The 116,354-nt window shown below is 35.7% G+C and overlaps 5 protein-coding genes and 5 long non-coding RNA genes across 25 annotated transcripts; 4 read left to right on the forward strand and 6 right to left on the reverse strand.

Moving 5' to 3' along the window:
* Positions 1-10,420: 10,420 nt before the first annotated feature.
* LOC111188888 (uncharacterized) lies at positions 10,421-23,443 on the reverse strand. Of its 3 annotated transcripts, XR_007440994.1 has the most exons (9): positions 23,360-23,443; positions 16,555-16,712; positions 15,918-16,074; positions 14,281-14,331; positions 12,599-12,879; positions 12,342-12,491; positions 12,108-12,186; positions 11,333-11,667; positions 10,421-11,042 (listed from the first exon to the last, which is right to left on the reverse strand). It is a non-coding gene; the product is annotated as an uncharacterized LOC111188888 (long non-coding RNA). The 3 variants fall into 3 exon arrangements; XR_007440992.1 differs by having other exon boundaries at positions 14,281-16,074; XR_007440993.1 differs by having other exon boundaries at positions 11,329-11,667; positions 14,281-16,074.
* Positions 23,444-23,663: 220 nt separating this feature from the next.
* LOC111188887 (golgin subfamily A member 6-like protein 22) lies at positions 23,664-29,344 on the forward strand. 7 transcript variants are annotated; one of them, XM_049484422.1, is made up of 6 exons: positions 24,611-25,013; positions 25,270-25,382; positions 25,586-25,675; positions 26,061-26,147; positions 26,565-28,057; positions 28,678-29,344. In XM_049484422.1, exons 2-5 carry the CDS (start codon positions 25,277-25,279, stop codon positions 27,458-27,460), a joined length of 1,179 nt encoding a protein of 392 aa, XP_049340379.1. In that variant the 5' UTR covers positions 24,611-25,013; positions 25,270-25,276; the 3' UTR covers positions 27,461-28,057; positions 28,678-29,344. The 7 variants fall into 7 exon arrangements, with proteins under 7 accessions (XP_049340381.1, XP_049340383.1, XP_049340382.1 ...); XM_049484423.1 differs by lacking the exon at positions 24,611-25,013 and having other exon boundaries at positions 25,025-25,382; positions 26,565-26,750; positions 26,898-28,057; XM_049484424.1 differs by lacking the exon at positions 25,270-25,382 and having other exon boundaries at positions 23,664-25,013.
* A 13,081-nt stretch (positions 29,345-42,425) lies between these two features.
* Positions 42,426-51,833, forward strand: LOC111192014 (uncharacterized). 6 transcript variants are annotated; one of them, XM_049484428.1, is made up of 7 exons: positions 42,426-42,646; positions 43,377-44,041; positions 45,021-45,066; positions 48,150-49,183; positions 49,348-49,624; positions 49,700-49,919; positions 51,541-51,833. In XM_049484428.1, the coding sequence occupies exons 1-4, from the start codon at positions 42,491-42,493 to the stop codon at positions 48,270-48,272; spliced, it is 990 nt and encodes a 329-aa protein (XP_049340385.1). In that variant the 5' UTR covers positions 42,426-42,490; the 3' UTR covers positions 48,273-49,183; positions 49,348-49,624; positions 49,700-49,919; positions 51,541-51,833. The 6 variants fall into 6 exon arrangements, 4 of the variants coding, with proteins under 4 accessions (XP_049340385.1, XP_049340386.1, XP_049340384.1 ...); XR_007440990.1 differs by having other exon boundaries at positions 42,436-42,646; positions 43,377-43,743; positions 43,843-44,041; positions 48,150-49,624; XM_049484429.1 differs by having other exon boundaries at positions 48,150-49,624; positions 49,678-49,919.
* Positions 51,834-52,041: 208 nt separating this feature from the next.
* Positions 52,042-53,120, reverse strand: LOC125804820 (uncharacterized). Its single transcript, XR_007440998.1, has 2 exons — positions 53,018-53,120; positions 52,042-52,919 (listed from the first exon to the last, which is right to left on the reverse strand). It is a non-coding gene; the product is annotated as an uncharacterized LOC125804820 (long non-coding RNA).
* Positions 53,121-53,160: 40 nt separating this feature from the next.
* Positions 53,161-55,343, reverse strand: LOC125804819 (uncharacterized). The gene is made up of 5 exons (XM_049484431.1): positions 54,702-55,343; positions 54,532-54,618; positions 54,187-54,440; positions 53,942-54,067; positions 53,161-53,639 (listed from the first exon to the last, which is right to left on the reverse strand). Exons 1-5 carry the CDS (start codon positions 54,817-54,819, stop codon positions 53,421-53,423), a joined length of 804 nt encoding a protein of 267 aa, XP_049340388.1. The 5' UTR covers positions 54,820-55,343; the 3' UTR covers positions 53,161-53,420.
* Positions 55,344-68,344: 13,001 nt separating this feature from the next.
* Positions 68,345-79,971, reverse strand: LOC111195725 (uncharacterized). 3 transcript variants are annotated; one of them, XR_007440997.1, is made up of 9 exons: positions 79,828-79,971; positions 77,970-78,127; positions 76,135-77,493; positions 74,237-74,340; positions 73,802-73,951; positions 73,568-73,646; positions 72,796-73,130; positions 72,354-72,504; positions 68,345-69,583 (listed from the first exon to the last, which is right to left on the reverse strand). It is a non-coding gene; the product is annotated as an uncharacterized LOC111195725 (long non-coding RNA). The 3 variants fall into 3 exon arrangements; XR_007440996.1 differs by having other exon boundaries at positions 72,792-73,130; positions 74,060-74,340; XR_007440995.1 differs by having other exon boundaries at positions 74,060-74,340; positions 79,828-79,970.
* A 2,889-nt stretch (positions 79,972-82,860) lies between these two features.
* LOC111195722 (uncharacterized) lies at positions 82,861-92,769 on the reverse strand. The gene is made up of 5 exons (XR_002651753.2): positions 92,714-92,769; positions 91,676-91,703; positions 89,813-89,899; positions 85,622-85,662; positions 82,861-83,509 (listed from the first exon to the last, which is right to left on the reverse strand). It is a non-coding gene; the product is annotated as an uncharacterized LOC111195722 (long non-coding RNA).
* A 5,486-nt stretch (positions 92,770-98,255) lies between these two features.
* LOC125804722 (uncharacterized) lies at positions 98,256-100,837 on the forward strand. Its single transcript, XM_049484016.1, has 2 exons — positions 98,256-98,765; positions 100,244-100,837. The coding sequence occupies exons 1-2, from the start codon at positions 98,721-98,723 to the stop codon at positions 100,835-100,837; spliced, it is 639 nt and encodes a 212-aa protein (XP_049339973.1). The 5' UTR covers positions 98,256-98,720.
* Positions 100,838-103,062: 2,225 nt separating this feature from the next.
* On the forward strand, positions 103,063-104,657 carry LOC125804821 (uncharacterized). Its single transcript, XR_007440999.1, has 3 exons — positions 103,063-103,094; positions 103,273-103,318; positions 104,592-104,657. It is a non-coding gene; the product is annotated as an uncharacterized LOC125804821 (long non-coding RNA).
* Positions 104,658-107,838: 3,181 nt separating this feature from the next.
* Positions 107,839-115,830, reverse strand: LOC125804723 (uncharacterized). Its single transcript, XM_049484017.1, has 15 exons — positions 115,786-115,830; positions 115,343-115,482; positions 114,996-115,227; positions 113,907-113,982; positions 113,540-113,817; positions 113,354-113,431; positions 112,913-112,989; positions 112,745-112,816; positions 112,418-112,623; positions 111,984-112,080; positions 111,743-111,881; positions 111,545-111,648; positions 110,034-110,178; positions 109,820-109,940; positions 107,839-108,784 (listed from the first exon to the last, which is right to left on the reverse strand). The coding sequence occupies exons 1-15, from the start codon at positions 115,828-115,830 to the stop codon at positions 108,477-108,479; spliced, it is 2,118 nt and encodes a 705-aa protein (XP_049339974.1). The 3' UTR covers positions 107,839-108,476.
* Positions 115,831-116,354: the final 524 nt, after the last annotated feature.

Here is a 116,354-nt window from a genome sequence, read left to right on the forward strand (position 1 = left end):
CTAGGTTAAGTAGCTAGGTAACTCGCTGACCAGATAACCTAGGTTAACTAGCTAGCTCACTGACTAGGTAACCTAACTAGCTTAGCTAACCCACTAACTCACTGACCAGATGACCTAGGTTAACTAGCTAACTCACTGACTAGGTAACCTAACTAGCTTAGCTAACCCACTAACTCACTGACCAGATGACCTAGGTTAACTAGCTAACTCACTGACCAGATGACCTAGGTAAACTAGCTAACTCACTGACTAGGTAGGTTAGTGTTCACTAACTAACTAGTATAATTTAAGCATGGATATTTAGCACACCCCGCTAACATGAGCAATAATAGAGTTAAACACTTACTTAAAAAAGAAATATAACATTAAACATAACGTCTGTATGAAATATAATTGGAAAAGTACCTGCTGGTGCTGCTGTGAGCTGAACCCCGTTCGCTCCGCCATGTTTGGAAGAGCGCTTGAAGCTGGCGGGGTGGGCGTGGTCTGTCTCAGACGAGGGTTCAGGGTAGGTGACCAATAGAGATTAAAGGGGAACGCCTTCTTCTAAGCCCCGCCCACCCGTGAAAAGTGTGCCAAAAATCAGAACCAAAAAAATGAAGCAGAAGCAAAGGAGAGATTCCAGAAGCAAAAGTCTTTAGCAGCAAAATCCACAGAAAATCCAAAAAAATCCCAAAATGAAAGGAAAGACTGGCAAAATCCAAACTAATATAATTTTCAAATAAGTGCAAAGAATAATAAAATAACCAAGTATATTTAAATATATATATTTGATATATATTTTTTCTCTTTTGAATTTGCAACATACATGTTTTACTTTTGATTCTTAAAATTTTGATTGTGGATTTTATTTTTTTACGTAAAACTTTTGGCACAAAATTCACTCCATATGTTTTCCGCTGCCAAGATAGAAACAAGCCAGAAATTTACCTGACCACCAGACTGCCACGCCCATCAGCGTTAATATAGCCAGTCGATATATTTTTTTTTTTCAATTGTTTTAACATAAAGTTTGAAAATATCTGATGTAAGTAAACACTTATTCAGTATTTGCAACATGTTTATTATTTTGTCTCACTCACACACACACACACACACACACACACACAGGGTGGTTTAGCGGGTAGACCCAAATGCAGACAGCATAGGCAGGGTCGAATGCAGCATCTTTAATATAATGTTACAAGTAATTATTATTAGCTAGCTGTAGCTAGCATTAGCTAGCATTAGTTAGCTAAATCTACTGTAGTTGGCTAACTAAAAATAACTTTAAGTTATAAGTATTGTTCTTAGCTAAGTACATTTATATGTAGATAGCTTTAAAAAATCCATTATGTGAAACAGGGGCATTGTTTTTTCTTTAAAGCTTTTTGTTTTGTATTTGTTGTTGTTGTTATTATTATTATTATTACTATTATTATTACTATTATTATTATTATTATTATTATTATTATTACTATTGTTATTACTATTATTATTATTATTATTATTATTATTATTATTATTATTATTATTATTATTATTATTATTACTATTATTATTATTATTATTAAACACAAGTTAATTGAGGAATTCTTTGGATACTGAATGACGGAAATAATTTATTGGTAAGATATATTATAGAAACACTCAGCCATACATGAAGTTTCATAGAAAATGAATGGGGGTCATTTTTGACCCATGATGCGCATTAGAGGGGTAGTGTTACAAAAAGGGCTTTTATTCAAAAAGTAAAAAGGGTAAAAAATAAAATAAGGTTGTACTATGATTTAAACAAGTTTAATGGGGAATACCTTGATTACTGAATGATTACATTAATGTATTACAAAGATATAGAAAATTAAAACTCAGCCGGGTCACTTTTGACCCATGTCATGCTGTGAAGATAAACCATCAGCTCAAATAAGGAAAGAGCAATGTTATTTTATTCTTTATTCTGTTTATTGTTTATGTAAAAACTATGTTTGCAACATTGAATATTAATCAAGCAATCGATTATTTACAAAAAAAATTATTTAAAAAATTAGAAATAAAAACTGACATTTACTGTAGACGAATAAAATAATAAAAAAAGGAAAAATAGGACATTTTAAAAAGATCATAAAAATTTATACATACAAATTAAAGATTTTATATATTATGAAGAAAAAAATATGGTAATCATGGCAAATATATTTATTATATTATTGATCATATTGATAATTGATATATATATATATATATATATATATATATATATATATATATATATATATATAATTTTATCAATAAAATTATATATATATATATATATATATATATATATATATATATATATTTGATCAATAAAATAATACAAAATGAATAATACAAAATAAAAACTCATTTAAAATTTCAGATGCGCAGAATAATAAAAGTGTAAGTTTAAGTTAGTTTCAGTTTCAAATCATAGAAACAGCTCACCAAAACCTCAACCTATCCTTTATATCTTCATTTATTTAACTAAACTGAGTTTTATATTATTGGTTGCCTGGCGCTGAATTCAGCTCTGCACTGCGATAGAGAGGAGAGAGAAAAGAGAGAGTGCAGCGCAGCGCATTTTGCCTGATTACTCTTGATTAAATATCAGTTCATTTGTGGTTTTAATAGTGAATTTAATACCAGACATTTTACTGTACTTTATATGACCTTATTTATTAAAAGTTTTTTTTTTTTTAAAGAAAAATCGTAATGCGCGCGCCCGCTTTCAAGCTTCGCTTTGTGCGTGAGCGTGAAATATGGCATACGCAATGTTTTTGTGCGTACGCACCTTTAGTACATGAGGCCCCAGGATGATGCTTTATTTTTCAGATATGAAAAAAGTGCATTTCAGTTAAATAATAGCGAAGTGAAATCAAATAAATATTCAGTCAAAGTGCTTTTCTCTTTAAATTATTAGTTTCTAAAACTCCAGCATTTGAGGGAGAACAAGCATCTATTGAAATTCTTAAACAGCAGAATGCCTGTCTGCTATATTAAGCTACAGTTATTAAGTCTGCGTACTGAACATAAATATAAATCCTTATAACTGTCAGAAATAAATATAACTAATAATAATTTATAGGTAATGTGCATATTTTAAGTATATTTAATGTTTATAGTTGATTGCTGAAGGCTCTAGGCCAGGTGTTTTATATGAGTTTATATTTTATATAATTTATTTTGTATTCCTTTTAATTTTATTAATCATATTAATTCCTTTTAATTATTTTATTAATCAAATTATATATATATATATATATATATATATATATATAAATATATATATATATAATATTTATCATTTAACTTTACTTTCACTGCTGTTATTATTTTCTGCATAAGACATAAATTATTTACTTTTTATGTCAATTTTTATGATCTTTTTAAAATGTCCTATTTTTCCTTTTTTCCTACAGTTTTTTTTTATATTTTTCATCCCTTTTAAACTGTAAATGCTCAGCCGCATTGTAAATGAGGGTCCCCCTCCAGTGTAAATAATCGATTGCTTGATTAATATTCAGTGTTGCAAACCCAGTTTTTACATAAACAATTAACAGAATAAAGAATAAAATAACTTTACTCTTCCCTGAGTTGCTGGTTTATCCGCAATCCGTTTTTCCGCGGCCAAGAAAGAAACATGCCAGAAATTTACCTGAACACACATCATTTTCAGACCACCACGCCCATCTGCTTAATATATTCAAAAAGTCCATTGCTATTTTAAGGACGCTTGAGCAAGGCCTAAAAGTAGACTGTTGATGGTGTGTAAGATGCCTCGCTACGCGCCTTGTGCAGGGGGCACGATAGGGCCCTAGGTCTAACAGAAAGTCAGACCAGTATTGAAGATAACTGATTTAATCAGGAAGGTCACAAACCTTAATGGAAGAAAATTCGTGTATATGACAACCATGATGTAAATGCAACCATCTTGATTTATATTAAAATGTATGTTTATTTGTTTATGTTCATTGTAAGTACTAGTATGTGGGAAACCAAAATGTCCAGAAAAAGTTAAGTAAATATAACTATTACTTCTAACTTGCATTTTCTAAATGTCTAATATTTAAATGTATTTTAAACATATTTTTTTTCTTCAGTTATTTGGACTGCACAAGCTTGAAATAGCAAAGTAGATCGTAAATAGTAAGTGTTGACAATTTTTAGGACCAATATTAAATGAACTATTGGCCCCTGGCATAATTTATTTGCATTCTGTTTCCACCAATAGTGAAAATACATGGGTTAATATTATGCTATGTTATAGAAGGAAACGCTACTAAGGTATAGTAACTAAAATATAGCTCCAGTGTTACAATTTGTAAATTTATAATTAAGTTTTTGAAATAAGTTCCTTAATTTCAAGTGAAAGTTCAGTGTGTGGAAAGTTCTTTTTTTCCACATGCTCACTGATTAACCCGAAAGAGATGTGTCCAATTTATTTCAAAATCTTTAATTCATAAAAATTTGCATTGTATGTACAGATTTACAGAGAAACACTGATTCATTACTATAATACAGCATACACATTAAAATAAAATATAATAAAATAAATGATAGGTCTCGAATATGAAAGAACATGACATTGAATTTATTGAAATTTAGGTATGCATATGGTAACATTGTAGCTTCTCTTGCAGAGTGACGCAATTAAAAATAAAATAATTTATTAAAGCAATAAAAATAATGACGATTATTACTAATGTTGTTATTATTATTATTATTTTAGTTATAATTATAATTAAAATTCTTAATATTAATACCACTATATTTTCTTAATTATTATTTCAATATTAATGTATGTATTATTATTATTATTGTATTATTTTTATTATTAATAATAATAATAATAATAATAATAATAATAATAATAATAATCACCATCATCAACATTGGCAAATGTTGATTTCTATCACATATATATCACTTAGATAATGTTCAGGTCAAATTTGACCCAGCAGTCAAACTGGAGGTAAAAGGGTATGAGAAATGTCAGACTATTTCTTTCTTTGCAACTGTGAGACATATTTCACATAGTTCATATTTTCATAGTCCCCCCAGTTTATTTTTTTATTTTAACTAAAATATTACAATTTGATTTCACTCAAAGATCTCATTTAAATGTATAGATGACCACAATTCAATTCAATTAATTCAATGTGTAGTAATGTGATGTAAATAAATATCCAGTTTTACTTACAACTGCCATAATATTTTTTTTTTCAAACATCTTGTGAGTTATGTGTGTTTTATGGGTTTTCTCAAAAGTGTTTTAGACAATGACAAAAATAATCATTACTTACATCTTCCACATGTCAAAACAGAGGGAAGTCACACATAGTTATAGTGTAGGAAGAAATACTTTGACTAAGACTTATATACATACTATAGTATCATTATATCTCTACATTGAAAGAGGAAGTGGTGAGGACCCAATGGTGGTGCAGCACAATCTAGATCCAAAAAATTATACCTTAATGCAAATTATATATAAACAAATTGGATCAAATACAATAGGATAGAATGTACAGTGTCAATACAACTACATCTGCAGTGTCCAGTTGTCCAGCTCAGATGATGGGTTCAGCTCCAGCCTGTCTGTAAAGAAATTAACCATGAGTTGTCAGGGTCACGTTCTCACAAAAAAAAAATTCATCTTATGTCTTATATCTTTCATGTACACTGGGAGATAAATCATCTAAAAAAAGTTGCAAATTACAATGTATGATTTTTAATAAATTATTTGTGTGCCTCTCACAGTGGACATGCACCTAAGATGAAAAATTCAGTTTATCTTTCAAAAATAATAAAAAAATATAGATTTTTTAAGGAACACCATGGTCACAGAAATAACTTGCATTTGACAAATGTTAAAAAATGCTATTAAAATGAACACATGAAAGTCAGTCATTGCTTTTCAACCATGCTTCAACAGAATTATTTTAAACGATAAACTAATGAAACAGGCCTGGAAAAGAAATTATGTTACCCTTAACTTAATTTTTCGTTGCACAACCTTTTACGGCAATCACTGCAATTAAATGATTCTTTGAGCAGTCAAGCATCTTTCTAAGGTCCTAGGCCTGCAACATCTGTGACATCCTTTCTCACTCCAAAAGAGGAATGACCCATATAGTGTTCAGATGACTGGAGCTCTGTGCTGTTAATTATTTAATAAACATTCCACAGTTTTGAATTAAATGGCAGTCTAATTTAGAATATTTAAAAAAGGATTAAACATGCCACATTAACCTTTACACTCTTATAAGAAAAATAAGATATATTGTTAGTAAAGTACTATCTTAATGTTTCCATATAATAGAGGGAAAAACATCTAACATAAACCTACACACATTTAGGCTTGTTTTTTTGTGGTCTAAAGTACTGGGTATATTTACAAAAAACATCATTCAGTAGTTATCATTCATGGATAATCTTATGGCAAATCATTTACAATTAATGTATTCATTTTACAAACAAAAATAAATAAAAAATGCTGTTCTGGACACTCCTTTTTAGAGAACATGAGTAAAAATCTCTAACATGTGAAGGTATTACTGCAAACATGCACCATCTGAATTGGCCTACTGGCAACAAAGACAGTATACTAGATATTCAGATGATTAATTAACACAAGATTTATTATCTAACGATTACAAGTGATTAAAAATAAATAAACGTTAAAACAATCAATTATTATTTAATAGTACAATTGATTTCAAAAGATGAGACGCATGTGCTACATTTAGAGTTCAATTTATTGGTTTTGAAACTTAAATCATTTTGGGAAAAATATATATATATATATATATTAAATAATATACATTTGATCCTGCGGGACATGACCAACCACAAGAGGCCGCTCATCCAACACATGGAATGCATGTCCAGGGAGGAAGAATAACGTGTTTTCCAGAGTTTCAGCTCGGTTTACCTCAGTTTCTTCGGTTTCTCTGTGGGCAGCAGTGTTAAAGCTGTGGAAAGCTGTGGGAAGAAGAAACAAGTTTGGTAATTTTGTCGTTTGTCCTAAATTCTTAGGCTGTATTTATGTTTGGGCTTGTTGTTTGTTTTGGTTTTCATCCATGCTACAATCTGACCTTCCGCGTTTTACCTTGCACCTTGTTTTTAGTGGAGACCTGGTTTAAACCAGGTGAAAACTAGCACCTAAAAGAACTATGTCCATTATTCCTGTTTAAACTCTCCAAGGACATCAGGACGTGGGGGAGGTCTGGCTGTCATTTATAAAGACTCTTTTAAATGTTTGAGTGTGCCTGTCTAACATTTGAAATGCTGTCTTTTAAAGGTGTTTGATGAAGTTCCAGTCTTTTGTGCTGTGATTTACTGTCCCCCTTCCAAGTGCTATGGTAGTTTTTTTTTTTTTTTTATCAGAATTAGTGGATTTTTTTGTCTTGCCTGGTTCTGGAGTATGACAAAGTCTTATTGGTTGGGGACTTCAATTTCCACATTGACAATGCATCTGATGGACCTGCCCTGGAGTTTTTGAATACTATGGAATCTTTTAACTTTGTACAGCATGTAGTGGGCCCAACTCATAATCGGGGCCACACGTTGTCAGATCAAGGCCAGGTTTTTTAAGAACAGGTTCCTAAAAAACCTGGCCTTGATCTGACAGATTGTGCAAATTTTAGACCAATCTCAAAGTTACCCTTTGTCTCAAAAAATCTTGAAAAAGTAGTTGCCAAACAGCTTTTGCTTATACTAGAGCAAAATAGTATCTTTGAGAAATTCCAATCAGGATTTAGGCAGAAACATAGCACAGAGACAGCACTAGTAAGAATCGTACACTCTAAAAAGAAATGTGTCAAAAATGACTCAGACTGTGTCGAATTTTAACACATTGTGCGAGTGTGCTCAGAGACGACACAGGTTGTGTTGATTCTGACACATCCAGTGTGTAATCCAATTTTACACACTAAATGTGTCAGGCTAATGAACACACAAATGTGTAATTTTTTACACAACTTGTGTTGATTATGCATAATCAAGATAATGTATCAAATACGTAAAAAAAAAAGCATGAAACGAATGAATTCAATTCCATTTTTATTATCATGCCTATATATGGTTCAATTTTCTTTTGGAATTAGCGATGAATTAACATTCACGTGTTTGTAACATTTTAAATGTAAAATCAGTTATGTTTTTTACAGTTCAAAATCATTTTCATTTGGAATAAGTAATAAATTAACACAAAAAAAAACAATGTTTTTTTAGATATTTTAAATGTAAAAACATGCATGCTTGTAACTAATTCATTGTCTTTTGTGATAAGTAATGAACACCTAAAAACAAAAGTCCAAACAGTAAAGGGATGTATAAAACATAGCTCATATAAAATTAGTCACAATTGTTCACTGTTCTCACGTATTTTTACAAAACCTGATGAATTTAACATTGAACATCAGTACAGAAGTAAAATTCCCTTTTTATAAAAACAGAACTACAAAACGTGAGGCTAAACAATTTGGATCTTGGATTCAAGTACAGCTTGTCTGTGTTGGAAATGGCTAGTACATCAAGAGGCCTAACATCTGAAGCATCATCCAAGCTGATCATTAGTCATTAGTTCGCTTGACATATGCATAAAAATGCTCATCAAAGTACTCAATTGAAAGAATCCAGATAAACATCAAAAAGGACTCAGCATCAGCCTGTGGTATGATGCGAGTTATCTCACCAAACAAACATTCTCCACAGTGTTTGGTTTTAAGTGGCAGCACACTACCTGTTCTATATGTTTGGCCAAGTACAGTATGTGAAGTAACAAATAGTGCACGGTGGTACATTTTAACTGGTGATCTGTAAAGATGCTTAGTAAATGATTTGATGTTGTGGTAAGTCCTTGGACAACCATCCTGGCTGCAAATGAGAGTGAAGTTCAGTCCCTTTGACAATGCATGTATTTCACGAAGATGCCAAATTAGCTTCTTTACTTCTGTGAATTGTGACTGTCGACATTCTGGACAAATGTGCTGTAAATTGTGATGCTTTAAGCTTCGAAATGAGGTTCAGTACCTTAGCTTTCCGGCTAGTTGAGAGAGGCACGTCATAGATGTGTTCAAAGAAGCAGAACATGGAGCTTAGCTGACATTGATAGGCCAGGTTACACACCCAGTATTTGAGTTAGATGGACTTACTGGAACAAAACCAACAAGGAATGTTAATGCAGACTTCACTCAACAGCGACTCATTGCAACTGGTGGCAGAAGATGTGTAAGGACTACAAGCATAGTGTAACACTTTTCATTTGAAAACGAGACAGACACAAATAAAATAAGATTACACTAGGGCTGAACGATTTTGGAAAATAATCTAATAGCAATTTTTTATCTATAAATTGCGATTGCGATTTAAAATGCGATTTTTTTTGTCTTCTCAAGTATTTTTCAACAACAGAAGCAATAAATCAATCTGTTTAATAATAAACAATGTCAGATTTCCTTAAAGCACAGATAACAATAAAGCAAAAAAACAATAAAGCAAAAAAATCTATGCTTTTCCTTTTCACCATTTGTTTTTTTTATAGAAAAATAAATAGATAAATAGCTTTTCCTTTTCACCATTTTTTTTTTAATTAGGAAAAACAATAGATATACAAAATTTAACTTACTGCTCTCCAGCTAGTAACATCATGAAAAATGAAAGTGCAAAAAAACATAAAGAGAATCTGCTTTAACCAACTCGTTATTTTCTGTATTTGAAGATGCAGCACTGGTCGTTGGCATTTTAGCCTTGCAAATACCACACGAGGCTTTGTGGTGTTTTTTTAAATGCTGAAAAAGGTTTGTAGTGTTACCTCGCGTCATAGCAACAGTAGCAAGGCACGTTTAGCACAGTACCTGACGTTGAGCAGCATCTTCTTTTTTAAAGCCAAAGTAATTCTACACAACTGATGTGTTCTGTCGAGCCTGAAGCCATTGTGCAACAAGGGCGTGTTCACACCTGTAGTTCGTTTCTAATGAGTTCGTTTACTTGGAGCGTTTTCTCCCTCTGTTCGGTCTGGTTTCCCATAGGCATAAATGTAAACGCACCAAAATGCGCATCAATAAACCACGCGTGCAGCCTGTGTCCTGATTGGTCAGAGCTGTCTGACACGGGAGTATATTAAAGATAAATATACGAAAAAAGTAAATACAGCGAGAAGATTTTGTGTTCCAGCGCAAATATCTGTGCTTTAACACTGAACGCTGCACTTTCAAACACAGTGTTTCTGCATGCAGCGCAGATTTATACATAATAAACAGAGTTACGTGGCTGTGAGCAGTGAATGCAGCACGTGCATGGACACAGTGTTTGTTCACAGCTGTGGTAATTAGCGTTATCTGGCTAATATATCAGTTTAAACTGTGCTTGCTTTATCAGCAGTTTAGCTCAAATAAATGGCTTATATTTAATTGCTGGATCCAAACGAGACCGGATCACGTTCTCACCACAAGCGAACAGCTCCAGAGTTCGTTTGGTACCGGACCGAGACCACCTCCTCTAGCTGGTCTCGGTCCGGTTCTTTTGATCCGCACCCGAGTGCGATTACTGTTTTTACACCTGATCAATCGAACCGCACTAAAGTTACAAACGGACCAGAGTTCGTTTTAACCGGACCAAATAGTGCTGGTGTGAAAACGCCCTAAAGTGCGCTGTGTTGACTTCACTTCTCCACCTCCCTGCCTTCTGCTCGGGTATGCTCCGCTCGTCCTCGGCTTGGCTCGCTCCCAAGTCACGTGACCAGTCAAATCTCAGCCAGTGCGGTTAGAGAATCGCGTTTTAAAATATCGCGAGATTATCGCAAATGCAATTAATCGTTCAGCCCTAGATTACACAGAGGCTGTAGCATTATATGTGAAATCTATCCAGAGCTATATTTTTAAATGTATACCTTTATTCTGGTGTTCCATGTCCTTAAGAGATGCAAGATCACCTGTCTCCATGATGACAATTGCCTCCAACTTGGGAATGATGGTAGCCTCCCATCTTCTTAAGAACAAATCTTCGCTTCCCTCATACATTTTACCAAACTCTGTATCAAGCTTTTAGGAAACAAAAAAATAGACATTTTAATTTAAGCAACATAATAGTACCAGCTAGAACACACAAATTTCCAACTGAGTTCCTAACAGGCCACAGACCTTTTGTACTCCTTTCATAAATTAACTGACTCATAGAAACTCATATCACCTAACACAGCTAAGCTGTGTTATATAATAACGTTTAACATTATCAAGTTATTTACATCACATATGGCATAAAACTAACAGAGAGCCTTAAGAAAAAACATTTAAGAGTAAGTAGACAAAATGCAAAAATGTACTTTACCTACCAGAGATGGCATATCCAAGAAGTGTGGGTATTCCTCAAAGATTTCAGACAGGGAGGGGGAATGTTTGGCTATCCATGATCTGCGCCAGGTGAAGGATTTCTGCACTGCTGCTTGATCGAAGAAATGTTGCCTGTAGAAGACCTGAACCTTTTCATCAAGTTGATCCACTCAGTTATCCCACTACCATCTTCCTCCTCCTTGTCCGAAGAAAGTCCATCTTCACTGCATCGTTTGTGTGACCTATAACGCCGCTGACCATCTTCTAGCTTTCGACGAACGTTGTGCAGTCTCATTACCAAAAATCCAGAATGAAAATCTGGATCATAAAAGTGCTCCTGGCATAAAAAAGGTTAAAAACATAAAAGAAAAAAGAGACAATCAGCTACTGGTAAGACAATGTTGTTAAAAGAAATATAAAAGTAACATACATCTGTGGAAAAAAAGTATTTGTTTTTATGTACTAGAGCTAAAGACTAATGTACCAAACAAATCACATAAAAAACACAAATAATTAGATGCCACTTCAATTACTTTTTACCTCTGGCATTTAACTGCAGTACAAAATTAAGAAAAAAAAGGCATTTGATAAAGATGCTAGAGACACTGTTGTGTTTGTTAGTCTTCAAGATTTTAAGGTTTTTGTTATAATGTCTAGCTTTTAAATTTAATTCATGTACACCAATACACTAATTGAAATGAAAAAAACATCTGAAGAACAGTTTTATTACATCATGCTTAATTTTAAAAACATGGGGAAAAAAAAGCATGTACTTACAAATCCTTCCCCTTTTCCATCTACCTGGACAGCGATGATGTTCTTTGCTAGAGCCACTTTTTCAGTACTTGTTGGATAACTAATTAATAGAAGAACAAAACCAACTTAAAACTTAAATATAAAGCATTCACTCTGCTGTAGTTCAGCAGTGTAATACAAGCCACTACAATTTGCTGTATTTTTTTTAGTTACTTTTTCTTGAATATGTTAAAAAAAGATGTTTGTTTTACTCACAATTCATGCTTTTTTACCAGGTCAGATCCACACACTTTAACAAGCTTTATTCTTGCTTTTTCTGTCACAGTGCCTGGTTCATCCAGTGTCTCGTGCTTTCTTTTCCAAAAGGGACCTCAGTTTTTCATGCTCTTGTGAATCTTGAGTATGCTGCACAAAGAAAATCAGCACATACTAATGTACTTTACCATCACAAATGGACAACAATCTAAAAATCAAACAAACAAAAAGTAGTAATACAATATAAATGTAAGTACCTGAGCTTGGCACACTGCAGTGGCCATAGGCTGGGACGATTCAGTCTCTTTGTATGATAAGAACAGCTGGAATCTATCCAAGTTACTGATGTCTACATTGCTATCTACGTCAATAAATTCTATCTACGTCAATAAATAAATAAATTCAAACTGTGGGTTGAATTTCAGAGTTCTTACATTTTAAGATGCTCAGTGTTGCGAACATCATAAATCTTCCTTAAATATTATCTCTCATCCCTGTAGATGTGGGCAAGAACTTGAAAAATTGCAGTGTCTTGGTTCTGAAAACAAATTTGAGAAGAAAAAAAATTAAACATGATAAATCTTACAAATTTAGTGCCTTCACGCTCTGTCCCCAGGACACCACTCTACTCTCACAGATACCTAACTAACTGGGTTCTCTAGGCATTTTATTATTTTATTAAACTATTGAGTTTACTATGGAACCACTTAAAAAATATCAATCCCACCATTTAAAAAATAAAAATAATTCAGCACATTTTTATTATTAATATCATTAATATTAAGTAAATTGCTATCTCAATATTTTGAGATACTAAGTCATTATTTTTAGATACTATCTCAATATTTTGAGATACTTAGTCATTATTTAGAGATAGCAAGTGTGTTTGCTTTTGTGAAAAAAAGTTTTTTTTCCTCCAGTAAAGCTTTCATACTGTGGTGTTTAGAGAACCACTAGGGGGGGTGGGGGCTAATTGGCTGAAGAGTAGAAGATAGTATCTCAGAATATTGAGATAGTATCTTAAAATAATTATTTAGTATCTCAAAATATTGACTTAGTATCTCAAAATAATGTCTTAACGTACAATTTCATAATATTGAGATAGCAGTTCACTTAATATATATATTTTTTAATATGCTGGATATTTTTTGGCTTCCATAGTTTACCGGGCAGTTAGCTAAGCTAGTTAAGCTAATCCAACTAACCTAGGTTAGCTAACTAGTCATGCACCAAATTTAGCCAGTTAGGTAACGTAATGTTATAACAGGCAAATTATGCAGCCAAACTGTGCAGGGTAGAAATAAACTAAGTTACCTAATTTTAGCTGTTAGATGTAATAGAGTAAACCATTTTCACTTCACCTTGCTGTAGCTGCTGTGAATCTTTTTGGCACCATTTCCTGACTAAACAATAAAGTCGAGCTAAAGTTACACTAGCTGGCTATCTTATTTGGATAGCTAGCTAGCTAAAACAAATTTACAACTTAATATAGTTTATAATCCAACTCCAGCATTAAGGCTAATTTAGCTAACCTCTGTTAGCTTACTAGCTAGCATTATCCATTTTACTTCACCTTGCTGTAGCTGCTAATACCAGCTATGTCCATCTATTTGGCGCCATTTCCTGACTAAACAATGAAGTCGAGCTAAAGTTACACTAGCTAGCACTCTTATTTTGATAGCTAGCTAGCGAACACAAATTTACAACTTACAGTTTATAATTCAACTCCAGCATTAAGGCTAATTTTGCTAACCCAGGTCAGCTAGCGAGTGTTAGCTATCATTGATACACTTGTTAGTACAGCTTTAACATTAGCTGGATTGTTAGCATTAAAAGCGTGTAATACTGTCACCTAGAGATGCTAACATAATCCACTTATTAACCTTTTGTTTAATCCCAGAAGTTCATATTATCAAAAAAATATTAACTTAAATCTTACCAATATCGCTGAAACCTCCATCCTGACCACCAACTAGACTGAGGCGATGGCCTGTTAAGAGGTTAAGTAAAATTCAATCACCATTTTTTTCTGTATAAATGTATCTTCTGAGGTTAACACAGAAGTGTGTGAATTTTCTAGGGGTCATATTACACATGTGTGTGTTAAAGAATTGGCACAAAATTGGCACAAAATGCGCTCACAACACAGTAGATGTGTAGAAAAAATAACACATTTGTTCTTAGAGTGTAAATGAGCTCTTGATCAATGCTGATGCAGGAGAAGTGTCTGTTTTGGTTTTGTTGGATATTAGTGCAGCCTTTGATACTGTCGATCATAATATTTTGATAAATAGGCTACAGCAGTGGGTTGGAATTTCTGGGCCTTTGATGGATTGGTTCACTTCATATTTAATGAATAGAAGTTTTAGAGTGTCTGTTGGAGGAAAGATGTCTTCTTGTGCTGACCTTCCATGTGGAGTTCCACAAGGGTCAATTCTTGGCCCTATTTTATTTTCTTTGTACTTGCTTCCCTTAGGGAACTTGATTCGTCGTTTTAACACATGTTATCATTTATATGCGGACGATACACAGCTCTATCTCTCTGTAAAGAAGAATGATTTCAGTAGGTTAGGTTGCCTTACTGAATGCATTTAAGAAATCAAAGATTGGATGAGCTGTAATTTTCTCAAATTAAATGAGGTAAAGACAGAAGTCTTGGTCTTGGGCCCTCAACGTGTTGCCAGTGACCTAAGGAAGAAACTTGGGTCATTGGCTTTACAGTCAAATCCCTGTCCCAGATATCTCGGTCTAATTTTTGATTCTGAGCTGAGTTTCTCAATGCATATAACAAAGCTCGAACAGGCTTGTTATTTTCAATTGAGAAATGTAGCCAAAATCAGAAAAATGCTTTCCTTTTAGGACACAGAGAAGATTATCCATGCTTTTGTATCGTCTCGCCTTGATTATTGTAATGTGCTATTTACATGTCTTACCCAGAGGGAAATGACTCGGCTGCAGTTGGTCCAAAATGCAGCTGCTAGGGTTCTGACTGGGACTAAACGAAGGGAGCATATTACTCCTGTGCTGGCATCTTTACATCGGCTCCCCGTTGCTTTTAGGATTCATTTTAAAATTTTGGTTTTAACATATCAGGCTGTGCACGGTGATGGACCAAAATATATTTCAGAGCTTTTAGTGCCATATTCTTGTGCCAGGGTACTGAGGTCAGCTAGTCAGGGGCTTTTAGTTGTCCCTAGGACGAGGCGGAAACGTAAAGGAGATTGTGCTTTTTCTGTGTATGCTCCAACACTGTGCAACACTCTGCCTCAGGATATAAGACTTGCTGGGTCAAAAGAGATCTTTAAAAAGAGACTTAAAACACACCTGTACACATTAGCCTTTGAGTGTGGACATTGCTGATGTTTTATGTTCTTTTTCTGTTTATGGATGGGATTACTTTTATGATTTTATAGAGTAACTATATTGTTTTATTATTCTTATTATTCTTATTATTATTATTTTATTGTATTAATATAATTTTTTAAAATCATTTTATATGTATAGTATTGCATGTGAAGCACTTTGTAGCTTTGCTTGGAAAGTGCTATATAAATAAATACTTACTTACTTACTTACTAATTGTATCGAAATATCATGCTTCTTACACATACTGTCAAGCCACTGGAAATGTGCCTGGGCCCAAAATGTTTCCAACAATGTCCCGGTAAAGACGAAGCTTGGTCACCCTCTCCCAGAGCTGCCTCTAGGAGTCCTCAATGACAGTGAGGAGCACCTGTAAAAGACATCATCGAAGCAGATAGACATTGATTTATAGATTTAATAAAAAATGCCCAAACAACATTCTAGGGCTGCAATGAATTACTTGTTTGGGATTCAACTAATCTGAATAGTAACAGATTATTTCTATCATGCCCTCAATCTCTGCTTCCTGTGGGCACGGCTGCTGTTTCATTGCATTTTTTTCTGCCTGAAATCTGTACACCTGTTAGTGTCAATCTGATGAGCGGTCTCTGCCTTAAAGCAACATACCAGCTCTCTGCTTTCTCTATCGCTTCAAAATAATAGCTCTTCAGCTGATCATTTAAGGGATTTAAATTCCCTTTTAATGACTAGTCAACACTGACAAAGTGAAGTTGAAATTTCAATTAGATCAACTAATCTTTGCAGTCCAATTCAGACTTTTAATTTATTACTACATGTTCGTAAATTATAACTAATACAATTACTATCACTCTCTGTTTTAAAGAAATACCTGCACTATCCTGTCATGCTCCACTGCTTGATGTGGTTTTGTTGATATATCCTGAATTTAAATTGCTGGTCAGTGTCATAACTGCAGCACTGGCATTTAAAGACACCACCCTTGCGAAAATGTGAAGGGTCAGGAGCAGCCTTGACAAATGTTGGATGCTGTAAAACAAAGCAACAAAACAGATCATGAGCTTAGAATTACTATTAGGGTGCACATTAATCCTAACTACATGAAATACAAAAGTATTTGTGCATTAACTTTTAAAGACTTAAACATTGATACTTTCACAAATTTATTGTTGGAATTAAGCCTTTTAACACAGTTTTTGTAGCTTGGTACATTTGTTATCTAGCAAGATAGCTTGTTAGCGAATTACCTTTCTGGTTAGCTGCCCATAGCCCCTAGCTACCCCAGTCTGAAACACCGAATTGATGCCTAGCTTACTGCTAGATATGAATATTAACTGGTAGCATTTTAGCCCAATAAAACACAAGCTAATATTACTAAAGTTTTAATTAGACTGACTGGATGCATTCTTGCCTTAGAAGCCACCTAAAAATCTAAACAAAATATGCCAGTATGACAAACTAGAAGCAAACCAACCACATGGAACACATGCCAGAACCTTCATATATGTATCCAGGACTAGAGTTGCACGGTGTACCGAAGGTTCGATTCTTTTTCGATACTACGTCATCACAAACGATTCGGTTCTTTAGCGTTCGATGCTTTCGATACTGTATATAGCCCAGTCACTAGCTTCAAATGAGTCAAATTAGTAGGCGCGATTTGATTCAGTTCATAAGAAAACTGATTCACACCGCAACAGTCGGTGTGGCAGGATTCAGATAAACTTAGTGTTCTGAACAAATGAATCGATTCACGCGCAAGCCAGCAGAGCAGCAGCGAGTGTAGAATGGCGACGGCTAAAATAACAGATGTCTCTCGTCCGCGACTTGTGGACAAAACGGGCGCGAGGAGTGAAGTGTGGGAAAATAGTCTGAGATGTAGGCATCTGTTTTGTTATTTATATTTTTATTTTTAAATAAAATAACGAAAACTGAAAGTGAAACTAAACTACTTTATTTATTAGCGCTGTTTTCACTCCCGCAGTTGTACAGCGGGGGGTGTTGTGCCGATTCTGTCCGCGAAGCGGGAGTTGGATTCAGTAGCGGATTCGGCACAAGCGCGGCGGCACCTCGCAGTCCGCGGTGTTAGTTGTAAGCGCTCGCGCTAGCCGCAAAATACGACAGAAAACACTGAGGGAGCTGCAGACTTATGTGTGTGTGGGACTAGAATATGAGCACGAGGAGATCAAAGAGAACCTTTACCTGTGAGTAGCTCACATCAGAACACGCAAATCTCTCTCACTCTCACTCTCGCTGTGTCTCTTTCTCTCTGTCTCTCTCTCTCTCTCTCTCGCACGTGAACGCCTCCGCGTTTGACAGCGGAGTAAAGTTAGTTTGATATTCGATATTCAGCGGAGATTCGCCTTTCGGCCGTTCTCTTGCTCACAGGCAATGTCCTAAACTCTCCCAAATTACATTTTCCAAACCACAGAAGAACAGAGAACAAACTACAAACGTCAGATTTTCTGAAAACACCCAACCTTTCTGTTTCTCCGAGAATATTTACTGAAAATGGCAGGAATCGCTGCAGCGGGCGCTGAAGCTCTTAAGGGACCGTCTGCAAAGTACGGACCCTGATTAAAAACGTAAACATTCACAGCGCCGTTTAATGCATTTCTACTGTAACACGCCCATATGAAATATAGATTAAAAAAAATCAGACGTAGTCTTTAGAGACACACCTGAAAAATAACTACAACTTTTACTTTTGAAAAATATGATTTGGTTGATTTTATATTAATTTTTTAATGATAAAAATTGCTACTGTACTGCACTAATATGAAATATAGAAATAAAATCACTTGAAGTCTTTAGAGACACGCCTGATAAACATACTACAACCTTTAGTTTTGAAAAATATGATTCGGTTGATTTTTTATTAATTTTTTAATACTAAAAATTGCAACTGTACTGTACTAATATGAAATATTGATAAAAAATCACTTGTAGTCTTTAGAGACACACCTGATAAATATACTACAACTTTTGGTTTTGAAAAATATGACTCGGTTGATTTTATATTAAACTTTTAATAATAAAAATTGCTACTGTACTGTACTAATATGAAATATAGAAATAAAATCACTTGTAGTCTTTAGAGACACACCTGATAAACATACTTCAACTTTTGGTTTTGAAAAATATGACTCGGCTGATTTTATATTAATTTTTAATACTAAAAATTGCTACTGTACTGTACTAATATGAAATATAGAAATAAAACCACTTGTAGTCCTCAAAGACACACCTGGTAAACATACTACAACTTTTAATTTTGAAAAATATGACTCAGTTGATTTTATATTAAATTTTTTATACTAAAAATTGCTACTGTATTGTACTAATATGAAATATAGAAATAAAATCACTTGTAGTCTTTAGAGACACACCTGATAAACATACTACAACCTTTAGTTTTGGAAAATATTATTCGGTTGATTTTTTATTAATTTTTTAATAATAAAAATTGCAACTGTACTGTACTAATATGAAATATTGATAAAAAATCACTTGTAGTCTTTAGAGACACACCTGATAAACATACTACAACTTTTAGTTTTGAAAAATATGACTCTGTTGATTTTATATTAATTTTTTAATAATAAAAATTGCTACTGTACTGCACTAATATGAAATATAAAAATAAAATCACTTGTAGTCTTTAGAGACACACCCGATAAACATACTACAACTTTTGGTTTTGAAAAATATGACTCGGCTGATTTTATATTAATTTTTAATACTAAAAATTGCTACTGTACTGTACTAATATGAAATATAGAAATAAAATCACTTGTAGTCTTTAGAGACACGCCTCTAAAGACTACAAGTGATTTTATTTTTATATTTCATATTAGTACAGTACAGTAGCAATTTTCATTATTAAAAAATTAACATAAAATTAACCGAATCATATTTTTCAAAACCAAAAGTTGTAGTATGTTTATCAGGTGTGTCTCTAAAGACTACAAGTAATTTTATTTCTATATTTCATATTAGTACAGTACAGTAGCAATTTTTAGTATTAAAAATTAATATAAAATCAGCCGAGTCATATTTTTCAAAACCAAAAGTTGTAGTATGTTTATCAGGTGTGTCTCTGAAGACTACAAGTGATTTTATTTTTATATTTCATATTAGTGCAGTACAGTGGCAATTTTTATTATTAAAAAATTAATATAAAATCAACCGAGTCATATTTTTCAAAAATAAAAGTTGTAGTATGTTTATCAGGTGTGTCTCTAAAGACTACAAGTGATTTTATTTCTATATTTCATATTAGTACAGTACAGTAGCAATTTTTATTATTAGAAAATTAATATAAAATCAACCGAGACATATTTTTAAAAACTAAAAGTTGTAGTATGTTTATCAGGTGTGTCTCTAAAGACTACAAGTGATTTTTTATCAATATTTCATATTAGTACAGTACAGTTGCAATTTTTAGTTTTAAAAAATTAATAAAAAATCAACCGAATCATATTTTTCAAAACTAAAGGTTGTAGTATGTTTATCAGGTGTGTCTCTAAAGACTACAAGTGATTTTATTTCTATATTTCATATTAGTACAGTACAGTAGCAATTTTTATTATTAAAAAATTAATATAAAATCAACCGAGTCATATTTTTCAAAAATAAAAGTTGTAGTATGTTTATCAGGTGTGTCTCTAAAGACTACAAGTGATTTTATTTCTATATTTCATATTAGTACAGTACAGTAGCAATTTTTATTATTAGAAAATTAATATAAAATCAACCGAGACATATTTTTAAAAACTAAAAGTTGTAGTATGTTTATCAGGTGTGTCTCTAAAGACTACAAATGATTTTATATCTATATTTCATATTAGTACAGTACAGTAGCAATTTTTATTATTAAAAAATTAATAAAAAATCAATCGAATCATATTTTTAAAAATTAAAAGTTGTAGTATGTTTATCAGGTGTGTCTCTAAAGACTACAAGTGATTTTTTATCAATATTTCATATTAGTACAGTACAGTTGCAATTTTTAGTTTTAAAAAATTAATAAAAAATCAACCGAATCATATTTTTCAAAACTAAAGGTTGTAGTATGTTTATCAAGTGTGTCTCTAAAGACTACAAGTGATTTTATTTCTATATTTCATATTAGTACAGTACAGTAGCAATTTTTATTATTAAAAAATTAATATAAAATCAACCGACTCATATTTTTCAAAAATAAAAGTTGTAGTATGTTTATCAGGCGTGTCTCTAAAGACTACTAGTGATTTTATTTCTATATTTCATATTAGTACAGTACAGTAGCAATTTTTATTATTAAAAAATTAATATAAAATCAACATATTTTTCAAAAATAAAAGTTGTAATATGTTTATCAGGTGTGTCTCTAAAGACTACAAGTGATTTTATTTCTATATTTCATATTAGTACAGTACAGTAGCAATTTTTATTATTAAAAAATTTATAAAAAATCAACCAAATCATATTTTTTAAAATTAAAAGTTGTAGTATGTTTATCAGGTGTGTCTCTGAGGACTACAAGTGATTTTATTTCTATATTTCATATTAGTACAGTACAGTAGCAATTTTTATTATTAGAAAATTTATATAAAATCAACCAAATCATATTTTTCAAAACTAAAGGTTGTAGTATGTTTATCAGGTGTGTCTTTGAGGACTACAAGTGATTTTATTTCTATATTTCATATTAGTACAGTACAGTAGCAATTTTTAGTATAAAAAATTAATAAAAAATCAATCGAATCATATTTTTTAAAATTAAAAGTTGTAGTATGGTTATCGGGTGTGTCTCTAAAGACTACAAGTGATTTTATTTCTATATTTCATATTAGTACAGTACAGTTGCAATTTTTAGTATTAAAAAATTTATAAAAAATCAACCAAATAATATTTTTCAAAACTAAAGGTTGTAGTATGTTTATCAGGTGTGTCTTTGAGGACTACAAGTGATTTTATTTCTATATTTCATATTAGTACAGTACAGTAGCAATTTTTTATATAAAAAATTAATATAAAATCAACCGAGACATATTTTTAAAAACTAAAAGTTGTAGTATGTTGATCAGGTGTGTCTCTAAAGACTACAAGTGATTTTATTTTTATATTTTATATTAGTGCAGTACAGTAGCAATTTTTATAATTAAAAAATTTATATAAAATCAACCGAGACATATTTTTAAAAACTAAAAGTTGTAGTATGTTTATCAGGTGTGTCTCTAAAGACTACAAGTGATTTTATTTCTATATTTCATATTAGTGCAGTACAGTAGCAATTTTTATTATTAAAAAATTAATATAAAATCAACCAAATCATATTTTTCAAAAGTAAAAGTTGTAGTTATTTTTCAGGTGTGTCTCTAAAGACTACGTATGATTTTTTTTAATCTATATTTCATATGGGCGTGTTACAGTAGAAATGCATTAAACGGCGCTGTGAATGTTTACGTTTTTAATCAGGGTCCGTACTTTGCAGGCGGTCCCTTAAGAGCTTCAGCGCCCGCTGCAGCGATTCCTGCCATTTTCAGTAAATATTCTCGGAGAAACAGAAAGGTTGGGTGTTTTCAGAAAATCTGACGCTTGTAGTTTGTTCTCTGTTCTTCTGTGGTTTGGAAAATGTAATTTGGGAGAGTTTAGGACATTGCCTGTGAGCAAGAGAACGGCCGAAAGGCGAATCTCCGCTGAATATCGAATATCAAACTAACTTTACTCCGCTGCGTTTGACCTGCAGCACTGTGTTTAGCTGTTCTTAAAAATCATTTTAATTAAATAATAGTTCTATGCTTCTATGTTACAGTGTTATTTAACATAATTCTGATCATATTTCGCTCATTCATTTAGCAGACAAGCACCCTGATCTCTACAAAGAGCTGAGAAGTCGACAGGTTAGTGGAGTTAGTCAAGATACACTCTGTCTGTAGCTTTACTAAGATTTACTAGCGACTGCTAGCGACTGCTAGTAAATCACGTTAACACGGAGAGGAGTGTGCAGGAGTTTTGTTTTGGACCCGTGGTTTTCTCTATTTCTCCATTATCCCATTGGCTGTGAAACATGAACTCAAGATGTTCACGTTTTCGCGTTTCCATCGCAAATCTGTGGTCAGGCACGTAGCCTGCTTGATCGTTACACTGAACATGGGCTTATTAAAAACGGTAAACGGTTGATTAATAAAACGGAGCAGTGAGTGTTAAAATGAACATAACATTGTAATGTTCTTCTGTCTCTTTATTTTCCTTATTCAGAACTTAACTTCTGCCCGCCCGTCAGGTTCACATAGTCAGGCTACCATTACCTCTGGTTTTAGTTTTAGTTTTTAGGAAGTGTTTAGATAATTATGTTATAGTTAAGGTTATAATAACGAAACTTGTTTTTTGTTCAAATGTTTCATTTTAGAATAAAAACGTTTGCACAGATTGTTCAGTGTTCAATCCAGTTCAGTCAAAAATAAACATTTTATGTTCAGATATTTTTATTGTTTTTTTTTCTTCCAAGTATCGTTTTGGTATCGAGAATCGTGATACTACAGTTGGTATCGGTATCGAAGTCAAAATTTTGGTATCGTGACAACCCTATCCAGGACCCGTATTTATTAAAATATAATACTGAAAAACATAGAAAACGATATAAAAAATCGCTTTCTGTACTGACAAACAAACGCAATAGTTCTACTTACCACCATAACGGGAGACGTAGATTAGCTGCTCTGTCGGCTTAAAAATATAGTTTCCAGGAAGTAAATATAGCGTGGGCGTTTAACCATGGGCGTGGTTCTGTATTCAAGATGGGCGTGGCGTTTTACATGACGTGGGCGTTAATAGAGGGCGGGGTTTGGATATGGGCGGGGCTACATGTCCGCTCTCGCTGAGCAGCGAGGCGCAGCTGTATTTCGAACGCGGCCGGCAGAACGCCGCGCGCGTCGTGATGACGTCATCATAGCGAGGCTATAAATAGGACTGGCTTTTGAGTCGCGTGCAGAAATGAGTGAGCTTAGCATGGGGACCAAGGAGCAATTGAAGGCACCGGAGCAAAAAGCTCGTTATCAGGTGTACGCCATCGATGATGAGGAGCAAACCGACCGCGAACAGCTCCATGAACAGCTGTACTGGCTGTTCAAAAAGATCGAGGCCAGAAGAAAAAGCGAGGAAATGGCCAAGATGCCGCATAAAGATAGCGATAGAAAATATAAAATCACACTAGAATTTATCAAAAAGGCCCAGCTTGAAGAACTGCGCCAGTTCGAGGAGCAGCAGAGAGCCATCCGCGCCTGGTACCAGGTGCAGCTCAGTGGCTACCTAGAACAGCTCAAGGTGAAACGGGCGCAGGCCGAGCAGAAACTAAAGCTGGAGAGAGAAGCTCTGGCCAGCTGGAGGGAAAAGGAGAGGAGAGCTCTGGAGATAAAGCGCGAGAAGATTAAAGAAGCGGATAGAAAGTTTGAGGAGAGGAGGATCGCCTACAGGCAAAAGCTCGAGGAAAAGCGCGTGGCAGACGCGCAGAAGCGCGCTAACAGGGCACTGGCTGCCGCGCAAAAGCGCAAAGAGGCAGCGCTGGCGGAGGAAAGAAAATGGGAAGAGCAGCGACTGGAGCTGGAAAGAAAAAAGGAGCAGAAGCGGAGACAAGAGGAAGAGAGAAAGGCGCAGGAAGAGCTTATGGCTGAAGAGAGGAAGCTCCAGGAGCAAATATACATAAAGAAGAGAAAAAAGCTGGAGGCGCAGGCTGAGCTCCTAAGCCAGCGCATGCAGGACTATATCCTGCAGGCCAGACTTGAGCAGGAGGAGCAGATGAAAGCCGTGACGATCGCAGATAAGTGGAAGCACATGCAATCAGTTGTGTTTAAGAAAAAGGAGGCGAAAACGAGATGGCAGAAGGCGAAAATATCTGTGATGGTGGGAGCCCGGCTAAAAACAGCTATTAAAAAATGAGCAAATGCTCAGCTAAATAAATGAAGTGCGCTCCACCGCAAGTACACACTTCCGCCTGCCTGTCCAGCGAAACTAGACAAAAATGCATTACTGGGTCAAGTGTCCTTAACTTACTAGTTAGGCAAATGTATATCGTCGCTGTCCGATGAAAAACACGTATCTCCAGTTTTTGCGTTTTTTACTTTTTTTCATGTGTTGAATGTGGGAATGCATCTCTACCTATCCATACAAGTGAAGATGAAAATGACCAATCAAAAGTCTGAAAAATCGCTCATCCGTTTTCCGCGTATCTACATTGGCTGCTAGACCTGTCTGTCAAACCGCATATCTCCTCCTCCCAACCCCCGCCACCTCTCTCTGTGGACGCGAAGAAAGTTGTTCTCCGGCAGCGTAGCTCAAACACTCAAGGTAAGAATTAAACTGTATCCGTTTTAACTAGTCGCTAACACGTGTAAATATGTGTCACAGTTCTATGTTACTTCATTTGAGCAGTGTTTATTACAGATTTTCGTTCGTAATAAGGTTAACTTGCTTAAAGGCTAGCCAGTTAAGTTAACTAGCTAGCTAGCTAGTTGTCTAAAACACACATTAGCTAGCTAGCTAACTAGTTAACCGAGGGTCAGGCAGTTAACGTTATGTTTTGTGTGAAATCTGTCTCTTTCAGACCAGAAATGTCTCTCTCATTAAAAGAGCTATGTGCACTGGTAAATGTACCGTATGATAGGACACTGGAGGAAAAGGTGTTTAGTGAGGAAGATGAGGAAGACGAGGAAGAGGGTGAGGCTGTAAGGCAAGAAGAAGTCGTGTTAGGATGCATTGAGTCCTCTTGTGAGGAGCAAGGTTTATGGAAAATGTGTATTAGCATTAAGTCAGACAGAGTAAAGATTTCAGAATTTAAGTTTTTACTCTTCAAAACAAAGCCTGAATTCGGTCAACTAGTGCAGGCACTGTTACAATATTTTCTTTTCTTTTTATTGAAGATGCACTTTGCCCCAGAAATATCTCTGGACAAGAACAGGCCACTGAGGATGTGCAAGATCAGGTGGAACATAATGAATCCGAAAAAGACGGTATGTGTCTGAAAAACACACAGAGGGAGAGGTGGGTGTGAGAGAGAAAGAGAGACTATTTAACCCATAAAAGTTTAGACCCAGTTTTGAATATTGATACAAAATCCCTAAGATACTTTACCTGAGATATTTACCTGTTTATTTCTTATTACATGAGAAAGGGGGTACATAACTTAATATTTTAAGGTTAAAATTCCAATGTAACATAAATGATAAGAATAATTTAGTAATTTGAATTTTAACATTTTGTTCTAGAAATAATTTCAGAGCTAGTTATATGAAAAGTAAAGGGTTTGGGACACGTAATTATGAGATCTATTGGGCTGAGCACTGGAAATGCAAGAAAGCAAATAGCAAATTTTTCTGTTGTTTTTTTTTATTAAAGATGCACATTGTTCAAAAAATATCTCTGGACAAGAGGATGCTGCTGATGGACAAGATCAAATGGCACACAATGGATCTGAACTAGTGGGTATGTGTGTGTGTGTCTCTCTCTCACTCTCCCTCTCTCTCTCTCTCTCTCTCTCTCTCTCTCACACACACACACACACACACACACACACACACACACACACACACACACACACACACGGATGGACTTGTTATCCCATAAGAGCTCAGACCCGGTTCTGAATATTGATACAAAATCCCTGAGATACTTACCTGAGATACTTACCTGTTTAAGGTTAAAATTCCAATGTAACATAAATGACAAGACTAATTTCATAACTTGAATGTTAACATTTTGTTCTAGAAATAATTTCAGAGCTAGTTATATGAAAAGTAACACTTTACACTTTAGCGTTTGGGACACTCGTTGTGTTTTTTTTTATTTTTATTAAACACTTGAAATGAAGTAAGAATGTTTGTTTGTTTTTTTTCCTTCAAGAGGGCAATAAAGAAAATGATGTAGCTGAGGAGGCTTTAGGTGGAGAGTCTCGCATGGGAAGACCAAAAAGGCGGACAAACACAGAGACCTGGAAAGTCAACACTCAGAAAAGGAGAAGAATGATGGGTCAGTCATATCTTGGAAGAAGGGAAAACGAGGAAGTGACGAGGGAAGAAAGAAAAATGGGTAGGCCATGCCAGTCTGTATTTTGTAGGAAATCGAAAAAGCTGCACTGTGAAGCAATACAGGAAGCGGACAGGGAGGCAATTTTTAAATACTTCTGGGAAAAATTAGACTGGAGGGAGAGGAAAATTTATGTTGCATCACTGGTAGATGTAGGCCCTGTGAGAAGACGACGGACAGGAGAAGAACAGTCAAGGAGGTCAGCATCCATTCTGTGTCACCTTAAAGTGGATGGCAAAAGGACCAGGGTATGTCAGAGCATGTTTCTTTCAACACTAGGGATCAAGCAGTGGTGCTTTCTAAGTTGGGTTGGCCGGAGAGAGCCTGAAAAGATAAAGAAAACCAGCATCAGGAATGAAGAGGTTGAGTTCCTTCAGCAGTTTCTAAAGGACCTTCCTAAGGTTCCATCTCATTACTGCAGATCTTCCTCTACAAAAATGTACTTGGAACCTCTTTTTAAATCCATCAGTCATCTTCATTCTGAATACACCCATGCTTGTGCAGAAAATAATGTCCAGTCTCTTTCAAGACAAGTATTCAGTAGCATTTTTAACAAATTAAATCTCTCGCTGTTTCACCCCAAGAAAGATCAGTGCAATACGTGCTGTTCATATAAAGTTGGAAACATAGATGCTGGCACATGGGAAGAACATTGCAGGAAGAAGGAGTCAGCAAGAGTGAGCAAGCAGGAAGATAAAAAACAATGCAACTGAGAAAACAATGGTGGTGTGTATGGATCTGCAGGGTTTACTTCTTTGCCCCAAACTTCAAGCCTCAGCACTCTACTATAAAACCAAGCTTGGTGTCCACAACTTCACAATGTACAACATGGCAACCCATGATGCTACTAATTATTTGTGGCATGAAGGGGAAGGTGGACTCACAGCTAATGAATTTGCTTCATGTATCATCCACTTCCTTGAGGAACACAGCATGCATGATGAATACATCTTATGGAGTGATGGATGCAGCTATCAAAATCGCAACATAGTTTTAAGCAATGCTCTGCTGAAGTTTGCAACTGAGAAGCAAAAGGTCGTTACCCAGAAGTACTTGGAAAAAGGGCATACACAAATGGAATGCGACTCCGTGCACAGCGTGATAGAGAGAAGACTGAGAGACAGAGACATCCATGTTCCAGCCGAGTATGCCACGGTGATCAGAGCAGCACGGTCCAATCCCAGGCCGTACAATGTGCAATATGTCAACCACAGTTTCATCCAGGACTACAGCAAGCTGAAGCTTTGTAAGTCCATCCGTCCTGGCAAAAACCCTGGAGAATCAACTGTGTTTGACCTCCGGGCTATCAGGTATGCTCCATGACATAGATTCTCATCTGTCTCACTCTAGTACGCTCAATTATGTCTCATTGAGTTGCACAAACATAAATAAAAAATTAACAAAACAGACATTCGCGATTAAGATAATGGCAGTTCTTATCACCACCCGACTGATATATCCCTGGTATCATTACTGGTTATATTAAACTGTTGTTATACTTACCTTAGATGCTTACCTGTTATACTTACCATAGATGCTTACCTGTTATACTTACCTGTTAAACTTACCTTAGATGCTTACCTGTTATACTTACCATAGATGCTTACCTGTTATACTTACCTGTTATACTTACCATAGATGCTTACCTGTTATACTTACCTGTTATACTTACCATAGATGCTTACCTGTTATACTTACCTGTTATACTTACCATAGATGCTTACCTGTTATACTTACCTGTTATACTTACCATAGATGCTTACCTGTTATACTTACCTGTTATACTTACCATAGATGCTTACCTGTTATACTTACCTGTTATAAATTTGCACACTTTTTGTGTTTTTTTTACCATTTGCTCTCTTCCCTCTGTTTTCCTTTGATCTCCTGGCCCCTTTCCCATTCTTACTTTTCACCCTCTTTTTCTCAGGTACAACGTGGATGGTACCATGGACTACAAAACTGTCCATGCAGATGACTGGACACCTTACCTCTCACCCACTCTTAGGAAGAGGAACAGTGACACCACAGTGCTACCACTGTACACATCCAGCCTGAGAATCAAGGCGCTGAAATACAAGCACCTCCAAGAACTTAAGAATCTCATTCCCAAGGACTTTCATGGATTTTATGATTCACTTAACTATGAGTGATATGCATCACCAGTCTGCAGGTTCACTGTTTAATGTGGAGTAGGCTCACGTGTGTACATTAAAAAAAAAAAAGCCACAGACCATTTTCTTGAGTCTGACTGTGAGTCTCAAAACATGATTTATGTGTTTTCCTAATGATTTCCCACAAGTAATTCAGATTTGTATCCAATATCTACATGGAATTTAGTTATTTATCAAAAAGAGATATAACATTTTATTAGTAGTTGATACAGGTTATTCTATTGAAATGTTTGTTGGTTCGTATGTTTTTTCTTGTACATATCTGAAATTTATATAAGGTTTTTATTAAATGATTGACGTTTCCTCGTACAGTAAATAATAACTTGATTTATAAATTACATTGTCTGTAACTTTTAAATTTGTATTAGTTGAAAGGTATCTAAGTGACATAGTAAAACATTTCTTAATAAATCTATAAATATCTGTCATGTTGTGTTCTTGATGCAGAATAGATTAAAATATAACAAATATTTTATACTGTTGTTTATTTTACCCAATATTATTTAATTAAAAACGTTTTTTGCTTTTCCTGAAAAGTCCGGTTTTTGGAGATACGTGCTTTTCATCGGACAGCGACGATATGCAATGTTTTTACAAAATTCATAACAAAGTAAATGAAAAATTAAGTTTAAATTAAGCAGAGCTCAGAAATGATCATTTTAAGTAGAATCTTCTTATTTTAATGAGCAAAGTTTACAGGGCTCAAGAGTCGTGTGGTTAGGATTCTTGGTATTCACCACGGCGGTCCAGGTTCCACCCCTGGTATGGCACTGTTTGTGAGGCAGTCCTGGCTCAGCAGTTGGGTAATTCTCACATAATCTAGATTTAGCGGGAACAAGATTTCAAAAGGCATTTAAAGATAAATTATCTTTTGATGATTTAAGGTCTAAACTTAATGTGAATGCTACATTTCAGATAATAATACCACAAATATTATACATGTAATTTACATATGTACATGTAGCATGCATAGCTAGGGGCATAACAAGCACCCATAGCTGTACCCTTAACCTGTTGAAAGAGTTGGTCCTAAAACAAAAACACATTATTGTGCAGAGTCCACTCTGTGAGTTGCATGATAAAGTCACTAGGAGGCATCAGACTGTCCTCCCTGGTTTGCAGGTAATGTCTCAGGGCTTGTATGCCCTCCCTATGATCTGTATTCGCGTGAAACAGATATTCCCTCCAGCAATTACTAGATGCAGATGAGCCAATCCTCACAGTAATATGTGGCGTTCTAAAATATCTAGCAATTAGCTTCCATTTGAAATTCTCTCTAGTTATTAGAACAAGTAGTTAAATGACATTCAGAACAGATATCTTTACAATTTTCTATTGAGATCTTAATCTGTAGTTTAGCTTCCTACTTACCTTAATATGGTTATGTGGCTCCATTGATTTAAGAGTTTGGTATAAATTTGAAATGATCTTATCATGGTATATGGTATATCACCTAACTGAATAAAAAAAATGTTCTATTGGGGCTGGTCATTTTATTTTGTCAAGATTGTAACTTTTATTTAAAAAGTGCCTAATTTGTAGAAACCTGAAAAAAATCTGTTTTAGTAAGTTTAAATTCTTGTCTAAGTTGAGTAAAGGACTTTATGTACGTATGCAAGACCCTTATCCGACCAGTTTTTAAAGCCTCAGTCCAACTGTATTGGGGAAAACTTTTCATGTATTTAATTGGCATTAGAACAGAGATAGATTTCCTCCAGACCAAGATTGTGTTTTTTGTCCAGATGCCTATCCTAATAGATGTCAGGGGTATGTCAGTAAACAACAGTTCCTCTATCGTGCGTTCACGGTTTGACCTTTCATGTCTAGCCACCTGGTTGTTGCATCACAGACTATAAAGGCCGTCATGGGCTTTAGTTGAGCAGCCCAGAAATACAGCTTCAGGTCTGGAAGGGCCAGCCCTCCATCAAATTTATTTAACTGAAGTGTTTTTAGTCGTATCCTAGGCTTTTTCCCCTTGCCAGACAAAACAAGAAATATGACTGTCCAATGTGTGGAAGGTTGACACTGAAATTGGAAACAGGAGCATTTGGAACAAGTACAACAATCCAAAAAGGATAGGAAAGGTAACTCTGACCCCCGGCCTAGATCATTTTTAATATTGTGAATTATTCTATCATAGTTAACAGAGAATAGTTTGTCAAGAAAGGGTGGAATGTAGATACCTAGGTATCAGATTCCTGCCCCTTGCCATCTAAATCCACTATCATCTTGAATTTTTTGCAGCACTTTACCACTAATGTCTAGTGCCTCAGTTTTAGCCACATACATTTTATATTCAGAATATTAACCAATTTTTTGATGCATTCCATTAAGACTGGTATAGAAGAAAACAGACTTGATAAAAACAGAAGCACATCGTCTGCATAAAGGAATATTTTATGGTCCTCCTCACATGCCCAGATTCCCATTATATTTTTGTGAACCCTTATAATCTGGGCTATGCAGATAGCAAAGAGTATAGGCGACAATGGATCACCTTGAAGTGTTCCTCTTTCAAGGGCAAAGAACTCTGACATACCTCCATTAACTCTAACTGCATCTCTTGAATCTGGATATAGTGTATGAATCCACTTCATAAAATGTGGACCAAATCCCATATGAATTAAGGTTTGGTAAACGCTTTTTCCGCATCTAAAGATAGTATAATAGCATCTTCTTTAACAGCTTTAACATGCTGCATAATGTTTAAAAGTCAGCGGACATTGTTATCTGAATTCTGGCCTGGTATAAATCATGTTTGGTCTGTGCTCTTGCAATCATCTTTACAGGACGACCATGCCTTGGGAGAGTAGCTATAGTGCTGAACTTTCTCGATGTATTTCATCGTCTTGAAAGATTAGATGTTAGGAATTTTTAAACACAATTAAGAAGTGAGATGGGTCTGTGTGAACTGTGTGAATCTGTAGGATCTTTCCCTTCTTTATGAATTAAAGTAATGAAGGCATCTCTCCAGGAAGGAGCTGAATGCAGTTATACGTTTGTGTCAGAACAGGAGATACAATGTCTATGAACTTTTTTTATAAAACTCATTATTGTATCCATCTGGACCTGGACTTTTATTATTTTTCAAGTCTGAATAGAACAACATTTGTGGAATTATTTTTTTATCACAAATAATCATTTTTTCTGTATTTTGTTTATAATTAGTTACATCTAAGAAAATGTGACTTTACAACCTAAACATGTTACTCCACATTACATTTACCGGTGTTAGAAAAAAAAATGTCTGAATTATATACATAGCACAAAAACTGATCAGTTATCACCTAATTTTTAAAATAATATAACAGATTTGGTTATTATTATTATTATTATTATTATGTATTGTATGTCAATTCTGTTGTATATTTACATTTTCTCCACTCTTTAAAAAAAAACTTTGGGTCCTGCCCTTTTAATTTTTTTTCTACTGAGAGCACTTCTTTCTACTGAGAGAATGTAACTACGTTTCATAGAGATTTTTGGCAGAAGTTAATATAAACGTCAGGACATATGGTCTTACTGTTAACTACTTTCTCCTGAGAGACGGAACTTAATTCCTGAACCGGCTCCGTGATTGATCCGGTCTGTCTCCTCATTAATAGTACTGCTGAGCTGAGCAAAACGATATCATTTTGCAGCATAATGTAGGGCCCAGTGTGAGACAGCTGGGTCTCCATAAGAGGTCATGGGTCTTTCAGCAGGACAATGACCCAAAACACACTTCAAAAAGCACTAGAAAATGGTTTGAGAGAAAGCACTGGAGACTTCTAAAGTGGCCAGCAATGAGTTCAGACCTGAATCCCATAGAACACCTGTGGAGAGATCTCAGAAAGGCAGTTTTTTGGGCTGGAGCAGCCAAAGAAGAATGGTCTAGCAGAGCATTGTAAGAAACTCATTGATGATTATTGGAAGCGGTTGTTTTAGGTTGAGGTTGCCAACTTCTGTCCAGCCCATTTTTGGAGTTTTGTGTAAAATGATAATTGATAAGACTCTTTTTTTCATTCTCTTTTGTGTTTTTTCATTGCAAGCAAAATAAATGAAGATATTAATACCAAAGCATTTGTGATTGCAATCATTTTCTGAAAGAAATTGCGTATTATCTGACAGAATTGCAGGGGTGCCAATATTTTTGGCCAGCACTGTACATGTTGGGTGGGTTGGGGGGGGGGGGTTTCTTTGGGGGGAGATGCGTTTTAAAATTGTCAGCGTCCTGTCATTACTTTCCCACCGCGCTCCGCCACTGCTTGGGGCACTCGTTCTGAATTCCGGGAGATTTTATGTGACTCGTGGGCATCAGGGATCCACTACCGAAATGCGGGAGACTCCCGCAGCTTCAGGAAGACTTGGTTTGTCTGTATTGCTTGCATGAGTTAAATAGTCCTTTACTCCAACGCCATGCAGAGAGTTTTGAATAGGCTTTTCAAAAACTGACCTCTATCACGTTCTGTAGTAAATAAACATGTTCAGAACCCTGTACGTTTTATTCTGTGTACATTTTACTCCTGAACATCACCTGTGCATTGGGAAATCATTTAATAGTCGTAATGAGAAAAATACTGGCTTTAAGGTAATGCTACAGCGCAGTGAACTGGCGCCCACTCTTTTTGGCGCAACACCAGCGAACCAGCTATAAATGATGTATCATGTTTTACTATTGTAGCTGAGACGAGTGGTAGTGGCGTGTTTGGCTGTTCTACATGCTACTCTATCAGTATGAGCTCTAATTATACTGGGCCAACACCACCCTGGATATACTGACAGACCAGCTACACCAGAAAACTCAAAATACATACATCATTTACTAGAGCTTCTCATCCAGCCTGTTTACTTCCCAGCCTCTCTGGATTTTACAGCAGGTTAGTAATGTGGGTTACAGCACAGTAGTTTGTTTATCTTATTAAGATTCTAATTAAGTTTATTATGCAGTAAAATAAATTAGAAATATTTGGTGTTTCTGACTCGTTATTTTAGTACATTAAGCCACGTTAAGGTTTTTCCTTATAATTGGTTTCAGTGGAAAGAAAACACATTAAGCCTTTTTACATTAAGACTCTATGGTTCTTAGGTAGCTGGGTTAGCTCTGTGGTTCTGGAGTAACACTGTCCGGCTACAGTGCCTTCCAAAAGTACTTTTCAACCTTTTGCTACTTTTTGCAATTTTAGGCTTCAAACATAAAGATATGAAATTGTAATTTCTTTTGTGAAGAATGAATAACAAGTGAAGTGGAATGAAATTAATTGGATATATATTGGATTTTTTTAGAAATAAAAAACTGAAAAGTGAGGCGTGCAATATTATTTGCCCCCCTTGTTTTAATACTTTATAGCGCCACCTTTTTACAGCTGCAAGTCGATTGGAGTGTGTCTCAGTGTATCAGTAGTGCAGATCGAGAGACTGACAATTTTTCCCATTCTTCCTAGCTAAACAGCTGGAGCTCAGTGAGGTTGGATGGAGAGCGTTTGTGAACAGCAGTTTTCAGCTCTTTCCACAGATTCTCGATTGCCGTAAATCTCCGTCCCAGTATCAAGTCTTTTGACTTCATTTCTTGCAGAATGTTCCTGTATTTGGCTCCGTCCATCTTCCCATCAATTTTAACCATCTTCCCTGTCCCTGGTGAAGAAAAGAAGACCCAAACCATGATGCTGCCACCACCATGTTTGACCAGGGGATGGTGTGTTCAGGGTGATGAGCTGTGTTGCTTTTATGCCAAACATAAAATTGTGCATTGTTGTTTTCATCTGATCAGAGCACCTTCTTCTGATTGTTTGGTGTGTCTTCCAGGTGGCTTGTGGGAAACTTTATTACTTTTTATGGATATTTTCTCTTATTATGTGCTTTTTAAATCTTTAACACAGGCTACACTGCTCATCACCATACTGATAGAGTTTTCACCTGTTTAAATACTTTAATGATCCTCTGTAAAAAAGAATAATAATCCAAAACGTGATCTGGCCTGAGTTTACTGGTGTTGTGCAGAATCGAGTCCTCTGCCATTCCCTGCCGCTGTGCTGTGACGTCAGTTAATCTTTAGCTTAAAGCTAATTAGTTTAAAGCTAAAGTGATGTCAAGTGATGTTCAAAAGAGAAAAATGTACACAGAAAAAAACTTACAGGGTTTTGGACATATTAATTAACCCCAGAATGTGATAGAGGTGAGTTATTAAAAAGCCTATTCATATTTTCCATAGACCTGAACCTCTTAGACGTGAAACCCCAAATATGGGCATAAACAACATGGCACCGACTACAAAATGATGACACAACTTCATTGGTCTATTACTGCTATTGTGAGCTGATTGGTTGGCAAGCTGATTTTGGAGACACAGGTAGAACATGTTTAAAAGGCTTATAACTGGAGTTCAAAACTGTAAAAAATAGGATCTGCAGTACTAAAACAGTTAATTTAGCTCTGTGTTGAGGACATAAGTGCATACAGTGGTTGGACAATGAAACTGAAACACCTGTCATTTTAGTGTGGGAGGTTTCATGGCTAAATTGGAGCAGCCTGGTGGCCAATCTTCATTAATTGCACATTGCACCAGTAAGAGCAGAGTGTGAATGTTCAGTTAGCAGGGTAAGAGCACAGTTTTGCTCAAAATATTGCAATGCACACAACATTGTGTGACATAGCAGTTCAAAAGAAGAAAAATGCTGGCGCATCTGTGACCAAGACAGCAAGTCTTTGTGATGTATCAAGAGCCACCGTATCCAGGGTAATGTCAGCATACCCCCAAGAAGGACGAACCACATCCAACCGGATTAACTGTGGACGCAAGAGGAAGCTGTCTGAAAGGGATGTTCGGGTGCTAACCCGGAAAGTCGTTCAATGTTTTCTGCTGAAAAGATGTTTAAATGAGTAACACTCATGTCCCCTGTACATAATAGCTTATCTGTCTGATTTAAAATGAATACAGTTGTAAGAAAAAGTATGTTATTCCTTTGGGATTACGTGGATTTCTGCATAAATTAGTCATCATAACTGGATATGCTATTGTAATAATATTAGTAAGGCTATCCAATTGTATTTAATCTTACTGATGTAATTGCTTAGATTAAATCTGTGTTGGATAAGGGGAGGAGAAGCCCAATTGTTGTTTTACCCCTTACCTTGCTTTTTTTTTTTTCCTCTACCTGGGTGGTGAATGTATTGATTTGTTAAAATACAATCTACATAATTAATGTGTGTTGACCTGTTGATATATGTTTACTCTTTTGCAATGTATCACTTCACTTGTTTTTTTTTTTACATATTTATATTGTTGAAACCATTTTTTCCAAATAAATTTCAATACTTTTTAACTTTGACTTGAATCATCTGTCAGATTTTAACAGTCTTGCATTAGGACTGGAAGTTCTCTAATCCAAATTGTATCTGTCATAAATTACCCACCAAAACATTATTAAGTGAGCTGTGGTGCTACTGAGGTTTGATATGGTGATTTAAGGTGGTTTAAGTTGCAAGGTTCCTGAATGTGACTGAAGCTGAGGCTGTGGCACTTTTAATTTTCTTTTCACAATTAGCGTTTTCATTTTAGATCTGACTATGAAATACCCGTATAGTAATGAAAATGAAATGGCAGAAAGCCTTTTTAATTAAAATTTTGTTTTTGTCACATGACCTGTGCTCAGGTGAAAAATAAAATTGCAAATAAAGTTTTTTTTTTTTAGTTATTAAATTTGTCATGAAAGAACATTTTATTAGCATTTTCATTTTAGTGTTTTCATAAAATAATGTAAACTTGAAAAAATTATGTACTTAAACCAGAATGTCATACATACAATGTAAAGGGAGAGGGAGAGTAAAGGCTATTGTTAATAAAATTAAATTTATCTGCCAGCAATTTCTGATTTTGTGCATCAACCTATTTAGCGGGATTATTAATTTGGACTTGTTCAACATTATTCTGCCCCTCACAAACAATGATAACTGACCCCTTGCCACCAACAACCGGCATATTATTAGTCTCTGTGTGCTTCTTATCAAAGGTACCAGGTAAAGACTAAAGCCACTGATCATGCATCCATGTGTAGCTCACTGACAAAATGTGTTTCAGTGTCCCATTTACAGCACTTAACTTAAAGCTTGGATCTTTATTCTGCCCACTGTCCAAAGGTTTTTTTGGCATTGGAAGGACATCATAAGTTCCTGGCTTCTTGCAGAAACTTGCATTTAACACCCTCAACTCTCACCAGGTGGTTCACCTCTTCTCTGCACTCCCCGTCACATCCACTGGCCCTGTTTCCATTGTGTGGGTGCACTTGTATGCTGGAAAGGATTTTATATTTAGGCTATTTCAGTTAAATTTGATTTTTGGCTGCATTGGCTTCCCATATACTAGAGGTAGGAATTTTACCTCACATTAGACCCAGTCTTTCATCCTTACACTGGTTGAGAGTGTCACCCTGCAGGAGAAAGCTTGTTCTTCTTTAATCACATACTACCAGGGTTTTCTACTACTTTGATTACACATATTACTTCTCTATAATACTTTGTTGCTCTGGAAAACAATAAGAGACCACTTTAGTTTATGATCAGTTTCTCTGATTTTGCTATTTATAGATATATGTTTGAGTAAAATGAACATTGTGGTTTTATTCTATAAACTATGGACAACATTTCTCATTTCTCTCAAATTACAAATAAAAATATTGTAATTATTTATAGAAAATGAGAAACGGCTAAAACAACAAAAAAAGATCCAGAGCTTTCAGACCTCAAATAATGCAAAGTACGGAAATCAATATTGGAGTGGAATAACCCTGTTTTTTAATCACAGTTGTCATGCATCACAAGCATGTTCTCCTCCATCAGTCTTACACACTGCTTTTGGAGAACTTTATGCCACTCCTGGTGCAGAAATTCAAGCAGTTCAGCTTTTCAGGTTTTCAGTTCAGGTTTGATGGCTTGTGATCATCTATCTTCCTCTTGATTATATTCCAGAGGTTTTCAATTAGGTAAAATCAAAGAAACTCATCAATTTAAGTGGTCTCTTATTTTTTTAACGAGCTGTATATTACATATTCTTATTACATTTCTGTATTATTTTGATTACATATTCTAATACTGCTCGGTTCTATTTTAATTATGCACTACCACTGTCTTGATGTGAATGTCTTGATGTGATACAGCCTTTTGATAATATAGTGGAACCTTCTCACTACTTCTCTTTTATGTCCTACAAAATAATGTTTTAAACTCTCTTTTTTCTCTCTCCCCATGGGCTGAGCTGCCCTCTGCTGTCTGTTTGAAGGAGGTACAAGTTCATCCATTACTGAGTGCCTGTGCTGGCCTTCCCCCTCTAGCTGTGTGAACTCACCAGTGACCACTGGCGTAGGAACCGGGGGGGATGGGTGGGACATGTCCCACCCAATATTGGAAACAGGTGGATTTGTCCCACCCAAAAATGATGTCGTTTCGCTCAGATCAGCTGTACTATTAATGAGGAGACAGACCGGACCAATCACGCAGCCGGCTCAGGTATTAAGTCCCGCCTCTCAGTAGAAACAGCCAATCCGTTTTGCGGCTCGCAGAGGACCGGCAGTTTGCTGTTGGGGAAGCCCCGCCCCCTCGCTGTGAGATTTAGCAGCGGGATCGGGACGCAGCAGCTTCAGCTGATTTTAAAACGGATCTGGATATACGGAGATTTTTCTAAAAGAAAAGTAACGATAGGCTAACCACATAAACTGTGATAAGTTTCTGCTAGCTGGTTAAAAATACACGACTCTAAATCAGCACACAGATTAAACACACTGTGATTAATAAACTGCAGCTGTGTAAGTGAGTTAGCTTGGAATTAGTTAGATTGGAAGTCAACGTTAAAGAAAAAATAAACTATTTATGTAATGTTCAACTTGCCCTGTACCTGATCAGCTAATCACTATTTCATTTTTAAACTGTCTTTATTAATTTAGGATTAATTTAGCTAACTAGTTGGCTAGAAGCTGGATGTAGAGGATAGCCAGAATGTAGTACAGTACTTTATGTTTGTAGTTTAAAGCAGTTTCTTAACCCTGATCACCGCCCCAAAATTGTGTTTTCCACCTGATCCAGCTGATCAGCTAATAAACACTCATTTACTGAGTTTACTGAGTTTAATCATGTATATACAGCAGTGTATTAGACACATCATACCACCACTTACTTTAATAAGTGCCTTTAAAGCAGAGGAAGCTCTAGAATATGTAGAACAGTGTTAATATTCAGTAGAATATGTAAGAACAGGGTTCACAGTAAGGCCACATGTCCTTTATGAAACGTAAAGTTACATTCTTTTACATAAAAGGACACCAATCTTTAGAAGAGCTCTCAGTAGAAAAAAGCGTAGGATTTTTTTTAAAGAGTGGAGAAAATGTAAATATACAACAGAATTGACATGCCAATACATGATTATAATAATAATAATAATAATAATAATAATAATAATAATAATAACCAAATCTGTTATATTATTTTAAATATTAGGTGATAACTGATCATTTTTGTATGTATATGTATATGCATATTTTTTTCTTACAACAGTAAATGTAATGTGGAGTAACATGTTTAGGTTGTAAAATCACCTTGTTAACTAATAAAAAACAAAATACAGAAAAAAATGATTATTTGTGATTAAAAGTAATTTCCACAAATGTTGTTCTAAGAAACTATTGGGTGGGCTTGGGTTCATATTGGCAAATATGTCCCCCCCCCAATATCAAACCTGCTCCTACGCCCTTGCCAGTGACACAATCCTTCTAAAACCTTTTTAAAAGTTTTTCCTTCTTTTCTTTTCATCTCTGTCCCTTTCACATGTATTGAGATGCCCTGTTGCAATGGTGCCCGGCCTGAGGATGAGTGTTCTTGCCATCGTTGCTTTGTACTTTGGACCCAGATCTCTGTGAGGCTTTTGTTTTGAAAAATGCTATATAAATAATTTTAATTTGAATGTAATCATACACACACATAGATACTTAAGCAATAGAACACGAGAGGGAGTGTGTAATCGCGAAATAACATCACGGCTGTGATTTGGTCGCAGGCACGAGCCGAAGGCGAGTGCCGTAGATAACACACGACCTCGAGTGTTCTATTGCTTTTATACAACAGTTTCTTTTTTTACTAAATAAATAAAGAAAATAAATCAAAGAACTTTAAGAAATTCAGTTTGAATATGCTTTAATATGGACTGAGCCTTCCGCCAAAAAGTAGTTCCACCACAACTTAACTACATACAGTGTATGGTTCAGGCAGACTAACACCACGAAAGTTAGCTTGAAAGCAAAATTGGGAATAGTGAAGATGGTAACGTTAGGAGCGTGAAATAACGCTAATACTCTCCTCTCCTGCTCTGTGGAGTCGTCTTCAGGTGAAAGCTGCGAATTAGCATTTCTGCTTATTTTCCTGGGTGGTGTTGGTTTTAGCTAGCTGGCTGGACTGTGGTTAGGTTAGCGTAGCTTGCTTTAGCTCAGCATTAACTTAGCTTAGCCTAGCCTGGCTGGTTAGCGTTCTGGCTGTAAGACGGCATTAACCGAGTGATTTTCGTTCCCTTTTTTCCACGAAAGACGAGCCAGCGCTGCGGGCGAGCGTGCCGCGGCTGAGCGCTTGTCTGTGCTAAGCTAACGCTGCTGCGGGTGTCCTGTGTATCAGATTGTGAGGTCGGAACTAACTGTTGTATAAAAAAAATAAAGTTGTAAATGTTATCCTCATCCACTTTAGACAGATCTAAAATACCAGTTCTAACATACACAGCTCACACTACTCAATACAGTTTCAATGCTTTTGTGTTAATGTGTTAATGCTTTTTGGATGTGTGTGTGTGTGAGCGAATATGACAGGCTGTAAAAACCAAGTAGCACCAATAAACTGTAAGATAAGGCAATATTAAGTTTCAGTCAGGTAGGCTATTAGCCTGTAGCTAATGTACACACAGTCTGATAGCGAGACAGGCCTGCTGATGAAGCTGCAGTTTTCTTGCCTGGCTTTGCAGAACTGGAGCTGTCTAGAATTAATGCAAACTCTGCATGTTACACTACGTTGCCAAAAGTATTCACTCATTCCATTCTTAATCCATTGAGTTTCATAAGATGTTTGCCCACCCTATGCAGTTATAAAAGCTTCAACTTTTCTGTGATGTAAAGCTTGAATGCAGCTGTTTGTCAATGGAAACCCATTCCATGAAGATCTCTATGCTCTATTGTTTATGCGCTAATCTGAAAGCCAAATAAAGTTGGGAGGTCTGTAGAGATTGCTGACCCTGCTCTGGCATTTTATGTGGTCTACCACTTCATTTTTGAGTTGCTTTTATTGCTAATCGAATCCACTTCGTAATAATTCCACAGACAATTGTTTGTAGAACCAATGCATGTATATATGATTGGTTTTATACACCTGTGGCCATGGAAGTGATTGGAATACCTGGATTTAATGATGGGATATATATTTAAAACAATATATTATAAAATTGTAATTATATTCTTAAATTGTAAAATAGCTTAATATTTGTTCTGTTGATTGTTGTTATATATGTATATGTATATGTGTATATATATATATATATATATATATATATATATATATATATATATATATATATATATATATATTTATATATTATATATATATTTATATTATATATATATATAACAGTATATATAACAATATTAGACAAAATTATAATTCTATTGATAAATTGTTAAATTGCTTAATATTTGTTCTGAACAATGATACAATAAACCTATCATTTATAACTAGCATCAGAAATGACACTGACAGTCATTTTGTCAGTATTTTATTGGATACTAGATACTTATGTATTTATCTATGTATGTATACTATCTTTGTGTTTTGATCTAATAGTTTTGTGAACTTTTATTACATTTCTCTCAGTAATTAATTATTAATTACAACCGTAATATTTAATTTTTTCGATTTGATCAACTCTAACAGTTATAAAAATACTGTAAAATACAAAAATACAAAACACGTCTTATTATTAATTATTATTTTTTTTTTTTTATTTCACGCTAATCTACTCTTTGCATCCGTGACTAGGAGTGGGCGTGTCGTGGGCGCGATCTCGCCCCTGATTGGCTGCCTTCCTCGTGCCTGTCCCTAGTTTATTTTTAGTCATTGGTTGGTTTGCAAAGGCAGTGCGATTGAGAAAAACGTGTGTGTGTGTGTGTGTGTGTGTGTGTGTGTGTGTGGTGTGTGTGTGTGTGTGTGTGTGTGTGTGGGAGTGTCACCAGAACCTGAATAAAAAAAACATGATTCTTGAAAATAAACAGTGTGAAATCTGATGTTCTTGAATTTTTTACCTTCAAATATTTACATATTTAAAATTCAAATATAAAAATTTCATTTTAGAACAGTTTTAAAATGATAGAACAAATTTCAGAAAAAAAAATAATTCAGGTACAACAATTTCAAGTAAAAAATAATTCCATAGGGAAAAAATTATTCAGGGATTAAAAAATCAGGTTTTAAAAATTCAGGTTGTAAAAATTCAGCTTGTAAAAATTCAGGTCATTAAAATTCAGGTTATAAAAATTCAGGTCGAATAAATTCAGGGAAACATCCGGGGTACACAGAATGAGCAAACGAGCGCAGAGCTTATCGAACTCACAGCTGGCCAATCACAACACAGCTCTGAGGTCACTGGGAGGAGCGTCTTCCTTACCCAGTGAATGTCGGTGGAGAAGCGCATGGAAGATGGGAGATCACAGCAGAGATACTGCTATTCCAGTTGTAAGTAACCTGGTTAATTTACTCTTCCTCCTGTTAGTATAAACTCTTAAAGCTAGTGTTTATTGTTGGATTGGTTGCTTGGTCATTGATTACTTGATGCTCAATTTCTTTCTTTTATCGTTTGGGTGGAAGTGGCTCAGAGCGCGAAATTGTATTATGTTGGAATAGGTTAGGTTAGACCTAGGTTATGCTAAGTTAGAACGTCTTAGGTTAATTAGAACGTCTTGGGTTAATTTAGGTTATCTTAGGTTATCTTAGGTTAGGTTAGATGGGACTGGGTAAAAAGCGGAATTTGGTAAAAATACACCGTGGGTAAATGAGCTATTTAATGGGGTTTTTATGTTATTTCCGTGGATTATTATTTACTCATGTACGTAATAAAACCTAGTTCTGTTTTATGCATGTTATACTTTTCACCAGATATATGAATTTCTTAACCTATTAATACGCCCTGGCCCTCCGGCGGGCCAGAAAAATGTCAATTAATATCCGGCTGCGTTTATGAATAATTATAAGATCAACATAAACACCCAATATGCTATTTTTTATTAAAGCATATTATCTTTGGTTCACAGTTATCCACCGATTTAGCTGCTGTGTTTACATCAGCACTGTTTATGTAGACTGTTCAGCAGTAGCTGAAGATGAATAGATGAATTTTTCCACATTCATTAAGCACACAGTCATGTTTAGTTCCATTTATTGATACATGTCTTGTTTCATGTTGCAGGAAGCTTTTAGACAAGATTGCATCTCAAGACTCCGGACAAGGCTTGAGCATATTCTTTCAAGTAACATTCCTGATTTTGACTACATGCTCTATGTTGTTAGCCAAGAAAGGGTCTTCACAAGTGCAGTTGGACTTGACTTTTTACCAGATGTGAAGGAAGCAATGGATGGACTTTACTCATGTCTTACCTCACTGCTCGCATCACAAGACTCTCCCACTTTTGTTTCTTGGGAGATGGGGCCCCATGGACGTTTGAGATTTAACATTACAGCTGAATGTTTGAATAAACTTTTTGAGATCGGACTATCTGCCTCATGTGTTGCCAGCATTCTGCAAATCTCAAAAAGTACAGTACACCGTAGAATGCGTGAGTACAATATATCTGTGTCAAATATGTACTCTACACTTTCAGATGATGAGCTAGACACAGCAGTGAGAAACATCAAAACAAGGTTTCCACATGCAGGCTATCGAACAGTCAAGGGATGTCTTCAGTCTGAGGGCCACCGCGTGCAGTGGACGAGAGTAAGAGCCTCAATGCATCGAGTTGACACTGCTGGCATTTTGTCAAGGTTGTCAAGTATGGGTTGTGTTGTACGTCGCAAATACTCTGTTCCTGGACCATTGTGCATGCAGCATATTGACACCAATCACAAGCTTATCAGGTAGGTAGCCAATCTCTTAATAATATTGTGCTTGCAGTTACACACTTCTCATGTCATTCTTTTTTTTTCAGCTACTTTTGTGCTTATATTTAAAACATAATGATGCACACCTTTTGTATACCCGTATTTTGTATACCCATATACCCATGTTTTGTTTGTCTTTTATTCCTGTGTGTGTCCAATCACAGTTTTGGTTTAAATGTTTACTATGGGTGCATTTATGCCTACTTTGTTTGCTCTAGAACAAAAAAAGCAGGTGTATCAAATGCTGAACCATGGCCTTGTTGTAATGAAATCCAACACCCTTTGGCATGTAGGCACATCACACAGCAGTAGGGGTCCAACAGATTAAAATTTCCTGTATCTACTATTTCTGTATTTGTGCATGTGTTTATTAATAAGGGTTAATGTACAGTTACAGTAGACACAAGAATGACCAGCATTAATGTACAGTTACAGTAGATACAAGAATGACCAGCATAACGTTATACCCTTATTCTCGTTGTTGCACGAATGTTAAAATGTTTAAGGGGTGATTTTAAATCCGTTGTCAACTTCCAACAACAAAAAAGCCAAATAAAGTGTTTTCACTCAGCAAACAAACCAGACCATGGTTTAGTTTATCCAAACTGAGACCAATTTTTTTGGTCAGACCAAATTTAACACTTGCTGCTTTGGTTTTGACCAAGCTAAACTGTTTGTAGTTTCGAAATAGAGCTGGATGACATAATGGAAGACACTGTATAATCTCTTGGCCCTTTTCTGAATATTGAATAATATTAAATATTTAATTGTTTGAGGGCTGAAAGCTATATGAAGTTTGCCAAACAACGTGCCAGTTATGAGGGTTTTATGAAGGTTTTATCTTACATTTCTCATACTTATATTCTTAAGACAGACATTTTGAGCTAAAATCTGTTATGCAGCCGTGGCTTGTTTCTATTGTCTGGACTTAGATACTTTCTTTTTATCTTCACAGATACAATATTGTAGTATTTGGTGGCATTGATGGCTTCTCAAGAAAGGTAGGTAATAACTTCTATCATAGATTAATGTAGTAACAAGTCTTAGTTGAACAAATCACACAAAATGTATGTGGGTCAATGATGTGGGATGGATTTTCAACATGCCAATTTTAAAATACAAAAAATAAGAATATCTGTTGCAATTGTTCAAAATTTTTAAATTTTGTGAACACAAACTCATAAAAATTTTAGATTGAATGATTCTTAGTGTATTTTTATTTAGAAGAATTGGCCTTGGCCTTACAAAATGTCATGTGGTGCGACCGTGATTTATGTTAAAATAATTAACATTTCCTTAATATACTTTATTTTTATTTTACAAATTCCCACTAATATAAAGTGTCTAGAAATAATTTTATATTGCCCAGCTCTACACCTCCCTATAACTAATTTGTTTAGCATCTGAGGACAAAACCTGGTGAATTTTAAGGTGCCTCAACTAAATATAAAAGCACAAAAAGTGACAATCTAGCCCATATATCTGTAATGGAAAACACTCTGTAATGGTCGCACCACATGATGTTTTCAAGTAGTGAATGGTAGAGAATGGGCCACCTAAACAAAATAAACTAACTTCCCACAAAAGGTCACTAGGAAATATAGTAATCAAAATATAAATAGATTTTTACATAAAGGTCTCAAAGTAGTAGTTTCTTGATGGTCGCACCACATGTTATTCTATAAAATGAGATTATCAGACAAATTTTGCTTGTATATTACGATGAAACTAAAATAACAAATGCTTTGCACATTTGTACATGACTAAAAAAAACTTTGAAAATCATACTTATTTTTTTTTTAAAGAATTAGTTCTTTGTTAAATCCAATTTAAATACAAGAAGTTGGATAATTTACCAGGGACCTGTGAAAGCTGCAAGCAAATTTGTAACTCTCTCTCAAATTTGATAAAAAAAAAAAATAACCTTTTTAACAGCTGGTATGTAGTTGCCACATTTGGATATCATGTGGTATGACCTCAAAAATAATGAATATTAAGTTATTTCTACAAAAATATATATTGAATATATAAATTTCCGAGTGACCTTCTGTGGGAAGTTAGCTTATTTTGTTAAGGTGGCCAATTCTCTACTTGTAAATTGAAACTGAACTTAAAAACATCATGTGGTGCGACCAAATGTCACATGGTGCGACCACTACAGTGTGTGGAGTTTGCACTTTCTCCCCGTGTCTGCGTTGGTTTCCTCCGGATGCTTCGGTTTCCTCCTACAGTCCAAAGACGGCATGTTCAGGCTAATTGGATGTTGGATAAAAATTGCCCCTAGGTGTGAGTGAATGTGTCTGCGTGTGTCTGTCTGCCCTGCGATGGATTGGCGGCCTGTCCAGGGTGTATACTGCCTTCCCCCCTGGCTCCAGCCACCAGCCCGTGACCCTTGATGGATAAAGTGTGTGTGTGTGTGTGTGTGTGTGTGTGTGTGTGTGTGTGTGTGTGTGTGTGTTTGTGTGTGTTTGTGTGTGTTTGTGTGTGTTTGTGTGTGTTTGTGTGTGTGTTTGTGTGTGTTTGTGTGTGTTTGTGTGTGTTTGTGTGTGTTTGTGTGTGTTTGTGTGTGTGTCACTTTTTGTGCTTTTATATGTAGTTGATGACATGTACACACACATTACTATATTTAAAAATATATATATATATTGGAAAATATTTTAATGCAATTTGAGTCAAAATTACAGATAATGTTTAATCTTTTTAAAATATAATTATAAAAACGCAAAGATTCCACTGTCAGGCAAAGTAAACACCGCTCGCCATAATTCTAATCCCGCAGCAATTAGATGAGATGCTGGCCAAAAAATCAGGGTCAAGTATTACTTGCTATTGAGAGAGTTCAGAAATATGATGTAATGATTCCAGGCAAATTAACCACTGTTAGAGGCACCTTAAAATTCACCAGGTTTTGTCCTCAGATGCTGTGCAAATTAGTTATAGGGAGGTGTAGAGCTTGGCAATATGGCCCCAAAAAATGTTTTATTCTATTTTTAAAAACAAAAAATTAAACTACAGATGATAAAGAAATGGTTAAAAACTAATTTTTGTTTATTTTGTTTTTACTTAAATGTCCCCTTTGTGGCTAAAATGCAACCAGAAATAAGCAAAAAAACAATTGTAACATCTAGTAACTTTTAGAAAGCTTTCTCCAACATGGGGCATCACCAGTAATAGGGGAGTTGGGTAATTGGTCATGTGAATTAGGGAAAACTTGGGGAAAAAATATAAAACAATTCTCGTTTTGTATGGAATTCTATTTTTGTATTTATTTATTTTGTTGAATGTATTGTTTATTGATCTCTTTAAATAGTTAAATAGTAATGATACGATACTTTGTCATTTGGAGTGACCACTCCTCATGTGGTGCAACCTATAATAACAGTAACTGTATTAAATTTAAAATCAAGCATCCATTTTCTGTAGCTACAATATTAACTATTGATACTGTATACTGAAGTTAATGGTATTTTAGAAAACATTTTAACAGTTTTAAAGGATTTACAGGAAAAACTGCCCTATTAACTACCTTATAGCCAGTGATTGTGACACTAAAAAACAAAAATAAGAACATTATTTACAAAAACTAAAAAATAATGCAAATATTTTATGTCTAGACACTTTATATTAGTGGGAATTTGTAAAATAAAAATAAAGTATATTAAAGAAATGTTAATTATTTTAGCATAAATCACGGTTGCACCACATGACATTTTATAAGGCCAATTCTTCTAAATAAAATTACACTAAAATCACTCAATCTAAAATTTTAATGAGTTTGTGTTCACAACATTTAAATTTTTTTAACAATTGCAACAGATATTCTTATTTTTTGTATTTTAAAATTGGCATGTTGAAAATCCATCCCACGTCATTGACCCACATACATTTTTTTTTTAATACAAATAATTTGAATTACTTAATTTATTGAGGAAAAATGTTTGTGAAAGGCTGTAAATGTAGACAAAATAACTTGATATTTAGAAATGATCTTTTAGGTTAAAATCATTAAACATTTTGTATGAGTGCCTAAAGACTGCATTTGTGTGTGTGTGTATATATATATATATATAATTTTATATTGCAGATTATGTATCTCAACGCTGCTTCCAACAACCGAGCTGCAACTGCATATGAGTTCTTCATGGATGGTGTGAGGAAGTTTGGCTGGCCCTACAAGTCTGTAAAGCTTTTACTGTCTTTTTCATGAACATCTTAGCTGGATTTTGTCTGGAGAACAGACCACGGAAATTACAAATCATCCTGTAGTCATCCATATTTGGCAGTATGTCTAATGTAATTTTTAGTGACATAAATAAATATGTTCAGAATTTCAGATCTTATTAGACCATTTAATAGTCATAATACCAGTATCCCGTCACTGGACTGCAGCATTTTAAACAACTTTCCAGTGTTGTTGAGTGATTTTGGTATGTTTAAAAAGCAGGTGTTTGTTCCCCACATGACTCAAAGTATAAGGTCAACCACCTTAATCACACTGTGATCAGCAAAACCATCAAACGTAAACAAAGTCCTATGCTATGCTGGTTAAGAGCAAAGCTGCTCAACCAATATAGGGGATGTGCAGCTTTTCAACCATCAAGGACCATCTTAGATGAAACCCATTATCAGCAGAAGCTTGTATTGGATTTGTGATGCCAGTTACAGTGCAGTGCTGTTTGTCATTTAGCTAATACTCACCAAAACACCCTGCACTTCTGTCTACACTGCCTAACATCACCAAACTGAAAGAGTTTTTCTCCCCTAGCACTTTCATAACCCTGTGATGGCCATGACTACTGTAGCCTTCTAGTTGGACAATATCATTAGCTTACATGTAGCAATATAAAGCCCGATTTAAGATAAAAAATTTTGTAATCCTGAGTGTACAATCATGTTATGAAACAAACACAAATGTGCACAAACAACAAGGTGCCAACTACAAAATGAAGACCCAACTTCAGTGGTCTGTGGTGTAGTCACCATCATAATAACTGTACCCCCCTCCAGAGTGCGGGCCGATCAGGGTGTAGAGAACGTGGATATTGCTCAGGCGATGTTAAATGTACGAGGAATTGGGTGTGGAAGCTTTATATCTGGCAAAAGTGTCCACAATCAGAGGTATGAGCTAATAATTTAGTGATTGGTAATGATGAGGTTAATCAATAAAAGCAAGCATATGCATGTAGTGTGCTTATTTTAAATTAAATGTGTTATGGTGCACTGTTAAATGATAAATCTGTTATTTTCTTTACTTTCTTACTAGTATTACTTATTTTCTGCAGAATAGAACGTCTTTGGCGTGATGTGTGGGTAGCTGTTACACACCTGTACTATGATGTTCTTCACACTTTGGAAGAGGATGGGCTTCTTGACATAGCTGACTGCTTGCACCTCTATTGTGTTCACTACACGTTCCTGCCAAGACTGAAAGATGACCTGTCCAGGTTTGCACATGGCTGGGATCATCATCCAATCCGGACTGAACAAAACATGACCCCAAATCAGCTGTGGTCCCTCGGCCTCATGCATAATCCAGTCAGAGAACCAGAAATGTCAGAGGTGATCAAAAAACATTGTTTAATTGTCGTGTTAATTTTTGAAATTAACAATAGTTATTGAACTGTGTATATTTAGGAAATTCAGATTGATGCCATTGACTGGGAAGACTCTGGATTGACTGTTCAGGAATCACACCATGGGGTCGTCTTGCCGGAATTGGAATGCCCGCTACATCCCCAGAGCCTTGAGCTGCTTAGGTCAGCTGTACAACCAACTGCCCCATCAGATAGCTTTGGCCGTGATCTGTATTTGATGTGTCTACAACATGCTTCATATCTTCTGGAGAATCAGTAAGGTATGTTTTGTAAATGCATAGTGTTCTATTCAGTAACATTTTATTTATATAGCACTTTTTACAACAGAAGTTGTCACAAAGCAGCTTTACAGGGGAAAAAAAACTGGTCCACACCTCTTATGAGAAGCACCATAGAGATGCCAATTATTGCGGGACACAGTAGCAAGGAAAAACTCATTATTACAGCATTTTATATTCTATGTGGAATTTGATTAGAAGCCAGTGCAGTGCTGATAGGACTGGACTAATATGGTCAACTGTTCTAGTTTTAGTAAGGACTTTGGCTGCAACATTTTGAACTAGCTGAAGTTTATAAAGGTTACTGCAGGAACATCCTGACAGTAGCGCATTACAATAATCTAGCCTTGAGGTTTGTTTTATTATTTTTTTCTGTTTTACTATTTAATAGGAGAAGGTTGTGAGACATCCATGATTTCACATCTTTTACACATTCCTCGATTTTCTTTATTCTTACTCATATCAGGTTTGGCTGATATGAACAGCTGTGTGTCTTCCACATAACAATGAAAACTAGTGTCATGTGTTCTTATGACTTTGCCAAGTGGGAGCATATATAATGTAAATAATAACGGTCCTAATATAGAGCCTTTTGTTAACAAAGAAGTCAATAAAAGCATTGCTGGTGTGAATGGCTGGAATCTGAGGTTCAGTAACTGCCTAGTTTTGAGTTAATTAGAAAAATAACGAGAAGATAAAGATAGAGAGCTCTATGATTATTTTTATTAATCTCGATCTGTGAGGTCAGATACGCCAAGCGGGCTTTATTAAGTTCTTTTCTATATTCGAAAGGACTGTCTTTCCACATAGAGTGAAACACTTCCAGTTTAGTTGATCGATATTTGCGCTCTAAATTTCGCACTAACTGCTTTAAGGTACAAGCCTTTTCTGTCTCTCTATTTTATGTTTAAGGGGTGCTACACCATCTAAAGTAGAGTGAAAGGTATTTTCTAAACCTAAGTTAGGTTAGCTGGTTCTACTGAGTCTACCGGAGTGTACGTTTTATACTTGAATTGTTGGGCTGTAAAAGGCGTTATTGAACATTTCAGAGTATCTAGGGGATGTACGTATATTATGACTAAGATATAATTTAAATGAAATAAGGTAATGATCTTAAGTTGTGGAGGTTTGAAAAAGAATAAGTATGAAAAGAGTATGGTTACAGTAATGAGTAGGTCCTGTTATATATTGAACAATACCAACTAGTCTAAAATTGATGTGAATGCCTTTTTTAATGGATCATACAATTTTTTTTCAAAATGAATGTTGATGTCTCCCACTATAATCACTACATACTAAGTCTGTGACAGAATCACTAAATGATTATAAAAAATTCTCAATAGGGCCCTGGTTGTCTGTAGATATTAAAGAAAATGCTTTTTTTTTTTTTGTTGTAGCCCATCATATGTCATGAAAAAGGTAGAAATATACATGTTGGTTCTTCATAATCATTTAAAATAAATGTAAGTAGAAGTAAGTATACACACAGCATCTACATAAGGTGCAGCATGTTAGGTAATTAGTTTATTAAATTAAAACTGTATGGCTATATTCAAATCACATCATTATTGCTTTCTCTCCTGTGTTTGTCTTGTACCAACAGTGGGAAGGAAGTTACCGGAAGGAATGTGCTGCATGCTTATGCTATTTTACTTTTAATTTTATGGACTTCTACAAGAAAAAAAAAAACTACTTCTTTAAAAGTTGTATTAAGAGTTTGGCTGGGTAAACACTGTTTCTAAACCTGGGCTGAAGTATCCTTTGGTGTTTTTTGGGTAAAGACTAAGGTTCTTTAAAGACTACGTTTGATTTTGACTGAAGAAACCTTTTTGTTAAAACATTTCTGTGCATTTCTAAATATATATGTTTTATACATAAATATTTAACTGTGGACAATGTGCTTTATTTTTATTTCAATTATTTCTTTTTAATCCGGTGCTATTAGTCTGAATGCATAGATGCAAATGGGAGGTTATAATTTGCACACTATACAATTATTTGCCTCATACATTCTGCAATACATGAAAATAATAAACTACACTTTACTTCTGATTTACCTGACGTAATATTATTTTACCAATAACTTTCTGCAGTTGACAAAGTGTAAGGTATATCGAATTCACACTCGTATGAATGTTCATTCAGGTTTATTGAAAAGGATTACATGTAAATGTAATTAAACATAAGTGGCTTTTTAGCAAACTTCGGACATATAAACTTCAAAGCCCATTGCTAGTTGTAGAGTAGATAAAACAATGTACGTGGAAAAATGAACCAGCTTATAAAATATTAAAACTGTGCTAAAATGTCAAGATATTTAAAACTGAACTTACATTTCAGAAGTCTTGCAAATTCATCTTACACTAACAGCAATCTACTTTCCCTTGTCCCTTTGAGGAGCTAAAACACTTTGCCAGCTATAGAGTGGGCTAACGTAAAACATTTAAAACTGATTGCAAATAGATCTTACACCAACAGCTACTTTCAACAATTGTCCCTTTGCTGAGCTTAAACACTGAGCCAGCTGAACATGAAACATTTAAAACTGAATCTACATTTCAGAAATTCTATATCTTTTAGTTTTAACAATGGACCCTTTGAACTTGGACAGGCTAACTGGGGAACATACAGTGCACCTACAACGAACACTTCTTCAGCTGTTTTTAAAACAGTGCTTTATGCTCTAGCTGTAAAAAGCAGTAGTTTTAACATTCACAGAAGGCAAACTGCCACATTCCTTAAAGAAGGAAAAGTATTATCTAACCTAAATGAGCCCAAACCCTGTGTGATGTGTACAAATGCATGCCAGCAAATCAATCCGAAAAGATTCAAAGTCCTTGTAATGTCCAGGGATCTTGAGCACCTCAAAGCAGGTAGAAGCTGTTGGAAGGTTTCCTTTAACAATTTTAAAGGTGAGCTCTCGGGGTAAAACCTCCCAACCTGTCCAGAATTTTAGCAGGTTCTTGACCTCAGCAGGTGATGCTGTAAATGCAGCATATTTTAATTCACTTAAATTAAACAATTCACAGAATTATAAATTAAGTAAATTAACAAATGTGGACATTTTTTTCAGAGATTACCAGTTTCAATGAACTGACGGAGGAATCCAGAGATGCAGCATTTGGTTGCTAGGGGATATTCAGAGTCCGAATCCTCTTCCTCTTGTCCAGGCCAGCAAATTAGTTAATTCTGCAGGCAGACAGAAAACAAGGAATAATACACAAACATATATATGCACACTACTCACAAAAGTAGGGATATTTGGCTTTCAGTAATTTCATGGTGAACCTACAGTACCTGCATGCTTTTACATAAATGCCCTGCTTTCATGAAATCACTGGAGCATTTTCCATGAATTTCACCAGAAAGCAAAATATCCCTAACTTTGAGTAGTGTATTTAATCCATCCAGTTCTCTATGTTCCAGAGTTATTTTATTAACAGATCATACTTTGACACTTCACAAAACATTTGATGTAATTATTTAAGTAAAAAGGATTACAGGATATGACATGAATATGAATATAAACATCACAGTAAACACTTGACATATATTTGAACCAACCTCTGGGTTACACTCCATTGTTTCTCTTGGGAAAAGGAAAGGCACTGCATCTGGGCGTTGAAGCAAAAATGCCCAAATCGGGGTTTCCTTCAGGCCACGTCTTAATTGTTTGATTTGCCTTGATAGTCGTCCAATTACCTGTTAAAAAAAAAAAAAAAGATTTATATACAATTAAATGTATACAGCAAGAATAGTCACAATATTTACATTATTGATTGATTTATTACATTTAACTGCCTTTATATTCAAAGATCTGAATAGTCCTAATACATTGCTCTTTAAAAAGGATGTCATTGCATTATTGCATTGTCAATTTAAGAGTGTTAGTCAAATTCACAATAATACATGTTAAGCACAATTATTTCTGGGACAATATATTGTTAAAATGAGACAGTGAGACCCCAATTCATCTACATACATGTATGAGAGAAAAGTCTTACAGCATGGATGAGCATCTTTTCAAAAAGCCGTCTCCTGTTGGTATTAGTAACACCGGGTAGATCCCAGGCATATGCCAAGACTTGCACTTGATTTATTTCTTGCTCCGAAAGTTCAGACTTCTCAAGCTTTAAGAAACAAAAAAAGAATGGGGCTTGACAATTACATAAAGGGTTTCATAAAGAAATGTTAACAGTATGTATACAATTAAATGATAAAACACTGAATCTATAAAGGGTTAACTTACAAGCTTGACTGTATCACGGATATCCAAGTCTGGACAGTCGTTTAGTTGTACAGTTGCAGTGTCAGGATTTCCTCCCAGTAGTACATGCACGAAAGCTGGACTTAAACCAGATAAGCATGGTCCTCCGTGTATGAAAGAGTGTCCCAGAATTCTCCCAGCAACAACAAAGAGATCACTGTCGACAAGAAAGGGGGAAGATGATGGCACCAAGTGGTCCGTTTCTCCCTCAAAGAGTTTGGTGACTCCAGCGTTTGCTGAAATAAAGAAATTAATGTCATTTTTGTGAAAGTGCACCTAAATGCAGTGTGTATAAATCTTTTCTTATTAATGATCTTAATTAATTACCGAGGTTTACAGAAAATCCAGACTTCAGTTTTTCAATAGAGTTTGAGAAAAAGAATCGTGTAACACCTTCACCAACTGCACAATCACCTGTGAGAACATTAATTTGTCATCATAACATGCAGTCCTTTACAAATCTATTGCTTAATATCACTTATGTAAATGTTCTGTACCTTCCAATATGCAGTGCAAAGGCCGAGCCCATTCCACACGAGGCTTCTTGTAGAAAGAGAGAAGAGCCCTATCTCGCTCTGCTGGAGTGCTTCTCATGTCCATGTGCATATTCAACATACCTGTCAAGTTTTAGATTTAAAAATAAGGGATATTTTCCTACGTCCGATTAAAGCTGTCCCACCAGCCCAACGAAGGTTCAGTATCTCTTACATTTTAAAACAGGTTTACAAAAAATCTAAAATAACCACATGTGAACCATTTACACACTACAATTAGATTATCAGAATCTGAACATGTTGTGGACATTCCTACATATGTCATTCTTTTAATACAGCCAAATTAAAAACCCTTTTCTATATATTTTTTTTATTTAAGATTTCATGTCTTTTTTTTGTAATAAATGCACTCTTTTATATGATATATTTTTTATTTATTTAATAGATTTAAAATTGAACAAAGAGTGCACAAATTCTGCAATATGACTGTTGGTGACCTAAAAATGGTATTATGAGCTTTTACTAAAAGGACATGGACCAGATATATTCCATCAGTAAAAATTAGTCCTAAGGGGCCTACACAATAATTTTTAATTAATACTTCTTCCTTTTGATCACTCCACCCCTGATCAGTTCAGTTAATGTCGGTCCTCTCCACGTTTCTAGTTAAACTGAGTCACAAGCTGTATTTTTTTTTTTTATTTTAAAAGGTTTAATCTGTGTGTTTTATTTCAGAGTATTTTTAAGCAGCTATCAGAAAAATCTCATCACAGTTTCCATGATTAGACTACCGTTACCTTTCTTTTAGAAAAATCGCTGCATGTATGTTTTAACATCAGCAGCTCCAACTAGCTGCCTGAACTCACAGCGAGGAGGGCGGGGCTTCCCCACACTGACCCTCCTTGCAAGCTGATTGGCTGTTTCTCCTGAAAGGCGGGACCTTCTCCTTGAACCGGCTCCACGATTGGTTAAGAGACACAGAGCGGTCAGTGCCCTGTATCCTCAATAATATCTATTTTTTTATTTTAATAAAATACGGGAAATTTACGGGAAAATACTAATACGGGAGGACGGCGGGAAAGAGGAGCAAAATACGGTAGTTTCCCGGCCAAAACGGGAGACTTGACAGGTATGATATTGAAAGGTGTCTCTGTTGCATGATTATGAAGTTGTCCCTCTCGAAACTGAGACATAGCCTTGGTGGGGTCTGGGACTGACTGCCAATCTGTGGTTTGAGATATATGAATAAACCGTGAGAAACAAACAATCTATAAATCAAAAGTAACAGAATTAAGACCAAAATTTTGTAAATATTTGTAAAAAGCATGCAACACCAACCCTCCAGAGGTTTAAAACTACAGCTGGGCAAAGTTATGTCTGTAACTTCCAAACTTCTGTCAGGAGCACTATATTGATAAAAAAAAAAATCATATCTTCAAAAAAAGTGACTGTACATGGGAAGGAAACCATTTTAATTGTGAAAAGAAAGTCAATGTATAAATTATTTATTCCATGTCATTTCGGGCAAAACTAATTCCACGCTAACATTGAGATGTTTAAATATTCAATGTGTTTGGCAACAGGTCATTTTAAATAATGAAAAATCAATATATACCTTTCACCGCATGAACTTGCATGAAGTTCAATGGCCTCGGAAGGGAAATGTTGCAAGCATATTGGACAGGTGTGATTAATAGGTGCTGAGAAAATTAAGGCACAGAATTAATTCACATTTTAACAACTAAGATTCGGTACTTATACAAGTAGTTTGAATGTATTTTTTTCTTGATTTACACAAAGAACTTACATTTGCTCCCTTTCTGCTCATTAATATCACAGCCTGATTCTTCTACACAGTCCTCCACAACTGTGACTTCACAAAATTGGACATGTTTAGCCAGGACTTGGAGTGGGTACATTGTTTTGCACTTCTGACATAAAGCTTTTGGCATGTTGCTGAATGATTCAGATGTAGGGGGTAGTGGTGTAGTGTCCAGCTCTTCTTGAAGTGGTGCTACATAAAGTGGACCTTTACTAGCTGATTTTAGAATTTTGCCAGTATAGCCACAATCTTCTGGCACCACGAGTAATAGCTTCCTGCTTCCCCATCCCCCTAAAGTAACATGAAGAACAGAAAAAAGAGGGGTTTTCAATTGTGAACGCATCCTTCAGTTTGAAGAAAAAGGAGAATGGATCAGTTTGAAACCTTTTTTACGAGGTCCTGCCATACAAAGCTTCAAATCATCATACCAAGGAACATTCTCAATCTTTAAAAAATCTTTATGATACAAAGAACCATCTAATCATGCTAACATTATTAGATTTACAGGGATTTACAAACCACCACTGAAGAAATACCTTTTGTAAGTATTTACATAAAGAAACATAAAACAAATACCTGATGCTTTGTAAAGAAGACAGCCACCGGTTACGGTCTTGAGCTTTGGATACAACAGGTTGAGTTGTTCACTTATCTGTATATATATTAAAACAAAACAAAACACATACATAAAATTGAACACATAGTAGTTCAAAGATGCCACAGAAATGCCACAATGAATGTAGCAACACCATTTGCCAAAAAAGCAGACCAGAACACCCATGCAAAACTTAAAACTGACAGTAAAAGTTCATCACATCGCCCTACCTCTTCATGTGTTGCATCTTCTTCAAGAGTAGCAGTCCTTCGTCCTAAACCAGCCTGTAAATGCTCCAACTGCTCTGAATCTTTTGGTGACTTTTCATACTGACTTGGCAAGAGATAAAATTGGACACTTATTTTCTTATTTTTTTAAATGGAACTGCCTCCTGGTTACTTCCTCCTAAAAAATGTCTCTTGGCCTTCCTTTTGCAGTAAAGTCCTGGAAAAGCACTGAGAAGATAAAAAAAAAATCCAAACTTAGGAGTATAGAGAGGTAAATAGTTAATTAAGTTCAGGTCAATAGTTCAGGTTAATAAACAACCTTGTCATTTCTGTCTGAACTGTAGGTCTAGGGGCCTGCTGGTCTGGCCTTTGACCTCCCTGTTGCCTGGAAGTTTAACAATACAAACAGTTATTTAAACGGTTCGCGAATAAGTTATGCAACAAACCAAATGTTTCACATTACATGCATTAAGCCTTAACACCGAACCTGCTATTATCCTGCCTGGAGCTTTGTTCAGCCATGACTGTAGTCCCAGGTCTCTCATGTGATGAAAGTAGAGATACTAGGTGTCTTGCAGAGCGCAAAACCTCAGCATGACTCCCCTATAAATAAAAAAATATATACCAGCAATTTAATAATCAACCCAGTACCAAATGTTCCTTTCATTTGCTTGCTCCTTAAATCAGTTATAATATTCTGTTGGAAATTAATGAAAAAAAATCATGAATAGAAAGAATCAAGGTTATAATCAGGGGGTCCTTTGAAAACATGCAAGGTTCTTTTATAGATACATTTTTTATTTGTATTTATTTAATTACTATATGCTGGCCTATTGCCTACAAAATCAGTTGTCCTCAGTAGGGTTGTCACGATACCAAAATTTTGACTTCGATACCGATACCAACTGTAGTATCACGATTCTCGATACCAAAACGATACTTGGAAGAAAAAAAACCAATAAAAATATCTGAACATAAAATGTTTATTTTTGACTGAACTGGATTGAACACTGAACAATCTGTGCAAACGTTTTTATTCTAAAATGAAACATTTGAACAAAAAACAAGTTTAGTTATTATAACCTTAACTATAACATAATTATCTAAACACTTCCTAAAAACTAAAACTAAAACCAGAGGTAATGGTAGCCTGACTATGTGAACCTGACGGGCGGGCAGAAGTTAAGTTCTGAATAAGGAAAATAAAGAGACAGAAGAACATTACAATGTTCTGTTCATTTTAACACTCACTGCTCCGTTTTATTAATCAACCGTTTACCGTTTTTAATAAGCCCATGTTCAGTGTAACGATCAAGCAGGCTACGTGCCTGACCACAGATTTGCGATGGAAACGCGAAAACGTGAACATCTTGAGTTCATGTTTCACAGCCAATGGGATAATGGAGAAATAGAGAAAACCACGGGTCCAAAACAAAACTCCTGCACACTCCTCTCCGTGTTAACGTGATTTACTAGCAGTCGCTAGCAGTCGCTAGTAAATCTTAGTAAAGCTACAGACAGAGTGTATCTTGACTAACTCCACTAACCTGTCGACTTCTCAGCTCTTTGTAGAGATCAGGGTGCTTGTCTGCTAAATGAATGAGCGAAATATGATCAGAATTATGTTAAATAACACTGTAACATAGAAGCATAGAACTATTATTTAATTAAAATGATTTTTAAGAACAGCTAAACACAGTGCTGCAGGTCAAACGCAGCGGAGTAAAGTTAGTTTGATATTCGATATTCAGCGGAGATTCGCCTTTCGGCCGTTCTCTTGCTCACAGGCAATGTCCTAAACTCTCCCAAATTACATTTTCCAAACCACAGAAGAACAGAGAACAAACTACAAACGTCAGATTTTCTGAAAACACCCAACCTTTCTGTTTCTCCGAGAATATTTACTGAAAATGGCAGGAATCGCTGCAGCGGGCGCTGAAGCTCTTAAGGGACCGCCTGCAAAGTACGGACCCTGATTAAAAACGTAAACATTCACAGCGACGTTTAATGCACTTCTACTGTAACACGCCCATATGAAATATAGATAAAAAAAAAATCATACGTAGTCTTTAGACACACACCTGAAAAATAACTAAAACTTTTATTTTTGAAAAATATGATTTGGTTGATTTTATATTATTTTTTTAATAATAAAAATTGCTACTGTACTGCACTAATATGAAATATAAAAATAAAATCACTTGTAGTCTTTAGAGACACACCTGATAAACATACTACAACTTTTAGTTTTTAAAAATATGTCTCGGTTGATTTTATATAATTTTTTTAATTATAAGAATTGCTACTGTAATGCACTAATATAAAATATAAAAATAAAATCACTTGTAGTCTTTAGAGACACACCTGATAAACATACTACAACCTTTAGTTTTGAAAAATATTATTTGGTTGATTTTTTATAAATTTTTTAATAATAAAAATTGCTACTGTACTGTACTAATATGAAATATAGAAATAAAAGCACTTGTAGTCTTTAGAGACACACCTGATAAACATACTACAACCTTTAGTTTTGAAAAATATGATTCGGTTGATTTTTTATTAATTTTTAATACTAAAAATTGCAACTGTACTGTACTAATATGAAATATAGAAATAAAATCACTTGTAGTCTTTAGAGACACACCCGATAAACATACTACAACTTTTAATTTTAAAAAATATGATTCGATTGATTTTTTATTAATTTTTTATACTAAAAATTGCTACTGTACTGTACTAATATGAAATATAGAAATAAAATCACTTGTAGTCCTCAAAGACACACCTGATAAACATACTACAACCTTTAGTTTTGAAAAATATGATTTGGTTGATTTTATATTAATTTTCTAATAATAAAAATTGCTACTGTACTGTACTAATATGAAATATAGAAATAAAATCACTTGTAGTCTTTAGAGACACACCTGATAAACATACTACAACTTTTAATTAAAAAAAAATATGATTTGGTTGATTTTTTATAATTTTTTTAATAATAAAAATTGCTACTGTACTGTACTAATATGAAATATAGAAATAAAATCACTTGTAGTCCTCAAAGACACGCCTGATAAACATACTACAACCTTTAGTTTTGAAAAATATGATTTGGTTGATTTTTTATACATTTTTTAATAATAAAAATTGCTACTGTACTGTACTAATATGAAATATAGAAATAAAATCACTTGTAGTCCTCAAAGACACGCCTGATAAACATACTACAACTTTTAATTTTAAAAAATATGATTCGATTGATTTTTTATTAATTTTCTAATAATAAAAATTGCTACTGTACTGTACTAATATGAAATATAGAAATAAAAGCACTTGTAGTCTTTAGAGACACACCTGATAAACATACTACAACTTTTGGTTTTGAAAAATATGATTCGGTTAATTTTATGTTAATTTTTTAATAATAAAAATTGCTGCTGTACTGTACTAATATGAAATATAGAAATAAAAGCACTTGTAGTCTTTAGAGACACACCTGATAAACATACTACAACTTTTGGTTTTGAAAAATATGATTCGGTTGATTTTATGTTAATTTTTAATAATAAAAATTGCTACTGTAATGCACTAATATGAAATATAAAAATAAAATCACTTGTAGTCTTTAGAGACACACCTGATAAACATACCACAACTTTTAGTTTTTAAAAATATGTCTCGGTTGATTTTATATTAATTTTCTAATAATAAAAATTGCTACTGTACTGTACTAATATGAAATATAAAAATAAAATCACTTGTAGTCTTTAGAGACACACCCGATAAATATACTACAACTTTTCCTTTTGAAAAATATGACTCGGTTGATTTTATATTAAATTTTTTATACTAAAAATTGCTACTGTACTGTACTAATATGAAATATAGAAATAAAATCACTTGTAGTCCTCAAAGACACACCTGATAAACATACTACAACCTTTAGTTTTGAAAAATATGATTTGGTTGATTTTTTATAAATTTTTTAATAATAAAAATTGCTACTGTACTGTACTAATATGAAATATAAAAATAAAATTACTTGTAGTCTTTAGAGACACGCCTGATAAACATACTACAACTTGTATTTTTGAAAAATATGACTCGGTTGATTTTATATAAATTTTTTAATAATAAAAATTGCTACTGTACTGTACTAATATGAAATATAGAAATAAAATCACTTGTAGTCTTTAGAGACACACCTGATAAACATACTACAACTTGTATTTTTGAAAAATATGATTCGGTTAATTTTTTGTTAATTTTTTAATAATGAAAATTGCTACTGTACTGTACTAATATGAAATATAAAAATAAAATCACTTGTAGTCTTTAGAGGCGTGTCTCTAAAGACTACAAGTGATTTTATTTTTATATTTCATATTAGTGCAGTACAGTAGCAATTTTTATTATTAAAAAATTAATATAAAATCAACAGAGTCATATTTTTCAAAACTAAAAGTTGTAGTATGTTTATCAGGTGTGTCTCTAAAGACTACAAGTGATTTTATTTCTATATTTCATATTAGTACAGTATAGTAGCAATTTTTATTATTAAAAAATTTATATAAAATCAACCGAGTCATATTTTTCAAAAATAAAAGTTGTAGTATGTTTATCAGGTGTGTCTCTAAAGACTACAAGTGATTTTATTTCTATATTTCATATTAGTACAGTACAGTAGCAATTTTTATTATTAAAAAATTAATAAAAAATCAATCGAATCATATTTTCCAAAACTAAAGGTTGTAGTATGTTTATCAGGTGTGTCTCTAAAGACTACAAGTGATTTTATTTCTATATTTCATATTAGTACAGTACAGTAGCAATTTTTATTATTAAAAAAATTATAAAAAATCAACCAAATCATATTTTTCAAAACTAAAGGTTGTAGTATGTTTATCAGGTGTGTATTTGAGGACTACAAGTGATTTTATTTCTATACTTCATATTAGTACAGTACAGTAGCAATTTTTAGTATAAAAAAATAATAAAAAATCAATCGAATCATATTTTTTTAAATTAAAAGTTGTAGTATGTTTATCAGGTGTGTCTCTAAAGACTACAAGTGATTTTATTTCTATATTTCATATTAGTACAGTACAGTAGCAATTTTTATTATAAAAAATTTAATATAAAATCGACCGAGTCATATTTTTCAAAACGAAAAGTTGTAGTATATTTATCGGGTGTGTCTCTAAAGACTACAAGTGATTTTATTTTTATATTTCATATTAGTACAGTACAGTAGCAATGTTTATTATTAGAAAATTAATATAAAATCAACCGAGACATATTTTTAAAAACTAAAAGTTGTAGTATGTTTATCAGGTGTGTCTCTAAAGACTACAAGTGATTTTATTTCTATATTTCATATTAGTGCAGTACAGTAGCATTTTTTATCATTAAAAAATTAATATAAAATCAACCAAATCATATTTTTCAAAAGTAAAAGTTGTAGTTATTTTTCAGGTGTGTCTCTAAAGACTACGTCTGATTTTTTTAAATCTATATTTCATATGGGCGTGTTACAGTAGAAATGCATTAAACGGCGCTGTGAATGTTTACGTTTTTAATCAGGGTCCGTACTTTGCAGACGGTCCCTTAACAGCTTCAGCGGCCGCTGCAGCGATTCCTGCCATTTTCAGTAAATATTGTCGGAGAAACAGAAAGGTTGGGTGTTTTCAGAAAATCTGACGTTTGTAGTTTGTTCTCTGTTCTTCTGTGGTTTGGAAAATGTAATTTGGGAGAGTTTAGGACATTGCCTGTGAGCAAGAGAACGGCCGAAAGGCGAATCTCCGCTGAATATCGAATATCAAACTAACTTTACTCCGCTGTCAAACGCGGAGGCGTTCACGTGCGAGAGAGAGAGACAGAGAGAAAGAGACACAGCGAGAGTGAGAGTGAGAGAGATTTGCGTGTTCTGATGTGAGCTACTCACAGGTAAAGGTTATCTTTGATCTCCTCGTGCTCATATTCTAGTCCCACACATAAGTCTGCAGCTCCCTCAGTGTTTTCTGTCGTATTTTGTGGTTAGCGCGAGCACTTACAACTAACACCGCGGACCGCGAGGTGCCGCCTCCCTTGTGCCGAATCCGCTACTGAATCCGACTCCCGCTTCGCGGACAGAATCGGCACAACACCCCCCGCTGTACAACTGCGGGAGTGAAAACAGCGCTAATAAATAAAGTAGTTTAGTTTCACTTTCAGTTTTCGTTACTTTCGTTATTTTATTTAAAAATAAAAATATAAATAAAAAACAGATGCCTACATCTCAGACTATTTTCCCACACTTCACTCCTCGCGCCCGTTTTGTCCACAAGTCGCGGACGAGAGACATCTGTTATTTTAGCCGTCGCCATTCTACACTCGCTGCTGCTCTGCTGGCTTGCGCGTGAATCGATTCATTTGTTCAGAACACTAAGTTTATCTGAATCCTGCCACACCGACTGTTGCGGTGTGAATCAGTTTTCTTATGAACTGAATCAAATCGCGCCTACTAATTTGACTCATTTGAAGCTAGTGACTGGGCTATATACAGTATCGAAAGCATCGAACGCTAAAGAACCGAATCGTTTGTGATGACGTAGTATCGAAAAAGAATCGAACCTTCGGTACACCGTGCAACTCTAGTCCTCAGATAGCAGATAAATAATTTTTACTTTATTAAAAACATATTTGCACTACTGTTTATACAGGTTCTGTTTAAACTTGCACTGTCATTCCATTTTAATCACTATTGCACTATTGTCTTCTGTCTCACGTATGTCTATGTGTGTCCCTGTTGTATTGTACATAGTGTCTCCCATTCTTTTTATTTAAAATCTTATAATCTTTATAATCTTATTTTCTATACTTGCTGTAATTTTTGGGGAGGAGAGTAACAATTTCAAGTCTCTCCTGTACATATGCAGCATCAACAAAAAAAAGAATCTACTCGACTTGACTTAATAGAATTGACGTGTCTACCACATGAAAGTACAAAAAAATAAAAAAGGTTTGCACAGTACCGTAATCCGGAGAGTCAGTCGGTTTAAATTATGTATAACATGTCCGAAACGGATCAAATATGGACGGACGAAAAACGCAAATATGGAAATTATGATTCAGAAATGTTAATAAACAAGGCATATTTCGCCCTAAATGTCTATTTTCTGAAAGGAAACACAGCTAAATCGGTAGATAACTGTAAACCAGAGACTATATGCCTTAAAATAGCATATTGGGTGTTTATGTTGATCTTATAATTATTCATAAACGCAGCTGGATATTAATTGACATTTTTCTGGCCCGCCGGAGGGCCAGGGCGTATTAATAGGTTAAGAAATTCATATATCTGGTGAAAAGTATAACATGCATAAAACAGAACTAGGTTTTATTACGTACATGAGTAAATAATAATCCACGGAAATAACATAAAAACCCCATTAAATAGCTCATTTACCCACGGTGTATTTTTACCAAATTCCGCTTTTTACCCAGTCCCATCTAACCTAACCTAAGATAACCTAAGATAACCTAAATTAACCCAAGACGTTCTAATTAACCTAAGACGTTCTAACTTAGCATAACCTAGGTCTAACCTAACCTATTCCAACATAATACAATTTCGCGCTCTGAGCCACTTCCACCCAAACGATAAAAGAAAGAAATTGAGCATCAAGTAATCAATGACCAAGCAACCAATCCAACAATAAACACTAGCTTTAAGAGTTTATACTAACAGGAGGAAGAGTAAATTAACCAGGTTACTTACAACTGGAATAGCAGTATCTCTGCTGTGATCTCCCATCTTCCATGCGCTTCTCCACCGACATTCACTGGGTAAGGAAGACGCTCCTCCCAGTGACCTCAGAGCTGTGTTGTGATTGGCCAGCTGTGAGTTCGATAAGCTCTGCGCTCGTTTGCTCATTCTGTGTACCCCGGATGTTTCCCTGAATTTATTCGACCTGAATTTTAATGACCTGAATTTTTACAACCTGAATTTTTACAACCTGAAATTTTAAAACCTGAATTTTTAAAACCTGATTTTTTAATCCCTGAATAATTTTTTCCCTATGGAATTATTTTTTACTTGAAATTGTTGTACCTGAATTATTTTTTTATCTGAAATTTGTTCTATCATTTTAAAACTGTTCTAAACTGAAATTTTTATATTTGAATTTTAAATATGTAAATATTTGAAGGTAAAAAATTCAAGAACATCAGATTTCACACTGTTTATTTTCAAGAATCATGTTTTTTTATTCAGGTTCTGGTGACACTGATTTAACTCCATAGAGGAGGAGGAGGAGGGGATGCGTCTCAGCTCACCTGCAAAGTGCAGTGCAGATCTGCGGCACGGAGCAGCAGGGCGGCGGCAGCGAGGAGACACAAGTGCTGAAGAGAAGTTTATCCGGACAGTACTCTCTCCCACCCGGAGCCGCTCCCAGTGGCGGACTTAGCAATTTGGGGGCTCAAGGCGAATTTAGCTTGGGGGCCCATCAATAAAAAAAAAATATTGATCAATAAAATACAAAAAATATTTAAAATGAATAAAAAATAATTAATATAAAATAAAAACTCATTTAAAACACAATCAAAAGCTATCTAATAGTGCGCAGAATAATATCAGTTTCAGTTAGTTTCAGTTTCAAATAATTGAAACAGCTCCCCAAAACCTCAACCTATACTTTATATTTGACAATATTTGATTAACTTTACAGGTCCTCACTCATCTTAATTTATTTAACTAAACTGAGTTTTCAAATTATTTCTAGCCTCGCGCTGAATTCAGTTCCGCGCTGCCGAAGAGAGAGAGAGAGCGAGAGAGAGAGAGCGAGAGAGAGAGCGCGCGAGCAGCGCAGTGCGGCGCATTTTGCCTGATTTCTCTTAATTAAATATCAATAAATATGTGAATTTAATATTTTTTTACTACCATATATTTTACTTCACTTGATAGGATCTTATTTATTATTTTTTTTAAATGCAATGCCGCGCGTGCTTTCCATGTGACTGACGCTAAACTGTTTGATGCAGCTGTTATATTATATTATGTTATATCAATACCATTTTAACGTTTTTCGTTTCTATGTTTTGAAATTCGTTAGATTATATTTTTGTCAACATTTTGGGTTTATTTATTTTTGTTTGTTATTTTTTTAATAAAAATAATAGAATTTACATAATTTAAAGTAAGTCAATTACTTTTACTAGTTACATTTATAGTGGGGTAACTCCTAGTAACTAAATATAACTGATTTTTCAAAGTAAGGTGCCCAACACTGGTTAACAATGAGCAAGTTTCCCGACCCACAACGAGCAAGGCTTATTCTATTTGCCTGAATAACATTAAATGTTTAAAATTAATACAGACATGTAGAAAAAACGAAGACAAGCTGTAACCTAGATATAAATAATAATAGAATAATAATAAATAATAGAATAATATGCCAATTAGGCATATTTGTAGCAGTAGGGTATTTTAATTTTCATCCCTGACTCTAATTCATTTAAGTTATATACCTGATTTGATATTTGGACTTCAATTTCCACATTGACAATGCATCTGATGGACCTGCCCTGGAGTTATGGAATCTTTTAACTTTGTACAGCATGTAGTGGGCCCAACTCATAATCGGGGCCACACGTTGGATTTGGTGTTCACTCTAGGCTTGTGTCCCCCACTCTGTTTCTTTGGTAGACCTATTTGTATCTGACCACAGCTGCATCACTTTTAGCTTGCCTTTGTGTATGAGAAATGCAGGTTCTAAATTATAAGTTCAATCATGGGTTTTTAATAATGATGTAATACAGCAATTCTCAGATGAGTTTACAGGTTCTAGTGTGCAGTTGTCTTTCTGTATTGATGTAAATGGTTTGGTTAATTCTTTTAATAATGCCTGCTGAGGCGTTTTAGACAAAATTGCTCCTGTTCGAACAAGACTTAGACCTTCCATAAATTCTACTCCTTGGATTAATGATGATATTCTGAGCCTGAAAAGGATATGTAGGAAGGTAGAGCGAGAATGGAAAAAGTCACAGCTTCAAGTGCACTACCTGTATCTGAAGTGGTCTACTTTCAATGTAAGGATGAGGAATGCTAGAGCCACTTATTTTAAAGAGTTAATAACAGCAAATATACACAACCCAAGATTTTTTTCTAGGATAGACTGTCTGGTAAATGGGGTAGCTGCAAGTACACCTATTTCTGAGATTAACCCTGAACAATTTTTTTTTTCTGCACAAAATTGCACATCTGAAAAGTACCATACCAATTTCCATGTATAGAGATGAAGTGGTCCCTCAGTGTAGTGAGATAGAAGGTTTAAATTGTTTTCTCCCATCTCTCCAGAGGAATTAAAAGAAGTGGTGTGCTGTTTGCATTTCTCAACCTCTCCAAGTGACATTCTTCCAGCCACAGTCCGTAAGAGAGTTTTTGACTCTGTGGGCGTTCATCTGCAGTATATAGTGAATTTATCACTCAGTTTAGGACGCGTGCCAGATTTTTTAAAAATAGCAATAGTGGAACCTGTTCTTAAAAACCTGGCCTTGATCTGACAGATTGATCTGACAAATTTTAGACCAATCTCAAAGTTACCCTTTGTCTCAAAAAATCTTGAAAAAGTAGTTGCCAAACAGCTTTTGCTTATACTAGAGCAAAATAGTATCTTTGAGAAATTCCAATCAGGATTTAGGCAGAAACATAGCACAGAGACAGCACTAGTAAGAATCGTACACTCTAAAAAGAAATGTGTCAAAAATGACTCAGACTGTGTCGAATTTTAACACATTGTGCGAGTGTGCTCAGAGACGACACAGGTTGTGTTGATTCTGACACATCCAGTGTGTAATCCAATTTTACACACTAAATGTGTCAGGCTAATGAACACACAAATGTGTAATTTTTTACACAACTTGTGTTGATTATGCATAATCAAGATAATGTATCAAATACGTAAAAAAAAAAAAAGCATGAAACGAATGAATTCAATTCCATTTTTATTATCATGCCTATATATGGTTCAATTTTCTTTTGGAATTAGCGATGAATTAACATTCACGTGTTTGTAACATTTTAAATGTAAAATCAGTTATGTTTTTTACAGTTCAAAATTATTTTCATTTGGAATAAGTAATAAATTAACACAAAAAAAACAATGTTTTTTAGATATTTTAAATGTAAAAACATGCATGCTTGTAACTAATTCATTGTCTTTTGTGATAAGTAATGAACACCTAAAAACAAAAGTCCAAACAGTAAAGGGATGTATAAAACATAGCTCATATAAAATTAGTCACAATTGTTCACTGTTCTCACGTATTTTTACAAAACCTGATGAATTTAACATTGAACATCAGTACAGAAGTAAAATTCCCTTTTTATAAAAACAGAACTACAAAACATGAGGCTAAACAATTTGGATCTTGGATTCAAGTACAGCTTGTCTGTGTTGGAAATGGCTAGTACATCAAGAGGCCTAACATCTGAAGCATCATCCAAGCTGATCATTAGTCATTAGTTCGCTTGACATATGCATAAAAATGCTCATCAAAGTACTCAATTGAAAGAATCCAGATAAACATCAAAAAGGACTCAGCATCAGCCTGTGGTATGATGCGAGTTATCTCACCAAACAAACATTCTCCACAGTGTTTGGTTTTAAGTGGCAGCACACTACCTGTTCTATATGTTTGGCCAAGTACAGTATGTGAAGTAACAAATAGTGCACGGTGGTACATTTTAACTGGTGATCTGTAAAGATGCTTAGTAAATGATTTGATGTTGTGGTAAGTCCAACCACAACCATCCTGGCTGCAAATGAGAGTGAAGTTCAGTCCCTTTGACAATGCATGTATTTCACGAAGATGCCAAATTAGCTTCTTTACTTCTGTGAATTGTGACTGTCGACATTCTGGACAAATGTGCTGTAAATTGTGATGCTTTAAGCTTCGAAATGAGGTTCAGTACCTTAGCTTTCCGGCTAGTTGAGAGAGGCACGTCATAGATGTGTTCAAAGAAGCAGAACATGGAGCTTAGCTGACATTGATAGGCCAGGTTACACACCCAGTAGAGCTTAAATAGCTTGTCCACAGCAGATGTCAGTCCTTCTTCAAGGGAAATAGTAATTCAGTCACTCTGTCCAAAGATGACATGTTGCTTTGCGGCAGCCCTCAGATTTCCAACACAGATTAGCTGGGGCTGGTGGGTCTGTGAAGAACAGTCATCACAAAGAGAAGCAATGCTGCTTCCAGCCTAAAATGTAACCAAACAAAAGAAACCAAAATTTGAGTTTAATCAGTTGTTACTGCAAACACTTACTAAAAATGCAAATGACCAATTTAACAGTTTTTAAATTTTATGTTACTACAGTTAATAAGCATGTACACAATTACATACTTTCACACTTTATTAAACTAAATCAGCCACCTTCAATGTCCTTTATGATTTATTTGTTTATTAAAAAAGGCAAAATGTATCTTTCTTATAATAAAATTAATTCTAGATAGACAGACAAATCGATAGATGGACTTACTGGAACAAAACCAACAAGGAATGTTAATGCAGACTTCACTCAACAGCGACTCATTGCAACTGGTGGCAGAAGATGTGTAAGGACTACAAGCATAGTGTAACACTTTTCATTTGAAAACGAGACAGACACAAATAAAATAAGATTACACTAGGGCTGAAAGATTTTGGAAAATAATCTAATAGCAATTTTTTATCTATAAATTGCGATTGCGATTTAAAATGCGATTTTTTTTGTCTTCTCAAGTATTTTTCAACAACAGAAGCAATAAATCAATCTGTTTAATAATAAACAATGTCAGATTTACTTAAAGCACAGATAACAATAAAGCAAAAAAATCTATGCTTTTCCTTTTCACCATTTGTTTTTTTTTTATAGAAAAATAAATAGATAAATACCTTTTCCTTTCCACCATTTTTTTTAATTAGGAAAAACAATAGATATACAAAATTTAACTTACTGCTCTCCAGCTAGTAACATCATGAAAAATGAAAGTGCAAAAAAACATAAAGAGAATCTGCTTTAACCAACTCGTTATTTTCTGTATTTGAAGATTGTTGGGAAAATCTGCACTACCCTTTACAGCGCCATTTCCAGTGCGTTCCCCCTGAATTCTTTTAGATGGTTGAGATGAGTAGAGAAGTCAAGAGGAGTCAGGATACCAAGTTTTCAGCAAATTTAACAGTTTATTTCAGAAGATCTTCCGGGAACAATGCTCCGCTCAGAGAGCCAAGGAGAATGTTCTAACACCAAAAGACATACACAAGATTATATAGATCATCCCACTATGGTGTGAGTGAAGAAGGTTGACCAGCCCCCTTTGGTCCCATAAACTGTATCCTATCGTGATATGACCCAGTGCCTGCCTGCCACCTACGTCTTCGGTATAATAAATCTATTGTCCTCCCGCCTGGTTCTGGCAACATAATTTCAGTAGAAGTTCCCTCCTTATCTTTGGTTTGAGGGGACGGGACAACCTCCCTCACTCTCAAGGTCTAACTAGCCACAGATGGCTACACATGTGTTGTGAAACATTCTTGTGCAAACTCAATTAAACTACATTTGTTATATGATTCTAAAGAGTACTGTGTCTGTTAACATATGATCACCAACATGAATAAAGATTACAAAGTGCTAAATAATTCCCTTTTGAATACAGGTAACATATTGATTGATTAACATATTGAGTAAACCGTATTAAAATCACTAATGGATTATCCTGATTGGTTTTTCATTAAGTATTTTGTATGATTATAGGACAACAATGTTTTAACCCTTAATTGATAGTTTCCATGATTATAAGACAATGTTTTAACCTTTAAATTCTCAACAATATGCAGCACTGGTCGTTGGCATTTTGTGGCTTTGTGGTGTTTTTTTAAATGCTGAAAAAGGTTTGTAGCGTTACCTCGCGTCGTAGCAACAGTAGCAAGGCACGTTTAGCATAGTACCTGACGTTGAGCAGCATCTTCTTTTTTAAAGCCAAAGTAATTCTACACAACTGATGTGTTCTGTCGAGCCTGAAGCCATTGTGCAACAAGGGCGTTTTCACACCTGTAGTTCGTTTCTAATGAGTTCGTTTACTTGGAGCGCTTTCTCCCTCTGTTCGGTCTGGTTTCCCATAGGCATAAATGTAAACGCACCAAAATGCGCATCAATAAACCACGCGTGCAGCCTGTGTCCTGATTGGTCAGAGCTGTCTGACACGGGAGTATATTAAAGATAAATATACGAAAAAAGTAAATACAGCGAGAAGATTTTGTGTTCCAGCGCAAATATCTGTGCTTTAACACTGAACGCTGAAACGCTGCACTTTCAAACACAGTGTTTCTGCATGCAGCGCAGATTTATACATAATAAACAGAGTTACGTGGCTGTGAGCAGTGAATGCAGCGCGTGCATGGACACAGTGTTTGTTCACAGCTGTGGACATTAGCGTTATCTGGCTAATATATCAGTTTAAACTGTGCTTGCTTTATCAGCAGTTTAGCTCAAATAAATGGCTTATATTTAATAGCTGGATCCAAACGAGACCGGATCACGTTCTCACCACAAGCGAACAGCTCCAGAGTTCGTTTGGTACCGGACCGAGACCACCTCCTCTAGCTGGTCTCGGTCCGGTTCTTTTGATCCGCACCCGAGTGCGATTACTGTTTTTACACCTGATCAATTGAACCGCACTAAAGTTACAAACGGACCAGAGTTTGTTTTAACCGGACCAAATAGTGCTGGTGTGAAAACGCCCTAAAGTGCACTGTGTTGACTTCACTTCTCCACCTCCCTGCCTTCTGCTCGGGTATGCTCCGCTCGTCCTCGGCTTGGCTCGCTCCCAAGTCACGTGACCAGTCAAATCGCAGCCAGTGCGGTTAGAGAATCGCGTTTTAAAATATCGCGAGATTATCGCAAATGCAATTAATCGTTCAGCCCTAGAGTACACAGAGGCTGTAGCATTATATGTGAAATCTATCCTGAGCTATATTTTTAAATGTATACCTTTATTCTGGTGTTCCATGTCCTTAAGAGATGCAAGATCACCTGTCTCCATGATGGCAATTGCCTTCAACTTGGGAATGATGGTAGCCTCCCATCTTCTTAAGAACAAATCTTCGCTTCCCTCATACATTTTACCAAACTCTGTATCAAGCTTTTAGGAAACAAAAAAAATAGACATTTTAATTTAAGCAACATAATAGTACCAGCTAGAACACACAAATTTCCAACTGAGTTCCTAACAGGCCACAGACCTTTTGTACTCCTTTCATAAATTAACTGACTCATAGAAACTCATATCACCTAACACAGCTAAGCTGTGTTATATAATAACGTTTAACATTATCAAGTTATTTACATCACATATGGCATAAAACTAACAGAGAGCCTTAAGAAAAAACATTTAAGAGTAAGTAGACAAAATGCAAAAATGTACTTTACCTACCAGAGATGGCATATCCAAGAAGTGTTGGTATTCCTCAAAGATTTCAGACAGGGAGGGGGAATGTTTGGCTATCCATGATCTGCGCCAGGTGAAGGATTTCTGCACTGCTGCTTGATCGAAGAAATGTTGTCTGTAGAAGACCTGAACCTTTTCATCAAGTTGATCCACTCAGTTGTCCCACTACCATCTTCCTCCTCCTTGTCCGAAGAAAGTCCATCTTCACTGCATCGTTTGTGTGACCTATAACGCCGCTGACCATCTTCTAGCTTTCGACGAACGTTGTGCAGTCTCATTACCAAAAATCCAGAATGAAAATCTGGATCATAAAAGTGCTCCTGGCATAAAAAAGGTTAAAAACATAAAAGAAAAAAGAGACAATCAGCTACTGGTAAGACAATGTTGTTAAAAGAAATATAAAAGTAACATACATCTGTGGAAAAAAAGTATTTGTTTTTATGTACTAGAGCTAAAGACTAATGTACCAAACAAATCACATAATATACACAAATAATTAGATTCCACTTCAATTACTTTTTACCTCTGGCATTTAACTGCAGTACAAAATTAAGAAAAAAAAGGCATTTGATAAAGATGCTAGAGACACTGTTGTGTTTGTTAGTCTTCAAGATTTTAAGGTTTTTGTTATAATGTCTAGCTTTTAAATTTAATTCATGTACACCAATACACTAATTGAAATGAAAAAACATCTGAAGAACAGTTTTATTACATCATGCTTAATTTTAAAAACATGGAAAAAAAAGCATGTACTTACAAATCCTTCCCCTTTTCCATCTACCTGGACAGCGATGATGTTCTTTGCTAGAGCCACTTTTTCAGTACTTGTTGGATAACTAATTAATAGAAGAACAAAACCAACTTAAAACTTAAATATAAAGCATTCACTCTGCTGTAGTTCAGCAGTGTAATACAAGCCACTACAATTTGCTGTATTTTTTTTAGTTACTTTTTCTTGAATATGTTAAAAAAAGATGTTTGTTTTACTCACAATTCATGCTTTTTTACCAGGTCAGATCCACACACTTTAACAAGCTTTATTCTTGCTTTTTCTGTCACAGTGCCTGGTTCATCCAGTGTCTCGTGCTTTCTTTTCCAAAAGGGACCTCAGTTTTTCATGCTCTTGTGAATCTTGAGTATGCTGCACAAAGAAAATCAGCACATACTAAATGTACTTTACCATCACAAATGGACAACAATCTAAAAATCAAACAAACAAAAAGTAGTAATACAATATAAATGTAAGTACCTGAGCTTGGCACACTGCAGTGGCCATAGGCTGGGACGATTCAGTCTCTTTGTATGATAAGAACAGCTGGAATCTATCCAAGTTACTGATGTCTACATTGCTATCTATGTCAATAAATTCTATCTACGTCAATAAATAAATAAATTCAAACTGTGGGTTGAATTTCAGAGTTCTTACATTTTAAGATGCTCAGTGTTGCGAACATCATAAATCTTCCTTAAATATTATCTCTCATCCCTGTAGATGTGGGCAAGAACTTGAAAAATTGCAGTGTCTTGGTTCTGAAAACAAATTTGAGAAGAAAAAAAATTAAACATGATAAATCTTACAAATTTAGTGCCTTCACGCTCTGTCCCCAGGACACCACTCTACTCTCACAGATACCTAACTAACTGGGTTCTCTAGGCATTTTATTATTTTATTAAACTATTGAGTTTACTATGGAACCACTTAAAAAATATCAATCCCACCATTTAAAAAATAAAAATAATTCAGCACATTTTTATTATTAATATCATTAATATTAAGTAAATTGCTATCTCAATATTTTGAGATACTTAGTCATCATTTAGAGATAGCAAGTGTGTTTGCTTTTGTGAAAAAAAGTTTTTTTTCCTCCAGTAAAGCTTTCATACTGTGGTGTTTAGAGAACCACTAGGGGGGGTGGGGGCTAATTGGCTGAAGAGTAGAAGATAGTATCTCAGAATATTGAGATAGTATCTTAAAATAATTATTTAGTATCTCAAAATATTGACTTAGTATCTCAAAATAATGTCTTAACGTACAATTTCATAATATTGAGATAGCAGTTCACTTAATATATATATTTTTTTAAATATGCTGGATATTTTTTGGCTTCCATAGTTTACCGGGCAGTTAGCTAAGCTAGTTAAGCTAATCCAACTAACCTAGGTTAGCTAACGGTACGCGTCCACTGGCACTTTTCTTCAACGCAGGTCGCCGTGCCGGATCTCTTGGCTCGCCGCGTGTGGGCGTGTCCGTAACGTTTTTGAATTCAAATGAAGCAACAGATGTAGTCAATCATAAGTTTAATATTTTACCTTTTTAGTCAACTTCACTGTGATCTATAGTTGTATAAATCCATATTCCGCCATTTTAAGCCTCTCTTCTGTGTTTAAAAGGCGCCTGTTCTGTGTGTGTGAGGCTCGTCTGTGTGTGGTGTGGCAGCCTGCTGTTCCCTGATTGGCTGGACGCAGCGCGGCGGCCGGATTCATTTGAATAAAGTTGAGATCTGTTCAACTTTCCTGCCGGAGGGGGGGGCTGCGCTCAACGCAACGCAACCCAGTATGCACCGCGGCATGCGGCGGCTCTCTCCATTGAAATGAATGGGATGCGTCGGGGCTTAAGTGCCAGTGGACGCGTACCGTAACTAGTCATGCACCAAATTTAGCCAGTTAGGTAACGTAATGTTATAACAGGCAAATTATGCAGCCAAACTGTGCAGGGTAGAAATAAACCAAGTTACCTAATTTTAGCTGTTAGATGTAATAGAGTAAACCATTTTCACTTCACCTTGCTGTAGCTGCTGTGAATCTTTTTGGCACCATTTCCTGACTAAACAATAAAGTCGAGCTAAAGTTACACTAGCTGGCTATCTTATTTGGATAGCTAGCTAGCTAAAACAAATTTACAACTTAATATAGTTTATAATCCAACTCCAGCATTAAGGCTAATTTAGCTAACCTCTGTTAGCTTACTAGCTAGCATTATCCATTTTACTTCACCTTGCTGTAGCTGCTAATACCAGCTATGTCCATCTATTTGGCGCCATTTCCTGACTAAACAATGAAGTCGAGCTAAAGTTACACTAGCTAGCACTCTTATTTTGATAGCTAGCTAGCGAACACAAATTTACAACTTACAGTTTATAATTCAACTCCAGCATTAAGGCTAATTTTGCTAACCCAGGTCAGCTAGCGAGTGTTAGCTATCATTGATACACTTGTTAGTACAGTAATACTGTCACCTAGAGATGCTAACATAATCCACTTATTAACCTTTTGTTTAATCCCAGAAGTTCATATTATCAAAAAAAATATTAACTTAAATCTTACCAATATCGCTGAAACCTCCATCCTGACCACCAACTAGACTGAGGCGATGGCCTGTTAAGAGGTTAAGTAAAATTCAATCACCATTTTTTTCTGTATAAATGTATCTTCTGAGGTTAACACAGAAGTGTGTGAATTTTCTAGGGGTCATATTACACATGTGTGTGTTAAAGAATTGGCACAAAATGTGTTACAGTGCTCACAACACAGTAGATGTGTAGAAAAAATAACACATTTGTTCTTAGAGTGTAAATGAGCTCTTGATCAATGCTGATGCAGGAGAAGTGTCTGTTTTGGTTTTGTTGGATATTAGTGCAGCCTTTGATACTGTCGATCATAATATTTTGATAAATAGGCTACAGCAGTGGGTTGGAATTTCTGGGCCTTTGATGGATTGGTTCACTTCATATTTAATGAATATTAGTTTTAGAGTGTCTGTTGGAGGAAAGATGTCTTCTTGTGCTGACCTTCCATGTGGAGTTCCACAAGGGTCAATTCTTGGCCCTATTTTATTTTCTTTGTACTTGCTTCCCTTAGGGAACTTGATTCGTCGTTTTAACACATGTTATCATTTATATGCGGACGATACACAGCTCTATCTCTCTGTAAAGAAGAATGATTTCAGTAGGTTAGGTTGCCTTACTGAATGCATTTAAGAAATCAAAGATTGGATGAGCTGTAATTTTCTCAAATTAAATGAGGTAAAGACAGAAGTCTTGGTCTTGGGCCCTCAACGTGTTGCCAGTGACCTAAGGAAGAAACTTGGGTCATTGGCTTTACAGTCAAATCCCTGTCCCAGATATCTCGGTCTAATTTTTGATTCTGAACTGAGTTTCTCAATGCATATAACAAAGCTCGAACAGGCTTGTTAATTTCAATTGAGAAATGTAGCCAAAATCAGAAAAATGCTTTCCTTTTAGGCCACAGAGAAGATTATCCATGCTTTTGTATCGTCTCGCCTTGATTATTTTAACGTGCTATTTACATGTCTTACCCAGAGGGAAATGACTCGGCTGCAGTTGGTCCAAAATGCAGCTGCTAGGGTTCTGACTGGGACTAAACGAAGGGAGCATATTACTCCTGTGCTGGCATCTTTACATCGGCTCCCCGTTGCTTTTAGGATTCATTTTAAAATTTTGGTTTTAACATATCAGGCTGTGCACGGTGATGGACCAAAATATATTTCAGAGCTTTTAGTGCCATATTCTTGTGCCAGGGTACTGAGGTCAGCTAGTCAGGGGCTTTTAGTTGTCCCTAGGACGAGGCGGAAACGTAAAGGAGATTGTGCTTTTTCTGTGTATGCTCCAAAACTGTGCAACACTCTAGGTGCCTCTAGGAGTCCTCAATGACAGTGAGGAGCACCTGTAAAAGACATCATCGAAGCAGATAGACATTGATTTATAGATTTAATAAAAAAATGCCCAAACAACATTCTAGGGCTGCAATGAATTACTTGTTTGGGATTAATCTGAATAGTAACAGAATATTTCTATCATGCCCTCAATCTCTGCTTCCTGTGGGCACGGCTGCTGTTTCATTGCATTTTTTTCTGCCTGAAATCTGTACACCTGTTAGTGTCAATCTGATGACCGGTCTCTGCCTTAAAGCAACATAACAGCTCTCTGCTTTCTCTATCGCTTCAAAATAATAGCTCTTCAGCTGATCATTTAAGGGATTTAAATTCCCTTTTAATGACTAGTCAACACTGACAAAGTGAAGTTGAAATTTCAATTAGATCAACTAATCTTTGCAGTCCAATTCAGACTTTTAATTTATTACTACATGTTCGTAAATTATAACTAATACAATTACTATCACTCTCTGTTTTAAAGAAATACCTGCACTATCCTGTCATGCTCCACTGCTTGATGTGGTTTTGTTGATATATCCTGAATTTAAATTGCTGGTCAGTGTCATAACTGCAGCACTGGCATTTAAAGACACCACCCTTGCAAAAATGTGAAGGGTCAGGAGCAGCCTTGACAAATGTTGGATGCTGTAAAACAAAGCAACAAAACAGATCATGAGCTTAGAATTACTATTAGGGTGCACATTAATCCTAACTACATGAAATACAAAAGTATTTGTGCATTAACTTTTAAAGACTTAAACATTGATACTTTCACAAATTTATTGTTGGAATTAAGCCTTTTAACACAGTTTTTGTAGCTTGGTACATTTGTTATCTAGCAAGATAGCTTGTTAGCGAATTACCTTTCTGGTTAGCTGCCCATAGCCCCTAGCTACCCCAGTCTGAAACACCGAATTGATGCCTAGCTTACTGCTAGATATGAATATTAACTGGTAGCATTTTAGCCCAATAAAACACAAGCTAATATTACTAAAGTTTTAATTAGACTGACTGGATGCATTCTTGCCTTAGAAGCCACCTAAAAATCTAAACAAAATATGCCAGTATGACAAACTAGAAGCAAACCAACCACATGGAACACATGCCAGAACCTTCATGTATGTATCCAGGACCTGTATTTATCATACCTGTCAAGTCTCCCGTTTTGGCCGGGAAACTACCGTATTTTACTCCTCTTTCCCGCCGTCCTCCCGTATTAGTATTTTCCCGTAAATTTCCCGTATTATACTAAATAAAAAAATATATAGGCCACAGGCGACAATGCACTGACCGCTGTGTGTCTCTTAACCAATCGTGTTGCCGGTTCAAGGAGAAAGTCCCGCCTTTCAGGAGAAACAGCCAATCAGCTTGCTGGTTTTGCGGAGCGCAGTTTAGTGTGCGGGAAGCCCCGCCCCTCCCCTCGCTGTGAGTTCAGGCAGCTAGTCGGAGCAGCTGTCGTTAAAACTAATCTGGATATACGGAGATTTTTCTAAAAGAAAGGTAATTAACCATGTAAACTGTGATGAGATTGTTTCTGATAGCTGGTTAAAAAGACTCTTCTCTGAATCAAAACATAAATTAAACCCATTGTGTGTTTAATAAAATCCAGCTTGTGACTCAGTTAGTTTAACTTTAGAATTAGCTAGATAGATATTCAGGGTTTGAGAAAAATCTACATATATATATATATATATATATATATATATATATATATATATATATATATATATATATATATAATGCCCTGCCCTGATGTGCCTGATCAGCCAATAACTATCATTTCCAAACTCTATTGGTTCAGGGCTAGTTTTAGGGTTTGTTAGAATTTGTTTAAATCTCAAGTATTGTGGTAATGTATTATAATATAATGTAATGTATTATTTAGAAGGGGTAGAAGAGATGGTTGAGCTGGAGAGAGAGAGAAAATGTGGAGAGGGCTGAAATTAACTGAACTGATCAGGAGTGGACTGAACGATAGAAAGAAGTATTAATGAAAGATTATTAATTGTGTAGGCCCCTTAGGACTATTATTTACTTATGGAATATATCTGATCCATGTCCTTTTTGTACATTTGTGCACCCTTCAATTTCAATTTTAAATCTATATATATATATATATATATATATATATATATATATATATATATATATATATATATATATATATATATTTTTTTTTTTTTTTTCCCTCGTTTGGGCTGTTGGGGCGGCGGAAAAAATCCCTTATTTTTAAGTCCAAAGCTTGACAGGTATGGTATTTATTAAAATATAATACTGAAAAACATAGAAAACGATATAAAAAATCGCTTTCTGTACTGACAAACAAACGCAATAGTTCTACTTACTACCATAACGGGAGACGTAGATTAGCTGCTCTGTCGGCTTAAAAATATAGTTTCCAGGAAGTAAATATAGCGTGGGCGTTTAACCATGGGCGTGGTTCTGTATTCAAGATGGGCGTGGCGTTTTACATGTCGTGGGCGTTAATAGAGGGCGGGGTTTGGATATGGGCGGGGCTACATGTCCGCTCTCGCTGAGCAGCGAGGCGCAGCTGTATTTCGAACGCGGCCGGCAGAACGCCGCGCGCGTCGTGATGACGTCATCATAGCGAGGCTATAAATAGGACTGGCTTTTGAGTCACGTGCAGAAATGAGTGAGCTTAGCATGGGGACCAAGGAGCCATTGGACGCACCGGAGCTGTTCAGCTTGGAGAGCAGCCTGGCGAGTGACATGGAGAAACTCCTTACTGTAGAGAGAATAGTCAAAGAGATTGAAGACCGCGAGATCGTATATAAGGGACTTGATTTGAAAGCGCTGAAGACAAAGTACGACCATGAGAGGATGTTTAATGTCTGCGTGACACAGGGATACCTCGAGTTCCTTAACCAAAAACGCGCACAGACAGATAGAGAACAGCGCGCGGATAAGCTGCAGGCTAAAAAAATAAAGGAGGCAGCAGAGCTGAAGATCAGGAGTGAGCTGCTGACCGCAGAGAGGAAGCGCATGAGGTGCGAAAAAAGCTGGAGGGAGGACGAGTTTAGGAAGAGGCGGGCCGACGTCAGGTTGAAGCTTTACGCCACGACCAAGAAAATCCAGAGCGAGTTCGAGCAGAAGATCCGCAGTGAGCTCGGGGAGGGAAAAGGCTACGACAAGAGGAGGCAAGCCCTCACTGACGAGCTTGAGAAGAAGCTGGCGGCCGCCAAACAAAAGGCTTTATATCAGGTGTACGCCATCGATGATGAGGAGCAAACCCACCGCGAACAGCTCCATGAACAGCTGCACTGGCTGAACAAACAGATCGAGGAGGCCAGAAGAAAAAGCGAGGAAATGGCCAAGATGCCGCATAAAGATAGCGATAGAAAATATGAAATCACACTAGAATTTATCAAAAAGGCCCAGCTTGAAGAACTGCGCCAGTTCAAGGAGCAGCAGAGAGCCATCCGCGCCTGGTACCAGCTGCAGCGCATTGGCTGCCTAGAACAGCTCAAGGTGAAACGGGCGCAGGCCGAGCAGAAACTAAAGGTGGAGAGAGAAGCTCTGGCCAGCAGGAGGGAAAAGGAGAGGAGAGCTCTGGAGATAAAGCGCGAGAAGATTAAAGAAGCGGATAGAAAGTTTGAGGAGAGGAGGATCGCCTACAGGCAAAAGCTCGAGGAAAAGAGCGTGGCAGACGCGCAGAAGCGCGATATCAGGGCACTGGCTGCCGCGCAAAAGCGCAAAGAGGCAGCGCTGGCGGAGGAAAGAAAACGGGAAGAGCAGCGACTGGAGCTGGAAAGAAAAAAGGAGCAGAAGCGGAGAGAAGAGGAAGAGAGAAAGGCGCAGGAAGAGCTTATGGCTGAAGAGAGGAAGCTCCAGGAGCAAATATACATAAAGAAGAGAAAAAAGCTGGAGGCGCAGGCTGAGCTCCTAAGCCAGCGCATGCAGGACTATGTCCTGCAGGCCAGACTTGAGCAGGAGGAGCAGATGAAAGCCGTGACGATCGCAGATAAGTGGAAGCACATGCAATCAGTTGTGTTTAAGAAAAAGGAGGCGAAAACGAGATGGCAAAAGGCGAAAATATCTGTGATGGTGGGAGCCCGGCTAAAAACAGCTATTAAAAAATGAGCAAATGCTCAGCTAAATAAATGAAGTGCGCTCCACCGCAAGTGTGTCTGCAGCGCGTGAAAACAGAACTCCAAGCCTGGTATGGCACTGTTTGTGAGGCAGTCCTGGCTCAGCAGTTGGGTAATTCTCACATAATCTAGATTTAGTGGGAACAAGATTTCAAAAGGCATTTAAAGATAAATTATCTTTTGATGATTTAAGGTCTAAACTTAATGTGAATGCTACATTTCAGATAATAATACCACAAATATTATACATGTCATTTACATACACTGTAAAAAAAAAAAAAAGTAAAAAAACGGTAGAATGTCTGGCAGCAAAAGTTGCCAAACAATTACCATAAAATTACAGGAAATTACTGTACCTAATTTAACAACGACTTCTTGTAAAATTACAGCTTTGTAATTTTATGTTCTCTGTAATTTTACAGTCAAAGAATAGTAAATTACATTTACATTTAGTTTTTTTCTGTTGTTAAACATTCCTAAAATGTTAAAATAACCTATAAAATACTGCATTAATACATTAAAAGTCTGTTATCTGAAGGTTGACATCAATTAAATAATGGTATAATTATGTTACTTGAGAGAATTATTCAAGCAATTTACAGCATAGAAATGTCAAATTACATGGTTTTTAAAGTAAAAATAAATATTTTTACTTTCATTTAAATCTTGTACTTTGTCAATAGGTGGCTTTATTCTTTACATTTACAGATGATAAACTTCAAATTACAGCTTTTTTAAGTAAAAGAAATAAATTTTACTGTATTTTAAATCTTGTACTTTGTCAATAAGTGGCTTTATTCTTTACATTTACAGATGATAAATGTCAAATTACAGCTTTTTTAAGTAAAAGAAATAATTTTTACTGTATTTTAAATCTTGTACTTTGTCAATAAGTGGCTTTATTCTATACATTTACAGATGATAAATGTCAAATTACAGCTTTTTAAGTAAAAGAAATAAATTTTACTGTCTTTTAAATCTTGTAACCCGTCAATAAGTGACTTTATTCTATACATTTACAGATGATAAATGTCAAATTACAGCTTTTTAAAGGAAAAAAAATAATTTTACTGTATTGTAAATCTTGTAAATTTGTCAATAAGTGCCTTTATTCTATACATTTACAGATGGTAACCTTTAAATGACATGTCTACTATTACAATGTACTGTTTTCCACAAGCTTTCACTGTTACAGTACTGTATCCTACTGGTTAAATACATTAAAAAAAAAATAACATAAGTAATTAACCAAATACATGCTCAACAATGTATATTTTCAATCTTTATTTTTCACATATTTTACAGTTGAAACAAATCATGACAACTGACAAAAGAAAAGGGTTACTATGACGGTGATATGATACAGATTACAATATGGGGGTTGTTTTACAATAGACTCCAAATTAATTATAATAATGCCATCATTGTATAAACATTCGGTCAAATTTTAACAAATCAGAACAGTGGGATCCAAAGACAAATGTACAGCTATCTAGAAACCTGATCACAATGCAATATTATATAGATAAAATAGATAATATAATTTTTTAATTAAATGATACTTTTTTACAAAATTGACACAGTAAAATCACAATTGCAAACCACATTAAAGATCAATATTTATTTACACCCCTACACCCCACTTTTATAATAAATGTGCATCCAAAATAACAGGAACAGGACACACAGGACCAATTTCTACCTCATTCATCTGTAGAATGCATATATGCACTGCACATATTTCAAATCTCAATTCACTCAACCATAGCCATTACTAAATACAGTTCATCATGAATGTCAGCCATCTTCAAAGGTATCATGTGATGGACACAAATTCCAAGAATCCAGTCTTTGAAGACATGATAGTTCCACTCAAGGATCTTGTTAGCAATCATTAAATCAGTGGTCACTGCATCATCTGTAAAAATAGGGGGAAAAATATGTTAATTAACATGTGTACAGAAATTCGAACATCCTTTGCACATTTGTAATCAATTTAGCATGCAAAACATCAATGTTAAATAAAATAAATTCATTATTTAAAAAAATCGAATGCACAGTTTTAGACTGATTATGGCTTGCTTCCAGGCGAGTGCTGGTTGGCAGGTTAGGATGTGGCCAGAACTGCAACCTGTGTTGGTTCTTACTTCCCTGGGGATCTAAGCAAGATTTTGATAAGGGACCCTCCTACTTGAACTCTGAGTGACAAAATATGACAAATAAGAGCTTTATTTCATGTTGCAGAGTCACATTATGCCGTAACGGATTAAAATCCTGCAGTTATCGCAAGCTCCCTCTGCTCAAAAAGCACATGTGCAGGCCCGTCTCAAGTATGCCAATGAACACCTGGATGATTCCGAGAGTGATTGGGAGAAGGTGCTGTGGTCAGAAGAGACAAAAATTGATACTCTTTGGTACTAACTCTACTTGCCATGTTTGGAGGAAGAGAAATGCTGACTAGAACACCATCCCTACTGTCAAGCATGGAGGTGGAAACAACATGTTTTGGGGGGTGTTTCTCTGCTAAGGGCACAGGACTACTTCACCGCATCAATGGGAGAATTGATGGAGCCGTGTACTGTAAAATCCTGAGTGACAACCTCCTTCCCTATGCCAGGACTTTAAAAATGGGTCATTCAGCACGACAATGACCAAAAACATACAGCCAAGGCAACAAAGGAGTGGCTTAAAAAGAAGCACATTAAGTTCATGGAGTGGCCTAGCCGGTCTCCAGACCTTAATCCCATAGAAAACTTATGAGGGAGCTGAAGTTCAGAACTAAGCGACAGCCTCAAAATCTTAATGATTTAGAGATGATCTGCAAAGAGAAGTGGACCAAATTCCTCCTGACATGTGCACAAACCTCATCATCAACTACAAAAAAGGTCTTAACTGCTGTGCTCGCCAACAAGTATTAGGTCTTGTTTGCCAGAGGGATCAAATACTTATTTCCCTCTGCAAAAAGCAAATAAATTTATACAATTTATACAATGTGATTTTCTGGATTTTATTTATGATATGTCTTTGTAAGTGGGCAAACTTACAAAATAAGCAGGGGATCAAATACTTATTTCCTCCACTGTACATTCCTACATACCATTAAATAAAATTAACCAGCTGTACATTATACACCAGTATATACAACCATAAACTATACCTTAAAAACATATAACTTCCTTTACATTATATACCACCCTTAACCCTTACCATTATTAACCAGACATACATAAATACCATTCTTAGCTTTAGATATACATTTACATAAGCAAACATGCATCACGTTTTCCCAGTTAGACATTACTATACACAGTGTGTATCAGAGACTCAATGACCACATTAGAATTGCCTGAATCAAATTACACTGTGTTTACAAACCTTACAATCAGTGATTCTTCTTTTTCTCAGAGAGGGTCTCTTGCACTTAGCACAGAGCTAGACATGATTAGCCATGTATTGGCGCTGATTTATTCAAAACCACGCTTTTGCATGGTGAGCTGTAGCAGCCATGTGTAAAATGGGATGAGCAGACAGCAAGTGGTTAACACCATATGGTTAATATTGGGCTAGCATCTTAATTCTAACTTATCTGTGTTGCAGGATTTAAACACTTTTTTTTCACGATTTTACATAACTTTTCCATGCCTTTCAAGGCAAATTTTCATGGCCATACGATTTTTAAAACATCAGTGTAGACAGACAATAAAACCAAAAATCAACTAAAACTAATCAAAATTGATTACAGTAGGCCTCAAATTAATCTGGAAAATTGACCATTTTTAATAATAAAATGTGAAAGATCCTGAGAGCTCCATTGTAGAGGGATATAGAACTGAATTAACTGAGCTGGTGCATTTGTTAGCTTAATATTTAGGAGTCATTTTCAATTAAATTCTGAATTTTGCACAACACTTGTACTTAACCAACATTGGCTTCCAGAGCACTTTCCATTATCCCCAGATACATATGTAAACACAATAACGTGAAGTCAACTGAACAGTGAATTTAATTGTAATTGTATAGTGTAATTAACCTTTAAGAGGTGTCTGTCCTTCCAGTAAGGTTCCAGCATGTCTAAAAATAAATCACAGATGTGAAACAAGTCAAAGTATGTTAAATTTAAAAGTTTCAGAACTGTTTTAATACAGTATATTCTGCATCAATCTCATCAGAAAGCCTTTTTTGGCTGCACCCATTTGATAAATAGCTTTATATTGAAGCTCATCTGTTGATGTGCGAGTCTGTCAGTCATGTAGAATCAATTTCTGACCTCAGAACACCAATACCACCCATGCCCATCAACGAGGCCTTAAACAGCACCATCAACATCATCATACAGGTATCACTGCTGTGCTGAATGGAGAGCCCATGGCTGTTTAATTCCTATTATATTACCTCATGCACAGCAGCGACCGACCACCTGTAGGCCATACAGACTATGAAATATCTATGGGAAAAGTAGTTCCTTTCAATTTTACCTCTAAAGAGATAGGGACATTAGTGCTCACACCTTACATTTTTCAATTAATTTTGTACTAAATACTAAGGGTGAAACGATTTCTTGAGTAATTTGGAGTTACTCAATATTTAAAAAAAAAAAGAAAAAAGAAAAGAAAAGAAATTTTCTGTACCTTGATGAATTGTTTAATTTTAAAACTCGAAGACCAGTATTTTGCGGTGACTATTTTTAATGTGAAACAACGCGTTTAGTACATCCCCCACTCACAGGAAGAAGGCGGAGGAGGCAAAGGTTTTAGTTGAGGAGCAGGAATATGGAAGCGGCAAGGAAAAAGTGTGACAACTTAAGAGAAAAAAAAGGACGGTGACACCTGGAATGGAGCGGCGGAGCAAAGACCAGGTAAATTTAACTTATGATAAATCAATGAGGTTAACATTAATGTACCTTGATAACATAACGGCAGCACTGTGGAAGGCTGCTTATTAGGAATACTGTCTAGTGTGTGGTTATTTTATTACAACGGAGACAAGTTCTAGATTTAAAGGTCTCATTCTGACATTTTTTCATTGATTTTAAAATGTCTAGTTGTGGTCTCTACTATGAATAAACACTATGTGAGCCATGTTAAGTGAAAACAGTGCTCTGGTGTTTCTGTATAACCCTGCTTTAGAGCTCTCTGAAGAAGGACAGGATTTCAGCTCTAGCTCATATTTATATATGCAAACATGTCGCCTCTGATTGGCTAACAACACTGCAGCAGAGAACTTCTCCAGTCAAATTTGCAGCTCTAAAGCTCAAAGGACCAAATGTTTTTAGAGATACAGCCTTAGTTGTGGAAAATATGAACTTTACCTGAGTTCTAAGTAAAATCAGACTCGTTAGCCGATCGTTTTTCTAAGGGTTTTCTTTTCTTAGCTATTGCAGACAATGGGGCTGCACAATAGTTTAATGTGCAGCATACATATACAAGTCGGAAAAACCTATTGTATTCTGTCCGAGTACAAGTTGAATGTAGTAGTGTTAGAATTAATTTTAGTTTAGTTTTGGTGTTGTGCTGTAGTTGTAAAGGGGGATTTATGTCGAGGTAAGGGGATGCTAGTCAATTAGCTAGTGTCAGCTAGCTAGCTAATGTGCTGTTTACATGGTCTAGCTACTGAAAGATATGTTTTTATTAGTATTATATTGTATATTATCTTAGGGGTTTCTACGCTGTGCCCTCTCACTGACATGAATCATTGTTCTCTTTCGCAATGGTATGTTATATTCTGTGTATTATACGTTTTGGCCAGTAGGGGGTAGTGTTTCACTTAAAATCTCTGTGTAACCGCATGGTCAGTTGTATTAAATACGGTATGGTACACTTTAAGCTATTACGTACTTTTGGTTGTGATATACAGTGCCCTCCATAATTATTGGCACCCCTGGTTAAGATGTGTTCTTTAGCTTCTCATAAATTGAGTTTTGTTCAAAATAATATAGGACCACGATGGGAAAAAAGAGTAAAATACAACCTTTAACTCAAGTGAATTTATTCAGTAGGAAAAAAATCCCACATTAAGAAATCATTATTTAACATCAAATCATGTGTGCCACAATTATTAGCACCCCTGATGTTAATACTTTGTACAACCCCCTTTTGCCAACAAAACAGCACCTGATCTTCTCCTGTAATGTTTCACAAGATGGGAGAATACAGAAAGAGGGATCTTTGACCATTCCTCTTTGCACATTCTCTCTAAATCATCCAACGACCTGGGTCCTCTCCTCTGCACTCTCCTCTTCAGCTCACCCCACAGGTTTTCAATGGGGTTGAGGTCTGGGGACTGAGATGGCCATGGGAGGAGCTTGATTCTGTGTGCGGTGAACCATTTCTGTGTAGATTTGGCCACATGTTTAGGGTCATTATCTTGCTGAAAGACCCAGTGACGACCCATCTTCAGCTTTCGGGCAGAAGCCACCAGATTTTGTTTTAAAATGTCCTGGTATTTTAGAGCATTCATGATGCCATGCACCCTAACAAGGTTCCCAGGGCCTTTAGAAGAGAAACAGGCCCACAGCATCACTGATCCCCCGCCGTATTTCACAGTGGGCATGAGGTGCTTTTCTGCATACTCAGCTCTTGTGTTACGCCAGACCCACTTAGAGCATTTGTTGCCAAAAAGCTCTATCTTTGTTTCATCTGACCAAAGCACACGGTCCCAGTTGAAGTCCCAGTACCGCTTAGCAAACTCCAAACGTTTGCGTTTATGATTGTGAGTGAGAAATGGTTTCTTCCGTGCATGCCTCCCAAACAGCTTGTTGGCATGTAGATAGCGCCTGATGGTTGTTTTGGAGACTTTGTGACCCCAAGATACGGTGGCCGAGAAAGCCCAACGCAGTGCAAATTGAAAAGCGCTGCAAAAGCACAAAACACATCCATCAAAATTACAACACAGGCGCAGCAACTAGAAAAACGCGCTGCAAATAGAACCACAACACAACGGAAGTGAGTCACAACACAACGGAATTTTCCCGGGGGACCTTAATAAAAGATACTGTACGTCTCGGACTTCACTATGTGTACAAAAGACAATAAGTGGCAAACAAGGCGTTTTGTGAAGCAGAACTTTTAATAATAGGCACACAACCGTGGCAATCACAGGTAATAAACATAACTTACTTTTCAGAAGCTTGTTTGCCACTTATTGTCCTTTGTATACAGCTGGTACAGCATCTTTTAAGGTCCCCCGGGAAAATTCTGTTGTGTTGTGACTCACTTCCGTTGTGTTGTGGTTCTATTTGCAGCGCGTTTTTCTATTTGCAGCGCGTTTTTCTTTTTGCAGCGCGTTTTTCTATTTGCTGCGCCTGTGTTGTAATTTTGATGGATGTGTTTTGTGCTTTTGCAGCGCTTTTCAATTTGCACTGCGCTGGGCTTTCTCGGCCACCGTACCAAGAAGCTACCATTTGTTGCAATTCTGTAACAGTGAGCTTTGGAGAACTTTTTATTTCTCTTATCATCCTCCTCACTGTGCGTGGTGGCAAAATAAACTTGCGTCCTCGTCCAGGCTTGTTTACCACTGTTCCAGTTGTTTTAAACTTCTTAATAATTCCTCTGACAGTAGATATGGACAGGTGTAGGCGAGTAGCGATTTTCTTGTAGCCATTGCCTGACTTGTGAAGGTCAACACACATCTGCCTCACTTGAATGGTATGTTCCTTTGTCTTTCCCATGTTGAAGATAAATGGCCTCTGTGTCACGTCATATTTATACCCCAGGGAAACAGGAAGTTGTGAATTACTAATTAAATGTTCCTACATACTCTGATCAACTTCGTAAATACTGTAGAAGTGACAGAAATACTTTTATTAAATTTATTTCCTAAGAATTGTTAGGGGTGCCAATAATTGTGGAACAGGTGATTTTATGAAGAATAATTATTTCTTAGTCAGGGATTTTATTTCCCCCTTAAAATTTACTTGAGTTAAAGGTTGGACTTTACTTTTTTTCCCATCGTGGTCCTATATTATTTTGAACAAAACTCAATTTATGAGAAGCTAAAGAACACATCTTAACCAGGGGTGCCAATAATTATGGAGGGCACTGTAGCTACTGGGGAGTTTGTTTTATATAATATGAATATTGGGAAAAATAATACAATGTGAAATACTCTTGATTTATGCACATGCCTAAATAGGAAACATTTTGCCCATCTCATGGTGCTTATTAGATATTTGTATGTACAATTTCCTCTTAATAAATTGACAACTTAAAACAGACATACTCACTCATCTTCTGACCCATCAAAAATCATTCTGGGTTGCAGGGGGTGCTTTAGCCCATCCCAGCATTCAGAGTGGAAGGCAAGAAACATCCTGAACAGGGTGACAGACAGACAGACAGACAGACAGTGAAACATATTCTTTGCATAACCAACCAATATGTTTGTTCTAGAGCTGTGCGATTAATTGATTTTATCGATTAATTTGAATTTACAGTTAAGGACGATGTGTTTTTATGAAAATCGTTTTTCTCTGAGTTTTAATTTTCACCACTGACGCTCCCCTGTGGGCTACCGTACTTCAGAGTGAGCTTAGCCCATCCCCTCTCTCCCGTGCGCACCCCCACACCTCCCTCCCTCCCGCGCTGACCAAAATAAACGCTTTTCATGAGAGATAATGTTATAAGTTATAAAAAATAAATATAAATATTTATTAGAAACAAGAATTTGTATATGTCAGTACCACAGGAATGTGTAACATTAGCTGCCTTTTTTCTGAGACAGCTTACTGCTTAAAATATCTCACTTACTGTTAATATATAGATAATACACTATTTTAATAAGAACAACAGTAACGTTAATCTAACGCTCCAGCTAGAGCTTATTTTTTGCAAAAAAATCCAGCCTGACTCTCTCCGCCCTCATAAACTGTAATTAAGAGCGTGAATCTGATTTAAACTCCATATTTTTAGTAAGTAACGTTACAGCAATAAAACAGAGCTTTTAACGTTAACTAAATTCTTAAGTAGTTGGAAAGAACGGAATCTGTTTTAATGATGTTAGTCAACAGTACAGCACGGAAAAAGCCAGGTCACAGTTTCACCGCAGCGAGGGACGAGGACGTGAATCACTCATCAGTAAAGGCTGATTATATTTCTGCCCCCAATAACCCTTTCAATAACCTCCAATAGCCTTTAATAGTCTTCAGTATCCCTTTAACAGTTTAACCACTAAACCTAGTAGATATAATTCTGAGGTTAGCAGCGCTAACTGACCTGTTTATAATGTAATCCGAGCAGTGACTCCGTGACGGCTGCTTTAAACTGCTGCTGTTAGCTGGTTGGGCTGAAAGATGAACTTTAGTGAACTGTATTATCCGGTTAGTAGGGTTAAAACTTTTATTTCCTACATATGAACTGCAGAAACAGTAAAAACGCTGCAGACTACAGACGCTCTTTGCCTGTAGCCCGTGGCTGGGCTGCAACTCTGTGACTGGTGTAAAGACAGCGGGGCTTGTGCTGCTGCTGCAGCTCTGGCTAGTGGTTGGATGAGGAACTGCAGCTTAAAAGCATATTAAATTGTACTTGTTTTCTATTTTGTACGTTTTTAAAAAAAAGGGCACCATTTTATTTCTTTCTATTTGTTTTTTGAGGGTGGGTTTATTTATTTATTTTTTAAGTTTGAGGGTGCATAGTGTCAGTACCTAAATTATGTTGGAGAAAGCTTTCGAAAAGTTACTAGATGTTCTCACAGCTTACAATTGTTATTTTTTTGCTTGTTTCTGGTTGCACTTTAACCACATGGGGGACATTTAAGTGAAAACTAAATAAATAAAAAATAGTTTTTAAACATTTCTTTATCATCTTTAATTTGATTTTTAGTAGGGGAAAAATAATCGATTTAAATCGAAAATCTGATTTATTTTTTAAAAATCGAAGATTTACTTTTTGGGCCATATCACCCAGCTCTAGTTTGTTCCTATACATGAAAATACATTGTTAGAAAAGGACAGCTTATGGACTGTACTGTTACGGGCTATTGCTGCAACACAACCTTTTTATCCTTTCCACTATAAACAAGACGTACATATTACTGATAAAACAAATAATAATCTGGACACAATTTTCCATTACATTCAGTAACATCTTACCTTATTTAGAATGCAGCTGAGATGGTGTCTACAAGGAAACCATGACACAAAACATGTTAATAACATGGCAGTATTATAAAACGACAAAATTAGATTTTGTTCTTTTGTAAATAAATTGGTAAAGTCTTCAGTCTTAATCTACATTGACCTATCAGATGTCTTTAATATACTGGAGATCAAGTACATGAGAAAACTGATGTAGATAGCTCTTTGATATATATATATATATATATATATATATATATATATATATATATATATATATATATATATATATATATATATATATATATATATATATATGTGTGTGTGTGTGTGTGTGTGTGTGTGTGTGTGTGTCCTGCTTCTGCTTTAAATTCCCAAATGGAAAGGGCCTCTATAAATATTTACGTTAATGTTTTACTTATTCATCATGGTTATTTTAAAAGTAACTTCATTATAGGAGATATAGCTGCTAACGCTGCAGCCAGTTAATATTTAACTACTAATAGTTAAACTAATAGTTAGCTGTCAAGGCTGCTTTGATCTAATAGCCTTTTTTGTAGCAATTTAGCCCCGTACCAGTCGAATTAATGACCGTTAGTTAGGGTCCTGCAGTAAACAAAATACTTCAAGCCTGAGCTACATCTCATATGTTATATGTTAATGTGTTAGTAAATGTATCATGTGGGTTAATTTGTCATATAATAAAGTCTGTGTTAGTCACATGCCATATCAAACAATGTTCATCTATATGTGTAAATAATATATATTGTGAGTATTGGTTAATCTTCTATATAAATGCGTGTAAAATACCCTGTGAGTAATACAAATGATCAAATATAATGTGAGTATTGGTTAATGCATATACAATACAAGGTTTCACACAATAATTATGTAATTATAGATACTAAGATAAGTAATCATTATTGAAAGATATTTGTCAATACACTCAAGGTAAAATAAACAGTTACTCTTTACTCGCTAACTTAAGTTTTTCCTAGCCATATTTTGTTATCAATTGCTCATAAAAAAATAAAAGTACAGATTGTTACTCACCAGAAATGACTAAATACGTCCAGAGTGACGACGGTAAATATGGCAAGCCAACTAAGCCAAAACGTGTGAGAAAGTATGGCAAGCCAACTAAGCCAAAACGTGTGGGAAAGAAACGCCTCCACGCGTAAAAATATGACGTGTCCACACGTAAAAAAATCACGTGTACAGGCGGTAAAACTTATGGAAAGCCAAAAGGCCCAAAAAACGCCTGGACCAGACGCCTTTTATAGAAAAGAACGGCGTAAAATACGCCGTTCTGTGTGGGTTTTACGCCGTAATATACGCCGTATGATTTCAAGACGCCGTAATATACGCCGTATGATTTCACGACGGCGTTAAAAACGCCGCTAAAAGCACAGAAAACGCCGTTTCCCCCGGCGTTTTTCGACCCTTTTGGAGCGCCGTACAGAGCGCCGTCTCAGTGCAATGAGACGGCGTAAAAAGCGGCGTTTTAGTGTCTCTCTTGACGCCGTAAAAAGCGGCGTAAAAAGCGGCGTTTAATAATAAGATAATGAGCTCCACCTTCCAGTTTTGAAAGCCAATACATTTAAACTCTGTTCAGCCAATGCTCTTACAGAGAGACTCAGTCTAAAGCAATTCACTGCAGATCCGAGCTCCTGAGCTCTTCAGACACAGTTTTTTAGACACAATTAACAATATACCATCTATAGACATTCCCGCTGGTGCTCATGCCTTTTATTAGTCTAATATTTATGCTGTATCAATGTAAAAATAAACTCTAGGTTTAGGTGAAAGCAAAATGCTGTGCAGCTCCCCACTTTTTTTTTTATCCAGACGGAAATCACATCACCTTGTCAGTATATCACACATGAAGAACCCTATTGTTGCAAAAACATCAGGGTTTCAATAAATGAATTTATTAATTTATTAAATTAGTTACAAATTATATTAGGAAGCTGATTCTTCTTATTTTTATTCTTATTAAAATATTATAATTATACAGTATAATTATAATATATTATATATATTATATTATATAAAATTATATATTATAATTATATAATATTATTATTATTATTATTATTATAAGATGTAAATTATTCTTAATTTACTATGAATATTATTGTTTTGTTGTTGTTTAAGCATAATATTATTAATATTAGTTTTTATGCTTCAGCAGATCCGGTAATTTTTCTATTTCCATAAGGAAACAAGTAATGTCATTTACAGACATAGACTTACAAGTTACATATTTATTATATTTATATTTATTATTATATTATATTTACTTCAGTCGCTTAGAAACCTTCATTAAATTATTAATCTGGCTCTTTACTTTGGAAAATCTATTCAATATCCAAACTCATTGGCAAGCCCCACGCACATTATGAGTGTCAACTTATCTCATCGTATTCTATTATTATGTAACATCAATTAGCTGATACACATACAGGCAGTACAATACACAGTATTTATTATAAACACACAAACTGACCACAGCTAGCCTAACTCACTCCAGTCTAAATGCTGGACAGCCTGGATCATTAGCTTAAAAAAGCGCTGTTTAATTTTGCGTGCGTGTATGCATTTTTCTTGACGCGGCTCCGAGACAAAGTGGATCAGATCTTTCGCGCTGCGTGAGGAGATTGATTTTGTTACTAAAATTCTTTAATTGTAGTATACTTTAAGATTTGAATATTTTTAACATATTAGAGAGACACTTCTGTAAAAACAATCAAAACATCCCTAAAAAGGGGCTATAGCGACGTTCCTGTGTATAGACACCTATTCACGGTTTGCGGATGTCTTGTCAAGTCTTGTCATTTATTTGCCCTAAAAAGGCCTTTAAATCTTACTGTAAATCCTTTGAATTTAACATTGTTGTTGTGTACTTTTTGCAATTTTCATATTTTCATAATTTTGTCTCTGGTGGTCTTAAAAATCATTTATTTGCACAAGCAGGGGCAAATCAGCCTGGCATTGATTATATATATATATATATATATATATTTTTTTTATTATTATTCTTATTAATTCTATTTTCTTACTCAATGTTGTCAGTCCCTTTTAAATTGTAAATGCTCGGCTACACTGGAAATGATGTACTCCCGAGAGGAAAAAAAGGTTTATTGATTGAATGATTGAATGATCGGTAAGTTGAGCTATCCAGGGATTGAGAGTGTTCTTCGTGGAGTATAAATTTAGCCGTCATCCTGCTCTCTACCAACACCTCCGTGTCCTTGAATATTCAGCTGTCGGGGTGTTTTTTTAAAGTGTTTTTTGGTTTATCACTGTATATCTTATAAACATTTACGTTTCCTTACATTTTATGATTACTAACACTCCTGTTATTTAGATCCTTCAAATAATATAAATACTGATACAGAACCTGGCCAAATAGATTTTCCAAAGTAAAGAGCCAGATTAATAATTTAATGAAGGTTTCTAAGCGACTGAAGTAAATATAATATAATAATAAATATAAATATAATAAATATGTAACTTGTAAGTCTATGTCTGTAAATGACATTACTTGTTTCCTTATGGAAATAGAAAAATTACCGGATCTGCTGAAGCATAAAAAATAATATTAATAATATTATGCTTAAACAACAACAAAACAATAATATTCATAGTAAATTAAGAATAATTTACATCTTATAATAATAATAATATTATATAATTATAATATATAATTTTATATAATAATATAATATTATATAAAAAAAATATATAAATATTATACTGTATAATTATAATATTTTAATAAGAATAAAAATAAGAAGAATCAGCTTCCTAATATAATTTGTAACTAATTTAATAAATTAATAAATTCATTTATTGAAACCCTGATGTTTTTGCAACAATAGGGTTCTTCATGTGTGATATACTGACAAGGTGATGTGATTTCCGTCTGGATAAAAAAAAAAGTGGGGAGCTGCACAGCATTTTGCTTTCACCTAAACCTAGAGTTTATTTTTACATTGATACAGCATAAATATTAGACTAATAAAATGCATGAGCACCAGCGGGAATGTCTATAGATGGTATATTGTTAATTGTGTCTAAAAAACTGTGTCTGAAGAACTCAGGAGCTCGGATCTGCAGTGAATTGCTTTAGGCTGAGTCTCTCTGTAAGAGCATTGGCTGAACAGAGTTTAAATGTATTGGCTTTCAAAACTGGAAGGTGGAGCTCATTATCTTATTATTAAACGCCGCTTTTTACGCCGCTTTTTACGGCGTCAAGAGAGACACTGGCTGTATTCGGAATGGCATACTACATACTACTCGCGTACTAAATCTGCCTAAAGCCAGTATGCAGTACACAGTATGTGACCAAACTGAGGATCTGTAGTGCCCTACAGGTACCCGGATGGTGTACTACTCCGCTCCGATTCCGCAGTGTGCATGGAGAGCTATCTTCGCGGTGTACTGCATCCCAACATGCATTGCGACTGGCTTCTCCAGCTCGCTTCAGAAAAAAACAAGATGGAGGCGAGTGCGAGAGATTTTTAAATTTTATAAATAAATGTATTTTTAAATTAAGGGAATTATTTTTGGAAAGTATTGGCTCACCGCTGTCGAGCCCCCTCCGCTGCCGCGGCCGAGCGCTGTCCGCCGCCGGGACTCTCCGCTGCCGCGCGTTCTCCGCGGGTGGGGACCCTCCGCTGCCGCGGCCGCGCGTTCTCCGCGAGTGGGGACCCTCCGCTGCCGCGACCGAGTGCTTTCCGCGGCCGGGACCCTCCGCTGCCGCGACCGAGCGCTTTCCGCGGCCGGGACAGCGGAGGGTCTCGACAGCGGTGAGCCATTACTTTCCTTGATGCAGTAAATTATTCCCTCAGTTTTAATAAATTATTCTGTTATTTTAATAAATGATTCCCTCAGTTTTAATAAATGATTCCCTCAGTTTTAATAAATTATTCTGTTATTTTAATAAATGATTCCCTCAGTTTTAATAAATTATTCTGTTACTTTAATAAAAAATTCCCTCAGTTTTAATAAATCGTTCTCTTTATTTAATAAATAATTACCTTTGTTTAATAAATCGTTCTGTTGATTTAATAAATAATTCCCTATGTTTAAATACATATTTTTCTTTTAAATAAGGGAATTATTTGAATACAAATTAATAAAATTGTTTGATTTGTGTTGAGATTGTGTAAATATGAATGAGAGTTTGTTTAAATGTTTTCTTCTTGTTGGTACTTACATAGATGAAAATAGTAATCTACTAAAATAAATAGAAAAACATATTTAAATATAACTGGAACATACTTGGGTTGTGGGGGCTGCTGCTAATTGGTTGTTAGAATTGGGTTAGCTGCTAAACTCTAAAATAAAAGCAGCAATTGCTGTTCTGGACAGTATGCAGATCTCATTAGTTTTAATAATGAAAAGGTAGGACATTTTTCATGTTCTTTCTGTTTACAATTCAGAGCACTACAGAGCACTGACTGGTGTGTCACAGCAGGACCGTGTAGGGTACTACAATCAAAAGTGTTACAGTACCGAATACTACATACTGGGCAGTGTGTAGTATGCAGTACATACTAGTGCAGTATGCAGTACGCAGTATAGTAGTATGCCATTCCGAATACAGCCACTAAACGCCGCTTTTTACGCCGTCTTATTGCACTGAGACGGCGCTCTGTACGGCGCGCCAAAAGGGTCGAAAAACGCCGGGGGAAACGGCGTTTTCTGTGCTTTTAGCGGCGTTTTTAACGCCGTCGTGAAATCATACGGCGTATATTACGGCCATAGGCGTAGGAACCGGGGGGGATGGGTGGGACATGTCCCACCCAATATTAGAAACAGGTGGATTTGTCCCCCCCAAAAATGATATCAGTTCGCTCAGGTCAGCTGTACTATTAATGAGGAGACAGACCGGACCAATCACGGAGCCGGTTCAGGTATTAAGTCACGCCTCTCAGTAGAAACAGCCAATCAGCTTGCTGGTTTTGCGGCGCGCGGAGCAGAGGCAGTTTGCTGTTGGGGAAGCCCCGCCCCCTCGCTGTGAGATTTAGCAGCGGGACCGGGCTGCAGCAGCTTCAGCTGATTTTAAAACAGAGATGAATATACGGAGATTTTTCTAAAAGAAAGGTAACGATAGGCTAACCACTTCAACTGTGATGATATGTTTCTGATAGCTGGTTAAAAATACACGTCTCTGAATCAGCCCACAGATTAAACCCACTGTGATTAATAAACTGCAGCTGTGTTAGTGAGTTAGCTTAACTTCGGAATTAGTTAGATTGGGAGTCAGGGTTAAAGGAAAAAATATATATATATGTAATGTTTCCCTGTACCTGATCAGCTAATCACTTTAATTTTCAAACTGTTTATTCATTTAGGATTACAGGACTTACTGTGAGCTATAATGAACGAAAATTGATTTAACTAACTAGTTATCTAGAAGCTGGATGTAGATCGCCAGAATTTCGTACAGTACTTTAAGTTGGTAGTTTAAAGCAGTTACTTAACCCCGATCACTGCCCTAAACTAGTGTTTTCCACCTGATCAGCTAATAAACAGTCATTTATTGAGTTTACCTGTTAAAATCCTTTAGCCCCCTATGGTATGGAGCCAAATCAGGGACAAAAGTTTTGTCAATTTGAAAAAAAAAATTGAAACTGAAAGTTTAAGTATTAAGCTTGAACTTTGAAAAATACAAAAATATATTTGAAATAAATATAAGTGTATTAAATAATTTTTCAGCTTGTATATAATTTTGATTCAATTCGAAAATAGTTTTAAACAATTTTTGTTTTTTTAATTTTCACTTTTTTTTGTGTATTTTGATATTTGAGATCTTATATTTTTCAGGTGCAATTTTTTTTTACAGTTTCGATTTTTTTTTTTTCAGGGTTCAAATCTTTTTTTTTACTTTCAGATCTCAGTTTTCAGGTTTCAGACTTTTGGCCCTGATTTTGCGTGTGGGCGTGGTATCATAGGAAAGGGGCGTGGTATACGGTTGAGGACCTACTCCGGAGGACCCTGTCAATGTGCCTGCGTGGATTATATATGTCTGTACGTTCTCCCTCGCGCGATGGCGTCCGCTCCTCCTGGACAGCCTGCTGGCTCCAGCACACAGGTAAGATATATTAGGTAACTTTAGTTATATTGAGCTGGTACTCTAGAAAAATGCCAAGTTAAAGTTGTGTATGTGCAATAGCGATATGTATTAAGGGAAAAGGCGTCTTGTGGTGGGGAAAGTTGCGAATTAAATTCAGGGCTAGCGTTATCTAGCATTAGCCTAGCATTAGCCTATGCTAGTAGCTACATAGCTAACTAGTTGGGGTAAATTTTACTCGTCAGTCGGGTTCAGCTCACTGTTCTGTATTGTAAGTGTATGGTCTTAGCTATTTGTCTTCGTGAACATCTGTGTTTTTGCCAGAAAGTCGACTATAATTCGACAGTGGCTGCAGCTGCGCAGAGCCTCATAAATGTGCTCACGCAGAACCTCTCTCATGGACAGCAAGAGCAAGGAAGAAGGCAGGAACAGAGCCAGTCTACTGTAGAGCAAGATATGGCCAGGTTTTAGATTTATTGCAGTTTTATTTTACATTTTCATTTAAAGTTCATTTGGTTAGGCCATATTGTGGTGATTGAATTTTTGTTGGAAATGTATTTTTCAGACGGTGGAATGTCTAATTTCTAATGGGTCTGAGTTCTTATAAATGTACACCCTTATTTCTAAAGATTTAGAGAGCTCTTTGGATATGTCCATAAATATCCACTCAGTTAAACAAAAAGGATCAATCCTAGCTAATGTTCAAAGTTTAAACAAGACCAACTCCTACAAGATCCTCTCTAAACGTGTCCTAATAAACTGTAGTTGATGTGTATACTTTGTAATATATGTAATATATATTTTGCATTTCTTTTCATTACATTTTACAAGTGATCAAGATTTGTTTTATGTGGTCATTGAAATTTCCTTCATGTCTCAATATTGTTCAAATGAAGATCAAATGCCCATATTATTAAATGCGCTATTTAGACAATTCCTCAGCACTCCCAATGTTTTTTTCAATATTCTTTTAACTGTTGCATATTTAACCAAACATAACTTTCAAACACATACAAAGTTACAACACACACCTAATTCGCACATATATTTACACAGCGCTATAATATTGACACAAAAGACTATACAAAAAATACAAAAATAAAATCAATTAAGAATGTTAGTTGCAGTGGAACACAAAAAAAAACATTCATGGCGCTTTTATCTACATCACCGCTAAACACAATGACATCATACATCAATCTTCCAAGAAATCTTTAATTGAATCCTCTTCCAGAAAATGCCTAAATTGTCCCCAGATCTCCCTAAATTGAAGTGACTCCTTTTTAACTGCAGCACTCCTAACTTTGTGTTTACCACATGAACAATAATTAACAGTATACTCCTATCCTAGAATTCATCAAGAAGTTATGCTATGGTAGATGCCTTCCAAGTTTGATCATTTTCTATATGTCTTAAGTGGTAATTCTTATGTTGTTTTTGTATATGTATGATTTAATCAAGTCAGTGTCAAAGTAAAGGGATGTTTTTGCTTTTTATAGGAACAACTGAAAAGGGATTTTCTTCAGAGACTACTGACTAAAGTTTCTCAGGCCACACAAAGACTGCCCCTAGATGTTGACTATTTGCAGTTTGTAGTGAACCAGGAGATGATTATTTTTAGATCATTGTCGAGCCAGATGGAGATGCCACAGGATGTTATCAGTGCTTTGACTGAGCTGTCGGCACTTGTTAACGAAGAGGAAAGGGATTATCCAACACCCAGTCACGTATCAGTGTTTCAAGGGGAGATGGGCCGTCCTAAATATCTTGTATCTGCTGAACAACTAAAAGGCCTCTTAGAACTACAGCTACCAGTGTCACGCATTGCAAAACATCTGGGTGTATCTGAGAGGACCGTGAAAAGACGCATGCGTGAGCAGGACCTTTCTATAAAGCAGCGGTATAGTAACCTAACTGATGAACAGCTGGACAGTTTGGTGAGGTCGGTGAAGGCCAGGACACCACATGTAGGATACCGAATGATGAAGGGAATTCTGCAGGCCATGGGCCACCGTGTACAATGGAACAGAGTGTCTTCCTCTATGCATCGTGTGGACTCTGTTGGTGTACTCTCAAGAATGACTAGGATGTAGGGCTGGCCCGAATAGCGTTTTTTGAGCTCCGGATATTCGGCACTGATTCGAAGCGAATATTCGAATATTCGTTTTTAAAAAAAGAGGTAAAAAAAGAGGTAAAAAAAAAAAAAGAAAATCACGGCCCCCTTAAGACATATTCACCCCGGATTTTTGGTGTTTTTATCCCGGATTTTTGTTTTTCACCCCATATTTTTTCTGTGTTTTTAGCCCAGATTTCTTTGTGTTTTCATCCCGGAATTTCTGCTGCCGCACACCGCGTCTTATCTGCTGCGTAAGAATAAATAAAGAAAATAAATGATGTAATTACTATTATTATTAGAAAAATAACAAACAAAAATAAACCCAAAATGTTGACAAAAATATAGTCTAACGAATAAAAAAAATAAGAAACGAAAAACTCCACAGGACCAAAGAAAATTACTAAGACATGTAATACTGAAAAAAAAAAACGGAAAAAACAAATACGCGTCTGGGGATAAAAATTAAACAAACCAAACCACACTCAAAGAAATAAATGTATATATAAACAAAACAAAAGAATGGACAAAAACAACAATCCGTTAAAAAACTCATTTAAATCCATTAAAAAACTCATTTAAAACAATCACAGGCTTTTTGCGCAGAATAATAAAAGTTTCGGTTAGTTTCAGTTTCAAATCATGAAAACAGCTCACCAAAACCTCAACCTATCCTTTATATTTGACAATATTTGATTAACTTACAGGTCCTTACTTATTTTTATTTAACTGAACTGAGTTGTAAATTATTTATAGCCTCGCGCTGAATTCATCTCCCGCTGCGAAAGAGAGAGAGAGAGAGAGAGAGGCGCAGCGCATTTTGCCTGATTTTAATTAACAGTACATTTGTTGGCTTTAGTAAGTTTAATAACATTAATTTTAGTATACTTGTCAGATCTTATTTATAAAAACTTTTTTTAGAAGACAGAGGTTATTCTGCGCGCAATGCCGCGCCGCTGCGCCAAGCACCACTTTGCGTGCCTGACATTTCAGAGTGCTGGACGAGATTTTAATTCATGAATTAATATATTTAATATTTTAATAAATTTGCCCTGGTGATAAGAAACGAATGCTAACATATAGCTTTATATTTCTGTGTATTTCAAATGTTTTAAGTTTTATGTAATTGACGGGCAGCACCACGCGCCAGATTGACAATGTGCTTTATTTTTCAGATATAAAAGTGAAATTCAGTTAAATAATAGCAAAGTTAACTAAAATAAATTTATGTTCAGTCAAAGTTATTTTCTCTTTTAATTTTCCATTTCAAAACTCCAGCATTTGAGTGAGAATAAGCATCTGTTGAAATTTTTAAACAGCAGAATGCCTAGTTACAGTTATTTAGTCTGTGTACTAAACATAAATATAAATCCTTATAACTGACAGAAATAAATATAACTAATAATAATTTATAGTTACAGTGCAGATTTTTAAGTATATATATTTTTTCATAGTTGATTGCTGAAGGCTCTGGGTGTGGTTTATTTTTATGTGGTAAAGATGTGATGGTATGGAGTATTTTGGAGCGCAGGGTGAGCAATCGCGCTAAGCTTTTTTCCGCCGCCAAGATAGAAACACGCCAGAAATTTACCTCAACACACATCATTTCCAGACCACCACGCCCATCGGTGTTAATATATTCCAAAGTCCAACGCTATTTTAAGGACGCGTGCAAGGCCTAAAAATAGACTGTTGACGGGTGGCAAAGCGCCACGCTACACGCCTTGCGTGGGGTGTATGATAGGGCTCTTTGTCTGTATGCGCAAAGTTTAAAAAAAGTTCATTCAGCTGCTAAAGTAACGTGCAGTAACGGAGTGTCGAAAATGGTAACGGCGTTATAGTTACAGTCATAGTAATTAGTTAGATTACTCCTTACTGAAAAAAGTAACGGCGTTAGTAACGCCGTTTATTTTAACGCCATTACTCCCAACACTGTCGTCTGGATTAAACTCCCGCTCCAGCCAATAACAGTTCAGTTCTGTCCCGCACGCAAGATATTCTGACGGGACCCGCGAGAACAGAAGTGGTTAGAGTGAGGTGGAACTCTGGAAAGTAGAAAAAAAACGAATATCCGAATACCAAAATTAAAAACCGAATACCTACTCAACGAACGAATATCCGAATACCCGAATATTCGGGTCCAGCCCTACTAGGATGGGATGTGTTTCAAGAAGAACATATTCTGTTCAGGGTCCTCTGCACTTCGTACATATCGACACAAATCATAAGCTTATCAGGTATGCAATACTTTTTTTTTTTTACATGTTATGTCGCTCTACCTTTGGGTAAATGTAGGAAATGCACTAAAACAATGTTTACAAATTATCTGTCCAACTCTTCTTGTGCATCAACAAGTGAATGCAAAGAAATGTAGCCAGATACTAATTTAAACTGATGGTATTTTTTCCCGAACAGATATGGCCTTGTCATTTTTGGAGGTGTTGATGGCTTCTCAAGAAAGGTAATTAAATTTTTTCAGCAATGAACACACAAATAGAAATCCTTCCAGTGTATTTAGTGTTGAGCAGTATACCTGTTTATTTGGTACATCGGAGGGGAAGTTATAACCGGTATGCATTTTTTACATACCGCCATACCACTAGAGGCAATCCGGAATGCTGTGTACAACAGCAAGCACACTGGCAGAGCTCGCTAGATAATGCTAGCCAGTTAGCATAACAAGCTTATACACTGTAGTGACAGTAGCTCAGCTACTGTCCTTTATCAGCTACTGTTCTTTATCAGAGGACCTCCTGCTGCTCTTCCTTGAAATATGAGTAACTATAGACTTTTTAAATATATTAATACTGTAGTTTGAATGATAATATAAATGCACACTGAATTAAATGTATTTGTTAACTGGAGAAAGAAGGGAATTGTGGCTGATTTTAATACTGTAAGTGTAGTGTTCTTTTACAGTCTAAGTTTACATAGCTCATTCAGGTTATCGGATGGTTCACTGAGTCTGTTCTTAGGTCAATAGACACTGTACAGTCAATTTGGAAAGTCTTCAGATTATTTCAGTTTTTTTTTCGCATTTTATGTTAAATATTTAATATACATTTTTGATTTTTCTACACACTACACTTTTCCAATTAAAGTGTTTTCTACACTTTAATTGGAGCCAATATAAGGTCTTACAGCCAACAGTACATATCAGACCAATTCGAGCAGGATCTGCTGTGTGGCTCAGAGACAGGACTGTGTGGAAGCACAGATCTGGTGATGGCTACTAAAAATTGTGCTGTATTGAAAATTCCTAAGAGCATAGTGGCTCCATATTTCTGAAATTGAAGAGTTCTGGAACAAACATGATTCTTCCTGGAGCTGGATGCCCTTTGAATCGGGGAAGAAATGCCTTGGTAATAAATTTGACCAAGAACCCATTGGTTACACTGGCTGAGTTCCAAAGATCCTGTGTGTAGATGGTAGAAAATTCCAGAGGGTCAACATCAATGCAGCACTGCACCAATCTGGGTTTTATGGCCCATGATTGGCCAGACAGAAACCTCTCCAAACCTGGATTTTTAAAACAAGCACAAGGCTGCAACATAGCATAAAAATATGAAAATATGTGAAGACTTCTTCTGCATTGTATATTCTGAAATACTCTGTTTTTGTCAATATTCTTCTTGTATCATGTAAGAAACTTCTGGTGTGAGCAGGTTATATTTACATATTTTAATGTCAGATATTTAAATGACATTTTCACTAAATTATGTTCTATCATTCAGATCATGTACCTAGGTGCTGCAACCAATAATAAAGCATCAACTGCACTTGCATTTTTCTTGGAGGCAATACAAAAGTATGGCTTTCCGTTACGGTAAGAACAAAAAACTTTTAAAAAAACACCTTCAGGTCTATTTACAATGTTGGAGCACTTTGTAGTCTGTACTGACAGACTGTAGTCTTGTATCTGTTTCTTGGCATACTTTATTATATTTTCACCCTGTTCTTCAATGGTTAGGACCTCACAGAGCAAGAATTACAAGACTGCTGTCTGATTCATTCACACCAGAACATGACACACTAACACCAATATAGCAGTGTCACTGCAGTGCTGAGTATGATCCACCACCCAAATAAAAGCTGCTTTGTGGTGGTCATATGGGGTCCTGAGCATTGAAAAACTGGGTGTTTTTTACATGATACAATGTTATTGGCCATCAGATACTAGTTTTTATTTTAAGATTTTAAACCATCTTAGACATCACTGCACAAAGTTTTGACCTGTGAGATGGCTACCACTAAGATATGAAGTAACTATGACATTCTTTATTTGCATTAAATTACGGCTCTAAGCTTTAAGAAAATTGCCAATTGACTTGTATTACTCGTTTAGGTATATCAGTCAGATCTTTCTTTTTGCTGGTGATTTATATAGTATACAAACATTTTCACTTGCCTTCCATCAATCCTTTTATGCAATTGTTAGAATTATTTGACAGTACTGTTTTGTATTAATTGGTGTAATCCTATGTACTAGAAATTGCAAAACCCCCCAAAATTGTGACTTTGATCACTTTTTAACATTTAGAATCCTTAAGCAGCCTTTTCTAATTTTTATTCTTTGACTTTTATTTATTTATTTTTAGAGTAAGAGGGGACCAAGGAGTGGAAAATGTTTGCATAGCACGATGCATGTTCACTGTTAGGGGCTGTGGAAGGGGAAGTTTCCTGTCTGGAAAGAGTGTGCACAATCAAAGGTAGGTGTGTGTGATTTTTATATATATGTATTTTTTGCACTATAAAGGTGCACAAAACTCAAACTCGGAACCGGTTTTAGGGACACTTTGTTGTGTATTTACATTTAAATTATTTTGCTAGAACCATCACGCCACTGCTGCGCATTCTCATCTGCAGTGGTTGTGCCTCAGAGCCCTGGTATGTCTTTTTGAAGCTGTATATTCTGGCTGTTAAGATGCTGTTTTGGGATTAGTACCACTTTAGTGGCTGTTAAATTGTTGTTTTTGTTATTTTTTTTTATTCTTTGTTTGGTTTCTTTCGTTTGTATCTCTTGAAATCATTAGATATGTTTGTTAGTAATTTGGCATTAGTTTAGTTGGTTATTTTCCAATTTCATATTTATTTTCCTGTTATTATTAAATTTGTGGTGGCAGATAGCTTAGCCTGTTGCTAGCTTTTTCTATCATTTAGAATACAGAACTTCTCACTGATCTGAGCCAGGCAGACACTGTGTTTTAAATGTTTTTATCGAGTGCGTTGTGGAGAGCTCACACTGCACGTTTTAATCGTTTGTCGTTGTTGTGCGCTGAAATCCCACGTACAAAAAGACACGTACAGAGTTAAGATTCTCTGCCCATATATTCTCTGCTTTTATATAAAGCTATGGCGTGATAATCAATTAATAAATCACAGTTTTTAGTTGCACAAGTTAATGTAATAATCATGCAGCTAAGCTCCCCCCACTTGACAGCATTACGCATGTGACTTGCAGGGCTGTGTATAGTAATACTATAACTATACTATTGTGTTTTTGCCCTTAATTAACATAATTCTGAACAGATTTCCCTGATTCAAACAGCCTGGAAATGTTTTTTAAAAGCCCAGTTAATGCTCAACTTAAGGAAAAAAATGTGGGGTTTAAATGGGGCTCGATAATGACAGTTTATAGGATGGACCAGGCTTGGGCAAAACGTGCACGTGCTCAGGCTGGATTTTTTGGGCAGTTAATCGGACATCACTTCCCCTCTCACACGATGACGTTCGGCCTGATCATGAAATTCAGTTGCGTTCTAGATATTAAACTGCTGCCTTAAAATTAGTACAATTTTAGTAGCTGTTAAATAGTTGTTTTTTTTTTTCTTTTTTTTTTTGCTTTTATCATTTGAAATTAGATTAGATTGTTGTTTTAATATTTTGGGTTTAGTTGGTAGTGCGTATTTTAATCCGGTGGCCTTGTGGTTTGAAAAATATGGTGTGTGTGTAATGTATGTGTTTGCATATGCATATATACAGGTGCTGGTCATAAAATTAGAATATCATGAAAAAGTTTATTTATTTCAGTAATTCCTTTCAAAAAGTGAAACTTGTATATTATATTAATTCATTACATACAAACTGATATTTCAAATGTTTATTTCTTTTCATTTTGATTATTATAACTGACAACTAATGAAAATCCCAGCACCTGTATATGTCAGATGCTACCCTCAAATGTTGATTTTTATTCAACAGAATCGAGCGTTTGTGGCGAGATGTTTGGATGGCTGTTTCAAATGTCTACTATGAAGTTCTTCACAGCCTTGAGGATGAAGGCATTCTAGATCCATCCGATAGCATCCATCTATTCTGTGCCCAGCACGTGTTTCTTCCACGTCTGCAGAGGGATCTTGACATTTTCAGGGTGGGTTGGGATAATCACCCTTTAAGAACGGAGCAAAATCTCTCCCCCCAACAACTGTGGACTATGGGACTCCTCCAAAACCCTGTTGATGCTCCAGAACATGTAGAGGTATGCACTGTTCTTTAGACATGTTTACAAAATGGTAAAGAAACCACTCAAAGGTTAATACAGATCAAAAAGTTGGAAAGTACAACTTCACTTTAAATATTACAATCTTTTCAGATAATGGTATGTAGTATAGTTGGAAGTTTGCATGACTAGTTTTGACATCTAACCGATTTTCATATTTTAAATATACTCTTAGGAAAATGAAGATTTCAACATTGCCAGCGAGATGGATGCGGTCAGCTCTGGAGTGATTGTTCCACCTGTGGAGTGTCCCTTACATGACAACGATATGGCAGGCTTAAGAACGACAATTGAGGTTACTAGACAATCAGAGTCCTATGGTCGAGATGTTTATTTAGCTGTGTTGAACTATGTTCTAAATCATGTACCTTAGTCCAACATTGTCCTTCAGTGTGTTTACCCACACCAAAAATGGACTTGGTTTATGAAATGGCAACAGTGAAGATGAGGACTTTTCACCTGTAAATAACAGAACTTTAAGATTGCTAAAATACATGTTTTATTAAAAGTTGTAACAATTACTTCATACAACAGTTCGTACTTGCCTACTTGACTTTCTTTTCAAACATGGCAAGATCTTGAAACAAAGTGAACATACATATAAAATGTTTCTTTAACCAGAGTACATAACAGTTGGTACTTAACATTGTATTTTAAGTTTACATAGAGGCATTAGATTTAGGGCTGTGCCATATCGCATTGTACGCAATTATATCGCCAACATTTTTCAATATTGTGAACGATATTATATCCTGAAATATGGAGCCATATCACCCACCCCTAATTATCACATCCAGGGAACTACTTTTTTTACTGTTTGTATCAAAAGGAAAATTCACACTGTCCTCATTTCCCATTCTATATCTACTAGAGTCAGATTATATCTGTCCAGTAAAATTTCTTACTTCAATCCTGGATATATGGAGTGCATTATTAGTAACTAGACATTCTGGATAATTTTGTTTCCGAATATATTCATTTTGTTGCAGTACTGTATTCTTGAAATATATATTTTGTTTAATTCAATGTTTTGTCATATCACCAAGAGTATCGTTATCACAAAAATACAATGAAATATCGTGATATTATTTTAGGGCCATATTGCCCAGCCCTAATTTGATTACACAATGTTAAATTCTTGGCCTAGATAAAAAGCCTCCAGTAGAATGCTTTTGAATTGGTCATAGGACTTAATGTGTCTAACAGGTAGCACAATTCTTTTGGCACATGCTGACACAACAGGGTAACAGATGTTATGAATTCCAAAGTCTGCATTGCAGTCATGGTTAAATTTGACAGTTACAGCAAAGTCCTTCTTCTCTGAAGGAAGAAGGGGGATGTGACCTTGACCTGTAACCCACTGCAGAAACCTGGCAGGTGTAATGGAGTGTGGTCCCTCTTTTTCCTCTCCATGCCCCTGATCTTCAACTACAAAGACAACACATTTTATTAGCTCAGCATTACAAATTCAGGTTAATAACTAGAAATTCTCTGTCTTAGGCTGTCCATACACTAGGACTACTAAACGTTAAGGCCAAAGTCTGACACCCTCTCTCATGCTACCACCTTGTATAGCAATATATTTGCCTTTGTTTTATATAGAATTAATGCAACATCATTCTTGCAAAATTCACTGCACAATAAGAAAGTTGTGCAAAATAAATAACTTTAAATATAGTGACTTTAAAATGCATTACAAAAAATAAAGTGCTACCTGTGTTTAAAATACTGTACATATTAAAGTAAGAATCAAAGTAAGAATCATATATTGACTACAGGCTATTTGAAAAACAACACATTTTGCAAACAGTCAACCAAAATATTCTTGCCTTGCAGCTTCCCCTAGCTCTCCTGTTGGTAGTTGACATTGTTCACGTCACAATTTTCATGAGCCGAGTCTCAAGACTTACGGTAATATTAAACACGGTTGATTTTATCTGAATGCCAGTACAAGAAAGAGACTGACTTAAACTTTCAATCCTAACCACCTTACACTGAACGATTGAGATGGCGCGACTGAAACTCGACTCTAGCAAGACACTGAAATCACTTGAAAATCGTTAGGTGAAAGGTAGGCATTAGTAAAGCTTGCGCTGGTAAGTCAATTCATATTCATCACAAAGTGAACAGGAAAACCACACAACATTGTACAAGTGAAGAAGTGCTCCCTGCTACTGATAAGTCATATTTATATAAATAGCACAGTTTGTTTTTCTCTAACCCTTCCCTCCACCAGTCTGCCTTGCCTTCTTATTCCCCTGTTTTGCTTCTCCTGTTAATGAACCGTTAGGATTCTTTTATTTCCCTACAAGTGCTGGATTTGCCTTCACCCCGCTTCCTTCCAGAGTTGCTAATTGGGTGTTATTCAATTTATTGAGATGCACCTGTACTACATGTGGCAGCTGGTCAGTGGTTTCAAAGTGTATAGAATATAAATTTGATGTTTTTTTTGCAAAACTATACCTTCAGCTTCATAAAGGAAGTCTTGAAGAAAGTTGATAAGCTCCAGCTCAATCTGATGTCTCGTACTCCCTTTATCACTAAGTTGAGGACAAATGGATGCCATGACAAACTCTGCACTGACCTATAAAAAAAAAATTGTCAAAATATAAATAACCATGCTTTAATTATAAAATAGCAAGCATTCATAATAAATGGTCACTCTTGTTTTGCTTACTTTTACATCTTCTCCAGGAACCAAAAGGGGCTGGCAGATATCAGGGTACTGCCTGAGGAGTGAAAGAAGGTCATACAGTTGCAGGCCTTCCCTTAGTTGCTCTAGCATAGGCTGCAACCTCAGCACTGCGTGGAGTATAACGGCACTACAACATTAGAAAGAAAAAAGTTTTACACTAGAGAAGTACCAATAAAAAAAAAAATTCAGTTCCAATACGATACATAAACTTTCCATACTGGTCGATACCATTGTTGAATTACACAACCATGTGTAACCATATCTTTTCATGTGGGAGAGACCAAAGGCATCGGGATTGACTTAAAGCTCACCTTCCGCGAAAATCCGATTTTTCTTGTTTTTTGTGGAATACAGTAGGTCTCTCCGAGTTGAATGTGTACACCTGCACATTAAACTGTTTTGCAGCCCCCATTGTCTGCAGGGGCTAAGCAAAGAAATCCCCCTCCCCCCCTCCGAAAAACGGGTGAATTTTGAATTATCTTTCTGCATACGTAGGCAGAAACTCACAGACCAGCCCACCTTGGCTCGAGAAACTCCCAGAGGCGGAGCTGAAGCGACGCAACATCACCGCTCATCAGTTAGGAGGTGGGAGGCAGTGAGCGGCAGAGCGGTGGAGGGGCGTCGCAGTGCTCCTAGCCAATCAGAGGAGAGATATTTGCATGCTGTTTGCATGTATGAATATTCATGAGCAAAGCTGGAATCCGGTCATTTTGGACACACCCCTAAAACAGTCCATTAAAAAAGAGCTATACAGAGACACCTGAGCACTTTTTTTTTACAAAAACGGCTCACATGTCATTCATTCATACTAGAGACCACAACTAGACATTTTAAAATGAAAGAAAAAACGACGGAAGGTGAGCTTTAAACATTACTAACTTTGTGAAAAACTAATTGACACTACTGAAATGTTATTTATATGTCAAAAAAAAAAAACCTAAAAAACTCTTTTTAAAAAAAGGGGCGGTGGTAGCACTGTGAAAGATAACATGTATATATAGCTTTTAATGGTTCTCCTTTCTTGCCATCACAGACACAAATTTCTGTGCCCTGTTCTAGCGTAGCACGAGACTGTTCAGCACATTTTCAACAATGTGGACAGAAAAAAGGCGCAGATATGCCCGTTTTCATGAGAAAGAACATGAAAAGTGAGCAAAGATGTGCCGACTCCCCTTGTCGTGCAGGTGCATCACGCAGCAGTATGAACACACACGTAGACTGGGAATTCATTTATTTATAAACAGAAATAAAAGGTATCTGAGGGTAATCTTTTATGCTCGTTCTGCTGTGGGGCACACATGCGACACAGGGAGTTGGATTCCATCAGACAGCTAATATTCATCACAACACCTGGCAAAGCAACTTGCCAAACTCATAACATTCTACAAACCAATTAATATGAAGTATAGGGAACTGTAGTCCACATAGCTGATGAGGACATCCAAACTTTAATTATGTTACCTGGACAAAAAGAAATACATGTTCTAACATACCGAATGATTAACTCCTTGTTTTGAATGGAGATGGTGCCTGTATATCCACAGTTTAAGATTTCATCAGATAGGTCTTCAATTGAATGCTCAGTCGACTTCTCCACCTAAAAAATAATTTTAAGATCACATCCAAAGATTTGTACGTAAACATAAATTTACATTTGACAAATGTACTTTTCCTTCAGATGGAGGTCATACCTGGTCAATTAGCCCTCGCAAGTGAACATCTGCAACTGCATCACTGTTGAGGGTCGTCGGGTTTATCTGCCCATTACAAAGGTCGGGCCGGGCCGGGCCACCTTGTGCCAAACTAACAGCCAAAATTTCACCAACTGTCCTATTTGCACAAATTGAGCATGAATGTATTACGTTAGAAAGCATTTAATAAAAAGAAACACTGTCCTTACATTCATAGTACGGAAATACAAAATAAACATACCTGTACATGCCATTGTCAAAGTCGGTCAGAGAGTATCGTGGGCTCTTCTTATTTTGTGTTCCCTCAAAGAAACGATCCTCAATTCCTGCCACCATTTCTACACACAGACATACAAACAGCATTTACAATGTCTAATCAATAAGACAAAATAAATTACCATCCAATTAGTTTCTCTTTTCTGCTTATGAGAAAACAATAATAATGGCAATATCTTAAATAAATACGGTTCTGTAAACTTTTCCCATGTTGAGTACACATAAACTAATACATAATTAACAGCATAACACTTTGACCAAAATAGGGTATATATTACAGGCAAGACAACTTCTTTCATGTTGGGTTAGTGACCTTTTTACCCTAATCACCAGAAACAGAAATAAAACGTGGATTAGTAAAGTTTGCAAAGGAATGGCATTTATGCTAATTTGTTTTACCTGTGAGAAATTCTTTTCTAAGAGCACCAGTGTCCACTCCTGCCTCCCCAAAAAAAGTCACTTTAAGAGCAGCAGTCGGCAGATTTTTTTTTTGCCGTTGCCACTGCAGAAGTCCTCTCTCCAGAATGTTTGTTCTTGAGATTTGTATGTGGAACTGCTTTTCATGGTCAACTCTTCGAGAAATGGTGTCCAAAATGTCATCAACACTGTACAAGAAAACTTTTTTAAATCCAGCTCATAACAATTTAACTAATGTTGAACACAAGGCACTGCAGAATGAAGAGGACTGGCAGGTGTAGAGGTTTATGTTGAAACAACAGTAATAACCTTTTGATCTGCTCTCCTTCATTGTCCTGGCTCACGTCACTTCTCTCAGCCATCATAAGGTCATCTTTTTCTCTACAAAATTAGAAGAGATGCGTGCACTACTACTAACAGAAAAAACTAGCACTTTAGGGAACGTACTTTAAAATTGCACAAAAGTACACTAGATACCTTTCTCCACAAGAGCTAGCATGGACCTCGAGAAACTGTGGTGTGAATTCTATGAAACATATAGGACACGGAACCTTCTGATGGAGATAGAAAAGGTTAATAGGAATATAGAACAGCATAATACAATGGATTATCTTATTAAGTATATAACCATTGCCATAGCACCCCAGGCTGGCCTAAAATTTTACATTATTTGTGCTTTTATACCAAACTGAATTTATCCTCACTAATCATATGTACACAATTAAGGATTTAATGACAAGTAATTTAATTAAATAGTAGTAGACTAAGAGTCTAGTCACAACATACTGTCACAATTTTACCACTAGACCTTTGCTAAATCTTTAAAAACACAGAGAAATTATGTGTTACAATGTGCACAGCTGACTTAATTATCAACATTGATATTATTTTCATTTTGAAGAAATGGAAGTTTCATACCTCCTCAACAGCTGTTTCCGGGTCACAAAACACAGGGGGGGCTGTCACAGAAACAATCTGGACCTCACTTGAACATGTCTAAAATGTTACAATAAGATTCACAATATTCTGTTAAGCACCAGCAAAATAAACAAAGTTTATATTAAAGTTACTGCTTCATGTTATATATTTCACAGCCACATTTACCTCAGCATCTTCTGCTGATGATGGAGACTCTGTGCACTCTTGAACATGAAGGGCCAAAATCTGCAAAGGGAAACTCACTTTGCATGTTTGGCATTGTGCTTTTGGCATCCTTTGAAATTCGATGGCATCCGGAGGTAGTGGAGTTAGGTCAAACTCATGTTGCAAAGGCACGATGTACAGGATGCTTTTCCCTGCCCCAGTAACACTGCGAATTAGCGAGCCAGTATATCCATTAGAATCAGGAGGAATCATTATCAGTCTCCTTCTACCCTGACCACCTGTAAATGAAACCATTTTTGGATTTCAGTTGTGTGTTTGTATGAGTTTAAATTATTACAATGAATGTTCTAGGGCATAATTTGTTTACCCGTTGCCTTGTAGAGTAGCCATCCACCAGTCAGCCCCTTCATCTTCGGATACTCAATTTGAAGTAGTTCAAAGATCTAAGAGAACAACAGGACCCAGTTAATTGTCTGCACGTTTGAAGCATAAAGTAGCAGGTAGGCCTGTCACAGTAATTACATTATTGACGTATCATACGTTAAAAATGAACATGATTATGTTGAGGGAAGGACAAATGTATTGTGTAGTAAAAAAAGTTTGGTGCAATGACTTATGCACCAGTAATACCACAACCACATGCATGAGAACCAGAGAATAACTCTAATGAAGGGTTTTTTTCCCAGTCAGGGATTGAGCTTTGTCTTAGACTACAATGCATTTCGAATTTCCATTGGAAGGAAGATACAGTCTAAGACCAGGCCTAATCACAGTAACAGAAACTGCCCCTAAGAGTTTAATCATAACGACATAGAACAAAGATTTGCTGCTGCTGTAGCCTTTTACACCATGTATTCAAGCCATTCACATACATATTTAGCTAGCTTATACTGAGAGACACGCAGAAAACAAGTGCGTAGCATCTGAACATTTTACACTGTAAGGCACTACTGAGAATGCTGACTTTAATTATAAAGAGGAATTAGAATGTGGGCTCTATAAACTCCCACAATGCATAATATTTTATAGTCAATATTGTAGCTTACTAAATACTAAATAGGGATCCCAATGCATGCAATCTAGATAAGTCAAATTTCCCCTTTAGACACAAGTCTTGGCACTTTGCAGTTCTATCCAACCATCAAAGCATTTTCCCACCAGCCAAATTCAAATGTTAACTGCAGAATTTCACTTGAAATGCAACAATGCACTGCTTTGCCACTGTACACTAAAATCACATATTTCCCCATGCAGTTCATTAATGTGAGTTTTATAAGCAATGACAGGTAATGGTCAAAAATTACTCAAATAGTGTTTTTACCAACTTTAATACCAAGTGGTGTAGTGGGGAGCCCATTCATGATCAAGCTTGTATCCTATGTTTAAAAACAGCAGTTATTCTGACTGACCTAGTGAAATGTTTAAATTGTGTTTTTTTGTTTCTTGTATTCAATACCTCGTCATGGTTCATGTCCTTTAACATTGTGAGATGTCTTTTTCCAAGTCCTGCCTGAGCAAATTCAAATTCCTCAGATGACGTTGGGGTTAATTCAGAGTTCCTGTTTAACAGGTATGAATAGAAACTGAAAGATTTCCAGGTTTTTGTATTTGCTGGGCCATACGTCTTCAGACTCTGTATCTTTCTCTTTCCAAGGTAACTTTTTTTTGTAAAAAATCCAGGGAAAGACCTGCACAAATAATATAAAAAGCGTGTTTAAGCATAAGTAAAATGCATAAGAAAAATGGCCTAACCAAATGAACTTTAAATGAAAATGTAAAATAAAACTGCAATAAATCTAAAACCTGGCCATATCTTGCTCTACAGTAGACTGGCTCTGTTCCTGCCTTCTTCCTTGCTCTTGCTGTCCATGAGAGAGGTTCTGCGTGAGCACATTTATGAGGCTCTGTGCAGCTGCAGCCACTGTCGAATTATAGTCGACTTTCTGGCAAAAACACAGATGTTCACGAAGACAAATAGCTAAGACCATACACTTACAATACAGAACAGTGAGCTGAACCCGACTGACGAGTAAAATTTACCCCAACTAGTTAGCTATGTAGCTACTAGCATAGGCTAATGCTAGGCTAATGCTAGATAACGCTAGCCCTGAATTTAATTCGCAACTTTCCCCGCCACAAGACGCCTTTTCCCTTAATACATATCGCTATTTCACATACACGACTTTAACTTGGCATTTTTCTAGAGTACCAGCTCAATATAACTAAAGTTACCTAATATATCTTACCTGTGTGCTGGAGCCAGCAGGCTGTCCAGGAGGAGCGGACGCCATCGCGCGAGGGAGAACGTACAGACATATATAATCCACGCAGGCACATTGACAGGGTCCTCCGGAGTAGGTCCTCAACCGTATACCACGCCCCTTTCCTATGATACCACGCCCACACGCAAAATCAGGGCCAAAAGTCTGAAACCTGAAAACTGAGATCTGAAAGTAAAAAAAAAGATTTGAACCCTGAAAAAAAAAAAATCGAAACTGTAAAAAAAAATTGCACCTGAAAAATATAAGATCTCAAATATCAAAATACACAAAAAAAAGTGAAAATTAAAAAAACAAAAATTGTTTAAAACTATTTTCGAATTGAATCAAAATTATATACAAGCTGAAAAATTATTTAATACACTTATATTTATTTCAAATATATTTTTGTATTTTTCAAAGTTCAAGCTTAATACTTAAACTTTCAGTTTCAATTTTTTTTTTCAAATTGACAAAACTTTTGTCCCTGATTTGGCTCCATACTATGGAGCCTAAATTAATCATGTATATCCACCAGAGGAAGCTGTAGAATATGC

Source organism: Astyanax mexicanus, chromosome 10, assembly GCF_023375975.1.
Source record: "Astyanax mexicanus isolate ESR-SI-001 chromosome 10, AstMex3_surface, whole genome shotgun sequence".
In the NCBI taxonomy this organism is placed as follows: domain Eukaryota; kingdom Metazoa; phylum Chordata; class Actinopteri; order Characiformes; family Acestrorhamphidae; genus Astyanax; species Astyanax mexicanus.

Excerpts from the sequence above, each read along its gene's own strand:
- LOC111188887 (XM_049484421.1), top strand. The coding sequence starts at position 25,241 with ATGTTTTGTGTGAAATCTGTCTCTTTCAGACCAGAAATGTCTCTCTCA. Across the intron at positions 25,383-25,585 it reads TGAGGAAGACGAGGAAGAGG|ATGCACTTTGCCCCAGAAAT; the intron begins GTGAGGCTGTAA and ends TTTTTATTGAAG. Across the intron at positions 25,676-26,060 it reads TAATGAATCCGAAAAAGACG|ATGCACATTGTTCAAAAAAT; the intron begins GTATGTGTCTGA and ends TTTTTATTAAAG.
- LOC111192014 (XM_049484429.1), top strand. The coding sequence starts at position 42,491 with ATGAGCAAACGAGCGCAGAGCTTATCGAACTCACAGCTGGCCAATCAC. Across the intron at positions 44,042-45,020 it reads ACCAATCACAAGCTTATCAG|ATACAATATTGTAGTATTTG; the intron begins GTAGGTAGCCAA and ends TTATCTTCACAG. Across the intron at positions 45,067-48,149 it reads TTGATGGCTTCTCAAGAAAG|ATTATGTATCTCAACGCTGC; the intron begins GTAGGTAATAAC and ends TTTATATTGCAG.
- LOC125804819 (XM_049484431.1), bottom strand. The coding sequence starts at position 54,819 with ATGTTGAATATGCACATGGACATGAGAAGCACTCCAGCAGAGCGAGAT. Across the intron at positions 54,441-54,531 it reads TGGATTTTCTGTAAACCTCG|CAAACGCTGGAGTCACCAAA; the intron begins GTAATTAATTAA and ends TCTTTATTTCAG. Across the intron at positions 53,640-53,941 it reads AAAAGATGCTCATCCATGCT|GTAATTGGACGACTATCAAG; the intron begins GTAAGACTTTTC and ends TTTTTTTAACAG.
- LOC125804722 (XM_049484016.1), top strand. The coding sequence starts at position 98,721 with ATGGCGTCCGCTCCTCCTGGACAGCCTGCTGGCTCCAGCACACAG. Across the intron at positions 98,766-100,243 it reads CTGCTGGCTCCAGCACACAG|GAACAACTGAAAAGGGATTT; the intron begins GTAAGATATATT and ends TGCTTTTTATAG.
- LOC125804723 (XM_049484017.1), bottom strand. The coding sequence starts at position 115,830 with ATGGCGTCCGCTCCTCCTGGACAGCCTGCTGGCTCCAGCACACAG. Across the intron at positions 110,179-111,544 it reads AACAAGGAGTTAATCATTCG|TGCCGTTATACTCCACGCAG; the intron begins GTATGTTAGAAC and ends CTAATGTTGTAG. Across the intron at positions 109,941-110,033 it reads TTCCTGGAGAAGATGTAAAA|GTCAGTGCAGAGTTTGTCAT; the intron begins GTAAGCAAAACA and ends TTTTTTTTATAG.